Here is a 107,142-nt window from a genome sequence, read left to right as displayed (position 1 = left end):
TGGCCAGGGTCTGGCCACCTCTTGTCCGGCACCCACGGTCACGCACCCCTCAGTCTCTGTGCAGGTCACTTGGTGGCTGGTCCCTCCCTCACTACTGCTCTTCCTTCCACTGCTCCGCAAACCCCAGGACCCACCGCCCACCGCCCCTGCCCCAGCACTGCCCACCTGCCCCGATCACGTCCCCACCTGCAGCCCACCTGCAGGAGGCCGGAGGGCCTCGCCTGAAGAGTGGACGCTGAGCCCCAACAGGTGGGCACCCGGGACAGAGAAGGAACAAAGGCTGTTTATTCTCCCCCTAACACACCCACTTCATAGGGTGGGTGGGTTCCCACGAACCCTCTCGGGACATCCCAGGCCCACAGGTCCTGCAGGGAATGAGGGTGGGGAGGACCGAGGCCCGACACAGGCGCGGCCAAGGAACCTGAAGCCTCGGCCCAGGCTCGTCTGGAGGTAAATGGGTAACTGTCACTGCGGGCCCCCACCCTACCCCGCCTGGTCACGTGGGCTCCGCGGTGCAAAGTCCTGGGCGGCAGCGGCGGAGGAGGAGGAGAGGAGATGGGCGCGCTGGGGGCGCTGGGGGCGCTGGGGGCGCTGGGGGCGCTGGCGGCGCCGGGCGGGCTGCTGCTATGTCTGCAGCTCTGCGGTAAGCGGGGCGCAGGCTAGAGGCCGAGGTCCCTCCAGACCCGGAGGTCAAGGCCTCCTAACGGGTGGGCGGCACCAGCGCAGCCCCAGCGGGCGGCGGGGGAGGCAAGGGGCCCGGGCCCGGCGCGTCGCCGGGCGGCGCTCATCCCCGCGCAAAGCTGCGGCGAGCCCAGGAGTCTGCGGGGCTGCGCCGCTGCCTCAGTGTCCCTGCCCACCAGGCCCCGCGACCCGCCCCAACCGCACCCAAGCGCCGTCCCTGCCCCCCCCACCCCCGTCCCGCGCGCCCCTGGCGAGTCCTCCGGCCGGGCCCCGCTGCCCCAGCCCCTCCCACCGCCCCTGCGGCCGTGGTCGTCACCGTCCAGGCCCCGCCGGGCTCCTGCGCCGGCCCGGGGCGCGCTGGGGGCGCGCGATTCTGGTCGGGGGGGGGGGGGCGCGGATGCGCGTCAGCGCGGGCTCCGCAGGTCCCGCGGGAGTCGCCAGGGCCCGCGGGGCGGGGCAGTGGGACCCGCGGGGGCCGCCCTCCCGGAGACGGACGTCTGGGCAGGAAGAAGCCGGACGCCCGCAGACGCGGGGAGCGCTCAGGGTCCCCCTCCCCAGAGCTGACCCGGGCCGGCTACAAAATCTGGGTCCCCGACACCGACTTCGACACGGCGGACAACTGGAGCCAGAACCGGACCCCGTGCGCGGGCGCCGCCGTCGAGTTCCCCGCGGACAAGGTGCCGGGGCAGGAGTGGGCGCTCATACCCTGAGCCCCGCGTGGTCGGGGGGAGCCCAGTGGGGTCCTCACTGACGCCGCTTCTCCCGGCAGATGGCGTCAGTCCTGGTGCGAGCAGCTCACAGCGTCTCGGACATGGTGAGGGGCGCCCGCGGCCGCCAGGGGAGGGCGCTGGCGGTAGGGGCGGCCCCTGCAGGCACGGCCTTTGGCCTCTGGAGGGGCTTCTGAGGGATCCGGGAACCGCGTGAGAGGGGGACACCCCAGCCTCAGGAGGGGGAGCGGGGCGCATCCTGCCCACTCTGCCCTCGGCCTCTGGCTTCGGTCCCCTATTGTCTGTGTCCCCTCCTAGTGTGTCCGGCCTCCTGGCGTCTCTGGGCCGCACTGGAAGGAGAGTGGTCTTAGGTCGCATTTTAAATACACAAACTAGCGAAAACTGATGAGCAAAAGAAAGGTTTTAAGTAAATTTACGATTTTGTGGTGGGCTGGGGTCATAGCCACCCTGGGCCGAATGGGGCCCTGTGGCCTGCGGTTGGAGGAAGGCCTCTTGCCCCAAGCTGTTCCCTATCCTGGTGCCTGAAACCTGTCAGGCCCCTGGGGACCCTTCTCCCAAATCACTGCCCAGAACCCAGTGTTCAGAGAAGGCTGGGAACTGGGGGGTGGGGGGGCAGAGGTTCCCCAGCCTCGATGGGACATGTGGACTGTGCAGTGGCCAGGGCACTGATCAGACCCTCGGGGCAGGCCACCTGATATATAGGCAGGTCAGCCAGGTGCCCCAAATTCCACCCCCACCCCACCCCCGCACGGCTGCAGCTAAAATGGTTTTCACATTTTTGAATGGTTGCGTTGGTGGAGTGGGGCTGAAGTGAAGAGGCTGGGGAGCGCAAACTCCAGTGTCTGTGAATAAAGTTTTATCAGCACACAACCCCGCATTGGGTTCCTGCTTCCGTGGCCACCGCCTCGCTGCCACAGCAGAGTCAAGGGGCTCTGAGGAGGCTGTGTGGCGTAAAGCTTAAAATATGCAGTCTACGGCCCAATGCTGAAAGGGTGGCAGACCCCTAATTTGAAGGATCATTTTGGTGGCAGCCCGGGCTGGGGCGGGGGACCGGCATGCAGGGGGGTCAGTGAGGCGGGCTCCGGGGTTTGGGCCCCTCCCAGGCAACATCGTTACTTTGATCTTTGGGAGAGCTTGGGGACCTGTCCATCATCCGTCCATCTGCTGGAGAGGTCCCTCTGTCAGGCCCTTCTTTTCATCCCCAGCCGCCCAGGCAGGAGCCCCTCCTCTCTTCTGGGGGGCTCTGGGCGCACTTGTCCCTGTGTGTGGCCCCTGAGGCGTCCCCCCACCTTCCAGCCTCTCCTCTGCACAGTGATGCCCCGGGAGGACCTGGGTGGGGACAGTCCAGGGAGCAATAGGCAGGCCCCAGAGTCCCCATCAGCGGGGGGGCAGACAGACCCAGTGCTGCGCAAGCCTGCTCCCCGCCCGGCTGCAGAGGTCCCCCCTTCCAAGGCCCCCAGCAGGCAGCAGTGTCCTGCAGACTCGATGTTGCCCTAGTCACAGGCTGGGGAGATCAGCGTTTTAACTGGTGCTTGTCAAGTTTGGAGTGCCCCTCCCTGGGGTTTCCTTCCTCCGGAGCCCCTTCCCCCCTCCCATTTCTACCCTTCGCCCCCTTTTCTTGTTTGGGGGGAAGCTCCTGTTTTTCCATCTATCACCCACGGTCATCTTCCTCCTGAGGACTTCCCCCCACCACCCCGCCCCGTCCCCTTCACTGGGCAGAAGCCCTGTTACAATCAAATGAAAACCCACTGCCTCCGAACCAGGTCTGGAGTCTGTCTGAGTCCCTCTCCTGCCCCTGGTCACGACTGGATGAACCGCCTGTTCCGTCTCTTAAGTCACAGTCTGGCCACCAGGGGCACCCGTCTGAGTGAGGCTTGCCAGGGGACCAGCCTTCCCTGTTGGCCTTGGAACATGCCCAGGTTCCGACGTTCTCCTTCAAACCGCCAGCCTTGCTCTTGGCCGGTAGCACCGCCTCACTGCTGACCTGAGCGCAGGTGCACGTGGGCTCCCTCTGGGGCCCCCACAAGCCCTTCCGTGCACCTGCGGGCACCGCGCTGTGCACACGCTGCACCTCCGTGGGGTCTTAGTATCCCTCTCTCCAAACAGCTCAGCTCGCCCACCAGGGAAACTCGATGGGAGTTTTAAAGTGCTCCCCATTGAGGTATTTAACAAAGCTGGTTAATTTAGAAACAGTTTATGGTTTGGAGTCAGCTGGGAATGGAGCTCGCTTTTTAAACGTTATATTCCCTAGCAGTTATGTCTGTGAACAGCGGTGGCCACCCCTCCCCTCCAGTCCTAAGGCCTTAGACCTCCCTCTTCCCTGACAGCACTGCCCATGTTAAACAAAAGTCAGGAAAGAGGGCACCTCTTTTGTTCCAGGGTGGAGGACAGAGTGAGCCAACCTTCTCCACTGAGTGCCGAGTCCGCTGCAGGGTTCTGCCGCATAAACGTTATTCAGTTCCACTCTCTCGTTAGCAGTTTTTCTAAACCTGCTAGGTTTAGAAATAGGTTGTTGGGCTTTCTCCGTTTTTCCCCATAGAGGGAGAAGTGACTTTCTCCCCTGCTTTAGCGGGGCCGTTGGAGGTTGAACCATCCTTGCCAACTGCCCTCTGGCGCCATCGTGTGGGCGCAGGCCAGGCCCCCCCCCCGCCCCGCCCCCGCCCCGCCCCTTCCTCCAGACTCTGGACTTCCCTCTGTCCTAAGGCTCTGATCTTCCCGGCAGGGGACTCTCCGCTGCCACCTGCTGGGACACCACCAAACATACATGCCACCTGAAGTCCCAGGCCTGCCTGCTAGCTTTCCTGTCACGAACCCTTTGAACCTCAGGTTTTCTTTTTTTTTTAACTTTTTGTATCTTTTTTTATCCTTTTTGTATCCTGAGAATATGTTTACTGATTTTAGAGAGAGGGGAAGGGAGAGAGAGAACGTTATCTGTTGCCTCCTGCCCGTGTTCCTACCAGGGGTGGACCCTGCAGCCCAGATCTGTGCCCTGACCAGGAATTGAACCTGCAACCTTTTGGTGCACGGGATGACGCTCCAAGCAACTGAGCAACCCAGCCAGGGCTGAACACCATGTATTTTAAAAATACACTGTTGCTGATACTTTATTTAGGATTTTTTGCATATTCCCTTCTTAACAAAATGAGCCCGCAATTTTTCTTATTTTGGAAGGTCCTTCATCTGGTCCTGAAATCAAGATCATCTTGGCCTCATAAAACGGACTGGGCAATTTCCACTCCTTTTTTCCCCTTCTGTTTTCCAAGACAATTTCTGTAAGAAGTTGAGAGTTTAGTACACTTTACCTGTAAAAATATTTGGACTGAGGATTTTGAAATTAGGAGGATTTTTACTAACATTTCGTTTCTGTAATGTTTGCTAACCTACCCAAATTTTCTATTGCTTCTTGTGTCAATTTGGATGTTTTAAGTTTTTCTAGAAATTGATCCATTTCACCCAGGCTTTCGAGTTCGGTGGCCCTTTTGAGTTCTCAAACCTTTCGCTATTTGTTTCTCCCCTCAACCAGCCAATCCTACAGCGCATGCCTGTCCTTTCGGCCTTGCCCTCCCCGTCACACGTTAGTCCTAGCTTCCACGAATTTTAAGACGACAGTACGTCTCGCCAGAACCTCAGCGCTTCGCTTCCCAGATCGCTTGGCAGCGTCGGAACTTCTTCCCTGCCGAATCTCCTCCAGGCCCGATCGCAGCGCGTGGGGCGGGTCTTTGTGTGGCGACCCTCCGACAGCTTTCGGGCTTGAGGGATTTCCTTCCTTCCTTCCTTCCTTCCTTCCTTCCTTCCTTCCTTCCTTCCTTCCTTCCTTCCTTCTCCCTTCCTTCCCTTTTTCTTTTCTTTTTCTTTCCTTCTTTTTTCTCTTTCCTTTCTTTTTTCTTTCATAGAACAAACACCTGTATTTCATGAGCTGAGACGGGGGAGGGTATTTCCTCGCCTTCCCGTCGAGCACCCTCTGCGGGGACCCAGCTCCTGCCCCACCTCACGGGCCTGGCCTTGGGGGCCGCGCGCAGGGAGCTCGCCCTGCGGGGGCTGCTGGGCGGAGACGGCTGAGTCTGCATCCCTCTTCCTGTCCTCATGCTTCTTCTGGATTTTCTTGGATCCCTTTTGGTTGAAAGCTTCTTCCTCCTCCGGGGCAGCTCGGGCCCCCTCCTGCGCCCCAGGGCGGTGCGTGGCAGGACTCGCCCCCCTTGCGCTGTCAGCCCGCTGGGCCAGCTCTCTGCCCCGGCCGCAGTGGGGACGGGTCCCCTGGTGGACACGCCACGAGCCACAGCCGCAGTCCTCGCTTTGCGGGCACCAGGCCCCGAGCCGGGGAGGCGTCCTGCGTCCAGCCTCGAGGCTCCACGCCTGCTGCACGTGGACTGGGGGCCGTCGTGGTGTTGGCCCAGCTCGGAGATTTGCTCCTTGTTGAGGGGGCTTCGCTGGGCCCTGGCCTCGTGGCCCGCGTGCCGCTTGTCCTGAGCGATGCCATGGCTCCGTGTTGGCGGGGAAGGGCTTGAGGGCATTTTTCTCTAATACATAGTCCTTTTCCTCTAATATATAAAGTTTTCCATTGTCTTTCTGGGGCCACTGCTGTTGCTGAGAAATCTGCTTTCTTCCCTGGGTGACTGTGCTTTCTCCCTGAAGCTCTTAGAGTGTCCTCTGTGTCTCTAATGCTCCGAAGGGAGATGTCGCCTGTCTAGGTGTGGCTGTCCTTACTTCCTGTCAGGCACACACTGAGACCTTTCAGTCTGAAGTCCCTGGCTTTCTTCACGTCTGCAAAATTCACCTTGGTTGTTTCTTCAGGTAGCTTCTCCCCTACCCCTCGTGTCTGAAGGTCGTCCGACCCTCTCACTGCTCCTGGGTCTTCCCTCCCAGTCCTTTCCCGCGGGCTTCCGGGGGTGGGGGTGGGGTCCCCAACAGCATCACCTGTCACTGGCTGCTCTCCAGCTGGGTCAAGGTTTGTGTTCATCTCACTGCTTGTGTTCTTTCTTGCAAGCATTGCATTCTCCATAGTTTACTTATACTTTTGTAAAGTCGACTTTCAGTGACAAACACTGAACTTCGGTGACTAACACTAACACCCCGTCCGTCTGCCCCGAGGCTCATCCTCCTGCCTGCAGGTGGGGCTGACTTGCAGTCACAGTGCCCTCAGGTGTGGCCGTAGCTGGCCTGCGGCCTCACATCCCCCCAGGGGTCAGCTCCTTAGTGACCTCGGACAGCCAAAGGGCAGTCCTTGCCCAGCGAGTTGGGACAGGAGGCTGCGCCCCTGGTGAGGCTGAGCCCCCTGACCCTTGCACTGGACGCTCGCTCCCATGGCTCACTCCCAACCCCGAGGAGGGCCAACAGGAGGAGGGGTGGGATCTTGAGGCTTGGAAGGGAGGGGAGCGGGGCCGGTCAGTATTTCCTCTCCGGTTTTCCCGCTGCTGTGTTTCCTTTGACACCCGAGGCCTGAACTGCCCAGCCTGTGACCCTCCCCCACCACTCCTGAAACCCGGTCCCCTCCCTCACTCAGTTCAGGGCTGCCTTCAGGCTTCCCAGCGGCTTGGTACAGCCTCAAGGCTGACAGGGGAGGCAGTGGCCCTGACAAGTGTCACCTGCCTCAGAATCTCCAGCCCCCAGGTCTCAGGGCAGCTCCTGTTCCTTGGCCTGCAGCCCTGCCCATCCCTTGGGCCGCTGTCCAGGTTCTCCTCCCAGGTCACAGGGGCAAGGTGGGCGCAGACCAGACTCTCTCGGCGCACTTTCACCACGTGGTGACCAGACTCTCACCACGTGGCGCTGCCTCAGTCTGCGCTTCTTGCAGCTCCTGCCGCTGGACGGGGAATTCGTCCTGGCCGCGGGAGCAGGATTCAGCGCCGCAGGCGCCAGCTCGGACTCGGCCTGCGGAGCAGGTGAGAGGGCAGGGCAAGGGGCGGGGCCTGGACGGAAGGGCTTCATCCGCATTGGCGTGGATCGGAGGAGGGCCCTGGAGGGGCGTGTCTCGGAGGCAGAGCCTGGGCAAAGGGTGTGTTCAGAGGGAGGGGCCTGTGAGAAGGACGTTACCCAGGTGGGTTTTGAGTGGCAGCTTGTCCCCGGCTAAAGGGCGTGTCTAGGGGCGGGGCCTGTGGGGGCTATCGCTGAGGGGCCGGGCTGGAGGGCTGTTCCCAGCGGGGCTCAGGGGTGCGCGCCCACCTGCCCGCCAGGCGCCGCTGCCCTCTTCCTCGACCCCGACCGCTTCTCGTGGCACGACCCACGCTCGTGGCGCCCCAGGGACTTGACGCACGGCCTCTTCTCGGTGGACGCCGAACGCGTGCCCTGCCACCACGACGACGTCGTCTTCCCGCCCGACGGCTCCTTCCGGGTGGACCTCGGCCCGGGCGCCCGTGCCCTGCGCGTGCGCAGCGTCTGGGCCCTGGGCCAGGTGAGGGAGCGCTCGGGGGAGGGGCAGTGGCTCGGGTCTCCGGCCCCTGGCATGGCCCCTCCCTGGGTCGCCTCTCACACCGGTCTTCTGGACCTGTGGGTGGCGAGCACACTCTGATGTTGTCGCCTCCTCGGGCTGGCTCTGCTGGTGACCCGGCCAACGAAGAAGTTCACACGCGACGGGGACCTGGCTGCTTTCCTGACGTCCCGCGCTGGCCGCCTGCGCTTCCACGGGCCCGGCGCGCTGAGCATGGAGCCCGAGGCTTGTGCCGACCGGTCGGGCTGCGTCTGCGGCAACGCGGAGGTGAGCGCAGCCGGCGGAGCGCGGCCCGGCGGGGTCTCCGCGCGGGGACGGGCATGGGGCCGGCGGTGGGCCGGGGCTCGGCCGGGGCTCGCAGGTCTGTCTGTCCCTCGCCCTCTCCGCGACAACCCCGGTTCCTGCCTCCAGGTGCAGCCATGGATCTGCAGGGCCCTGCTCCAGCCCCTGGGCGGCCACTGTCCCCCCGCCACCTGCCACGATGCCCTCCGGCCTGAGGGGCAATGCTGTGACCTCTGCGGTGAGCGTCCCCGCCCAGCCCCTGCTTGCTGGGTAGGCTTGGCCACCCCTGTTCAGTCTGCCTATGGGTCTTGGGCCCGCTGCGCTGACCCCTGCTCTCCTGCCGCAGGAGCCATCGTGTCGCTGACCCATGGCCCCGCCTTTGACCTGGAGCGGTACCGAGCGCGGCTGCTGCAGGACTTCCTGGCGCTGGTAATGGAGCCGCGCCCCTGCCTGGGCCCCACGGCTCCGCGCCCCCGTTACGGCGCTCCCCCTGTCAGGGACACTGAGGCCCCACTCCACCTCCTCATGGATGTGTCCACTCTCTGCCCACCTGTCCACCGTACGTCCCTACCCGAAACGTCCCTGCAGGTCCCAGGAGCCCCTAGGCTAACCCTGTCCCCCTCCCCAGCCCCAGTACCGGGAGCTGCAGGCAGCCGTGTCCAAGGTGCCGCGTCCGCCCCAGTCCCGCGAGGCCACCGGCGCGGGGACCGACACCGAGATCCAGGTGGTGCTGATGGAGACCGGGCCCCGCACCGGCGGCGCGGGGCAGCTGGCCAAGGCCCTCCTGGCGGACATCGCCGAGCACGGTAACTGCGGGCGCCCCTCCTGTCCCCCAGCCCGGTCCCGCCGCGCCTCGCCCGGGGGAGACTGAGCCCCGCCCTGCGTTGCAGGAGAGGCCCTCGGGGTCTCGGCAGCGACCGTCCGGGAGTCCGGGGCGCCCGTTGGGGGCGGTCCGGCGGCATGGTTGGTGGGCGGCATAACGGCGGCGCTGTTCCTGTTACTGCTGGTGCTGCCGGCGGGGGCGCTGTTGCTGCACCTCACAGGGCGGCTCAGGTACGCGGCGGGGCCAGAGCGGAAGGCGAGGCCTCAGGTGTGCGACGGGAAGAGGCGGCAGGGCCTCGGGTACGCAGGGCAGGTGGCGAGGGTTCAGGTACGCGGGGCGGGGTCTCAAGTGTGCGGGGGTCAGGGCTGGAGGCGGGACCTCGGGTAGGTGGAGCAGGAAGCGGGGACTCACGGGAGTTCGCGCCCCCAGGTGGAGGAGGCGCGACGCGGCGGGGCCCGTGAGCTTCCCCAACCCGGTGTTCGGTGCAGCAGGCTCGGAGAAGCAGGTAAGTGGTTGCGGCGCTGGGGTGGGGGCCTCCCCGCGCCCGACGTCCCCTGACTCTGCGTCCCCGCAGCCTCCAGTCTCGCAGGCGGACGCCAGGAGCACCAGCCAGAGCTACTTCGTTAACCCGCTCTTTTCCGAGTCGGAGGCCTGAGCGTGCGGGTCCCAGCCTGTGGGATTGCGTCCCTGCCGGCCAAGCACACGGCGGCCTTGCCCAATAAAGGCGTTTCCTGCCCCTGCCGTCCTCGGACACACTGACTGCTGCGCCGCCACCCCTGTGCCCCTGCCCCGTGGAAGTCGGGGCGAGAGGGGTGGTCCTCAGAGCCCGTCCCTGCAGGCTGGCTGCAGGGCAGCCCCAAGCACCCTCGTGGGTGGCAAGAGGATTCCCGTCGAGGACGTTGCTCCCGCAACTGGGCAGGTTGTGCCCCTGGTGCTGGAGGGGCCCATGGCAGCAGCCAGCGCCCGCCAAGCCATTATGCAGGGACAAGATCAGGGTGGACGCGGACGCCCACCAGCCTGGGCCACCCAGAGGGCGGGTCCCGGGGTGCCTCCTGCAGGGACAGGGCGGGCGGATCCCTTCCTCGGATGGGGGCACGGAGCCCGAGTGCCAGGCCTGGTCCCCACCATGATGAGGACAGCTCAGAGGCCACTCGCCAGCGCAGCACGCGGCTGTGTGCGTGTGAGGTGGTGCCTCCAAACGGCCTTTCAGTGGAACCAGCGTCCGGGTCTGGAAACACCCCCTCCCACCCGCTGCTGGCTTCAGACCCTTGACTAGATGCTTCCTGGGGGCTGTGCTGCCTTCCATGGGTGGACGCCACCATGCCTCGTGCTGCAACAGCTCATAGTTCATTTTTTTTAATCGCACTTGGTGCCTGTTTCGGACTAAGTGTGACGGGCACTGTGGTCCATGTGGCACAGACCAGGGCTGAGATCTAACCCATCTGACCAGAAGCCTGGCTGCCCACTGCCCCTCCCAGCTGCTCACCAGCACCTGCCCCTGCTTAGTCCTCCATTTCCCCAGCTGCTGTGATTTCCCTTGTGTTTCTGAAAGGCCCTGCCTGTGCCTTGTGCAGCCCCTGCAGCTCCCACACCCCGGGGGGGGGGGGCCGCAGTCCACTTCTGGGTGGCCTGGGTGGCCAGGGCTGCCAGGACTTGCTTAGACAGTGAGGGCAGATGGGACAGGAACCCTCTGGGTGGAGCTCTGCAGCCAGTTTGTCATCCTGTACCTTCCCCACGGTGAGCCCACAGTGCAGTAGGCCTGGGTCTTCAGTGACCACACTGGTAGGCAGCCAGTGTCAGTGTGGGATGACATGGGAGCGCCAGGCTGCGGCCCACCCTCTAGCAGGCCCTGTCACTGCCCGCGTCTTACCAGATGGGCACAGAGAGGCTCAATGGGGCTAGGACAGCCCCGCCCACCAAGGGCAGCTCCCTGCCTGATGGGGGAAAGCACCCATCAGGGCCAGAGCCCTGACGCCCACTCAGGCAGCCTCCCTTGAGCCTCCCCCAGGAACTCTGGGCTGCCCCCTAGAGCGGCTGCGGGCCAGCATGCCTTCGGGTGGACAGGGTGCTCCGCTGTTCTAGACTGTCAGCTGTCCCCGCACAGCTTCCCCCAAGGTGGGCCCCCCCACTGCCTGGGCAGGAGAGCGGTCCTGCTCCAGGGCCAGTCCAGCCCCACAGCCACAAGTGCCTTTTGTGTGACCCCTGAGGAAATGCCCCAAAGGGCCCTCACCGCCTGTGGGGGCACTTCCAGCAAGGGGCACTGCTGGGCACGACCAGACACAGGAGATTCGTTATTCTCTTCAGACAAACCACTGAGAACTTTAAAACTGCCATCTTATGCTTTATTGACAGGTGAATTGTTCAAAAATGTTCTCACGATTCAATAATTACAAAGACTCAGACTTACATTAAAAAAGTAAAAAGCAGGCCCCCAGCAGGTACCAGCCCCTGCAGAAGGCCCAGGGCGGGGTGTGGTGTGGTGCCCACACACAGGCCAGTGGCGCCTGTCCCTCGGCACTGACTCAAGGTGCGTGCACATCTTCCACAGTGTCTCTGAGGGGACTGACTAGTGGGACAGCAGGGGGCAGCCCGTCCTGGGCTGAGGATGAGCTGTGCACTGGCCAGGTGACCACAAGCCTTCGAGGGACAGGCCACAGGCCCCATGGCTTCCATGAGACCTAGGGAAGGTGAGTGCACACCTGGGCACCGTGAGAGGGATGGTGTGTGGGAGTGTCGGTGAATACACAATCCACGGGGGCACTGACTGTGGGCTCCATGCCGGGGGCCGGGCGGCAGGTATCCTGGCTACACCACGACACCTCGCTTTCATGGAGGCGGAGCTGGGACACAGGTGGGAAACGGCACAGCCAACTTCACAGCAGTAGGTACTGGTGACGCTCCATGGTTGTGACTAGGGAGAGACTCACAGGGGACCCAGGGCAGGGCGGGTGTCGCTCACAAGGGGCCTGTGTCCATGGCCAAAGGAGTAAGAAGGCCACACACTGACCTCCACTGGCCTCTGTCTGCAAAATTCTAGCCACACTGGATGAGCAACTTCCTCCTCCCCTCCCACGGGCTAGGCAAAGTCTCAGGAGAGGGGCGCCGCCACCGCTGGGGTCTCCGAGCAGTGGCTGAGGCGAGCCCTGGGCACCTTCGAGTGCAGAGGGAACGGCGTCACCTCTCAGCCGTGCAGACAAAGGGTCTGGTCTACGGCCCTGAACAACGTGGCCTCAAACGGATCGTATTATAAGAAAGATCTTCATCTCCACACCTACACCCGATTCTACGTTTCCTTGGACGACACTGGAGGGTCAGCTCGGTCTTGGCACTGGGGCCGGGCTGGCTCCCCGCACCGCGCCGGCGTCAGGCGTCGCAGGCCGGCTGCTCCAGGCCTTCCAGGGGCTGGCTCCTGTGGGGCGAGTTGGGGCTCGGCGGGCCGCTGGGGTTGGAGCTGTTGGAAGGGGTCGAGTGCTTGGTGGAATCGGAATCGGGCTGTTAACAGAAAGGGCACAACATGAGCCCCTGCACCCTGAGCCTGTGCTGTGGGGGGCGGGCCACCCAGCCTGACGTGCGTGTTTGTGGGGGACAGGGCTGGCCACTGCTTTCTCCTTGGACAAGGATTTGAACAAATGTTCCTCCAAGTAGCCACCAAACGCGTGAGAAGGACGCTCAATATTAGTAACCATTAGGGACACGCACATCAAAACCACAGTGCTACACGACGCCGTGCCTGCCAGGATGACTGTTCAAAACAGGAAAATCACGAGTCTCGGTGCAGGTGCAGATGTGACCCGTGTGCAGCCAGTGGGAAGGTCGCCTGGTGCGGCCGCCGTGGGAGAATGTGGCGGCTCCTCAGGAGTCAGAGTGGTCTTGTGCACACCCAAAGGAAGTGAAGATGGGCTCGCACACACGCACACACACGTTCCTAGCAGCACTCTGTAACAGCCGAAGCGGGAGCAGCCCCAGGTGGATGGGCCACAGACCACCAGAGACACACTGGGAGTCTCGTCCAGGGGAAGACTCGCAACACTGGGCGCCGATGTGAAGGGACTCCGAGAACACGGCCCTCGGTGCCGGAAGCTGCAGGACCCCGCCCACGCGGAAGGCCCCCGCCCACGCGGAAGGCCCAGCACAGGCAGCTCCACAGAGAAGGCTGGGCGGGGAGACGGGGGCGGGGACACACTCCTTAAGGGGAGGCCTCACTTTGGGGCGACGGAAGGGTTGAGCGCAGTCAGGGCCGGCCGCCGCACAACGCTGAACCCACCCGACGGACGGCCGCCCAGCCGCCCCGAGGACCCTGGGTCCCCTGGGAGGAGCTCCAGCCTGGGACATACGACCTGAATCTCAAGACAAACCCCAACCCAGGAGCTGTTGGAGAGCAACACTGTCGTCCTGGAGACGGAGAACGGGCCCACTCCAAGCGAGGGACCTGATGGGGGGTGGGGGGCGGCTGAGTGCAGTGCACAAGCCTGGGCCGGGGCCTGCACTGGAGGAGGTGCAGGGGGACACTGTGGGAACGCCGCACGGACATGCACATGCCTGCTCTCAACTGGACAGCACCCTGGGCCGGCTCTGACTCAGAGGAAGAGCCTGATGGCAGGGACCTACTGCCAGGTCAGGAAGTGTGTGTGCATGCAGTGCACACACTTGCTCTCTCACACCTGGGAGATCAGTGGCTGGAGAGAGGTGGGGGAACCACAGTTTACCCAATTCAAAAAATCAGATAAGCCTGATGAAGGGACATTCTGCAAGAGAACTAGACTTTGCAAAACAAATTCAAAGCCATGAACAAAAAGTGGCGGACAGGCTGACGACTGAGATGCAGGGCCACGTGCACCCCGAGCCTCGCCTGCGCTCTGGACTGAGAGCTCCAGGGACACCACCGGGACATGGGGGGTGGACAGGACATCCAGGGGACGAGGGGAGGCGTGAGGCGAGCCGACTTGCTCTTGGGGGCATGTGGGTTAGTAGTGCTTACTGGGGTCCTTCACTCATTGTAACTTTTCCAGTGGTATGAAAATTCTCAAAATAGACTGTTGAGGGTAAAACGGTAAAAAAACAAATAAAAATAAAAAGCAAGACCTCCCTCTAAAGTCATCAAAGGCTATGACTGTGGCAGGAGAGGGAGCCCCACACCACGGCAGCAAGGGATGCAGATGCCTCAGGGACAGTGCAGGCCACCAGGGTTACCAGCACGACGTCCACAGACCGAATGCGTCAGTGGGCTGCGTGGGGGCAACTCGCCCCGACCGCGGAGGTCGGGTTCTCAGGACACCCACTCTGACAAAGGCAGCAGGGGCGGGGAATGACGTCACTGCGGAACACGTCCCGGAGCATCGCATTAACACCCATCGCCACTTTCCAACTGGAAGCTGCCCTCACCCTAGGAAGGGGATGACGCTGCCTCAGCAGGTGACAGGGATGGGGACAGGATCCTGGCCAGCACAAGGGGCAGGCCCCAAGCACACACACCCTCACACTGCATGTCGCACGCCCTCTCACACATTTCTGCGGTAAGATGCCAGACAGTAACAGGAACCTGCCGCGCTCTCAAACGGACCTGGTGAGAACTGGGACTCATCTGAACTGAAGAGACCGCAGGCTGGGCTGCGTGAAGACTGAATGTCCCTGTGGGACAGAGCCCCCAGAGTTAGAAGGGCTAGAGACGAGTGCTGTCGGGAAGAGCGTTTGCCAACAGGTGACAACCGCAGCTCAGTTTCCGTACGTTGAGAGAAAACAGACTGAGCGGTGAGGTGGGTGAGAAGGGGGAGCTGGGCCTTGGAGGGAGGTGCGGCTGGTCACGCTGGAAGGGGGCAGGGCCCAGGAGGAGCCGGACGACGGGCAATGACACGCAATCCCGGCCGCACTGGGATGGGCTTCGGGGCGCAGTGGGCAGGGCGTGCAGCTCCGTGCCTCCCACGCCCAGTGCCCGAGGGCACAAAGGCCTGCACTCATGTCCTCGATGCCCTCAGTGCCGAGCGCCACCCCCCCACAGCCCCACAGGCAGCAGTGCTCTCACCAGGGGCACCCAGAGGGCTGCGCCTCATTGTGCGCAAGTGCAAGGTCTGTGACACGTGAAGGAAACCCTGAGCCCCATGGCAGCCCCCAGCTGGGGCCCCGAGAAGCCATCATACGCAGTGGCCATGGGGAAGGCTCTCCAAGGTGCAGGACACTACCATCCACATGTCACAAGGGTCGCACCTCTGGCCTGTGACATCTAAGTCCGTGAAACCACACAGAGGAATCTGGGGGAGAGCTGGCCAGATGTTTTTAGGACACGCTCATTTCTCAGCTGTGCAGTGACACCCCCCCCCCCCAGTCGGCGCCCAGGAGGAGAGCCCTGGGGCCCCCTTGGTGCCCAGGTGGGCCAGCCTCCATGCAGCCATGGAGGGCAGAGGACAGAGGGGACTTGGGAGCAGACCCTCAAAGGAGGCCCCACACCAAGCTGTGGAGACTCAGCCTGGCCAAGGGACTGGGCCACTCCCTGGGGGTGGACGGCCACGCCTCTGTGCCCCCAGGTTAGGACTGGAGCCTGCCCTCCCTCGGCACAGCCCAGTCCCGAGTGCAGAGCTCCAGACAGGCTGGTGACACAGCCCAGGGCCTGTGTCGTTAGGCTGCAACTCGGCTGCGGCCCACGCCACCCTGGGCCCCACGTGGCCGCTCCAGGGGAGGCAAAGGATCTTCTGAGGGAAGTGGCCACGGGGTTCTGATGCTCCTCCCCATGGGCCGCGGCCCCTCACCAGGCAGGCCTCACCTCTTTGTCGAAGTCCTGGTCAGGGTCGGACATGCTTCTCAGCGGCCCCGCCACGCTGGGCTCAGACCCACCTAGGGCACAAGGACGCCCTTGTCTCAGGGAAAAGAGTTCCAGCTGAAGGGCTGGCCCAGAGCCCCCACCGCCCAGCCCCCACCCCCAGGGCCCTCGGTACCTGACGATGGCCATGAGACATAGGGCTTGTTCCTGGGCACAGGCTGCCGGGCCAGGCCGGGAGCAGCAGGGCTGGGCCTCTCCTCCTGGGCTGGGGGCACGGCACTCTGGGCGGAGAAGACAGTGTGAGAATACCCGGCGCTTCCCGGCAGGCGGGCCGGCTGCTGCTCTGCAGCCCCCACAGCCGCGCCAAGAGGGCTCTCCAATGACATCAGCTACGATTTGAGCTAAAAATTGGCAACAGTAACTTTAAACCAGTTGAATCCTACAGAAAACCCATTTTTTGGAGTGAAAAAAAAGTTACCTGCTCACACTGTTATCTACAAAAACTTTTTTTAGAAGACTTTACTTCTTTATTTTTAGAGGGAAGGGAAGGGAGAGAAACTTTAATGTGTGGTTGCCTCTCACGTGGCCCCAACTGGGGACCTGGCCTGCAACCCAGGCATGTGCCCTGACTGGGAATCGAACTGCCAACCGTTTGGTTCACAGGCCAAAGCTTAGTCCACTGAGCTACACCAGCCAGGGCTGGAAGTTGTTCTTGACGTTGGTCTTGTCACGAAACCTTAGCAGTCACTGAACACCGTCAGGGCCCCTTGGCAGGCACCCCCACAGAAGCAGCAGGCTGGGGGAAGGCCCTTCTGCCAGGGGCTGCGGGTCTGCTCAGAGCGCCTGGACTGTTGGCGGGGGTGGGGGGAGCCCCTACAAGCCCTAGACAGAGCCCCGCCCTGCCGAGGGGCGAGGGGGTGGGGCGGCGTCCCAGGAGCTCACCAGAGGCAGGTCCATGAGCACCTGCATGCCGTCGCCGGGGCCCATGTGGGCTACGTGGTTGAAGTTGGTCGGGTTGGATATCATTCTGGATCTCAGTTCGGGGTCTTTGAGCATCTCCCTGGGGAAAAGAGGGTGTTTGAGGGCCGCCACACACCGAACGCCGCCGGGGTTCAGATGCGGGCCACCCGCGACAGGCCTCGCGCCCCCCCCCCACCCCGCCCACGCCTACCGCCGCTGCTGCAGCCGCTGCTGCAGCCGCTCCTCCTCTGGCACCCGGAAGACAAACCGCCTCTTGCTCCTGGTCCGCAGCATCTGCTTCCTGCTGTTGTCAGAGGTGTCGGGCACGGTCAGCGCCGCTCCTGCGGGGGGCCGGGAAGGACGCCCTCAGCCGCGTGCGGGCCCACGCCTGGCTGTGCGGAAACGGGGGTGTGGTCTCCGGGAAGGCCTTCCGCCCCTCCACCTTCAGAGAAGGGCTCACCTGAGGACTTGCTCTTAAAGTAGATCAGGCGGGGAGGCTCACAGTTCAGGAGGTTGAGGGTCCCCTCCAAGTTCAGTGGTCTGATCTGTGGGAACCAGAAAGGGACAGTCGCCTCCTGGCCGGCAGACAGCAGCGGGAGGAAGCTGCTTGCAGGCCCGGGCCTCACCTTCCGCAGGCCGATGGTCTGCACCCACTCCATGGTGTGCACGTCGAAGACGTCCACGCCGTAGTCGCTGTACACCGTGACGTGCGAGGGGCTGCAACCTGGCGCAGGTGGAGCAAAGAAAGGTGAGGAGGCAGCACGGCCGGGCCTGGCGCCTTCTGCCCCAAGGGTAGTGGCCAGGCCCGCCACCTGGGTGCCTCCCACAGGTGCAGGGGCCACACCAGCCTGAGCCCAAGAGGAGGCGGGGCGACCGCAAACACTCGCCCATGCCCACTCCAGGGGTGCCGACCACACCCGCCAAGTGTCAGCACTCTCCCGCCACTGCCGGCTGAGCAGTACTTCCAACAGCGCTGCACCAGCGCCAGCGAGTCTCCACCTCCGAGTCTCCACCTCCTCTGGGCCGTGTGTCACAGCCTCCACTGAGTGTGCAGCCTCGGGCACAACAAGTGAGAGAGACTCAGGGAGGGGCCGAGCATCCTGTTTTGTGAAGGGAGTTCCTTCCATGAGAGATGCCGTGAGGCTGGGCTTCTAGGTAAAAACTTAAAACCAGTGCTGAGCTCTTGGGCAGCAGCCCTGCCCACCGCCCAGAAGGCCTCAGGAGGACGGCCGGGACGTTGTCTGCTCTGACACAGGAGGCGGGACTAGGCCTGTAACAGCTCTTCCCTGCTCACGCTCAGTGACGGCACCTGTTCTTGGTGACTGAAAGGCCGCCTAGAGCACCGACGACACAGCCCAAGCACTGTGGGCCGCCTGGCCTCTGAAGCTCCAGGGGCCCCCCCACGTGTGAGCAGCAGCACAGACGCCTGGCAGAGGCAGCAGCAGGGGCCTCTGTGCCCCTCACGACTGGAGGCATGCTGTCCGTGGTCACACTCGGCATCACCGGCTGCCCCCCTGGTTCCTCACCCTGGTTCCCAGTCCCTCCACTCCTCGTGGTCCAAAGCCCATCTTTACCAGGCCCCAGGCGACAGACTGCAGATGGCTGTCTAATGCCTCTGCAGGGCTGCTATGTCCCAAAAGACCGGTGTGACGGCCCCTTCTTTTGGGGGGCCCAAAAAAAGGACAGGGAACTAGGAAGCAAGCAGGACGCTAATGCTAGCCCGCAGGCCCTCTCAGAAGTGACAGCACAGACGAACACGAGGCCATCTTTTGGGGGACCACGTGCGGAGGGAGACGCGATCGGAGGACCCTGTCTTGGTGGGGCTCCCAGGCAGCAGCGTGGTACTTCTTCCGCACCCCCATGGGTGTCCCACGTGCAAGAAGCCGGAAGGATGTCTTTGGGCTGCAAAGCACTAAACTGAGACATGCAGACCAAAGACAGATGCAGACGGAGAAGCTGGCACCAGTGGGGAGAGCATAGGCTGCGGAGTCGGGCGGGTCTGCAACCAGCCTAACTGCCGTGTGCTCACCCTGTCCCCTCACCTCTGTGGCCAAGTACACCGGGGACACTGGGGACGGCAGGGTCAATGCACCAGCCCTAAGATCACTGGAGCGTGGCCTCGTGCACATGGAGGGGGCACCAGGTGCCCCACAGCTCATGCATGGGCACTGGGAGCCTGGGCTTTCACTCTCTTTCTTGCATAGAAAGGCCTGTTGGGCGGGGCTGGTTTTGAGGCTGTTCCTACACCGCTGTCCATGAAGGAAGCAGCAGGTGTCACAACAGTGGGCTCTGGGCTGCCACACAGCCCCAGCCAAGGACTGGTGAGTTGCCCTTGAGCCCCAATGGCCAACAGTGGGCAGCGCCTGGTCCCAACACCCCAGGGTCCCGGCCAGCCCCGCAAAGCCAACAACATAGGGGAGAGAAGGTAAAATGAGGCCCTGCCTCCCACCCGTCACCCCACTTCTGCTGCCCCTGGCTCTGCCTGGCCTGTTGGGAGAGGCAGTGCAGGGTCTTGGAAAGGTCAGAAGGCGGGCAGGGCTCGGGGGGGGCCGACTCTGGGGACTCTGGGACTCCCGCCAGAACTCAGAGAGCCACGGGCACGGCACAGGCTGACTCCGCTCTTTCCCGGAGCAGTGCCCGCCTCTCAGGGCTACCTCTGCCCCAGGGGGAACTTCAGCACGGACTCAGGCCCGCACCCCTGCTGCACCCCGATCGCCTGCAGCGTGTTGTGAGCACGCATTTGCAGACAGCCGCTGTGGGCAGACGGTGGAGAGGGGTCCGAGGCTCCTGCAAGCCCACCCCGGGTGGCCGAAGAGACAAGTCTGGCCCACTTCCCATGGCAGCGCCGTGGGCCCACCCTCCTGGCGCCTCCCCTGCTCCCCGGCCGAGGAGGCAGAGGCGACCGGAAGCAGCACCAGCACATGCTGACGGGCAAGGAGCGCAGCGGCGGGGGGAGGCAACAGAAAACATATACATACTACAGGCAACGGGCACCGCAGGCCACATGAGCTCCTGCGCACGCGACCTCCGGCCTCGCGGGTCCACGTACAGTCCCACGTGGCTGAAGCAGAGCAGGAACTCCTCGCTCGCGAGCTCCGCGGCACAGAGGGCGTCAAAGGGCTGTTGTGAGAGGAACGCAAGCGAGGGGTCGCTGGGATTTACCAGGGTCAGAGCCTGCCCATCTCCCTGGGTGCTCAGCAGGGCGAACCCCGAGGGGTAGCCCACACAGAGCCTGTCCTTGAGCGGGGCCATCCACTGCACGGTGCCGGGGGCCACGAGCTCCGCGACCTTCCGGTGGAAAGGCTTCGTTCGCTGGACCTCGTAGTATAGGACCAGCCGCTTCACCGCCACGAACAGGCAGGTGGAGGTGCTCTTCTTCAGTGTCGCCGTCACCACGAGCTGGCAGCCCTTTGTTTCTGGGAGCTTGATGTCAACATTGCTCTCGGCGCCATCAAAAGCAGACCACGGGCAGAGGTGGACGTGGTGGTTCCGGCCGCAGAGCAGCACGGCAACTTTCTCTCTGGGAGCGAGCTCGATCTGGTACACCTTCTTGTAGTCCGCCACTCGGACGATCACTGTGGGGAGGACGGGGCGTGAGGCCAGGCACAGAGGGCGGGGGGCGCAGTGCCTCCACCTTGCTCCCAGACATCTGCTGATGAACCCCCGCCACTCCTTCCCTGTGCAGTCAGCCTGGCCTCTGTCACCTCACATGTGACCTCCTGTCCACTCATCAGAGGCCAGCAGCCCCTGTGTTGCAGCTGGGAAGCAAAGCACTGTCTCGAAGCTCAAGGGACCTTCAACCAACTAGGGAAGCACTCGCCCCGCCCTCGGCCCCCACAGGCCCCCAATCCTCCCAACACCCTCCCTGGGGCAGGGCCTGGACAGAGCAGTGCACCCCCCCTCCACGGTGTACCGGGTGCAGGGACACTGGCCTCTCTGGAGCAGAGCAGGCCCCGTGCTGTTCCAAGCCCCTTTGGCCCTGTCGAATCCCAACCCCCTCCTGTCCCCAGGCCCAGGGGGGTGAAGAGGGGGAGATGTGGGTGCTTTTGCTTTTTCTCACTGGGGAGAGTGAAATTTTAAATCTCCAGTAAAGGAAAAAGTCTCAGTGAGGTGCCAGCAGCCAGGACCAAAATGGACCCCATCCCCAGGGCGCTCTCCTAGCCTGGCTCGCTGCTCACCCCTCTCCTTGGAGAGCGGAGGCCACCCAACAGCCCACCCAGCACCATGCCCGTGGGCGGAAGCCACCCCCATCAGAGCCCTGCCCCCCGCCCCCAGCACATACCACGGACATGGCCGCTGTCAGACACCGACCTCATTGCAGACCGTTTTCCCTGGCTGCTGCCCCTCCCCCTTGTCATCAAGTTCCCTGAGGGGGCGACAGTCCCCCCACCCAGGGACGTCGTCTCCACCCTGCAAGTTCCCTGACGAGGCCCACTCACCATCTCGGGTCACCTCGATGACATAGAGCCCTTCCTCTAAGCCAACCGCGATCCTGTCGCCATCTGTGGAGGACATGAAGCCCATCAGCAGTCCACACAGACGGTCTGCTCTGTAGGGCCCGAGAGAATGCCCGGCTCCAACACCAGCACAGCGGGGGCCGCGCCCTCTTCCGCGTCCTCTGCGCCCCTCACAGGGCGGGGCCCGAGGCGCAGGCACGTACCCAGGATGGCGGCCGTGAGCACGGCTTTGATGAGGGGCAGCGAGCTGTCATAGGCCTCCTGCGGCACGTGCACCACCTGGTTCCGCAGGCGGTTCTTGTGCAGGATGGAGCGCAGGCCCTCCAGAATCCCCACCCACTTCCTCTTCTCGTTCTCGTTCTCTGTCAGAATGAGCAGTGAGCTGGTCTTAGAAGGGGTTCCTAAGAGGGAGGCTGTCACCTTCATGACGGAAGACAAGACAGGGAGAAGAGCTGTGAGTGACCGGACACCAGCAGGGCGCTGGCAAGGCTGCCATCGCCCTGGTGCAGGTGCCTGTTCCGAAGGGGCCTCTGACCCGTGCCCAGGGGGCCACTGGGCACAGGCCACCTGCAGCCCTAGCCAGGCCTCAGTCATCTCCGCTCTTGCCCGAACTGCGGGGCAATGCCCATGCTGAAGCTGCTTTCCTGAAGGATCTCATTTTAACTCAGGGAGTCTCAGAACACGGCCCAGACGAGGAATCTCCAATGAACGCCTGCTCCTGGGAGTGCCCCCGACACAGGGACACAGGGACAGCCTCAGCTGCTGCTGGGTGCACAGCAACGGCCGATCTCAGTGACGGCTGATCTTGGTGCCATACGCTAGAGGCACTGTCCGAATATGGACACAGCTTAATAACGATGATGGTAATGATGATGTCAACCGAAACTTGCCCGCGTTTACTAAAGCTCCCAGAGGAGGAGTGGGACGACTCTTCCCCCGACCCAGTCTCCTCACACCACCTCTAAGGCAACTGGGGGGTGGGGGGGCCGAGCTGCTCTGCCTAGGCCAGCCCAGCAGGCCTTCGTGTGCGGGGGCAGCAGGGTGTTCCCGCTGTGCTCCAGGTCCCGCCCAGCTAGTCACAGGCGGGGCCAGCCTCAGGCACGCTGTGGCTGGAGAGACTGGGGTGCAGTGTGCTGTGGGGGGCCGGGCCCCAGGGAGCGGGCAGCATGGCGTGCAGCGCGGAGTGGGCGCCCACGTGCGTGGAGGAATGTGGAGTGAGAAGGGAGGGTGGAGAAACAGCCCCACCACACACACTGGCCTCTCCTGCAGCACAGCGACACTCAGAAGAACTGTTGCATCTTAGCTGCGAGTTTTTATGAGTAACGAAATGTCTCCAAAAAGCAGGAAAGAACCATACCCTGAATATACACGGAACATCTCGGCGTGAAGCATGTATGACGTCAGAAGCCAGGACTGAGCTCACGGAGAGCGCCTCGTCCCTGTGGAGACACGGGGCGCTCAGCAGGCTGGGAAAGACGCCCGCACACCACCCTCCCGGACCGGCCACCTCTCGGGGAGGGGTGTTTTCAGGATCGTGTCCGTGCACGTGAGGTGGGCCCCATGCCTCTCTCTGCCTGGGTCAGAACCTGCTTCCACCGGCAGAGCCCACGGGCAACTCGGAAACCCCTAGGCACTTTGGGGTTACCCCGAGTCGGAGCCACACAGCTCCCACCCCTCGCAGCTTGTCCCCTGTGACAGACCCGCCGCCTCACTGTGCAGGCCCACGTGTGGCTACACCCAGGCGGTCCCTCGGCTGTCCCTCTGCTGCAAGAAGCTGAAACCTGCTGGTGACCGTGGGAGCCCCATTTCCAACCCACTCCAAACCTGGGGTTCGAGCCCGGCACATTGCCCTAGGGTGTCTGCCAGTGGCCCCTGCACAGCCAGACCAGGGCACACCGACACACACAGCCAAGGGCAAGTGGGATCCCCTGCGGACTCTCCAAAAGCACAGGCCCCCGCCGTCTGCCCCGCCTCAGGTGATGGGGAGTGGGAGCCGCTGTGCAGGGACTCAGACACAGGGCTGTCCTCCGGGGCGCCGCCCACGGCATCCCTCACCCCCCAGAATAGGGCTGGAGACTGAAGCTCAAGGCCGGGCCCCGACCCGAGCAGGCACCAGCACGTCCACCATGTCCCCACCCCACATGCTGTCCTGTGTGGCACCGGGGTGGGTGGCGAGGGAAGGGGGCTGGCCCGGCAGCAGCAGCAGCTCTGCACACCAGGCCCTGAGCCCACCATGCCTGTCTGTAACGGCATCGTTCTCACAACTGCCCTCCGCCCTCATCATGTCCATTTCACAAATGGGGAGCGAAGTCAAGAGCCACGGAGGAAGGAGTGCTTGGCTGCCGCTGAGTGTCTGCAGCCGGGAGGGCGTGGGACGGGTCGGAGGCGCCATCATGCAGCCTGGGGCTCAAGGCTGCGGCCACAAACTGGGGTACTTGTCAGGCACTGGAACACGCAACACATCTCTGGATGCTGTCTACTTGTTGGGGGGCACGTGGTTTTCTTACATCACACAACCATTTGGCAAACTGTTCAGTGCAAACCTACGGAGAGCAGCGCTTTCTGGCCTGCACCTGAAGTCCCTGTCGTGGACCAGAGCAGTGTCGGGGGTGGGGTGTGACTGAGATTAAAGGTCGTCAAGCAACAGACTCTCATTTCGTTGGAACACCGGTGGGGGGGCACACCGGCACACACCTGAGGTCCAGCACCTGGCTGGCGACCACTCCCGGCTGGGTGGACTTCCCCTCTGGCAGGTCATACAGGAAGAGCTTACAGTCGCAGACCACCGCGTAGGCCCGCTGCCAGCCCTTCTTCACCCCAGTCGGCTTTGGGACCTACAGTTGAAGAGGGGCTGTGTCACTGGGCCAGTGAGGCCAGTCCCAACCCTGCAAGAACAGCCCCTGAAGGGTTAGGCCGTGGGGGACGACCTGGTGAGGCCGCTGGGCACCTCCCGCTGCTGCAGAGCGTGGCCTCCCCACAGACCAGCTCTCGCCTGGCCCAGGCCAGGAAGGTCAGGGCGCTGCTGGGGAGGACACTCCACACCCAACAGGGGACCTGGGGACAAGGTGGACACCTCAGCACATGGGCAGCCTGGAAGAGCCGCAGCGGGCGGGAGCTGAAGACAAAAGGGCCCAGTGGTCTTCAGACGGCACCTGGAGCGAGCACCCCCTCGTCATGTGCACAGCCTGGAGGGGAGGACGGGCTGGCCCCCCAGGGTGGACGGGAGTCCTACCTTCACGTAACCCTTGTAGGCGGTCCCTATGCCACGTTGCACATCCACACCGAGGGGCCGCTTGGACTGCTCTGGAGGGACGGGGCACACCTGGGGAGCGCTGTCGCGGCAGGACACATGGCAGGCGAATGCGCACACTGCAACGAACCGATGTGGTCAGCCAACCACACCTGCGGCAGGCCCCCAGGACCCCACGCGGCAGCTCCTCGACACTCCCCGCCGAAACTCGAAACTCGGGGCCATGGGGGTGACCTCTTAGCGTGCCCTTGGGGCACAGCGAGGCCACAGGGCGACGTGCTATGGAAGACAGTCACACAGCTGGGTCTCTCACTCTCCCACATTGTGAAGTTTCAAACCCACCTGACTGGCCACGGTTTTGGTGACATACGGGGTGGGGGGGACAGGGTTGCCTCTGGCAGCCAATCAATAGGCTGGCCACGTTTAAGTTAATGACGGGGAAGGTGTGTGTGCCGGCACCAATGACCAGAAGACAGAGCTCTTCAGCAGAGCAGCCCCGCCCACCAGTTGAGGGTCTGAGGGTCGACTCTGGCCCAGCAGTCCTGGGCATCATGACCTGGCCACCTGCACTACATGGGTCACATCGCCCAATGTGAGGGCCACGATGGCCTGGGGCAAGGGCATAGCATGGGCTCAAAAAGCAGACAGTGGCTACAGTGGAAGGCCACTGTACGGGGGCGCTTTCCTCCAGGGGAAAAGAAAGCAGAATCTTGCTCTCTGCTCTGGCTGATTTTCTAAGGCAACTGTATACTGTGGTGTCCAACCCATGGGTCACATGTGGCCTAGGACGGCTATGAATGGGGCCCAACCCAAAACCGTAAATTTACTTAAAACCTTTTTTGTACTCATCAGTTTTTGTTAGTGTTTGTGCATTTAATGTATAACCCCAAATGATTCTTCTTTTTCCACTGCGGCCCAGAGACGCCAGAAGATTGGACACCCCTGGCACACAGTACGTCTGTGAGCCAGTAACAGAGGCCTCAGTCACCCTGGGCCAGAATGTCTGCCCACATGGTTTGGGCTCAGCTCTCAGCTCCCAGCCTCTCTGGAGCGCACCAGAGCTGACGAAGGAGGAGCTGCCCTGAGCCCGCTCCCCACCGGGCTTCACCGCAGACCCATCTGCCTTCAGGGACACCGCCCTCCTAGGAAGGCACCCGGCACAGCCCGCGGACACTCACCCTCACAGGCGTAGCCCTGGCGGATGAGGCCCACCATCAGTGAGGTGCAGTGGCTGCACTGCGTGGGGCTGGAGAAGGACCTGATGCCGAACTGGTGCGCTCTGGGCTGCAGGGAGAACGCCAGGAAGGTGAGCGTGCATTCTGCGAAGGGAGTCAAGTTCACGAGCAACTTGGGCACCGTCATGAAAGGTGGAGATGTGCAGTTTCACTCTGAGGTACGTGTGGTCCCGGGCCATGCACACCAACGCCTATGGGCTCAATACCCACCCAAGGAGCCAGAGCCGAAAAAATGTCACCATGCGTTTCCCTCAGAGAGAAGTCTGGCACGAACACGAGGTCGGCGGGCGGGCGGGTGGGAGCAGGGCTGCCACATGCTCTGGACCAAGCCCCTTACCTCCGAGAGGCTCCAGGGGGCCTCCCGGGGCCACGCGAGGGGCTGTGCTCTCACTTGGGGCAGCCCTCCTACTCGAAACCAGCAGACACGCAAGACACAAGCAGCAGCCCTGTTCCTAACAACGGGCGCAGAAAGGCCCTGCCCTTGCTAGGAGAGGGGCAGTGGGAGGTGCCCTATGTAACGTGGGGTGGGCGTCTGCAGGCTGGCACTGTGGAGCCAGGGAACAGGGTCCCAGTGGGACCCCGGCAGGAGGCAGGAGGGATCAGCACAGGACCAAGGGTGCAGCCCCCGACCCCTCACTGGGTGTCAAAGCCCCACAGCCGCACCACCCAGCTGTCTCAAACACACTCAAGTGTCTCATCTCTGGTTGGCCTGGCTGTCGAGGGCTAACACCCTAAAGGAAGCCAGAGTCTATTAAAAGGAAATAAAATCATCAGGCCCAACGCCAGCTAAGCTTGAGACTTGGACCTTGTGACGCCTGGAACGTTCTGATCTGTGTTGAGCCTGTGTGCACTGGTGTGCACAGCTTGCCAGACACATTTACGGAAAAGCACAATCATTAAGTGCACACTCAGCACAGTTCCATTCACGTTAAGGGGGGCACCGCCGGCCAGGTCTCTACGGCTCTAGGAGCTGAGGGGTGAAGGGGACAGACCTGGCAAAGAGACTCACTGGACACAGAACGGCAACCTGCAGAGGGGAGGTGGGTCTGGGGAATGGAGAAAGGGGCCTGGGGCTGGATGTGGACACTCCCCAGTGAGAACACGCTTGGGGAGCAGCGGCGTGATGAAGGAAACGCAGGGTCCTGACACTGCCCGGCCCACGTGCTGTAAGGACCAGTCTGTCGCCAGGGCGGACGGGCTGAGCTACTGTGTTTGTGAGAAGGATGCCTGCCTCGTCCACGCGGCAGTGCCCTTCCAGGAACCAGGAGGGCCCACGGGTGGGAGCGGGGCCTACCTTTGGTCCAGCCAGAGCGAGGGCCTGAGGGGCGGGTGGCCTCTGCGAAGCCCGAGCCGCGTCCTGGGAGACAAGCAGGGAGAGGTGAGTGCCGCCCCAGCGCTGCCGCCCCGCTTCTCTCTGGAAGGGGCCCACAAGGAGCAGCTTCGCACTCTGGACGCCCCTCGCTGTGGCAACACCGCCCCACCCTGCCCGTCTCGCTGGCACAGCAGCAGCGACACTGAAGGGCACTCGGGGCACAGACCCAGGGGCTCGAGGCGCGTCCCAGGGCAGCAGCCTTACTTCCTGCTGCTCGGTGCTCGCGGCCACAGGCGCCGCCTGGGACACTTCCGGCTTTGGGGCCTGTGTTTCTTGCTCACTGGCTGAGCCGGTCTGTGGGGAAAAAGGCAGAGAAAGAGTTGGCTAAAACAGGTCACTCTGCAGAGTTCAAACCCTAATGATGTGTTTTTTTCCTAAAAAGTGCATCCCCACCCTGGCTGGTGTAGCTCAGTGGATTGAGTGCAGGCTGCGAACCAAAGGGTCGCTGGTTCAATTCCCAGTCAGGGTCATGTGAGAGCAATCGAAGTACCCCTCACATTGATATTTCTCTTCCTTTCTTTCTCCCTCCCTCCTCCTCTCTCTAAAAGTGAATAAATAAAAACTAAAACATAAAAATACAAAGTACACCTCCTTAAGGACCTGATGTCCCAGCACGAGTTCCTATACCCGTGGCACCAGGTGGTCGGCCCGCCCCCACTCACTGTGCACTGCAGCCCTTGGCGTCCTAAGCCTGGCACGTGACTGCTGGCCTGGTGGCCTCTGAGGAGGCACAGCTGGGCATCGGCAAAGGCGGAGGTCACCTGGCCTCATCTCGCCTGCAGCCCGCACCCTGCACCCCCTCCCCATTTACAGGGAAGGAAGGGGAAAAGGCCGGCCCTCTGAGGTCAGTCACAGGTGGTTCTGTCTGTAGCTTCTTAGCCTCACTGCAGGGACCAAGAGGAAACTCCTACATCAGCAGAGGTCTGTGGGCCTCCAACCGGAAGGGCTTCCCAGGAAGGTTTATGACAGGGAAGCAATGTTGTGTTCTAACAACTCAAATGAATTACCTAATCTGAAATTGAAGCTAAAGCTTTGAAGCTAATTTAAAGCTAAAGCTGCATTCTAAAACCACTTAAAATTGACCACATTTTAACAAGTAGCCCTGGAACTAACACCGCTCCATCCAAGACTACTGCCACGTCCACCGATGCTCACACCCTGTTCCCGTGGGTGGGAGTTTCATAAACACTGGCGCTTTGCCGGGACACAGATGCGCAAGAAGGTGCCCGTTTACAGCTGTACCTGTGCCCCAGAGGAAAGCCCACCCAGCCCGATCAGAGAAACACTCTGCAACAGCTGCAGCTGATCGGCGGCTCCTGCAAACCCCGCACACAACCGCGCTGCCAGCTCCGGACAGATCTGCAACACACTGCACGAGGGAGAGGCCGGTCAGTCAGCTAACAAAGCAGGCTGACCGAGGAAGCAAATTTCTCCCGTAAACAGGTACACTGAATACGCTGGAGCTCTATCTTTAGAAAAATGAACAGAAAAAAATGCAAGAAACTTAATTTCTACCACGTAACAGCCCCGCCGGTTTCATGCAGTTGCTGGCTGATCGGAAGGATGCAAACTGAGGGAGGCGGCGCCCCCACCGAGCCACGGGGCACAGCCGCACGGGCACCAGGGGCTGACTTCCTCCCCAGTGGCTGGCGGACAGGGTGGGGAGACACAGCACCCCCGCCCCAGGAACAACCCGTGTGAGGGCCTGATTTCATCTCGTGGCAGAAGGTGCCTAGTTCCAAACGTGCCAAATGTGGGCAGGGGGCCAAACTTCTGAAAGATGATCCTCCAGTCCGGCCCACTCCCTAACCGACCCCACTCTGACCGAGGGTACACTTTCCACTAAGTAAATGTCCTTTCTCCTCAAAACAGAGTTGTTCAAGAACAACTGAAATTAGCCACGAAAAGGCAAGTGCGCTGGCTGCAGACGGTGAGGGACAGACCTCGGCCCCCACCTGCAGGCTGCAGCCCCATCCAGTGATGGAGGGTCCCGGCCAGAAGCCACCTGCAGAGAGACGGCCACTCTGTCCCCTGACATCACAGAGAAGCCGCCTGCCGCCTTCCTGGCTGTCGCCCCCCAGTTAACAGTCCCAGTCTTCGGCCACCGCAGAGGGGTCAGGCCCTGCAGTGGCAGACAAGGCAGGCAAGGGCAGCAAGAAGCTGTGACCGAATGTGAGAGGGAGGCTTGCGATGTACCACTAAGTTCCTGCATCTGCTTCTCATAAATGGAGGACACAAGAGAAGACAGACACAGCCAATCTCACCAACACTGTTTCAGCAGACGAATGGAACAGGTGTGCGCCCAGAAGGATGTGCGCAAACCTGTGTGGGTTTTGTAGAAACAGACCTAGGCAAGAGTTAGCCCGCTGGCGAAGGCTGCTGACCACCCCTGGGGGGGCCTGTCCTGGGGCGAGGCCTGCACATCCCTCCTCAACCAATGAGCAAAGTCAGTATGGCCAACCCTGGTGGGCGGCTTCCACGGGGCGTGGGGTCCACACCCTTCCTGGGCAGAGTTCCCACCAGACGTCCGGCCTGGACCTACCCCAGGGAACAGCAGACAGACCCAAACTGCTGGACACTGCACGGGACAACTGGTCTGGACATAATGAAAACACCCATGTCCCAAAGGGACAGGGGAGGTGGGGGCACCCTGCCTTCCCAACAGGACAAGCCCACCGGTGTGGCCCTGAGCTCTGGCTGGACCCAGAGCTGGTCAGTGCCTACTGTGTACACGACAAGGACGTCATCGTCAGGCAGGGTGGCTGGGACCTGAGGACACACAGTCCGAAGTAACCCGCATCACTGGGGCCCACCACTCAATGCCAGCTGGCTTCGGGAAGGTCTGTGTGTGCTGGGGGACAGCGGGGACACACTCATGGCACGAGGCCAGATGAGATGCCGGTGCTCACCGGATGGTTCCTTCGACTTCACCCCATGCCCAAAGTTTTCTAAGTAAAAAGTAGGAAAACCCATAAAAACAAAGAGTTCCCAGAGGTCCCAGGAATGCGCTCCACTTCCATGACTTTAACCCGTCCTGCTGTGGAGGGCTGCCGGCGAGGGACCCACTGCTGCTCTGTCCTGCCGGCGAGGGGCCCGCTGCTGCTCTGTCCTGCTGTGCAGGGACCCACTGCTGTTCTGTCCTGCTGTGCAGGGACCCACTGCTGCTCTGTCCTGCCGGCGAGGGGCCCGCTGCTGTTCTGTCCTGCCGGCGAGGGGCCCGCTGCTGCTCTGTCCTGCCGGCGAGGGGCCCGCTGCTGCTCTGTCCTGCCGGCGAGGGGCCCGCTGTTGCTCTGTCCTGCCGGCGAGGGGCCTGCTGCTGCTCTGTCCTGCTGTGCAGGGACCCACTGCTGTTCTGTCCTGCTGTGCAGGGACCCACTGCTGTTCTGTCCTGCCGGCGAGGGGCCCGCTGCTGCTCTGTCCTGCTGTGCAGGGACCCACTGCTGTTCTGTCCTGCTGTGCAGGGACCCACTGCTGTTCTGTCCTGCTGTGCAGGGACCCACTGCTGCTCTGTCCTGCCGGCGAGGGGCCCACTGCTGCTCTGGACAAGAGGAAAGCCTGCCACACCCCCACGGCCAACCCTTCCCTCACGACGACGCTCCCGAGGGCAGAACCCACCAACCACATGGCCGCCCGCCCCCACCCAGGTGTCTCGGCAGGACTCTCTCAGGAGCTGCCTTCTTCCACCCCTAAGGGAGCCCACCGGCAGGGCCCTGCAGGGGTCGCCCCAAGGAGGCCGCTCTGACCCGGCCCTCCTCTGCTGCAGCGGGAGGGTCTGCACGTGACGCCCAGCATTCCCTGCTCTGGCAGAGGCCCGGGCAGACGGCCTCCCCGAAGGACGTCCCCCACTGCACACTTCCTGGACCGACCTTCACTCAACTCAGGGGGGCCTCTCCCCACGCATTCCCAGTACCTGAGCGCCTACAACCCACACACCTGGCACCGGGTCAAGTGGCAGGGTCGACGGCAGGGTCAGCGTGACGGAGGCAGAGAGCCCAGCGCTGACGCACTGCTAAGTCTGCGGCCCTGCTCCCTCTGCAAGAACAGTTACTCACGCGGAACGCCAGGTCGTGGGCCAGAGGCGCAGCGTTGAAGTACTCGAAGACGGAGTCCTGGAGATCTGGGAGTTTGAGTCCTGTGAGAAAGAAGCCTCGAGTCAGGGCACAAACGTCCAAGAATGTCCTGCACTGAGACGGGGAGGCTCGCCATCTCCGACAGGCGGATGAGACTACCCAGCCCCAGACAAGTGAGGGAAGAGCACGCTGTGGAGCGTGAACAAAGACTGTCTCAGAAATCTCCGAGGAGGAGGGGTGGCGGGAGGCGCTCTGCCAGAGCACCAAGAAGCAGACCCACGAACGGCAATGGAGACGGGGGACGGGGGACCCAGAGCCAGACCAAGGGGCGTGGCCAGCTCGTGAGTGGGAAGGGCGCTGGGGAGGCTGGAGCTTTTTAACAACTGGCACTGGACAAAAAGCTCGCCGCAGGACAAAGGCGCACTGGGCCCGTTCCCCAATCCGCACATCAGCACAGCCTCCTCGTGGATCCATCAGGAAGCTGCACTTTAAAAAGCGAAGCCACACGAGTGGCAGAGAAAACAAGGGTGAATGATCCGGACAACTGGGGATGCGGGAGTGTTTCCCTGCGACTCAGAGGGGAAAATTTGACACACACACAAAATTTTTAAAAAAACTTTATGCGCCCCCCTCCAGAATCATTAAAGACAACTGGCAAGAATATCTGCAACTTCTGTCAAACACAGGCTGTAATCCTCCATAAAGCTTCTGAGGATCAAGAAAAAGACTTAACGACTTGTAGTGTTTCAAATGGGCAAACTCACACACACATAAGTCACAGGTTAAGGAGCACAAATGGCCCCACACACCCAGAAAGATGCTCCGCCTCACTCAGGACACGAAAATGCACACCAGGTCCACGCCGCGGTGCCGCCCTGGCCAGGGTGTTTGGCCACACCTGGCAGGCAGGCGAGGCCTCGGGCAGGACTCCGCACTGTGGCAGGGACGCAGACGTGCTGGCGTCTGCAGCAGAGGCCAGCAACACCGAGGTGCAGGCCGACCCTTAGACTGGCAGTCCATGTCTGGGTGTCGGTCCCCAAAACAGAGAAAAACAAAAGAGGCCACACATGGGCCGGGTATGCACTGCGAGCTCTGGGACAGCGAAGGTGGAGGGGCCGACACCCAGCCCCCAGGGCTGGCACAGGGCGAGCTGAGGGCGTGAACTCTCACTACACTCCCGAGAGTCTGCTCTGTTCTCAAGACAAGAGAAAGGAAGGACCAGAAACCGGGGGTAACTTTGGGGAGGGGATCGTTCTGAATTTTGGCTCTGGGATGAGTAAGTGCTTTCTTTATATAACTAAAACTATTAAACCTAAAAGAAATTAAATGCAAAATAAAACCATTTCATTAAAACAGGTTTAAACTTAAAAAATGCAAAAACTTGTAATTTTAATTTACCAGTATCTGCTCTAAACTTTTCTTCTATCTTCTTCTTCAAAACTTCCATTTCTTCTAATAGCTCTCTATTTTTGGCCTCCGAATCCTTCAGTTTACTAAAATAATAAAACAGCGGCTTTAGGTGAGCAAAGAGCAGGTCATCCACGTGCTGGTTCCGAGTGCAGGTGGTGGGGGCAGGGGCTGGTCTACGGGGACAGTGCTGGAATGGGGCTGGCCTCCACAAACACTGCTGGACAGACCCGTGGGCCACCCTGAGCCAGCCTGTCCGCTTAGCACACTGTGCACCGTACACACGTCAGCATTATGAACAAGGACTTTGAAACGTCCTTGTTCTCATGGAGTTTTGGACATTCCTGATCTCTTTGGGGACAAATCACAAATCCTCTGTCATCTGAGGACACTCGGCCTGGGTGGCTCAGCCATCAGGCCCGGAAGTGCTCCACTGTGGGCAAGATGCTGGGCTGACACCTGCTGAGTGAGGTGTGGTCTGCCTAAACGCGGACATCTCGTGGTCTGGGTTTTCATGGAGGGGACACAGCCAGTTTGCTGAGGTCACCCGCCTGCCAGGCCTCCAGCAGCAGTCCCAGCCCAGCCTCCAGGGGGTCTGCAGTCAGGTCCTGGCCCTGCCCCGTGACTGGGTGGCACCTGCCTGCACCTCAGCCCATCACTCTAAGTGCGGGGAGTGAGACTGCAGGCCACGAGAACAGCTCTGGCACGCGTGAGGCCCAGCTCCTGTGCAGAACCAGGCAGCAGAACCAGCACCTTTCAAAGGAGAGGTTCATGTCCTTGACCTTCCTCAGCTCCTCCTGAACCAGCTGCTTGGCCCGGATCTCAGCCTCAAGAGCAGACTGCAGCTCCAGCCGCGCGGACATGTCCAGCTTCTGACTGCGGCGCACCTTCCAAAGCGGATCCTGCAGACATCAGTTCAGACGATGAGAACACACTGTAAGCCACCCATGTAACAATTCTTTTTCTGACTTTCAACTTTTTTCATCATACTCAGATATTGCCTCTCAAATGTTAACAAAGTCCACCGTGTCTGATTTTCTTTTTTATGGCCTTTAATCTTTCTTAGGGGGTTTCTAAAGAATTCACTTATTTACGTTTTTAGACTAACATGGGTCCACCAGACTCTCACAAACCTAAGATGCATTATGGGACCCTTTCTATCTTATTTTCCCACATCCTGAAACATTTGCTATTTCTTCGTCCTAGGAATTACGTCGCTCTTTGCCGACTGCTCCCCCTCAGAACACGGAAGCAGGGTGGGGTGCGGGAGTGGGCGCCGCCACGCAGGCACCCACCCAAGTGCGGCTCCTCAACTCTCAGGAGAGTAAAGGCCTGTGGAAGCACTGTTTTTAAGGTCTTCCCTGAGCAGAGCTGAAAGTTCCCATTCTCCTTACACCGCAGTGAGGAGAAGGAAGCGAACAGGGGCACACTCCCCAGTCGTCAGTCAGAAGGGGGGGCAGGACAGAGGGCGACTCTGGAGACACAGTGACCTCAGTCGAGGTGGGGAAATCTCAGGGGCCTGCCGACGACTACGTCCTGGGTGGCTGTGTGTGAGGATCCGTGAGCGCGTAGCACACCGCTGGGGAGAAGGGAAGTGTGTCCTCGTCCCAGCTGCCCTCAGCAGGGCGCATTTACACAGCATCTTGCAACGAGAGCTCAGAAACGCCGTCTCACTAACAGGCCCTGGGCCGGCACTCTGTCCTCCTCTCTGAGGCTTGTGCGCACACGTCATTCACTGTCGTTCCTAAAGGCACCGTGTACGTAAACATGACCGGACTAAAACAGCTAAAACTCACTGATCACTCTAAGGGGTGTTCACACACCGACAATCTAAAAATCAACACCGTTTCCGATCCCCGGGCCAAAGCATGGTTTTAAAGAGTACCCAGAGAAACTGAGACGAGGGGGAACTGGGCTGATGGGGTCCCGCGCAGCCCCAAGCTCGCCACACTCCCCGGTGCTCGAAACGCAGGCCGCTGGCCGGTGGCTCGGGTGAGCCACTCGACCCCTTGAGGGCAGACCCTGTGCAGCTCCCTGGCGCCCGCTCTGGAGCTGAAGCTTGGTGGTCACAGTGAAACGACTCATGCACGGAGGCTGATCTCCCGGGAACGATGCTGGCGTTCCACAAACTGGCCTTTCCCACCAGAAGGGCCAGCATGGCGTTTAACCACAGAGGCCCCTGGTGACAAGAACGTGGCTGCAGGACAAGACCCACCAGTGTCCTTGAGCCCAGGCTGCAGCTCCTCAAGGCCTCCAGCTCTTCCGTCATCTTGGAAGCAAGAGCCTGAAGATAGCCACGCGCGTCTTTCTCGTCGCTGACCCTGCAGGAGGGAGCGTGGGTGAGTGTCCAGGGCCCAGAGAGGAGGGGTGTGTCTTGCCCCCTCAGGCCCCAGGGCCCCAGGAGCCTATCACCAGACAGCAGTCGCCCAGGAGTGCCCTCGGGCAGAGACTGGTCCCCACCCTCTCCTCTGGTCTCCCGTCCTTGGGTGGCATTTTGCGGAAGCTGCACCCCGCCCCAAGGACAGCATGCACCCCTGCACAGCCTGACCCCCAGCTTCAGCGACTGGGGGGTGCTGTTTCTCCGCCTTCATCCAATGTGAAGGCTGCTGCCAGAACTGCGCCCCCAGACCTCAGCGGTCGGGGGACACAGTGGTGAGACCTGTGCCCAGCCCCCAGAGCACATAGGACAGGCGTGGAGAGGTGGCGGCAGGACCTGGGGGGCCTGCAGGTGCCCCCTGCCCCCCCCCCCCCGGGCCCGGCCTGCACGCACCACTGGATGATCTCGGCGATCTGGGCTTCCCAGTGGGCCACCGACTCCTTCTTGGCTGCCAGGTCCTGCAGCTCGTCCTCCAGCTGTCTGTTCTGGGCTGTGAGTTTGTCCACAAAGGAGCAGAGCTGAAATGACACAAGTGTGACGCACGTGTCACATGGCGCCCTGTACAGAGGCCACCGTTAAAACTATGAGTACTTCTGAAGACTTAAAGTTTCCTTCAACTAAGTCCAGGTCACGGACTTCCGATTGTACTTAAGTCGCATTTCAATGACGATCTGAACTTGAGAGAGAAAACAGAGCCAATGATTTGGGGTAATTAGTGCTTTCAACCTAATGCAAACATCCCACTTGAAAGATCAAACACCTCACTACTTCATTTAAGTCTTTGTTAAACGTTAATTTTAAGAAGCGGGGATACTGATTTGTTGTTCCACTTATCTATCCACTGGCTGCTTCTTGTATGTGCCCTGGTCAGACTTTGAACCCTCAACCTTGGCGTACCCGGATGATGCTCCAGCCAACTGAGCTACTGGCCAGGGACCTATTACCTCATTTGGAAATAAAAATCTTTAAAACGCCGCACTTCCCACACACGAGAGAGAAAACGGCACAGCTTCCCCGAAGGACAGCCTGGACGTGCGCCTTACCCGCTCCTTCTCGGCGGTTAGCTGCCTGTGCTCCTCACGAAGCGAGGCCCTCTCGCGCTCGTGCTGGTCTCGGACGGCGCCCACGGCCTCCTCCAGCTCGCTGTGCCTGAGGAGGGCGGGGCCACACGCTCAGCCCGCCGCCCGGACCTCGCCTCCCTGACCTTGCCCACACTCCGGGCTGCGGCCTGGGCACGGACCCGCCTCCCGAGTCCCAGGGGGCTCGGCGGAACCCACCGCTCGCGCTGTGACCTCTCCAGCTTGTCCTTCAGCACTAAGACTTCTTTCTGCAGGGCCAGCTGCTGGCTCTCGGAGTCGTGCACCTCCTTCTTCACGGTCTTCACTTCCAGCACATGGGAGGCCTCCCGTCTGACCAATTCTTCTTCATAAAATAAGACTTTCTTCTCGAGCTCGGATTTTATTTTGGAAATCTCCTGCTGATGTTCTAAGGAGGTACCCGGTCCACGGCCACCTTGCTTCATCTGAAGGTGAAGGTCAAAGTAAGTCGCAGACCTCTGCACCCTCGCGGGGGTCACGCTGCCGTCAGCCCTGCACGTGTGGGCACTTGGGGCGCTGCCTCCTTGCCCTCCCGAAGACAGATGCCCCGTCCCTCTCACACCCACAGGGCAGATTTTGGGGTGACAGCATCCACCCTGTAGGAGGAATACGCCTGACCTGTCAGGGACCCAAAGGGCAGTGTCACACTGTGACAAGAATGGCCTTTGGGGTCCCTCACTCTGCCTGCTCACTCCCACAGTGTCCTTCTGTGGGCCGACTCAGCGCCAGGCACCCTGTGGTATAGGGCTCGGTCACGTCTCTGCTCTCACAGGGTAGGGGGGAAAGACTGACGACAAGCCAGCAGACAAACAACAAGACAAACCAAGGTAGCAGGACAAAGAAAAGGGTGTGGTGTGACGTGCTTGGCCGGACCAGGTGGCAGCAAGGCCAGTGAAGAGGCGTGCCCAGGGCCCGGGGACAGGAGGGAGCAGGCAGCCCTGTCCTCTCTGTTCAGCCACGGAGACCAGGCTCAGAGGGGAGGCCCTGGGGCCCAGCTCAGACAGCCCTCTCGCCACAACCAGCCACCCCCCGCGCCCTGCCTCTGGCCACAGACGACCAGCTTGTCTCTTCCATGTGAGTGGCAGGACATGGGCTTTAAGGCACTTCTCCAGAGGGGGACCATGAACGGAAAGGCACAGACTCGGAGAAGGGTGCTGCGTGGGCTCACAAGGGTGCACTGCAAGCGGCCCCTGACTGTCCTCTGGGGAGAAAAGGGACTGCGCCTGGTGCCTGCAGGTTCGGGCTGCCATGAAGGCAGGTTCCTGTCCCCTGCCCCTCCATCCCTGGTGCACCCGGAGCTGCCTGGTGACCTTGTGTCCCAACGAGCACCACACTTGGGACGAGTGCGCCACGGGAGAGTCAGAGTAAGGGGGCGCCTGTGGTTGCAGGAAGAATCAGGACCCTCCGGCTCTACCTTGAGGGCCTCAAGCTCCCTCTCCATCTGCTTGGAGAAGCTCTCGCTGTGTTCTCGGAGCTGGCGCTCCTTGGAGGCCTCGGCCACGGCGTCCTCGAGCTGTGCCTCCAGCTGCAACACAGGGGACACTGCTGCTCAGGTACGCTGAGCGGGCTCCTCTCAACACCAAACTCCCCCCCAGGGGACTCCAAGCAAAGGAAATCCTGGAGGGTCTCTAATCCCTCTTTGTCAGACTTCATTACAAGTTAAAGACTAAAACACATCTCAGGACTTGACTGGAATAGCTGGTTAGTGAAAAAAAATTTTAAAAAGTTTAAAATCGAATTCAAATCAGTAACTTGATAAGAAACTTCAAGTCAAGACACTGACTTATAGAAATAAGCACTCTGCCACCTGTAGGACCTGGACTCGTTTCAGTGGCAAACGTCAGACCCACGCACAGAGGAGGAGCAGTGGGAGGGCCGCACCCCAGCGCCCTGCACAGTGAGGACCTCCCTGCCGCCAGAGCGGTCTGCACTGCGCACCGTCTCCGCCCAACCCGAGCAGCGGAGCGCACAGGCATCCCTTTCGCCTGCGCCCGAGCTGGCTACAACGAGAGGGGTCTCTGGGCTGCAGAACCGCCAACGGGCCTTTTGAGGCCGAGTGATGAAGAGCCAGAGTGTGCGAGGAAGAAGCGCACGATGCCTGGGCTCGGTCGGAGCTTGAGGGATTGCACTGGAGTTTTACACCAAGGGCTGCTCAGGACACGTCCCTGGCAGCGGGTCTCCAAGCGGGTCCTGAAGCCCTTCCCAGGGGCTGGCAAGGCCCTTCCTTCTCTGGTTCATTGTTATATGGAAACAAGTCTTGTTTGCATCTCTAATGTTCTAAAAGCCAAGAGCTGCCAACCCTCGCCCACAAAAGCTCTTCAGGGCCTCGCTCACCAGCACGCGTGAGGCTTGCCAGCCTGAGAGCTGACATGGGGCTCGCCAGGCCGATACTGGCCCCACCCCCGCCCCCACAGAGCCAGGCGTGCACAGCCACACAAGCCGCCCTGCACCCCGCCACGCGTGTGTGTGCTGCAGGCACTGGGCTTCGCCACGCTGTGTGCTTTAACAGGGAGCTTTAAACACCAGCACCACTGGACTCTCCTTCCAACTCCACAAACAGGTGGAGGGCTGAGAACTACAAAGCAAGAGCCTGCAGGCTTGGTGGGGACCGGCTGAGCCTCACGAAAAACTCAGGATCTGCTGTGAAGTAACGATGCGATCAGAGCAGCTGCCTTCTGACAAGTGTCTGTCAGACCCCACAGGAGTTGATCACTGCGGCCCGGGGTGCGCCCCAGCTACCTCTTTCCTGAGCTTCTCGGATTTGCGGATCTCCTGCCGCATGGAGTCGACTTTCTGCATGGCAGCCTCCACCTCCTCCTCCTTCTCACGCAGCTGCCGGGACGCCTTCTGCTTCTGAGAGCGGAGCTCGGCCGCCCGCTCGTTGAGCTCCGCAAGCTCCTGCAGGGCCAGCTTCCGCTGCTGCTGGGCCTCCCTGAGCTCTCTGGCCTGGGACTTCAGGCGCTCCGAAGTTTCGACCAGTTGCTGAACAAGAAGAACGACAGAGGTTGACGTCTGTGTAACAAGGGGGTGGGAGGCTGGAAGCCCGGGGACGGCAAGTGCTGGCTGCCGACGACCGCGCAGTCCTAGAGCGCGCCTGCCGGACACGGCCCTGCCTGCCCAGCACAGCTACGTGCAGCTGGGACGAGCACCTGAGCCCAGAGGCTGAGCTGACCCCGCTCTAGAAAGGCCTCCCAGCAGGTGGAGCGACAAGGTCACACACCCTTGCTCACGGCAGCCAGCCTAGCTCAGCCATGCCCACCTCTGCACTGCCCACATAACAGCAAAGGCAGACAAGGCACCAGGGGGCACTCACCTTACCACTCAGACCCAGCGGAACTGGGGACTATGCGCTACAGAAACACTTAGGAACCCGGCCAGAGTCAAGACCTGTACAAACACACATGCTAGGCCGCTCTTCCCTGGAGTCTGCGGCATGGACACCACTGTCCCCTCCACTGCACTGACCTCACCACCCTGCAACTGGCCCCTCAACAATCAGGCTGCTTGCTCCTGGGGCACCTGCTGGATGAGGCTGGAAGCAGCGGGACTGGACCAGGTGGGGGCAGCCCCTGCTGTGGAGAGGGAAGCGCCTGCCCCAGGCCCCAGCCAGCGCAGTGGCACTTGCTGTGATATGTGGGAGAGGTATGGTCCCCAGGTGGGGACCAAATAGACTGAGAGGCCCCGAGGGGCTCGGGAGACACTAGGTGCTGGGACACCAGGGTGGGCCCCCCAGTGAGAGACCAGACCACAGCCTAGGCCCCAAGGCCCGGGTGTGTGCCTGAGCGTGCTGGCAGAAAATCTGCCCTACGTGTGCACACACTGCAGGCTTAGCCCACAGTCGGCCACGTCTGACAAAATCCAAAGGCCTCTTCAGCAGGGAGTCTAAGAGGAGAGCGTAGAGGCCACTGCGGGGTGGCCTGGACCAGTGGGATGGGGCGCACAGCCAGCTGGGTCTGTGACTGGGGCCCCCAAGACACAGGGAAACCCTCACATCTGCAGTCACCACGTCCCAACCATCCATGTGGCAGGGTGCAGTGGAGCCTGAGGATGACGACAGCGGCTTGTGTGCCAGTTGTCCGGAGCTGCTGCGGGAGCCACAGGCCGCACGGCCGGCACGCAGCCCCGCCCCCGTGCTCCACGCTGCTGGGTAGAGCCAAGTCGCTACCTTGTGGAGGTCCTCCTTCTCCTGCCGCACCACACGGTGCTGCCTCTCCAGGCCTTTCAGCCGAAGCGCGACACTCTCGTGCTCTGGGTGGACTGTCCCCGGGCCCTCCAGCTGTCGCTCCAGCCTGCTACAGTCTGAGCAAAGGAGAAGATAGATGGAGCTCCCTCACTCGAAGGGCCCTGCGCTCTGACTTACCAACAGTGAGCACAAGCAGCCCCGACATCTCCATGTCACTTAGAGGCTGCCCGACTGTCCCCACGTGGCACTGTGCCACCAGGACACTCACGGGACCTCACTCCAACCCGGTGGGACTGTGCTTCTGGCAGTGCCCACCTCCTGCCGCCTCCTCGTGCACTGGCAGAGCTGGCACAGTGCTACCCAAAGTGGCAACAGCTTTTACTGAAAACCAGGCCCCACCAAGCCTTCACTGGGCCAGGATGGCAGCTGATGCCACAGCTCTGACTCACAGAGGAGTCACCTGCAGCGTCAACCCCCCGAGTCAGGTCAGGGGTCAAGTTGAAAGTGATTTGGGTCTTTAGGAAACTGATGACCCAGGAACCACAGAGACAGACGGGACTATGGACCTAGCACCTAAAACGGTGAGATGCAGGGCCCAGTGGAGAGAGCTTTAGAAAGTAGTTCCGGCACCTCTGTCTCAGAGCTACCAGCGCAGACCAGGGAGGACTCGTGGGAAACGGACTCTGGCTGCAGCTGCAACACTGTGTCAGAGCTGGGCCTCCAGACAAACGATGTTAAAGAAACTGGCGAAGTACCAGAATTCTGACCAGGTCTGCTAAAGCTTACCACTTTTTTCTGCTTTTGCGTCTCACATGAAGAAGACTGAAATTTCCTTCCCAGAGATTAACTCCCTCTGAGAAGACAGTAAGCAGCCAAACTTTAAGATGTACCTGCTATTTTATTCTTCAAGCGCTCAATTTCCTCATTCAGCTTTTTGATTTCTTTATCTCGGGCTGACCCGGCCAGAGTCCGTGCTGAGCCGTGGAGGGACTGGATGGTCTGGGTGGACTCTGCGAGGGAGAGACGCGTGAGCAGTGCCAGCCGGCTCGGGCGCCCAAGGCGGGGAGGTTGCCCCACTCACCCTGCAGCTTCCTGCTGAGCTCTAGCTTCTCCTGCTCCAGCCTGCGGATCCTCCGCTCATAGGCCTCCACCTGCAAGCTGTTCTCCAGGTCGCGCTGCACGCCCTCATCTCTGGCCAGCACGCTGGACGGCAGCGTGCTCTTCAGAGAGCCCCGGTCGGAGAGACAGCTGCAAGCACAGCACAGGGTCTCTAGCCTCCTGAGCACGGACGGCCACCAGCGCACGGCATTCAGAGACTTCCCAGGGAAAATAAGTGTCTTTAAACTGGCAAACAAACAGCTGTGAAAGATTTCATTGTCTACAGAGCCAAAATCAGACAGGAACCTTCCTTAAGGCAGTGGCTGGGAGACAACAAGGAGGACAGGCCCTCTCACTGCGTGTCCTCAGAACTGGTCGAAGAAACCGCCTCTGCAAAGCTGGGGAAGCGCCATGCCCGCACCAGCGTTCACAACGACAGTTAGTTTGGCCAGCAGGGGCTCCAAGCAAGGCCTCACCGGACGGCTTCCAGGTTCTGTCACCAACGGGGGAGAGTTCCTTCAGCCCTCTGGGGCCTGTCAACCCTGCGAACCAAGGGTCCCTTCCATTCCCATGCCCTGACCAGCACCGCAAAGCTAGTCACCACTGACCAGCCAGCAACAGACCCGCTGCGAGCAGGACCACGGTGAAGGAGAAGGTGCTCTGGCTCGGAGCTTCACTCCTGGACTATCCCACCCGTGACTTAGCTCCCAGTTCAGCGTGACAGTGAGGGCAGGGGGTGCCTGAGCCCCACACTAAATGCTATGGGCACCAGCTCACGGTGGTGCCGAGAGGAAGGCCTGGCAGGGTTTCTCAAAGGCGGCCTGGGTGTTGGGTGTGCCCACTCTACGGGGTCCACTCCAGGAGGAGGTACCTGGGCCTGACCCGCTAAACTGGAGCTGGGGACCGGCAGGCAGGACTAGCGCCTACCAGGCTGGTGTGCACCTGGAAGGCCACTAGCCTCTGCCCGTGGGACAGACACGAAGGCAGCACACCGGCCACCGCTGCTGCATCTCCTAGGCACTCCCATCAGAGCAGCCCCTGCTGCTGAGGGTGCTGGGAGCCAGGTGCTGGCTCCGTCCGGCAGGCACAGGGCAGGTTCATTTGTTTCATGTCACCCGCCCTTCACCCTGACCCTCACCTCCTGCCCCAGCCTCCCTCGTAAGAGAGGCAGACGGGACCTTGAATGGCCCATTCGAGATACAAACACAGGCGGTGCTGGCTCACTTGGGGCCCTGCTCTCAGCTCTGCAGGCACCAGGCCCCAGCCTCACCAACGGAAGCCAGAGCTCTAAGCCCTGGACGCCAACAGAGCACCCAGTGGAAGAGTGAGCGGGGCCAGATCAGGGTCAGCAATGCACAGCCTGCGGGCACCTGCCCCCCAAAAGCCAGGGATGGTTTTTCCACTGTTAAAGGGCTGTTAAAAGGACAAAGAATATACAACAGAGACCACAATGCCTAACTTCCTATCAGGCTCTTCATGAAAAGTCTGACCTTGCGATGTCATCGCGTGCACTGGCCAGGCGTGTACACGTTTGTCCTCACCTGAGGACATGCTCACTGATTGCAGAGCAAGGGAAACATCTACGTAAGGGACACACATTGACTGGTTGCCTCTCACATGAGCCCCAATCAGAGACTGAACCAGCAACCTAGGCATGTGCCCTGACTGGGAATCCAACCTGTGACCTTTTAATTTAGAGGATAACACTCCAACCAACCCCTTGAGGCACCCACCAAGGCACTGGGTGTGTTCTCTGAAAGGACAGACACACCCCCACCACCCAGTGTTCCAGCCATGCACTGCGCAGAAGCAGAACCTTGCACTGTCCCCAGTCCTGAGGAAGGCTCTGCCTCGGGAATGAGAGAGCTAGACATACCTTTCCGTGGTGAACGTGAAACCAATGAACGGCAAATGTAACCCGGAAAAGCCTGTGTGAGACCCAGGAGGCAGCATCTCCTGTGTGAGAGCACATACGAGACAGTGAGACCCATGGTGCCACGCAAAGGGAGGCGGGAACGTGATGATGAAGTCGAGGGTGCGCAGAGGACTCCCGGGCCCGCTGCCACATGGGGCCCGCAGCGTCACCTACATAGAGCTTGGTACTGGTGGACTTGTTTCTCCCCCCACCTCTGACTCCGGTACACTACAGTTAGGAGAGCAAAAACACAGCTCTGACTGTGATACTGACGCAGGCCACACTGGGAGCAGGCCAGGCATCCCCACACCTTTTACAGCCACGGCGCCGGGCTCAACGTGACCCTATGCAGCGGGGGCAGGTGCTACCCTCAGGGACCAGGGCCAGAGGCCACAGGCAGACTCTTTTAGACAACTATTAGTTACCACAAGTTTCCAGCTCGATAATCCTCCCTCATTAAAAATAAAACCAAAGCGATCGTTTATCTGGGGAATTTCAGCGTGGAAACGAGTCTCTTCGGAGCCCAGAAAAAAACTCTCCCAGCAAAAAACTCCGGCTTGTGTCCACACAGTCTAGCGCTCAGCTCTTCCTTCAGTAAGTCACGGAACAGTCGAACTTCCCCTCTCACACGCATCCCCAGTTACTGTGTCCCCAAACCAGGCCTGGGGACAGATCAGAAGGTCAAAAGGTCGGGTCTGCCAAGGCCAAAACAACTTCACAGGGTAGGAGTGGGACGCAGGCATGTCCCACCAGCTTGCACCCCGGACGGGCACCAGGGCCAGGACCCAGCCTGGACCACGGGCTCCATGCAGTGGTGGCCGACTGCGGCCGCAGGGGAAGCACACCCCTCCCTCCCAGGGGGAGGGAGACCAGACAGCCTGCTGGTGCAGGGACATGGGACACGGACGGGGAGCTGAGAGGCTCCTCCCTGAGGCTCTAAATCTATGAGTGGTGACAGGCCTACAGTGACACTCAAAAATGACAGTGCAGGTGACACTGGTTTGAAAACTTACAAAGTGCCACAAAGACAAAAGTATTTCTGATGAATTCTAAGACCACATAGCTTTTTTACTCATTTTTCCTTAAATTGTAACCCATTATTTTAAAAAGGGACATTGTCCTGACCAGTGTGGGACAGTTGGCTGGGCATCGTCCTGCAGACCAAAAGGTCTCCGGTTCAGTTTCTGGTCAGGACACAGGCTTGGGTTGCAGGTTCAGCCCCTAGTAGGGGGAGAGTGAGAGGCAACTGATGGATGTCTCCCCCCCCCATTCCCCTCTCTAAAAGTAAATCGATAAAATCTTTTAAAAAGGGGACATTAAAGACCAAGCCAGGCCCTGGCTGGCGTAGCTCAGTGGATTGAGCGCGGGCCTGCGAACCAGACGATCGCGGTTCGATTCCCAGTCAGGGCACATGCCTGGGTTGCAAACTGGTTCCTTGCAGGCTAACTACCAGCAGGGGATGCACAAAAGGCAACCATACATTGATGTTTCTCTCCCTCTCTCCTTCCCCTCTAAAAATAAATAAATAAATAAAATCTTAAAAAAAAAAAAAAAAGACCAAGCCAGAAGGTGCATTTTCTCGAGACCACCGTCTAACCCCCCGAACATCGGTGCAGCTGTCAAATGCACTGCTGCTCAGCAACCCCCCCCAACCCGGAGCTGCCGGCACCCCCCCGCAGCGCCACGCCGAGCGGAGCCCACTTACAATGTTCCTCAGCACGTCGTCGTCCACATCGAAGTTGGACGTGTCGGAAGGGCTGCTCACGTCAGGGATGTAGGGTGCCTCCAGGTTCCGTATGTCCTCCCAGTTCAGCCCCTGGAAGAAGGCGTGCTTCTTGAAGTCCTCGACGCCATTCTGCCCGAGCCGGTGCTCCCTGCCGCAGATCAGCCTCTGCATGAGGTCCTTCGCCTCCTCGGACACGTCAGTGACGTGGGACGGGAACTGGAATCGCTCCTGGGGGGAGGGGGCAGTCAGCAGACCGAGTGGGGACAGCCCCAGAGCCTGAGCTACTCGAGCCCAACCCTTGGGAGAGAACCTCACACTTGCCGATGGGCTGGCTGCTGTCATTCACAGTGGACCGTCAGCCCCTGCCGCCCCCCACCCCTGAGTCCCTGAATGAAGACATGATCGACATGCGCCTCTCCAGGAGACAAGGGACGCTGACGACACGTGGGCGAGGAGCGGGACCACATCCACAGCAACCCTACTTGTGAACGTTTACGCCAAAGGCACAGCTACCGGGAGAAGCCCGTGCCCTCTGACTCAGACACCTGCCAGCCACCCACGTGCCCTTCAAACTCGGAACTCGACTTGTGAAGACAGACGTGGAACAGAGAAGGGCCGTCACTGCGCGCTGAGCACAGAGACGACGACAGCGCAGCAGCCTGAACCCCGGTCCTGCGCCACGTGGTGCCATTTACCAGAATGCGCGCCCCCACCCCAGCCTAAGTGCTCAGGGCCACACAGCACAATGGTCGGGCCACCTCCCCAGGTGGCTGCAAAGACTAAATGCCCACAGGTGCCAAGGGCACAGAGCAAGCCCCGGGGGCTCCCCCTACTGTGTGCACCCTGCCCACAAGGCCCACGGTTTACAGTGCATGTTAATTTACAAATATGAGGTTTACTTCTACTTTGGAACAGTGTCTATTAGAAGTACAAGCTGCTGTGAGGCGCAGCAGGAGGAAGACCACCCCCGTGTTGGTGTCAATCCCCTCCCTCGGCAGCAGGGCCCAGCCCAGACCAGCACGGGGTGCTGTTTCTGAGGGGGTGTCCATGTGTGTGTGTGTGTGTATGTGTCTGTGTACGTGAGTGTGAATACCTGCGAGTGCATCAGAGTATACACGTGTGAGTGCAGGAGTGTATATCTTCATGCGTGAGTATGTGTACTTGCACGTGTGTATACATGACTGTGTATATGTGAGAGTGTGTACAAGTGTGTGAGAGAGAGAGAGCTGCATGCAGATGGGGTAGAAGGCCAAACCAGCATTAGAAAAGAAGTATTTGAGCGAAGACCACAAAGAAAAAACCAGGTGACAAAAGCATCAGACGGAAGAGGAAGCGACAAAGAACAAGCCAGCAAAGGAGAGTGGGGGAGGTGACAGCCAGGGACAGGAAAAGGGAGAGAGGGAGAGAAGCGGGACCGCGAAGGGACGCTGGGCGGGTGGCTGTTGAACGCTGCTCTCTGGGAAAACTGGCCGAGACCAGACTGACGGGCTGGGTGACCAACCCAGACCCACAGGCCCACAGGTCCACCATCGCCCTGCCCCAGAAAATGGGGCCATCCCCAAAGCCCCACGGGCACCCCTGGGGCACAGCCGCTCCCAGATCTCCCCCCACCCTCCAGGGCCACGAGGCTGCTCTAGCCCCAGCCCTGCTTCCCGAGGACTCCACCAGCTTCCGAGATAAGCCCCACCTTCAACACCGGGACCAACGGGCCGGCCCACCACGGCACCGCCGTACCTCGTGGTTCATGATCTTGCCGTAGGTCTCCACGAGTGACTCGGCGTAGAACGGCGTCTCTCCATAAAGCATTTCATACATGCAGACGCCCAGCGACCACCAATCGCACTCGGGGCCGTACTTGCCCATGCCATCCTCCATGGCCTGCAGGATCTCTGGAGAGATGTAATCGGGTGTGCCCACGGCCACCGACGACTGGACCTTGGGGGAGAGGGCGTGCTGAAGGGAAGCTTGGGGCATCATTAACATCAAGTAGCTCACACAATGGTGACCACGAAACCTAGCGATTCAAAGTTCAGTGCGTGCCAGCATCCCTGCCACACTGAGCACTGGGCAGTCTCCCAATGCCCAAAGCCACCACAGCCAGATGGCATCACAGTCCCCCAAGGGGGCACTGTTTCCCACTTGCTCCATTGCCACCCAGGTGGCTGGGGACCAGACACGCCCAGGCCAGACCTGCTCAGACCTCCACACACAGAGACCCTGGGCGCTGGTAGAGGAGGCTGTCACTGCAGCCTGTCTCGCAGCCCACCCTCCGGTCTCCCCACCGGACGTCTGCAAGCAGGTCCAGGTGTGGCTGGGTGCTGAGGCTTCCCCAGACAGAGACTTCCGTGGCTGAACCCGAGAGGGAAGGATGCGGGGGTGAGATGAGCCTGGATGCAGTGACGCCTCTATAAGGAGCAAGGGCAGCAGCCACCACAGGCACAGCGGGGCCTGCAAGTTGGGGAGGCCCGGCTGTGGAAGGACCAAGGTCTCCCTTTGGTCACGTCTGAGAAGAGAGCCCAGGGGACAAAGCAGCACCCGAGGGCAGTCGGAGTCAGCAGGGAGCTCTGCCTCCGATGTGTGTCAGGTACGCTTCTCTACACCTGGGGCCACAGGGCTCAACACAGGCAGCGGAAGACTGGGCATCAGGAGTAACTTGGGGCACATGTGCAGGACCGTTAGGAACCAGTGGGTCTGGCTTTGTGGACAGAAAGTGAGTAAACCTCTCTGCTTCTCTTAAAACACCTTCACCCGACGGTCACACACCACGACTCGAACAAGTGGCGAGACCGGAAGGACGGCCTGGCCCAGGGAAGGGGCCCTTCAGACTGCACTCGGTGCAGATGCCACGTCCCACGTCCCAGAGCTCGGCGCTGGACAGTGGCCACAGGAAGGCACGCAGACGGGGCCCTGAGGCTGCTGTGGCCCCAGCCCGGGCGTCCCAGCCATGGCCTGGCAGCCTCCTGCTCATCAGCAGGGTCAGCTGGTCCATGGAGAGCTGGCACCCAAGACCCCACCTCCGGGGCCAAACTGCCCGTGGGGAGAACCCCTGATGGGCAGGAAGTGCTCGATCCCCAGACCGGAATTCGGGTGTCCCGCTGGCATCTGTCCCGCTCAGGGGCCCAACCAGGGCGCTTTAAGAAGCACCTGGAGCCGCCTCCCGCTGCCTGGGGGGGCCGCACAAAGCCTCCTTCAGAAGACGCCTGGTAACTTCTTTAAACGTAAACTCCTCAGCGGGTTTGTCTCAATTCACATGAGTAGAGTGGGCGTCTTAACTTTACCTCAAACGGCAATGTTCAGCCTGTTCTAACTGCACGCAAACCCCAAAACCAAAGCAGAAAGCCCCACCAAAAATACCTACAGTTCCATCGTCATTCATCTTCAAACAGGACCCGAAGTCGGCCAGGCGGATGTGGCCGTTTGCATCCAGGAGGACGTTGTCAGGTTTGATGTCCCTGTCCGCAGAACGAGCACACGTGTCACCTGTCCGCACGCACTGCGCCAGCCGGCCGAAGCCCCAACCGGGCTCCAGGCCGTGGCTGGAGCGAGCAGGAAGCGCTCCCTGCTCCTCGCACTCAGGTGTGGCTGCCAGTCATCACCAAGCCCCGCCCCCGTGCCCCAGTGCCACTGCACAGCCACGCGCCCCCACCATGAAGGAGCAGGAGAAACAGAGACAAGGTGAAGGGGTGGGGTGTGGGCATGGGTGGGTCAGGTGGAGAGGTGAACCCGCCAGGGGCCCCAACCTGCACTTCACAGACAAAGACAGGGACAGCTGGGTGGCCTGCCCAGGGACAGGGCAGCTGGTGGAGGGCGGCAGCGGACGCTCGCCCTGCCTCTCGACCCTGTGGCCCCCTCCTGCTGTTCTGGGCACCTGCAAGCGTAGGCAGGGTGCAGGGAGGACACAGAGTGCCAGCCAGCTCCCTGGCAGAGTAAGCTCCTCTGATTGGACAGCGTGAAAAGGGACCCCGAGCTTTGAAAGCAAAGGAGGGCATGCCCGCAAGGAGCACAAGCGTGTCCCCAGCAGCACGACTCCCACGAGCCAAGTGTGGACTCTAGGGCAGTCCCCATGCGACGGAAGGGGCAGGGCCCACTCCTCCCGACACTGTGAGCCTCACCAACAAACGGGAGCCAAGAGCTACATCCCACCCAGAAGAAGCAGCCTGACACGGCCCCCGCCCCCCGTCCCCCGCAAGCCCAGCGGCCTTCTGTGAGCATCTGTGGGTGCTCGAAGCCACAGGCCCTATGGAGTCTAACGAGGGGCTTAGAGAGGGGGCACTGGGCGGGGGCGGCGTGAGGCTCTGAGGTGCGCAGGGGAGGGCAGGCCAGCGTCTGCTCCGTGTTAGGACTGGCGGCTGGCGCTGACAAGCACGTCTCTCAGCAGCGGCAGTGGAGCTGTGGGCGCTGGGGTTTACAGGGGCCACCTGGGAGAGTGGCTGGCACACAGCAACGCAGGGTGAGCACGGGCACGTAGCTCCCGGCGCAGGCTAGCCTCGGGACGAGGCCCTGTAGAGTGGGGCGGCCATTACCTGTGCACATAATGGAGCTGGTGGATGGAGTCGATGGCCAGCACCATCTCCCCGATGTAGAACCGTGCCATGTCTTCCGGAAGCCTGTCTTCGAACTTGCTGAGCAGGGTGAGCAGGTCACCGCCCACATAGTAATCCATCACTAAGTACTACAGACAGGGAAGGGGAGGGAACGGCATTTAGTCACTGCCATACCTGCCCACCAAAGACCGGACGTCTACCCCAGGGCCCTGGGACCCCGAGTCTGCCTGGGCGGCGTCCCAGCTGCAGCCACTGCCAGCCCTGGGTGGCTGCCGAGCCTCGGAGACTGCTGGAGGAGGGGCTGGTGGTCCCAGCTGGGGGCCTGCCTTCCTTTGTGCTGGCTTCTTCTCAAGAGATGGAGGCTCTGCTCTGAGCACTGACTCGTCAGTGGGGAAGAACCGCCACTGCCCTGACGAACAGTCGTGGGATGTTTACTGGGACCCTGTAACAGTCACCATTCCCCGAGCAGCTGGCACCTCCCCTTCAGGCTCCACATCTCCACCCAGGACCTGGTCTCCATCAACCATCCCCGCCTTCCACTCCACTCCACAAGGCGGGATCGAGGCTCAAGGTCGCCCAGCCAGAGGGGCACAGCGAGGAACTGAATGCACAAGGTGCCCCCCACGACACCGTCACGTCTCCTGAAAACGAGGCACGTGCCCCATGCTCAGGAGGCTTTGCTGGCAGCCCCTCCCCCAGCCTCAGACCCTCCCTTCAAGGCTCACCCCCTGCCCCCTCTGCCACGCCAGAGGGCAGCCTCAGGCAGGCCTCTCTCCCACCAGCTGACTTGCATGCGGGGATGTAACCACAAGCAAGGTGGAGCTGAGCACAGGCCTACGAAGCCACAGGTGCGAAAGCAGCAGCAGGCGGACCGCTGCACGGAGGCGAGGCCCAGTGAGACAGAGAGACAGGGGCACAGAGGCTAAGAGGAGAGCGACTGGCCGCTGTGGGAACGAGAAGTGGTGGCTCCCGCTGGAGTGTGACCAGAGCGGAGAGCGAGAGGCCAGGGCAGGGGGCTGGGATTGGACTGGCTGGCGCCTCGCAGCTTCCTGACACTGCCCTGTGAGGAGGGCACCAGAGGGGAGGGACGGGGGCTGGGCCGGAGACGGGTGGTGACCCAGGTAGCAGCGAGGGTGACGGCCTGGGCAGGGGCGGACAGAAGGAAGGCACGGGCAGGCGCTGCAGGCGCAGGAGGAGGAGCCCGCACCCCGTGGTGGACGCCCGCAGGGTGCGGGGGGCCAGGTGAACGGAGAGCCAGGGTCTTCGGCCCCAGAGAAAGCGGCAGGAAGGGGCCAGGCACCATGTCCAGACAAGCCTCGCGGTCCCCACGTCTACTAGACACCTAAAAAGGAAACCGCCAGCGCACTGTGCCCACGCGGCTGACGGGCGCCTGGAACGGGGCTGCAGGAAAAGTGAAGGGGAAGGTCACGCGAGGCCGACGAGGAGACCCTTGCGTTGGAACGAACACCAGGCTGGTGAGCTCCTCTGTCACGGCCCACAAGGAGCTGAGTCAGGAAGCAGGTTAACTGTCCACGAAGCACGGGGCTCAGAAACTGACGACAGAGACCACGACTCAAAGTGGCTCTGTGGGTGGCCCAGGAGCCTGCCAGCCGGCCGTGTGTCCACACAGCTCGAGCTGCCAGCTGCCAGGCCCAGCTGTCCCCGTCAGTCACCCCACGGGGTGGCACCTGCCATGGTGCCACAGCAGCAGGGACCTCACTGCTGGTGGCGTCAGGGGAGCAGCTGGGCTGGGCCTGCGGACCACGAGGCGGGGCCGGCTCCATGTCCCCACGCTGAAAGATGCCAGGGCCCTCACCTTCCTCCTCTGCCCAGTCCCCCTGTGGCTCTAACTGGGCGGCTCCACACTCACGGAGACGGGCTCTTGGCTGGAGCCCTGACTGGCTCGGCCGAGCACCATGCCGAATGCTGCAGAGACCACACGCCACGCTGACTTCAGGAAAAATAGCACAGACAAAAAAACATCGTTTCCCCTCGTGAGATGTGTGTTGCCTGGTGCACCTTAGAAACCTCGTTCGAAACAGGAAGCGAACAGAAGACAGTCCATCGGAGCAGCCACACTGGTTGCAGAAACCGTTCTGCCTAACCGTCGGTGTCTGAACCTACAGCATCTCTTGGGCCTTTGAGAGCGTGCTTGAGAGTCAACAACGGAGCCCACACTGTGCTGCACGTTGTGAACAGACATGACCAAGAACACACATCGGTCGTCACAGAGAGAACATAATTTAGGTCCCTGACCTGAGGCCGCAGTGACCCTCCGAGTGGCCACTGCCAGCCATGCACTAGACAGAGGGGCAAGGCTGAGACCCCTGTGCACCCGCAGCTCCCCGGTGTGGATGTTTTTGGGTTCAGGCAAAGCTGCAGAGTCGGCCTCAGAGTTAAAACGCCGACAGGGCAGCCGTGCCTCCGTCAGTGCGCGGGCCAAAGGCCTGGCCCCTCTGCCATCTCACTGGGTCCACGCTCACCTCCGCACACTCGCGAGTCAGTGCCAACGAGTAAGCAACAGACAGCAAGCCCCAACTCGACTCAGAATAACAGACGACAAGAACGTGGGAACCAACGGTCACCCAGAAACTGTGTTGGGAGGCTCCTGGGAGGCCAGCACGTCCCCTGGGGAGGACTGGACCCTGCACAGGGACGCGCACACCCACATGGCGGTCACATCGGAATGTTTCCACTCCCCACAGCCATTTCCCATTCTTATTCAAAGCAGAAAACGTTGACGCCCCCCCAACCATTTATTTAAAGGTAATGAACCCAGAGAACAGAACAATCGGGTGATCCAGTAAGGAGAGGGGAGCACGCACAGAGCGCCACGGTCCGCCCTGGAAGACCCTGCGGACGGCGGCACAGTTCAAGGTGCACCAACGTACCAGGTAGTTCTCGTCCTGGAAGGCGTAGTGCAAGGTGGTGATCCACTGGCAGTCTCCGTTCACCAGCACGTCTCGCTCCTCCCGGAAACAAGCGGTCTGCAAGGCAGTGGGGAAGCCGCTCATCCCTCCGCCCCCGCCCCGCAGGGCCTGCTCCTCAGCAGAGGGCCCTGCCCTCTCCCAGAACCAGGCACGCTTCTTCTCCTCAGGCAGCTGCGTTCAGCAACTGCTTCCTGGTGGGGCCCCTCCCACCCAGCATCACACAACTTCTCTACACCAGGTCAGCCATCTGGGGCAGCCTGGGCACACACCTGCTTACTCACCCAGGTGGGGGAGGGGGTTACTTTTAAGAGGCGTGGTTTATCTGCAGGACACCAGTGCACACATCCCAACAGGACCCCACTACAAGGACCCACGGCCTAGAGCACGCAGGCCAAGACTGACCATCAGACGGCTGTGGTCTGTGTTCACCGAGAGCTTCAGTGCACGGGTGGCATCTGCATTTAAAAGTGACCAGGAGCAAGGATGGGCAGACAAGGGAGACCTCACACCCTGCTGGCAGCTCTGCAAATCAGTGCAGCCACTGTGGAAACCAGCACAGTCTTCAAAAAGTCAAAAATAGAGCTGCCATGACTCAGCAACTGCACTTCTCAGTATTTACCCAAAACACCAAAAACCATTACTTCAAAACAGTGCGTGCGCACCCATCAGCAGACGAAGAGGGAAAGGAGGTGTGGCCCACGTGCACAACGCAATGTCGCTCAACCACGCGGAAGAGCAGAAGCCTGCCACTCACATGGGCTCCAGAGAACAGCTCAGGGCAGCCGGTCAGTCGTCAAAGGACAAACACCATATGACCTCACTTGCAAGTGACTCAACAAAACAGAAGCGCACCCACAGGAACAGGGAACAAGCCGTGGTGGCAGAGGGGAGGCGGAAAGCAGCGACGGGGGAGCACGTGAGTGGGTGGTTACCTGGAGTGAGCGGGAGTGCCCGGAGGGGAGCAAAGGGGCGCTTTTGCAAAATATAAGTAACCAGGCCTTTGGATAATGAAAACAAAACATCCTTCTCACCAAACACTTCACAGAAGACTCGCACCCCTCAGATGTGAAATGCGGGAGCACAGAAGCACCCGATGGAGACCCGCGCGCAGGGCAGAAGGCAACGCACTACCTGCTCTCCCATCTGAGTCTCACCATGGCCTTTGGACTTGCTGCTTCTGTAGATTTTTCTGCTCTGAGCATCTTTCAAAAAGGACGGACTGAGGTGGGCGTGTCCCAACTCAGGAACTGGGAGCAGAGACGGCACGGGCGGGTGCAGGCACACTGGGCCCCACAGGCCCCGCAGGCAGGGCTGCCCACCTCGGGCCGGAAGGGCCGGCCCAGCCTGGACAGTCACGGGGATGCTCCTGGTAGGTCCCTGGCACCTGCCTGTCCACATGCAGAGTGAAGCCTGTTTCTAAACTGGGGTGTGGCATGGCGGCTCACACAGGAAGCACATGCGTTATTCAGCAGGGTTTTTTTTTTTAACAGCTTTTACTATTTTTTATCACCAGGAAAGCTGAACTTTTAGCCAGCAGGTCTACAAACTATGATCTCCCATGGCTCTGCACCTCTTCCATCGCCCTGCCAACCTCTTATCTTGTGTCACCGGGTCTAACTTCAACAAGTAGTGTGGCCCTAACCCTGGTGTGCTCACCCTGGTAAGGAGAAGCTGTCTCTCCCTACCCTTGGGACTGCCACAACTTTTTTTTTAGAGAGGGAGAGAGGAAGGGGAGGGAGAAACAGGGGGAGAAACATGGATGTGGATGTGTGGTTGCCTCTCACACGCCCCCTACTGGGGGCCTTGCTGAAAACCCAGGCATGTGCCCTGACTGGGAATCGAACTGGCGACCCTTTGCTTCGCAGGCCCGCACTCAGTCCACTGAGCCACACCAGCCAGCTGTCAGGACTTTTAAAACTGAAACACACACAGATGCTTCAGAGGTTAGTCTAACAAGATCTATTAAACACGACTCTGGCTATCTTCTTTCACTCACTCCTGTAAAAACGTAACCTAGAATGGCACGTGCCCCTCCCCCTCCCCTCCCCTCCCCCAAACATCCCGCCACAGCAGCTCCGCCTTCCCCCCTCGGAACACTGTGTCCTCACAGACACCCCTGCGTTCCCCAAGTGGCACCGTGAGGCGAGAAGCTGGGCCAAGGTGGCAGGAGGTGGGGGGGGGGGGTGTAGCATGAGGACAGAGGAGGGGGAGGGTGGCTTGGAAGCAGCAGAAGGAGCCAGGCTAAGGCAGAGCCATGGGCCACCAGACCTTGAGCCCAGGCAAACACAAAACCGGCCCACACGCAGTCAGCCGACCTTCCTCACAGGGCACCCAGCGGGTGTGAGACCCAGAGCAGGCGCCGCAGCAGGGGCAGGAGGGGCTTGGGGATGGAGCAGCCCTCCTGGGTCAGACGCGGTGGGCGTGAGGCCCGCCGTGGGACACTGATGGGTGGAACACTGGGGTGAGAATGCCCACCCCAAACACGGTGACAACCTGAAGCTCGGGGGAGCAATCCCACTGAAGGGGCTTGCACGGCCATCTGCCCAAGGCGGAGTTACCGTGGGCAGGTGAGCACTGCAGACCGAGAGAGGGACAGGCCAACTCAAACCACAGAGAGGGTCTAGAGGGAAAGGACAACAGACCGGAAACCAAAGGAGGAACTTCCAAACGCAGGGGAGGCTGATTCCAGAGGGAGAACTGGGTAACACGGTGCGCCGAGGGCGTGCTGGTGGGGGGTCGCACGAGAGGACCAGGGCAAGTCGGAAAGGGCAAGCCCAGCGGTCACCTGGCAGCCCTGGGAAGGGAGGCCTCCCGGCTCGGAGGCAATGGAGGAACTTTGGGGGGGGGGGCGGGGGGGGATGGAGATGGAGATGGAAGTGAAGGTGGAGGTGCTGGGGCTGAGTCTGCAGACGCCCAGAGAGAAGGCCTGGGCTCGGCGCAGCCTTGCCAGTCTCAGCAGGGGCCAAGCTCAGGCTGGGCAGAGGGCACTGGGCATGAGCAGCTGCCACAGGGGCGCTCGGGAGCAAGAAAGAGGACCAAACTGCCAAGCAGCAGTCAGTCCCGCGCCGTTACTCACAGTCTTCACTGCGCCTCTAGGAGGGAACACCCAGCCGTTTCCACACCTAAGTGGGCCCCAACTCCAATCGCTCCCTTCCCACACGCAGTGGGACTGAGACATGCCTGACAGTTCCATGAAGCTTCCCTTTGTCCTCGTGGCAAACGCCACGCTGACCCACAGACGGGGCGGGGGGTCTCTCAGGTGGGACATGGGGACATGCGTGCCCACCAAGGCGGAGCAGCAGCCACAGGAGCAGCTAGCATCCCGAGGACAGAGAGCAGCTGGCTCCTGCCCGGGGGGGAGGCCCAGGCTCACAGGGCGGTGGGTCTCGCTCACACCCCGCTCACCTCTGCTCTTTTAAGCATCTCCCACTTGTTGAGGATTTTCATGGCGTAAATTCGTTCAGTGTTCTTCATTTTGACAACAGCGACCTAGAATACAAACGGAGTTTCAGAAAAGCACAATATCACGAAACTACAGTGAAATCTTGCCTGGAAACCCTGAAAAATGAGCTGTAAGGAAACTCAAGTTTTCATGTAAATGAGGATTTGCCCTGTGAAGCATCAAAACTTAATTTTAGCCACACAACAGCTTGAATGATCACACCTGCTCAGGTGAAAAAAAAACCTTCAGTGCTGAGCACTGGGTGTGTTAGGGGGTTCACTGGACATGCTCCGAATGGAGTCAGGCACAGAGCACTCAGCATGCTGGCTGTCAGCCATACTCTTTACAGTACAACTCACGTCCACCTCTTCCAGGAAGTCCTCCTGGACTGCCTGGTCCCTAATAAATCTCGAATGAGCTCTTCAATCACCACCAACACCAGATGTGACGTTTGCACCATTACAGGTGCTCTCTACCTTACGTGACTCTCTCGTTCCGCGCCCTAAGCTCCACCGCAAAACTCTAGCTACACACTGGCAGCGACAGAAACTTCTGCACGAGGAACAGACCTTTCTGCTGCCAGTGGCAGGCGGTCACACAGCCCACGTGAAACAGGGTTCCTCGGCGACCTGCCACCTCGCGTTCTGAACAGTGCACAGCACACAGTGACACCATGAAGGTCCCCATGGCACACCAGGGGCACCGGCATGTGCTGAGAACCACATTGAGCGATGTGTCCGCACGCTCTCAGCTCATCCTCGGCACGACGCTTGCCAGGGGCTATGGTAAGCACCTGGAGTTCACAGACGTGGACTCTGGGCTCGGAAGGGTTAAGGTGTGGCCGTCTCACCCTTGGGCACATGCTTGTACAAACTACATCACGGCGACAGCCACACCAAATCCAACCTTCCTGCACTGGGCAGGGAGTCTGCGAGCAGCACACCCCGCTAGGCCCCCTGGCCTGTCATTAGGAAACCGTAGCTCCATCAGAACCACATGTGAAGGGCACTTCTGGTCTCCACACCGATGAAGAGTGTCCTCATTTCTGTGATCCGCTTGGTGCCATCGGAAACAGAGAGGCTGCGCCTTTCAGGTAGGGGATGACGAGAACACCCGGGGAAGGCCACGGGGCATGAGTAAGATTCCACAGAGTCCAAGACCCTAGCTCTGGAAGGGAGACAGGTGAGCACACAGGGTCCGCACACTGGACCGAGGAGTGGGCGAGGAGCGCTCGTGTCCAGAGCCCAGGCCGCGGGGCCAGGGTGGGTTGACCGGGTGTCAAAGTGGGACAGGGGTGCAGAGAAGGGGGTGAAGCCTGGGAGGAAGCAGCAGGGAGGCAGAAGCAGGGGCTCCTGGACAGACAGGGCAGGATGTGCCTCTGCTGACCCGGAGGGACCCAGAGGCGACCACTCTCATCTCCTCGGGGACTCGACAGCTGAGTCCTGCTTCAGCTCTTCGGAAGAGGGGAGCAGGAAGAGACTGCCCACCGCCAGGCACAGCAGGGGCCCGCTCTCCTCCCGAAGACGCCTCCCCATGCCCCCTGGACACTGCAGCGTGGGTGCTGTGACAGCCAGACCCGAAGCCTGGCACGGCGCCGGGGCCAGGGTGCTGCCAGCCTCAGTACACCCTGACCTGACTCAGCTGTAATCCCAACAGGCTTTCTCTTTCCTCTCACGAAGGGACGACAAAGCCACACCTTCCTCAGAGAGCTGCTGCTTCTTCCTTCAGACCAAGTTCTCTGGTGGCTGATGGGGCCAACAGGGGGAGGGAACTTTCCAGGGGACAAGGCACCATTTCATTCGGGGCGCTGGTTGCGCAGGTGTGAGCATCTACCATAATGCAGAATGTCCGTCCCCTCAGATCTGGCGTGTCATGTGTACCTGAACTCCAGTGTTAACGTGACAACAGAAACACCGCCCAGTCCCATCCCAGCCTGCAGTGAGCTGGCTTTGGTGAGGAGTCTGGGACCCAGGGCAGTCCTGAGGTGGCCTGGAGACCAGACGGCCTGGGCGGGTCTGGGAGGAGCTACTACTCGAGGACAGAGCTGCCCCCGCACAGCTCCCCGTGGTGCTGTTTCCCCTCCTCAGACCCTCAGTGGGACCAACTCTTAGGGATGGGGTGGAGAAGGGGAGCTGGGAGACAGGGCTGGGGCGGGGGGAGGCAAGGTATGACTCCAGGAGATGGGGGCCAGTCAGAGGACTAAGGGTCAGTTTCCAGGGAAGAAATGGGGGCCCGCACGCAGATGCCTGCCCCCCAGGCAGGCCTTCTCACGGCAGTGGTATAGGTGTGTCCCACTGAAGACCTGCGGGGTGGGGGGGCAGCTCAAGAGACATTTTCTAACACAGGTGAGACTCAGAAGTCACACCAGACACCTCGGAGCAAAGACCCGCGCTCATGGGACTGTGCTCGCTTGCTTTCCGCCAGTGCACACAAATCGCCCACACAGCCCACGCCATCTCATGCATGGTCGTCCGCCCAGGGGGTGCGCGCCAGCAGGCACGTCCTCACTGCCACTTCTGATCCTGCAGAGGGCTGGCGGTGAAACCCGAGTACTGGGGTTCACTGCCCACAGTCCAAGAGGCGACAGCTCCTGAAAGGAGAGTGCCCTACGCAGGGGCCACCACCAGCGGCCGCCTGGGGTGAGGACAAGCACCCACACTGAGCACACACTGGGCAGGCTGCCTGTTCCCGACACCGGGTAGGCGGGCTCGGCGGGCACGACTCCTGGCAGCACCGCAGATGATGAGAACACCGTAACTACACTCTGCGCATTTGAAAGAAAACTTTCAATTAACAAATGGGTTTTTAAAAAACTTGTCCACCTGGCTGGTGTAGCTCAGTGGATTGAGCACGGGCCTGTGAAGCAAGGGGTCGCTGGTTCGATTCCCAGTCAGGGCACATGCCTGGGTTGCAGGCCAGTTCCCAGCAAGGGGTGCATGAGAGGCAACCACACACTGATATTTCTCTCCCTCTCTCCTTCCCTTCCCCTCTGAGGATAAATAAATAAAATCGTAAAAAAAAAAAAAAAAAAAAAAAAACCCCACCAAAAAACGTGTCCATAAGAACCTCTTTGAACCTGAAGGGTATTTGGGGTAATTCGCCAGGCACAAGCCTCCGTTTTACTTTTCTCCCCCGCATCCCCCTCTCTGACTGTGTCCCAGCACACCCTCCAGATGCTGCCAACACGAGGGCCCCAAGAGCGCCAGACGTGGTTTCCGAGACCCAGGCCACACTAACAGAACGAAGCTTGCCTCACCTCGCCGAACGCGCCTCTTCCGATCACTTTAATTATTTCAAAGTCTTCTCGTCGAAGCTGCATCTCCTTCACCAGCTGGGTAAATGGTTTAGCTAGAAGTTTAAAAAGACAAAATTAACACTTGAATAAGCTGACGCTCTGTAAAAATATAATTGACTGAGATATTCCAATAAGTTATACTCTTTATAGAAAAATGCCTCCTTTTAAAATAAATCCTTTAAAAAACGTTTACTGTCTGGAAGTTCTGCAGAGTGAGCTCGCACAGGGAGTGAAGGTGGGTGTGCACCACAGCGCCTACGCGCCACTGCCACCCAGACCCCGTAACAAATGCTGGCACAGCAGGGTCCCAACTGAGGACCACAGGAGGCGAGACCCACCTACCAACCGCCACCTGAGCAGCTGCAGTGCGTCCCTGTCTGCCTGCAGCTGCTCTGACCGCCAGCTGCTCTGACGGCCAGCTCGCCTGGGGAGTGAGCACTGAGCTCACCTGACCCGGTGGCACAGCTGGGGGTGCCCTTGGGAACCGTGAGGGACCGTGTGCTCACAGCAACCCCACTCACACTGCGTTCGCATGTCCGCACAGCCACTCTTCGAGGTCAAGTCTGTTTATTACCCTTATTCTGAGAAGAAAAAACAGAGCCAAACTTCTTGGACAGCAAATCATGTCCACCCAGAAGCTGTGAACATGACTTATTTGGAAGCGGGGTCTTGGCATGGTCTTGGTCTTGGTCTTATTCCCAAGTGGGGTCTTGGGAACATCAGTTTCCACACCGACACGGGGACATAACAGGGAGGGGCAGAGCCCTAAATCCAGCATGAACACCAGCCCCACACTAAGAGGGAATAGGGACCCAGCAGGGGAAGGGCCACGGGAAGATGGACGCAGGGATCAAAGTGGCCCAGGGGCCAAAGTTTTGCCTTTGAGACACTGGTTTGAAGCTGGTTATTAGGGAACAAGAGGTGCGGGAAGACCCCTTGGCCTCCCCACGCGCTGCCTCGGAGTCAGGCAGAAAAACCTGCGTGAAGGAAAGGGCCGTCACTCTGGCGTCACAGCCTGAGCGAGGTGGGTGGACTGCAGAGACCCAGCAGAGCCTGCAGGCCCAGCCGGAATGCGGCCACCAATCTGCTCTGCCCACTCCCCTTTCCAGTCACCCGCTTCCCCTCGGCACCCAGCCCTGCCTCCCTCTCCTGAGGCCAGAGCGGCCCATGAGCTTCCACGGCCTGCTGTTGCTCTGAGCCTCGGGCTCCTGGCACTGACCCATACGTGGGCACCCGGAGTTTGTCCTGGGCCTTCCTCCCATCTCCTGTCGATCTGACCACTAGCCCAGCTAGAAAAACTCGAAAGGTGGGTGAACGGTCACCTTTTGTGCCCCACGCTGCCACCCCAGCAGCTGCAGGAGACAGGGGAGGCTTCTTTCCTGTTCACAGGAGCACATCTGGCTCACTCCTCGTCTTTGGACACCGGCCTCATGCACCGGGACAGAAAGATCTGTCCTCCAAGTCCCCGGCGGGGGGAGGTTGCGCATGTGCTGCCCCAGCCCCAGGAGACCACCCCAGAGGCTGCGCCAGGTCCGTCCAGGACTACGGAGTAAGTGGGAAAGCCAGGAAACCACGCCGTGCGCTCCAGACTGCCGCCCACCCCACCCTCAGTCAGGCCACCACTGGCCAACTGCACCCTGTGCACCCGGCCTCGTTTCCGCCCGTAGTTCTGGATCCACGTGCGCCGTGCCAGCTCTCGTTTTTTTCTCTGCAGTTCTTCACATCTGTCACCACCACTGTTCTGCGGAACACGCCCACTGAGGGGAACCCGGCAGGTGCCCAGAAGGGCTCTTCCGTGCCACTCCCTACATCGACGCCAGCACTACCTCCAGAAGTGGCCATCGGACATTTCCCGAGCTTCTAAGTGACCCCACAGTGGTCACCTCATTCTACACTGCTTCTCCTTAAGGAGCTGCCACATCGCTGAAGTGTGACCCACACAGCTCACTGGCCATGGTAACAGCAGCCAGGGCCCCAGAAGGTTCTCGGTGCCCACCGACAGGAAGCTACTGCTCATCACTGGAAAGTCCCTTGGGCACAGAGGTCAGGAAGCAAGACACACAGGCCCAGAATTTTTTCCCAACCCAAGGTAAAGAAAACCCTTGAATCGGAACTTGAGGTCACCTGTGATACATCTTTACTTCTTTCAAATGTCACTAAAAATAAGCCTTCCCCAAATTCCCAGTGAAAACATGCTTTAAACAGCCAGTAAAGACCACACACAGCCTCTCTGGGTATCTCCTGGGGGAACCAAAGGGCACCTTGCACTTCACCATGAAGAAAGCAGTCCTGCTCATCGGCTGAGTTCTGCCTCACCACCAGGGGGAGCCCTCAGAAAGGAAGTCACGCCGATGGGCCGTGAGCGCACCACCACCGCACCACCACCGGGGGACGGACACTCTGGCAGGGGTCCAACACGAGGTCTGCACACCGCTACAGAACTCCAGGACACACAAGCTGGCGGGACAGTTTTGCACGTACAAACCGAACAGCAACGTTCATGAAATAAGAAAACGCACCCCCCCCCCGCCCCTCGGCAACTGAGCCACACCCACATCCCCCCCAACTCCTGCTCAGACACAGCGTTTATGTAACCTGTATTCCACTTTCGTTCAACTTCTTACCTTCTCACATTTCCATCCTCCTCAATCATCTCGGCAGATACATGACATTTCACTGAGTTTGCACACCAACAATTTGAAAAGCAGGCGTCTACTGAGCATGCCAGCTAAACACTTAATTTTCACAATCGTTCCTTTCTTCTGGTGAGGAAATGGGCAATGAACACTTTCAGGCACTCGGCACTTTTACTACTTTAAAACCATTGTTAGAACGACATCCCAGAGCTCTCAGGGGCACCAACATTTCTGCAGTTCCTAACCTGCCCTCCGAACTGCATCTCCTGCGTCCGCCGTACCACTTCCCCACACCCGGGCCACCCACGACGTGCCCCTTCTGTTGAAGGGGCAGCTCCCTCCAAGGCCAGGCCCTCTCCCTGTGGGCTGGACGCCCTGCTGTGTGGGCTGTCCAGCCGGGACCCTGCGCCCCGACTGTGTCTCCTCAGTAAGCAGGATGAGTGGGCGTGCCGTGCCGTGCTCTAGCCCACTCAGACCTGAGGGCTGGGAACACCACTCCCCCTCCTGCCCTGCTTTTCGCCTTCATTATGGTGCAAGTGGCTCACAAGACAGAATCAACGCACTGTTCCTTTGTCATTTTATTAGTAAAGCTTATTTAGAAAGTTATCAACTCTTTACAGATCTGATATTCAATCCTTTTTCATTTTGCTAAATGGCTTAGCGAACCCATCACCCACCTGCTGCTGGGAGGACTCTGGGGTGGGGGTGTTGACTTTCATTTCTAGTTCAGCATCTCTGTGTACTTCCGTGGTCAGCTGACTCCCGCCCCCCTGGGCAGGGGGCGGCCGCACCCGCAGGGACCCAGGGGAGAGCCCTGGCTCAGGCTGTCAGGAGGGTCAAGTCCTGAGGATACTACTTGGTGGCCATACCAGCTAGAAAGTCACTTGATCCTTTGTGACAAAATTTCTTCATCCATAAAACGGGCAAAAGGTCCCTCTGACCCACCTCGGGGACCCATCAACAGTGACAGCCAAGGCAGGGAGGAGCACACATTCCCAGGCTGAAGCCTACAGCCCCCCCTCGCTTCTTCCCCCAGCGCTTACCCAACAACTCCGGGCCTGCCCTGTCAGGGGTCCCTCCCACTCTCTTGACGGTATTTTGCTCCCGCACGCTTCACGAAGACCAGTGACAGTGTCCCCAAGAGAATGGACACAGACGTACCAGGGCTGGACTGCTGAGCGGGGGGAAGACAAGCCCGAGCGGACAGCCTGACAAGGGCGCTGAGAGCATCGGGCACAGAACATGGGCCATGAGAACAAACGCTGACCTTTACGAACAAGGGCGCGGGGAAGGATCGGAAGACTGCTTCTTCTCGAACACGGCGCCCGTTTTCAAATGGTTCCAATGACACGGGGAAGCACTGCACTGTCGTGAAAAAGTTATCGTGACCGACCAGCTGAAACCAGCACATAACACCCACTTGCAGTGCAGACCCCGCGGGCCACTGACAGGGGGGGACAGAGCCCATGGGGGGGTGAGGAGGACATGAGTGCCAGGGCACAGGACGGGAGTGGGGAGGGGGCCTGTCCCACCCGGGGCGGGGGGCCAATCCAGTAAGTAACCAGGCTCCAGAAGCGGGAGGCCAAGCCCCGTGCTGTCGGAGAGGAGCTGCAGGTCAGGGAGGAGCACGGAAGCTCGGGGCAGGCACTGCGGGCGGGAGCCCACGGTGTGGGACGTGTGGGACGTGTGGGACGTGTGGGACATGCGGGACGTGCGGGACGTGTACGATGTGTGCGAGCAGGAGGAAGCAGACGGAGGGTCACTCAGACACGCAGCCCTGCCCATGGAGCGGGCCGGACACCAAGCACAGCCAGGGCCAGGTCGTGGCCCCGAAACCCCACCCCGCAGCTGAGGAACCAGTCCCAGAGTGGGGCAGGGAAAGCGCCCCAGAAATGAGGGTGAGCCCCAATCAACACTGGCAGCCCCAGGTCAGGGCCCATTAAGCCAAAGAGGAAACCAGGAGTCCACGGTGATGTTTATAATAAATTTAAACCCTGGTGAGAAATGGGACAGTTACACAGTTGCAAAGTGCACCCCGCAAATGCTCCAGACCACACAGGGGAGCCAGTGGCCACACGGTGAGGCCTGGTAGACATGGCTGAGAATCAAGTGGTCCAGGTGGATGTCATGCTGTGTGATGAAAGGAAACTGTGTGCCACCTGACAGGACACTGAGAGGACACAGTGTCACTGCTGTGCTTTTCCTGCCGAAGTCACACCACCTGAACTTTACCACAAGGAGGCGGGAGGCAAACCTGAACTGAAGAAGGAAGATGTCCAGCCTGCAAGGCTCACCCGCTCCAGTTTCAAGGTCACCCAAAGCCAGGGTGGAGGACAGACCGGCTCACGCCGACAGGAACTAGAGGAACGAGGCAATGTGGCTCTGTGCCAGGTCCCTCCCCTGGCGAGGAGGGTATCAGAGGGCCAGGGACACTTCAGTGCTGTTTGAGGAAGAGAAGGCAGCAACATGCCAGCATTTAACCCGACTCTGGTGGTGACAGACAGGCGACCGGCGTGGTGCAGGCCCCTTACTCAGCTGGGGGAGGAGGTCTTCCTACTGTCGTCAGCAACTTTTACGCAAGCTCGGTAACTGTTGCAGACAGAGTGGACGTTTTTGAAGACCGCCTGCTGCAACGTGGAAAACAGGCACAGAGGCCCAGTGTGGAAGCACGCTGCACCCTCCCCACCAGGTGACAAGAGGGCCTGGGAAAGACCACCACGGCCTGGAGAGGAGATGGAGGGGCCACCCCCAGGGCAGGCCTCAGAGGTCGAGTCGCCTGTAAGGTGCACTGCAGCCGCGACGGGAGTCCAGGGTGCGGCTGGTGTTCAGCCTGGGCGCCGTGTCCTCAAGCGGGCGAGACCCAGCTCGGAGGGACGCGCGGAGACAGACAGGCAGGCGTACACAGGCGGGCACAAAATACTTGGTGGTCCCTGCCACAGAGCTGGGCATCAAGGGACCCTCCTGTTTTTACCCCTGGAGTCTACTGCTGTTTCCTATTTTCAAAAAAGTAGCGCTGATGAAAGTACCATAGCTGAGCTGGGGCGGCGGGGGCGCTGCTGTCCCCCATCCCTTCTCAGGCTCCCACTCCCCCAGAGCTTGGGAGCTCAGAACGCAAGACGGGGCAGCAGCACCTGAGGAGTTCAGACACTGGGGTAGGGGCCGCCCCGCTGGCCACACCATCCAAACCGTCCGGACACCGCAGAAAACCACAGCCGACGCCACACCATGGGCCTCACTTTAAAGGCCACTGACGCTGAGCCGCTCCCAGAAAGCGCGCCACAGACAGCGGGAGAAGGCGGGTCAGCTGTCGGGCTTGACCGGAAGTCGGATTCTCCGGTGACCGTGACCATGTAGACTGTGGAGCAGCCCACACAGCCCCTCCTGCCCATTCATCAGCCAACACGGGAAGGGCCCAGTCAGCACCACCGGCTGCCCGGGAAGCTCAGGTCCCATGACGAGGACTCGATGCCCCCCGTGCCCTATGATGCCACCCAGTTGGGCACCGCCTGACTCCCAGTCAGTGCAGGGTCAACACCCTGGCCCCTGCCCAACATGAACTGCCATCGCTGCCACACTCCTGCACCTATTCTCCCACCAATCCTGCCCTTCGAACGCTCACTGGCTTCCCACGGCACGGGGGCAGCACCTACATGCCCACCAAGCTCAATCCGTGTTCGAGCCGCACCCCTCACCCTTCACCCCATGCCCACTCACCCTCACCCTGGCTGGAGTCCTCGCTCCACCAGGTCTTCCTGAGCTCAGGACCCCCTTGGCCCTGGCGGGGGCCCTCTCACTGGGCTGGTGGCCTGCGGGTCTCCAGCAGAGGGCCCATGCTGTGCCTACTCACCCCACCTCCCCTGCAGGACAGAGCCCAGGGCAGGCAGGCCCACCCCCACTGGGGGGGGGGGCGACTGCTGCTCGCCCAGCCCCCGCACAATGACGCACCCCGGAGAGCACAGCGGACCGCAGAGGCAACCTTCTTACAAGGAGAGCTTTTGTTTCTTCTAAGGTAAGTGCATATTTCTAAGAACTTGGGATATTCTGCACCAAAACAAGACTGAAAAAAGCTCTAACACTAGACAGCTAAACTTCTCCCAATCTTCTCCTTCCTTCACAGCCTGGCACTGCCCCCCACAGATCTAAGGAAGAAACAGGCACTCCGAAGGCCAAGCACTGCTCGGAGCAGCCGGGGTGCGGGGCCGACCTCCCTCTCGCGGGCAAAGCTGGCACTGCCCCACAGCACAGTCTCCGCTCCCAGGAGACCACCCTGGCCCCGTCATGAGACGGTGGGACAGAGACCGGCTGCGCCCACAGCACAGCCCTGCGACCTGTGGGGCGCAGTCAGCGGCAGCTCTGGGAGACGCCCACAGGATGCAGGGGCCTGAGGCCGGTGGCCAGGAGGCCAGAACACGCCCGCAGGCCACGTATCTGACCTCCTGTATGAGGAGGAAGGACCAAGGTAGCAGCCCAAGGACCAGAGACTGTGGCCCCCGAGAATGATCAGGCAGAAAGGGCACAGGCCAACACCCGCTGGGCAGCACGGCCTGGCTCCCACAAGGACCGGGCAAGGAGGTGGACGCAGAGAGCCAGGCCCGGGTCCAGCGTGGGCCGGGAAGGGCACCCTGTCATATCGTGCTGGCTCGCCACGGTTTGCAGGTCTCAGGGTTCGGACGGCCGCCACACCCACAGGAGACCAACCCACACCCTAGCTTTTGAAAAGTGTGCCTAAGTCACCCTAAATGGGCTCTGGTCACTTCACTGCTGAGCTCCTCCGTTCAGCGGCAGGTCGCGGTCCTTCACCGAGCACCCAGAACACACGCCTGTCGTCTAGGACCGCCGTCAGAGAACGTGGAGTCTTCCGGGAAGCCCGGGACCCCCCCCCCCCACAGTGCCCCAGACGTGAGTTCTTCCAACACGGGCCGGACAGCACGGCATTGTATGCAGTGACCAGACGGCCCTGATCGGTGTGGCTCAGGAGGTTCAGCGCTGTCCCTCTGCAAACTCCAAGGTCATCGGTTCAAGCTCTGGTGAGAGCACAGGCCTGAGCTGCAGGTTGGGCCACAGTCAGGGTGCGGGCAAGAGGTGACCCGTGTTTCTTTCCCTCTCTTTTTCCCTCCCTTCACCTATAAAAATATACAAAATCTTTAAAAAATAAAAATTTTGAAGGAGTGAGCAAACATTACTTTTTCCCTGAGTGTGACGTAAGACTCGGGAGGCCTGGAAGGGCAGCCCTTCACTGGTGCTCCGACGTGGGAGACAAGGCCGGGTCTGAGTCAGGGGAAGCTGAGAGGCCTTGGGGCTGGGAGGGGGACGGCTGCACCGGGCAGGACCTCATTCCAACAGGCTGCGGTCACAGGAAGGCCCCTCCCACCCGCTCACCTGGCTCCAACCTGGTTTGGGGCCTGACTGGTCATCCGCCCATTCCTTCCGCTTTGTTTCCACTTCATAGCTCACCGACTGACCTCAACGCCTTCCCATTTGGTCCACTTGCTTTGTGATCACTGAAATAACACCCCACAGCCACCCAGAAGTCTGTGTCTCCCTGCCCAAGGACAGCACGCCCCGGCCGAAGCCCCGGGCCCTAAGTCTCGGCACGGCATGGCCTCTGGGACTCCTCTGTTGAAGCAGAGCCTGAGCCAAGTGAGGGACCTTCACAACACACACCTCTTTTCTAAAGCGAGCTCCCTGCTGATGTGAACACAAATATGTTTAAGGTTTTCTAAAAAGGAGGATACAAGGGGCAGAGCCTGTGCAGTCCCACCGGCAAGTCCAAGGAGCGCAGCGAGGGCGCAGACAGAAACCGTGGCAGGCGCTCAGCCTGCCGCAAGCAGCGGGCGTGCGGGGGCCGTTTCCCCCGAGTCACTGGAAGCCCCCCCACGCGCAGTTCTGAGCGGAGGAAGGAGGACAGTCACGGCGCAGAGTGAGCGCAGGCTACGAGTGGGGGCAGGGTCGCGCTCCCCAGACCACCGGGCCGTTCCTGGGCAGGAGGCGCATCCTCACAGCCAGGCAAATGGCAGGGCCGGCATCCAACACCACGGGCCACTGTGCCGCCCAGCAGGCCCTCGAGGCTGACCTGGCCTCTCCAAGGCTGGCTCCCCACCTGCTCACCAGGAACAACAGGGCTTATCCAAGGAGCCTCGGGAGCAGCAGGTTAGAAGGTGCCCACAGCACAGGCAGCACTGGGCCCGGCAGGGGTCAGTTCTCACCCCACAGTCCTGCCATTCTCACTGGGGCTGCTCTGCACTCTGACCAGTCACTTGAACATCACTTACATGTCATATTTAACAAGTAAACAGACGCGTCCCAAGGCCCACACAGCCTGAGGACGACAGTCTCTTCTGTGCAAGGCTAAACACAGCCACGCACGCGCCGTGCAGAGTAGGGCCGCCACCGGGCAAGGCGCCGCACCTGCAGGTACCCAGCTCCCTACCCCTGGAGCGAACATCCCGCTCTCCAACTTAAACCAGTATTTCTGCCACCGGCTGTCACACACCAGAGAGTGGCGGGGCCTGTGGAAGGAACGAGAGGGCGCCTGGTCCTCCCGGCGACCTTCATGCTTCGAGACGCGTGGCTGCTTTTCTTCCGTGACATCCAGTCTCAGAATTTCCTTGATGTAAAACAGGAAGGTCGACTGAAGTGAAACCTCTGCCTCAGGCAGAGACGGACGGGTGCCCACCAGCCAGGCCTTCCCGCTGCCGCCTGTGCCCCCAGTGCGCACTCGCAAGGACCTGGCAGACAGGCCGCCCGCTGCTTCCAGGGAAGGGGAAAACCTCAAGGAAGATTCACCCTCCTTCTGTAGCGAGTGGGGTTTTCAGCAGGACAGCCTTAGTCCTCGTCTTGTTTGTCTGACCTCGTTTCAATGAGGCAGGCACAGGTGCAGTCCCCACCAAGCACTAGGCCCTATGTCACCAATGCAGGTCCCTTCCTGGTGCGCCTGCTCCCGAGACCAGCACAGGGGCTGACAGGCCGCAGTAGCAGCCCCAAGGGTCCGCTGCGGGGCTCCGCCGCTCTGCGAGAAAACCACAGCAGCTCCCTGACCCCAAGGTGGAGGCCATGTCTAAGGGCTGAGTCTTTTCAGGGCACTGGGGGCGGGTTTCTGGGGACCGGCCAGGTGTGCCGACTAGGCTCTCGGCAGTCTCAGGTGATACAACGAGGAAAAACAGGACACTGCCCCAGGCTCAGAAAGCCCGAGGCCTATCGGCAGGCCCATGTGAGCAGTCCTCCCCTGCGAGGCCGTCGAAGCTACCTCCTTGCTCTGGGGACCACACCCGGCAAGACAGACACAAGGGAAAAGCACGTCAGGTTCTGCTCCCCTCTAACCCCACCCTCCAAACTGTAACTCAGAAAACCCACACGGGCAGCGGAAGGTCGGCACACTGCATCCCCGCCTCCCCACAGCTGCCTGGGCAGGCCTCCGCGTCTTGCTCTTCCCACACTGTCCATCCCAGAGCCTCTGAACCCTGAGGTTTCCCTCCAGACTCCACGTCTTCCACGCTCTTCTTTACCCACCTACACGGCCTTTCAAATGCATGTTCGGGAGGAAGTTCACTTCCACGTCTGGGATCATCACCGTGAGAGGGCTGCAGGCGCAGAGAGAGGGAGAGCTGGCCACAGTCCTCTGCTGCCGCGCCTGGACCGCAGCTGGCCAAGGGCTGGAGCAGTGTGCACCTCCTGCTATGCGCATGTCCCCCTGTGGGCACCCTCTGTGCTGCCCTGGTCTCAGTCCAGTGCTGTGGGAGGGGCCTGGTTTCCGATTCTGCTCCAGCAAGGCCGCAGGCGGGCAGGCTTGCCATCCAAACCTGACTCAGTCCCCCTTCATTGAGACAGCCCCCACAAGGGGCCCCCCACACTGCTCCCTGCCACTCAGGGTCCTCCTGGTGTAGCAGAGAACAGGGACAGACACACAGTACTGCCCACGGAGGAGCGAGGTAAGAACTGGGAGGAATTTACAGAAAAGAGCTGCGCGGGCAGACTTTACCCCAACAAAGCTGTCAGAACAGAGAGAGAAGAAACCACCTGTGAGGGCACAGGGGCAGACACACGACCTTTTTTGAAGGAGGATGTAGAGGAGAGGGACAGAGACAGAAACCAGTGGGAGCTCAGCCCGCCTGAGGCCCTGCTCCTGTGCCGGACGGAGGCCCGTGCACACGAGAAGGCCCCGAGTCGGACGGGGAAGGGAGCAGCAGCATGGGGAAGGGGGCGCCTAAAACCCAAGGTCCAGCCTGGGCGCCGTGTGAGGGGCGCCCGCGGGTGTGGGGACGGTTAGGCCGAGGAAGCAGGCCATGCCAACACCAACCCACCACAGCCCTCGACCTCCGGGCCTGGGGGCTCTGAAGGGGGCAACACCAGCACAGACTGCCGTCTTGCACACAGAGCTGCTGTGGGGAAGGGGTGGGCGGATGGGGGTATGTGGGGACAGAGAAAACGCTGCAGTCTCTCCTACAATGGCTACTACCTGATCTGTAAGGTACCCAAGAGGCTTCAGTTACAGGTTCTAAGTGGTATCAGAACCCATGAAGTATTTATTAAGCACCTACTTTTGCCAAGAACTATCCTAGGCAGTAGGGACAGATTTGTCAACAAAAACCCCTGCCTTGATGGAGCTTACATTTCAGTGGGGTTCACACAGAGGAGCAAGATACACAAGGAACCAGTTGGTTGCATAGAAAATGATGGATCATTTGGATAAAAACAGGTCAGGGACCCTGGGGTGTGGCAGGGCAGGAGGACAGATGGGCCACAGGGTGCCGGTGGCCTGGACAGAAGCCCTGGGGCAGTGGGAACGGGAGGCCCCAACCCGCAGGGCCAGGGCCAGGGCAGGCACCAGGCGGCAGCTAGACCAGTGTGTATGGACTCCAGAGAAGGGCTGGGCTCAAGCTGTGCGTCTGGGGCACAGGGCACACAGCTGCCCTCAGGGCCACAGCCTGGACTCGACCCCCGGGGGTCAGCATGGCTCAAGGAGCCCGGGAGAGCAGCCCACTCCGCCGCAGGCAGCCAGGTTCCCATCCGGAGGTGGGTGGTGGGGACGGAGCACTGACTCCTGGGTACAGCCCTGGGGGCACCACCACGGCTGGACCAAGGCAGTTTTGAGGGAGAGGATCAGACAGAGTGGGAGAGCGAGGAGAGACGGTGAGAGCAGACGAGGTCCCCTGCTCACAGAGACGCCTGGGTTGGACACTGGACATCATTTCCACCAAATGTTTGCTTTGTTAAAGCCGCCCATCTCAGAATGGACGTAAAACAAGCCACCCCCAACCTGCTCCCACATCGAAAGGAGGAACTAGCCCGCCAAGGGCAGGGACAGGCATGTTACTGACCTCACAGGCTGTTGTAACAGGAAGGCCACTTTCGCTGACTTAGACGCTAACAATAAACGCGGTTTTAAGGTCACAAAATAAATGCCCCATGCTTCAGTGAACAGTCCACGGAACACAGCCGTTTCCTTAACATGCACGCCAGTGCACCCACTGCGCGCATGGCCGCGCCCCTAAACGCAGCCGCCGGGGACGGCCACTCGTCTGCCTCAGGCCCCTCCCACAGCAGCTCCGCGGGGCCGTTTTGGGGCGGAGGCCGGGAGAGGTCGGTGATTTTACTCACTGGCTTTTCTTTAGTTTTTGCCAATCTTTCTCTACTGAGTTTTGAGTAAAAACTTTCATTCTGGTAGAGAGCATACATTTATAAACCAACAGTGCTGCACCAAGTCAGCCACCAGAGCTACATGCACGTGTTGACCACGCACAGACTTCACGGTACGCCAGACCGAGGCAGTGAGGACTGACTACAATGACCGAGAGTGGCTTCTAAGTTCGGCAACACAGTGTCACGGCCATTCTAGAGATGGTTTTCCATGTCTCAACTGGCCAGCTCAACCTTGGTGACCTACCTTCACCCACAGCATCCCGCTCAGCCCCGCTAAAGACGGAGTCACAGGGCGCCTGTGTGACCAGCACTGAGCTCAGGACGCCCCAGCCCACCACCAGTGAGAGGTCACAGGAAGTGAGCTCAGCGGCGGGGCTGCGGAAGGATGGGCAATCGAGGAAGCAGCCCCTGCCTGCCCTGAACAGAGCCGGGGACGCCCTGCAGAGACATGCGATGTCCACACACACAACTGGGCTGTGGCCAGCAGGGCAGGAAGGACGAGGGTGACAAGGAAGGGACTGCTGACATCCCTTCCTCCCAGGTGCCCCGACTTGCCTATGTGAGACTGACGGACGAGAAGGTGCTTCTGACTCACTCTTCCCGCTTCCCTGACTCTGTGTCTGAGCCCCGCCAGCTCACTTCCAGAAGACATCGACCCGAGGCTGTGCCAAAGGACCCCGATAAAACGGTGTCCACCAGGGCAACCACGACTCAGCAGGGTGGGGTGTGAGACAAGGAGGGAAATGCAAAGCATTGGCAAGTGCACACATTCAAGGGGAGCAACCAAATTCCAGGAATCAGTAATTTGGGGAGGTTTTCATGTTTTTAAGATTCTACTTATTTATTCGTTTTTAGAGAAAGGGGAAGGGGGGGAGAAAGAGAGGGAGAGAAACATCGATGTGAGAGAGACATGGATCAGCTCCCTCTTCCACACACCGGATCGAGGACAGAACTCGAAACCCAGGCATGTGTCCTGACCGAGAATCGAACCGGCAACCTTTCGATTGGTGGGATGACACCCAACCCACTGAGCCACACTGGTCAGAGCACTAATTTGGGGGAATTTTTAGCAACCAAATAACACCCACCAACTTGCCTGTTGGTGTTATGACCAGCCCCATGTGTGACAAGGTCGCATTTAGGAGACACAAGAAGGCAGATCTGGACTTCAGAGAGCAAGTCCTTGAGTCATGGTTTCATTAGAGCTCTGACAAAATGCTGGGGGACCTTACCTCGCAACGTACCAACTAGCTTGCGGTAAACTGGTCTTGTTACATGCCGTTCTGCTAAAAGTCACAAAACCTATCAGCAGCATTAAGTTAGGACTCGCTGTACTTCAGACGTCTTTCACTCCCCCCCCCAATGTTTGGTGAGATTCCAAGTCTACCCCCATCGCTACTTTCTGAACACCCACCCTGTGTCGGGGGCATCACAGAACAACCTCTAAAACCTGCCAGAGAAACACCACTGTCGCTTCTGATAAATAAGCAAACTGAGGAAATCCATGTCCACGTAAGTCCTTGGCATCTTTATTCCCTTGTTATTCATCTTTATTTCCCACACGTGTGACTCTTCATGTTTCTTATGGTGTAAAAATTTTCAATTTTACACTTGAAACTTGTATAATTTTATTAACTAACGTCACCCCACTAAATTCAGTAACTTTCTCTCGATTTCAGTTTTAAAAACCAGAGGAACAATCGGTCCCACTTATTCTTGCTGTTCCTGACTTAATTGGTGAGCGGACAGCACGTCGTCAACCCGCGGTGCTTCCTTTCCACACAGCAGGACGGCGGCCGCTTCGCACTTCTTCCCGACGCGCACAACCTCAGCACGGACCCCCCGAGGCACGGACCCTCCGTGGTGCCCAGCAGAGCTGGTGCGTTTTGGCGACAGGTGAGATGTATCACTCAAGTTCTTTGAAAACTGGTAATCAAAGTAAACAATCTTCCACTCCCTTCTAAATAGAATATTTATCACACATCTGCCCCTATTTCTGCTTACAGCTATTAAGCTGACACACATGTACAATGACCCTGCCGTGCCCATCCGAAAGATCTAAGAACGGGCACAGCGGCTTTATTCATAACCATCAAAAACTGATTACACCCCTGGCTGGTGTGGCTCCGTGGACTGTGTGCCAGCCTGTGAACCAAAGGGTCGATGGTCTGATTCCCAGTCAGGGCGTAGGCCTGGGTTGAGGGCTGCACTTCCAGTAGGGGGTACTCGAGAGGTAACCACACATTAATGTTACCCTCTCTCCCTTCCACTCTCTCTCTTTAAAAATAAATAAATAAAATCTTTAAAACAAAGAACAATTACAGTCCTGGCTGGTGTGGCTCAGTGGGCTGGGCATCGTCCTGCAAACCCGAAGGTCCCCAGTTCGATTCCCAGTCAGGGCACATGCCTGGGTTGCGGGCCAGTTCCCAGCAGGGGACTCAAGAGAAGCAACCACACATTGATATTTCTCTCCTTCCCTTCCCCTCTAAAGATAAATAAATAAAAATGTTTAAAAAAAACTAAAAGTGTGTGTGCTTCACAAGATACCACAAAGAAAATGAAGGAATAAGCCAGAGAATGAAGAAAAATGTGCTAATTCACATATCTGATAGGGGACATGTACCCAGAATATATTAAAAACTCTTACAATTCACCTCAATGAAAAAATGGGCAAATGATCTGAACAGGCATTTCTCCAAGGACGGTGTACAGAAAGCTAACGAACACAGGAAAAGCTGGTCAGCAACGTGAGCTGTCAAGGAGATGAAAACCAAACCCACGATGAGGTGCGACTTCCCACCCACCAGGACGGCTGCGACACCAGACAAGCAACAAGCGCTGGCAGGGAGCTGGAAAACAGGAACCCCCCCCCCATCCAAGGAGGCTCAGAAAACGATGGAGGCAGTTTCCCATGAGCATGGAGTTACCGTGCGACTCAGCAATCCCACTCCCGGGCGCACGCCCCGCAGAAATGAAAACACGCAACCGTGCCAACACTTACAGCGGCATCACCCACAGCAGCCAGAGACCAGAGAGGACTCTGACGTCTGGCCCCTGGTGAGCGGGGCGACCAAACACGTCTACCTGTTCAGGCGGATGTTGTTAAGCCATAAAAAGAGACCACTACATGCTGCCGGCACGGACCTCACACACACGATGCCGAGTGAAAGGGCCGACCACAGAAGACCACACACTGTATGATCCCATTTACAAGAAACGTCCAGAGCAGGCGAATCCACGGGGACAGAACGCAGGGGCTGAGGCAAGCACGGGGTGGGTATGGAGTTCCTTTTAGAGGTGGGACAATGCCCTGGAACTGGACAGCAGTGATGTCGCACAACCTGAATGTACTAAAAATAAGCCCTGGCTAGTGTGGCTCAGTGCACTGACTGCTGGCCTGTGAACCAAAGACTCTCAGGTTCAATCCCCAGTCAGGGCACAGGCCTGGGTTTCGAGCCAGTTCCCTGGCTGGGGTGCGAGAGAGGCAACTGATCAACGTATCTCTCAACAACCATATTTCCCTCCCTTTCTTTCCCCCTCACTTCCCTTCTCTCTGAAAATAAATAAAATCTTTAAAAATAACTAAAAACTGAACTGTGCACTTAAAAAGAACACTAAATCTATGACAGGCATAACTGATCTGTGGTGCGTGTCACAGCCACGCCTGCCACTTGAGGAAGGGGTCACACACAGGGAGGGAAGAGTGACCACCCCAGAGCCCGCCCAGCCCAGAACTCACTCCCGAGTCCGACTCTTAGCACCGCACTCAGGGCGCCCTCACAGAAGCCTGGGACCGGGTACACCAGGACTGGAATCCCTATTCAACAGGGCTCTCACTTATTTCTAAACACACTGACCTTGAAAACACCTCAAAAACGAATTTACGCCAGGATTTACCAAAAATCTGGCGTACATCCTGAGGCCAGCGGAACCCTGGCTGAAACCATTCTCATCACAGCCCCTCACAAAACCTCCTGGAGCCAAAGAGCGAAGACCCGGAGCCCGCGTTGCAACCCTTCCCAGGGCAGCCCTCTCTTACCCGAAGCTCATCCAAGCTTCTGCTGTGCACAGTGGAGAGCTCTGTATTTTTGCACAGGGAATATGGTGTCTCTGGAAGAGAAAAACTGCTCCTACCAAAACTATATGAAATCTTCTGGAACCTGATCCTCTGCCAGAAACCTGAGGCTGAAAGAAATGCAGCCCCCGTGGCCAGACAGGAGTGGAGAGTGACAAGCACTCCCACGGCAACAGCGACCCTGTCAGCAGTTCCAGGCCTCGACACAGGCAAGGCTACCAGCTTCTGAACCAGAGACAGGGACCACGCAAGCTGTCCCCACAGACACACTCACACCCCTCCCAGACCCCAAAGAGAGGGTGGCCCCACCTGGGACCAGCAGGGGCCCCTGTCATCGGGCCTCTGGGTGCCCAAGGCCCAGGTTCAAGGCCCTCAGGCCGCCACCATGGCCAAGGCAGAAACCGTGGTTTATAAAATGCTCATGAGTATAAAGAATCTAGTTTTGTTTTGATTTTTTAAAGGGGCTTACGAAGTTGTTTGAGGAGCAGAAACAGTTTCGATATGGTAAAGGGCTTCACTCCTTTTAAATGCTATTCATCTGACCATCAACAACTACATGTTCAGACTGGGCGCCACACCGTTCGCACGAACGGCGCGTCACATCGCCCGCCTGCGCCCGCCTGCACGCTCCTGAGGGACTGCTGTTAAAAAATAAACAGACAAGCCTTCTGTGCTTGACAGGTTTTCAGAGATATAAACACATCAGCATCAAGGAAGACACAAAGGAGAATAGCGCAGACACGAAGCAGAAGAGGGGCGTCTTCCCAGACCTTGAGTCTTTAGTGTGCACAGTGATTACGTAATAAAGAGGGCGGGGCCGACTCCAAGCAGGACCTGCTCGCCCAGGTTTCCGGTGCTCAGTGACTGCATCCTCTTCCCACCAGATGGCCAGAGAGGAGACCCACCCACCGAGGCAGCAGACAGAGCTCTCCGCAGATCAACCCAACTTCATCCACCGGCTGGCCGATGTGTGCAGGGCACCCAGCTTTGTGATGTGCGCACCTGCGCACACACTCCCTCACGGCTGCCTTCTCCTTGGCCCAGTCCTCCAGTAACAGTGAGACACTCATCTCCATTACTCACGGCAAAAGCCGCCCTTTCCGGGACTGCCTACAGCACCCGCACCTAGTTCCTCACCTGGGTGTGCTCAGTAGGGAGCTGCCTCACCCTCTGGCCCCTGCGGAGCTGGGCGGGAGGCGAGGTGAGAGTCGGCTGCAGGGAGGACTGGCACCGCCGCGACACAGACTAGCAAGCCCTCCTTTTCCTTACGTGCACCTGGAAACCAAAAAGTGCAGGACCCATTTCAGAGCCTCGCTATCGTCGGTCCCAGAGCGACTCCAGTGGGCAACCAGCAGGTCACAGACAGAGCCCTGGGGGTGACTCTGGCCACACCAGGACTGGTGAGCGACAGGCCTTGCCCTTCTCCTGGCCTCCTGCTGCCGGGGGCTGTCTGAGGTCCCCCACGGGCCCCCACCTCCCCCAGGGCAGATGAGCTCACAGCCTCATCCGCCCAACACATGGTTGCCCCAGCCTGCGAAGAGAGCAGGAAAGCGGCCTTGGCTGCCCTGGCAGAACATGTCTCTCGGGCCCACATACACCGCGGCAGAAGCCACGGCCGGTGAGGCTGAGCCCTCGGGCCAACCCAGAGCACATGCTGGGCAAGCTGGGGGTGCTGGGGGCAAAGGAGGCCCAGCAGGCAGTTGGTTTGACCTGAACCCCTGACCCACACCCCAAAGCCTTGTCCACTGCCTCCTCCCCAGCATGTGCCTGCTGTGACCAGGCCCACGCCCCAAGCCTGCCCAACCCTCTGCCCACACACAGTCCCCCAGAAGTGCAGGGGCTGCTCTCAGAGCAGGAACCCGAGCCCTGGCTCAGGCGTGCCCACGTGAAGCCCACAGGGAAGGCCCAGGCGGGGAGGCTTCCCCAAGGCTCGAGGTGCAAAGAAGACGCACAGCGGTGACTGGGAGGGCCGCCTGGGCAAAGAGAGCAGCTGCCGGGCTGTGGGACGTGACCGTGAGACCGACCGGCAGACAGCAGCCTGGTGCGGGATGTCAGCGTGACCGCCCAGGTCATTCACAGCAGATGTGGCTGGGGAGCCGGGGTCTGGAGTGAACCGAGGGGTGGTTCCCACATAAGTATCCTGGGCCAACAGGACAGGAACAATTTGCCAAAAGCCAAATTTGTCCATTTAGGAGAACTGGAGAAATAAGGAGACGGTAGGAGCAGAACAGGAAAACGGCCTGCCTCCTTCCACAGGCAGACAGGGGGAAGGCCGGGCAGGAGCCTGGGGTGAGCGAAGGAGGCGGACATCCAATCCCTTGCCAAGCGCAGACTGTTTTGGCTCCCAAAACAAACAACAAACAACAAACAACAACAAACAGGAAATCTACTCAGGGACGACTCTTTGTGCTCGGGGCTAAAAAGCCCCGATTTTCTTGCAGGATACATGGGAACACCTACCAATAAGATGATAGACATCTAGCCATGACTGGTGTGGGTCAGTGGACTGAGCGTGGGCTGCGAACCAGAGGATCGTCGTTCGATTCCCAGTCAGGGCACATGCCTGGGTTGCAGGCCAGGTCCCCAGTGGGGGCCACGGGAGAGGCAAACACACAGATGTTTCTCTCTTTCTCCCTCCCTCTCTCTCTAAAAATAAATAAATAAATAAATGGTCTTTTAAAAAAAGACCACAGGCATCTAGGAGGTCTCCCAAACAACCCTCCTCGGGGAAAGGGGGGACAAAACACTGACCAGACGGCCGAGCAGAGGCTGAAGCAGGGCTCGTTCTCCGCCTTTCCCTGCTTTTCGTGGGTGTGAAACGCCCCAGAATAGAGCGCAGTGGGAGCCGTCACGCAGGACACTGACACCAACTGCTGTAAGTTGTACTAACACTGATATCAAGAGTAAAGAGTGTCAACATACAAAAAATGTAAGCCACTTCAAAAGAGGACAGTGACACTCCCACCCCTGGGTCACCAACTACTTCAAGACACCAGGCCAAGACGCGTGGACACTGAGTTTCTTCCCACAAACACTCAGGCCAGGGAGGCCAACTCCCAGTCGCTACGGGTGCGTGCGTGCCCCAAACCACACGGGGGTTCTCCTCACTACAAGCGTATCTGGGCCTGAGAGCCAGCTCTGCGGCCCAGGGTGCACTGCTGATGTTCCTCTGGGTCGCAAAGCAGTCCTACGAGCTGGTACGGTGTCTGCGCACACTCCACCGGGTGACGTGATGAGCCATCTCAGCCTCCTGCGTGACAGGCACCCACCCCGAATCCGCTTAGGAACACCCGTCCGGCAGCACCCCTGACCCCACCTGTGAAGGTCCACCGCCCCGCTCTGCCTGCCTGCTGCTTCCCTGTGGACCCCCTTTCGACCCCTCTCAACGCAGGGCTAGAGACCACCTCCGCAACAGTGAGACACAAGTTGCACTTCTCCACACCAGGCTTTATTTTAAAAACACCTGAAGTTCATTTGCTGGAGAACATTTTTCTCAGATAATTAATGTAGTAGTTTAAGCATCATTAAACTTCCAATACAATCAACAAGGATTATGTGGTAGAGAAAGAAAAACCTTAAGAAAAGGGATATGGGTGGGGCTGCGAAGTGAATGATAATTGAGAATGGCATGAATTTTTAAAGATTTTTTCCTTCATATTAAGCGAAGCTTTATTTATATTACAAACCAACTGTTATAAAAACGTTACTGAAAAGAAAAACTATAAAATCTGATCAACTAAGAATCTAGCAGTTACTCAAAATATTACCACTCAAAAGGGACAATGAGCAATTCTACGAACCTTTTAGGTAAGTTTTCTGAACAATCCATGGCAAAATGGACAATCAAGGATTACCAATCTTTCAAGGAAAGTTCCAAGGTAAACAGAAAAATAGACCCCAAAGGAAACAAATAAGTTAAGAAAATGAAGACTAAAAAACTCTAATCAACACCCTCAGAAGGAGAAGAAATGCCAGGCACCCACCCCCACTTACCTCATATTATTATTATTATTATTCGTATTTGTATTTATTTTCGGAGAGAGAAGAAGGGAGGAGAGAGAGAGGGAGAGAAACACCAATGTGTGGTTGCCTTCAGCGTGACCCCTACTGGGGATCTGGCCCGCAACCCAGGGAATCGAACTGGGGAATCGAACTGGGGACCTTTTGGCTCACAGGCCAGCGCTCAACCCACTGAGCCACACCAGCCAGAGGGAGCTGTTTCAGCCCTCGAATCCCATACTCAGTCAAACTGCCAATACGAGGAGACACTGAGACACAATGAGACACTGAGTCAATACCTTGGAAAGGTATTACCGCTCTTGACCCCTATTTGGGGGTAAATGTCATATATACACACACATGTGCACATAACGCACATATAACATAGACGTGTACAGATTCCCACCCTCCCCCAAGAAACACTCTAGAAAATCATCAAAAACAGAACCCACAGAAGAGTGATGTGAACACAAGAAACAGCAGTGGCCAAATGAGGCCGAAGCCACGAAGGAAGTGAGAGAGACCGTCCGGCCCGTCAGTACTGACACCGGAAGCTCCTGCCGGGGGCAGGCCCCTCAGGCCTGGTCCAGCCACTTGTCTATTTATTTATTCTTATTTTTCAGTTACAGTTTACATTCAGCATTATTCTGTATTATTTTCAGGTGACCAGTCACTTGTTTTTACAGTGAATAACAGTCACAGAACCACAATTACGAAAACGCTATTTACTAGTTTCCAATTCTTCCAACCAACTTAGATAAAAAAGGGAAGACTTCATTAGGGTCTAAGGATACATAGGAAGGAAGTCAAAGAACATGTATAAAGGACCCATGGACAAAGACAAGGGGGGGCGACTGAATGAGGGAGGTGGGATGGTTAGGGCGGGGAGAGAAGTGGGGGAAAAACAGGGACATCTGTAACTGAACCACAATTTTTAAAAACACATAAATGCTATAGGCTTTGACAACATAAAAATGGGTAATTCCTCTTAATAACTCTTAAATGAAGATTAATGTAAAAATGACACAGACCCTAGGTGAGTAGCGTAGTTGGTCAGAGAGTTGTCCGGATGCACCAAGGTTGTGAGTTCGATCCCGGTCAAGGCACACACACGAAGCAACCACCAAACACACAGTAAGTAGAACAACAAATCGATGTTTCTCTCTGTCCCCTACCTCTTTAAAAAATCAATAAAAAATGTTTTAATGATGGACAGATATAAAGAAAATTAAATGACTTTATATACAATTTAATGTTAATAAACCAGAAACTACTGATAAAATGGGTGGTGTTTCCAGGAGAGTATTAATGATAAAACCCACCAAAGAAAGAAAGCAGACCCGACAGAAAACTAACCCTGGAAAGAAGACAGAAACTTGTCTAAAGTCACCCCCCCGTAAAAGGCACTGCATTCAGGTAGTTTTATAAATGAACACTACAAAGTTTCATTGTGTAAAATAATCTTGAACACAAAAATGGAAGCTTCAGAACTTTTCATAAAATCCTATCATAACTCTGACACCAAAATATGCCAAACACACAAAAGCTAAAATCCCAGATGACTCCTCAACTGAGAATATAAATTAGAAATTAATTAATAAAACATGAATACAAGAGATTCGACTGTTCTATCAGACAATAATATGCATGGGTAAGTGTGCTTTATTCTGGGAATACAAGCACAATTCCACAGCATTACATAAGTCAATACAAACAGTAAAAATCAACAGTCCAGTAAAGGCAAAAATCACAATACTTGACATGAAATAATGATATTTCAATGTGAACTTTTCTAACATTCTGAAATAATACAAACATAATTGTTTACATTAAAAATTCCTTAAATCAACACTCCACTGTCAATGTTCATGTCGAGTACACTCTAAAAGAAGGAGAAAGTCAAGAGTTTATAGTGCAACCGGGAGAAGAAGGCTCTCACTTTCCAGAGCAGACCCACCTGTGCTGCGAGAATTTATTTAACCACAAGCACACTTTACTCCTACAACTGTTAAAACCATTTTAAAATAAAAAGAGCGCTGCCCCATGTCAGGTCTGAGATTTACAGATGTGCGGCTGGTGTGAGCGGTGACCCTAAACCACGGAGGACCAAAGATGGACTTGGCCCCTCTGGGGCTGTCTGTCCCCCACAAACCACTCCAGAGTTCAAAGTTAAGGGACCCTACTCAAGACATGTCTGGAGAGGAATTTTTAAAGAAAAACTAATGATACAGTGGATGCAAAAAAAAATCATTAATCCTCCACGGAGAATCTCGAAACCAGGCATGTTCTGGCAGCAGCCCCGTTCATCGCCAGCCTGAGGCCTGCCTGGAGGGCCAGAGACACTGGGACGCCCCAGGGTCGCACTGCCTCTCCTCTAAGCCACTTCCTTACCGTGACAAAGCACGTGTAAGGCAGAGTCTGTGACTTCCACCATTTTTAATGTGGGCCACGGGGACTTCAGTTGCTAGAACTGAGATGAAAGAGGAGATGCCACCACTGGCTGTGAAGAAGTCGACGTGACCCCTGAGAAACGCTCTGAGTAACTGCACTCCAGCAAACTGCACGGCCGGGTGAAGCAGACCGACTCCGGGAACGACAGGAACCGCCCAAACTGACCCACGGAAGCACAGAGAAGGAGAAAAGAGCTGTAAGCACAGACGCTGATGATCTGGTAGTAACCAAAACACCAGCCACAACACAAAAGCTGGACAGCTGCACAGGGGAACGCTACTGAGCCTTTAAAGAGCTGATACTAACTGTAAGAGTTAATACGAACTCTCAACAAAAGAGAAGACAGAACACTTCCTCACTCATCCTATGAGGCCAGCATTACCCTGATACCCAAACCAGACAAAGACATTCAAGGAGAAAATTGGAGACCATTATTTCTGATAATTATAGATGCAAAAATCCTCAACAAAGAACTAGCAAACCAGACCCAGCAACACAGAGAAAGAGCTGTACACCGCGGTCCCGATTCTGGCCCAACCTGTCCCTGAGTGCACAGTCAGTTCGACACACAGAAATCAGTCAATGTCAGCATCGCATTGGGAGAATATGAAACAAAAGCCACAGGACTGCCTTGGTGGACGCCAAAAAAAGCGGCTAATAGAAACACTCAGCAGGTGAAGTCGGAACAGAAGGGACCCTCAGAGTGGTCAGCAGGACACGAGACCCACAGTGCACGGTGCGCTCCGTGGTGCAAGAGGGGCCTTCTCCCCAGGCCAGGAACAAGACCCGAATACCCACTCCACTACACGTGGCACTGGGGGTTGGGCCACAGCCACCGGGCAACAAGAAGAAATGGCATCCAAATTGGAAAGAGAGACTATCTACCAAGGAGATGTAATTTTCTGTATAAAAATCCTAAGAATCCCACTAAAAACACTATCAAAATAAAGGAGTTCAGCAACTTTTCAATATACAAGATCGATACAAAAAGATAATGGTATTTGTATACATTTGCAACGAACAATCCAAAAATGAGATTAAGAAAACAACTCCATTAAAAGCACACCCCCACCTCAGCAGTAATTTAACAAAACAAATGTAGGTCTCTCACTCTGCCTTGTAAACGCAGTTATCGCAACCCAGTCGGACAATCTGCTAGAACAGCAAACTTTGTCACAGAAATTTCACCACAACAAAACAGTAAAAACACTTCAGTTAAACTCCAAAAATGGCAAACACCTTTAAATATATTTTATTTATTTAGCTTTAGAGCAAGGGGAAGGGAGGGAGAAAAAGAAGGAGAGAGACGTTGATGTGTGCTTGCCTCTCACGCACCCCCCACCGGGGGGCCTGGCGTGTGCCCAGGCGTGTGCCCTGGCTGGGGATCGAACCCGCAACCCTCTGGTTCACAGGCCAGCACTCAATCCACTGAGCCACACCAGCCAGGGCAAAAAACCACAAACATTTTTGAACAAGTACTTAAGGTACAAAAAGAAATGAAGACAACAGAAAGATAACCTTGTGCAGACGGCCACACTCCCCACACCGACTGTGGAGTAAGGAGGGGATGCCTCCCAGCCCCGACGGCCTCCTTTACGGACACTGACAAGCTGATCCCAAAACTTACACAGAAATTCAAGGAACCCAGAATAACCCTGAAAAAGAGCCGAGTTGGAGAACTCAAAACCTACAACAACGCGACTGAAATCAGGACCGTGGCGGCACTGGTATGAGGAGACACAGGCACCAATGGACAGAGCTGAGAGCCCAGAGACGAGCTGCCCACACACGAGCCCGACCAGTTTGACAAGGACGCGGAGACCAACTGACAGGGAAGGAGCAGTGTCTTCAACAAGGGGTGCTGGGCGCCAGAACCCCCACGAGCAAAGCAGTGGAAGTGGCTCCCTTTCTTACAGGGAGAGAGAGATCTTTGCGACCTCGGACTTGGCAATGCAGTCTTAGACACGACGACAAAAGCCACACACAAAAAGTCTAACTGGACTTCACCAAAATTAAAAAAATGTTTGCTTCAAAGGAAACCATCAAGAAAGCAAATCAACAACCGATAGAACAGGAGAAAATACGTGCAAATCATACATCTGATGAAGGACTTGTACCCAGAGTATATGAAGAATTCTTAGAACAACAAAAAGACAACACAAAAGAATGAGCAAAGGAATTGAACAGGCATTTCTACAATGATATTCAAATAACCAATAAACACAAGAAAAAATGTCAATATCCTCAGCCTTTAAGGAGAAGCAAATCAAAACCACAGTGGTATCTCCACACGCACTGACTAGAGTAAAAAGACAAACAGTAACAAGTGTCGGGGAGGAGGTGGAGGAACTGGAGCCCTTAGACCTGGGTGGGGGTGCCACTCGGTGACTGAGCAGCCCCCAGGCATGGGCCCGGGGAGAACGAAAACGTCCACACAGACACCTGCACGTCAGCGCCCACGGCAGCACTGGTCAAGACAGCCAAAGAGTGGGGACAACCCAAATGTCCGTCAACCGACAAAGAGATGCACAGTGTGCACCACCCACCCAGTGTTATTCGGCAATAAAAGTAATGAGATACAGACAGATACATCCTTGAAAACAACATGTTAGGTGAAAAGAACCCAGGCACGAAAGACCACAGACCACACAATTCCATTACAGGAAATGTCCCCAGTGCGCAGATGTGTCATAAAGCAGAGGAGGGGCTGCTTAGAGCTGGGGGGGCGGGGTGGTAGAGAAGGGGGACAGGGCTTCTGTGAGCGGGTGGGAAGGTCCTGGGAATAAACAGTGGAGGCGGGCGCACAGCTCTGTGCACTAAAACCCTGAGTTACACAGTGTCAACAGGCAAACCATATATAAAGCATGACCAAGAAGTAAAAAAAGAGAAAAGAAATCATCTGGGAGTTGATTGAAAACGGCTGCCCTGGCTGGTGTAGCTCAGTGGACTGAGCACGGGCCTGCGAACCACACGATTGCGGTTCGATTCCCAGTCAGGGCACATGCCTGGGTTGCAGGCCAGTTCCCAGCAGGGGACACACGAGAGGCAACCATGCATTGATATTTCTCTCCCTCTCTCCTTCCCTTCCCCTCTAAAGATAAATAAATAAAATCTAAAAAAAGAAAATGGCAAAGAAACCTTTCCTTCCCACTAAAATAAACAAACTCAGTTGTGTAGTTCAATTTACGTCACACTCGTATTGCTGACAGACAACTGGTTTTTGTTCAATAACCCTCTTAACATATTATTTCACAAGGATTATCAAGACTTCACAAACACAAATCTTGCTTTTAGAAAAAACAATCAAATATTTGTAAAAGAAAACATACCCAGGCTTATCACTTCGGTTACATGGAACCATAGCAATGCTTTTGAGAGTTCTTGTGCTAACACTCCAGGGTAAACGCCGCCCTTCAACTCAGTCACCAACCGGTGAGACCGGAAACGGGGCTCCCAGTGACTCCCACACCTGGGACAGCGGCCCTCCAACCCCGAGTCCCCACTCACTGGAAAGGAACATCGGAAAGGTGGCTTGTTAGTTTACACAAAGACATGCAACCTAATTTCAAATACTTAGTGTTAGAAAAGAAACAAACCCATTTGTGACAGAGCTGCAAAGTTATTGTTTAAGAATTGCTGCACACCCACTAACTATGAAATCAACACCTTTCTCAATAGTGAAGAATCAACACAAATGCTATTTCAAGTCAAAAATAAATGCGTAGGTTAAAAAAACAAACTCAGGCCCCGATTTAAACTTTTTAAACCAATGACAGAAATTCAATGGTTTCAGTTCAGTCCTTCCCCCAGAATGGGGCAAAGCACAGCTTCGGAGTGTAGTCCAGGGTCAGGGGAGCCACTGACCACACTTCGCTTCTGTCATCTGCATTTCTAGAAACATAGGGGGACGGGGGTCCCTATCCTGCTCTGCACTTTAAACCAGTGAGTCCTGCCTGCACACCAGAAGCTTTGGGGTGGGACAAGGCCAGGTGCGCGGCACTTCAAGGAAGACAAAGTTCCTGCACGCCGCAGTCCTGAGTCACAAACACCCAGGACGACAGACATCTTTACACTGTGTGCGTCCACGGCACACCGTGTCGCCTGCCACCCCAGAGAGACCGCCCCAGAAGGACTGTGCAGACACCCATTTGTCTGCCTTCAGAACACAGCCAGCACATCACGCCCCCTTCTCCCCCGCTTCGGCGGCGTCACGCAGTTACTAGAGACAAGCTCGTGCTCCCGTCCTCCCTCTCGTAGTGGGGGGGGGGGGGCAACATTTCTGACTGGTAAGCGTAAGAACAGAAACAGCAGCACATCCAAACCAAAGACAACACACTGCATGTTCTGACGGCAGAGATGAGGGTGGGGTGACTTCCAGGGAGGTGAGTGCACAGACCCGACCGCTGCACCCTCCAAGCCGTCCCCCAAACGCAGCCCACAACTGTGAGTGGCGGCAGTGGAAACCTGGTCACCTCTCTCCCCTGCTGAGTTCACCTTTCCACAGTGCCTGGCACATCCTTGAAAAATACCTGAACGAATGTATGACAGATGAGAGCTGACCAGAAATGTCAACATAACTTTGCACACTGGGGAAAGCAAAGCTGGAAAGGCGAAAGCTAACTGCGTGAGGCGGGGGTAAGAAGGTGGGCACCAGGACCTCTGAGGGCCCGAACAGTGATCGACAGGAACCAGGACTGCCTCCAAGCCTGCTGGAGAAGCCGCTTTGGCCCCAGATGCCCTCCAGCTGCCCACCCCCACCCCGCAGCCCCCTTCCCCTCCTTCACCCCACCTGCCCAGAAAGCTGGCAGCCCAGCACGCACGCACTACTCTCCACCACCCAGGCAGGAGAGAGACCCCTCTCTGGAGAAACCAACAAGCCCAAGACAAAGATCTACGTTGGCAACTTCTGGTAGCAGCCCCTCAGGTTGGCAAGGTCCCATCCTATTTCCGAAGGTGGGACGCGCAACCTTTAAAGTTCGCCCGTGCAGAGTTTCCCTTCAGCCCACTCGTAAGTATGGAAAGACAGCCAGTAATCATCACAGATCTGGTCAGAGGTTTCTGAAACCAAAGACCGAAACCAAAGCAAAAAGCAGGAACGAAAGGACCCAGAAGCAACAGAGATGACAAGGGGAAACAAAGGAAAGAGCCACAAAACACACATATGTCTGCACAAACCCAAGAAAAACCATAAACAAGAAGAAATGCTGTTAAAGTGCACTGTCTTTACGGAAGAAAAACACAGTGTTACAAAAAGAAACACTGAGAACAAATGCACTCACAAACGAAACATGACGGTAGAAATAAAAACCCAATGCAAGGACCAGAAGATAAAGTTGAGGACCTCTCCCAGAAAAACCAGGATGAAGATAAAAGGATGGGGAAAAGCAGGAGAAAAGGAAACCAGCGGAACACTCCAGAAGGCCCAACACGGGACCAACAGGAGACCACGAAGGCCAGAGCGGAGAAACCAGAGAAGGAAGTGTCCGGAACCCGAGGGCCCACACGGAGCACCGGGGCTGCAGAGAAGGGCCCGCTGCTCCCAGAGAGCCACCAAGCCAGCGCCCGGGGCTCGTGCCCCAGGGCTCACAGCCTGCGCAGGCTTCTGCTAACAGACGCACAGGGCAGACGGCACCAGCGCATCGCTTCCCAACTTCTGAGGAAAACTGGTTTCCAACCTGGAATTCAACACCCAGGCAAACCGTCACTCCAGTGGGAGGGGGAAGAGGCATTTCAGACCTTGGCAGACCCACCCCGCCCGAGGGAGGAAGGCAGACTCCAGAGGAGGGCCTGGCCGTGCACACAGACCAGAGGGGTGACCGCGGCCCGGCAGGGCCGCAGGTCCACAGAGAAGGCGGCAGCCGAGATGCCAAGGCTCTGCGAGGGGTAGGAGGCCACGGTCAGCGAAGGGTCTGACCGTGCTGGGGGAGTTCCACTCAAAACCGGGCCGAGTTCGCAGCTACACATTGCCATCTGGGCTAAAGGAGAGGAATTAACTCCTGCCATTGAAAACAAATCTCCCGTCCTTCCTAAGACAAGGAATTAACTGTATCCCACATGGCTTGGCTGTTAGACATCCACCCGATGACAACGTAAACAGTGAGTATCGTTTTAAAACAAAAATCATTACATAAAATTACATACATAATTTTATTTTTTAAATATTTTTTCAAGATTTTATTTATTTGCCCTGGCTGGTGTAGCTCAGTGGATTGAGCACAGGCCTACGAACCAGACAATCACGGTTCAATTCCCAGTCAGGGCACATGCCTGGGTTGCAGGCCAGTTTCCGGCAGGGGCCAGTTCCCGGCAGAGGCCAGTTCCCTGCAGGGGATGCACAAGAAGCAACCATACACTGATGTTTCTTTCCTCTCTCCTTCCCTTCCCCTCTAAAGATAAATAAATAAAATATTTAAAAAAAAGATTTTATTTATTTATCTTTAGAAGGGAAGGGAAGGAGAGAGGGAGAAAGACATCAATGTATGGTTGCCTCTCATGCGTCCCCTGCTGGGAACTGGCCTGCAACCCAGGCATGTGCCCTGACTGGGAACCGAACCGCGATCCTTTGGTTTGTGGGCTTGCGCTCAATCCACTGAGCTACACCAGCCAGGGCAAATTACATACATAATTTTAATATGTGTATTTCATACTGTCAAAATATCTGTGATTTCACACCTAAGGAAAGTATTTTTTCCTCTTAGTCCATTTTCATTTAAGCAAGCTTCTCACACACACCTAGGATAACTTTTTAAAAAAGATTTTATTAATTTATTTTTAGAGAGAAGGGGTGGAGGAAGGGAGGGAGAAACATCAATGTGTGGCTGCCTCCCAGGCGCCCCCTGCCAGGGACCTGGTCTGCAACCCAGGCATGTACCCTGGCTGGGAATCGAACTGGTGACCTTTTGGTTCACAGGCTGCACTCAGTCCACTGAGCCACACCAGCCAGGGCACATCTAAGACAACTTTAGATTGTGGGGGGAGGGGAACGGGGGGAGATGGAAGAGGATATATAGGAGGATAAACGGTAAAGGAAAAATACAATAAAAAATAATGTATTAAGAAAAGGTAATTTTAGCCCTGTCTGGTGTAGCTCAGTGGATTGAGCGCTGGCCTGCGAACCACAGGATAGCGGTTGGATTCCCAGTCAAGGCACATGCCTGGGTTTCAGGCCAGTTCCCAGCACGGGACTCACAAGAGGCAATACATTGATATTTCTCTCCTTCCCTTCCCCTCTAAAGATAAATAAAATCTTTTTTTTAAAAAGGTAATTTTAACATACTGTGACACACTCTGGAACATTCTAAGAATATAAGAATCAAACTTAAACTCGAGACAGCAACTAAATGGTGTTATGTTATAGGGCTTAGAGTGATGTGAATATAGGCTTTTTAAAAAATTCTTTCCAAATTCCCTTTTATTTTATCCCTTTTGATTCAAAAAAGCTCAAAATCTGTTTTTGGTTTCTTGCAGCAAGACCTTTACTTACTAGTCTGGAAAGACACTCCTTGCCTCTTCACCAAGAACAGCACTCAGCAGTCTGGCCATACTTAATATTGTTTCAAATTAACAGTCTGATCTGTCTGCCTGATCACCGCACCCACGCCGGCAGACGGGAGGGACTTCCGAGGAGGCCAAGGGCTGCAGCAGCGGGCGGGGCGAAGGGAGCTACCTGCCAACCCTGGAGAGGGGAGGTTCTACCTACGCGCACCTTTGCATTCACGTCCTGAAGAGCAGCTCCGCACGCGCCCAGCTTTTCAGGTTGCGCGCATGGTGCTACCCTGCAGCGAGACAGCTCACGCCGGCTCCGGTTTCCTCATGAAGGTCTGTGTTTCACAGACACCGCCGTTTGCTTTAGTCTGACTGCCAACAAGAGAGTTCAGGAGAGAAAGGGGAAGCCCAGTGGGCAACGCCGCGCAGTCTCACTGGTCGCGTCTCAGGCCACGTCCTCCCGGTCCGTGTGCATCTCAGATATCGTCACCCTCATTTAGGGTTGCAATTTAGATCTTATTATTCAAAAGACCTGTTTCTCAAATCTGTTATTTTAAAAAAGCATCCCCAAGCCCTCATCAGCATGGCTCAGCTGGCTGGGAGTCACCCCAGGAACAGAAAGGTCACTCCTGGTCGGGACACAGGCCTGGGTTGTGGGCTCCACCCCACTGGGGCGTGGGTCCACAGGTCAATGTTTCCCTCCCTCTCTTTCCCCTTCCCTTCCCCTCTCTCTAAAGGTAAGTAAGTAATTTTTTTTAATGTCCCATGTTATGCAAATATCCTAGCTGGAAAAACGTTTAAGGCATATCTTGAGATGTTTAGTTAGCACCGTCTGTGAAGCCTGAACTGACTCCCTCAGCAGTCACCCACTCACCCTAGTGCTGAGTCGCCCACACTGACAGACCCAGGAATTCTCGTGGAGGAGAACTCTGAGAAGGTGCTGTCGCAACCGCAGCGGAAAAGATCGCCAAGGAAGACACAGAACAGATGGCTTGGAAGGTTAATTCCCCTCCTTACAGTGGAGGCACATCTAGGGGAGAGGGGAGGCCCAGGCCGGCCTCTGGGAGGTGTGCCTCCTGCCCCGGGACCCCCAGCTGCCCTACAGGCCACAGGGCAGCACAGAGGACCACTGCGGTCCACCCAGGGCCAAACAGCAGCCCCATCCAAATAGTGCAGCAGCCATGACATTCAAGTCACGTTATGCATCTAACATTCGCAAAGCTCTTTTACATAATGGAGATGAAAGAACAAGTTTGCCTCATTGTAGGTGTCCACATTTGTTCACTTGTTGAAATTTCAGTGTTTCGTGTGCTCTGCTTCAAACAGTATCAAACTTGCATTAAAAACTAGCTTAAAGAAACACACATATAAGCAGAGTATTTCTAACTTTTAATTAAGGCCTGTGGTCTAACAGAGGAAACCAATCAAACTATTCTAAACACAATGAAGGGAAAATTAAAGACAAAAACCTACAAAGAAGCTAGGTTGACTCTGGCCCTAAGCAATCATTGTGGAAATAAGAAAACGAGGGCCAGAAAGTCTTCTAAAATGTAAAAAAATTATTACCTAGTCATTCCAGACTTCCCCAAAGATTTCCCAGTAAGTCTCAAAATATGAGCTAAATATGCTATTTTTCTAATTAAGTTTCGAGAATTCCACATAATTGTCACTAGACAACCAGCAAGCCCAGAAGGTGGAAGGGGTGCACAACAGGACTCCACATGTCCGAGCACCCAAGCACCACACAGAGGGTGACTCCCAAATGCCCTACCGCCCACAGAGGACCACCTGCACATTTCCTGAACAGGAGTTGTGGGGGCCTTCCTGACACCCCACAAACGGCTGTGTTGGAAAGACCAGTGCACACCTTCCGATCAGTCGCCAGGCACTCCAGGCAGCAGGCAGCGATGGCCGAGCACACCGTGACTGACGCTGCCACCTTGGTGCGGCCCACTCTGCTCCCACAGTGCGAGTTTCACTGGGATGCCGCCCAAAGTTTAGGGCTCGTCTTCATCTCTGTGGCTTAAAAGTTCACACTGCTGTGCAAATTAAGGTCTTAAAATACTGTAATGTATTTCTTTTTATAGTTCCCAGAGAGCCAAAAATACAATTTTGAGAATACTTCTGTCTTAAATGCACACAGCTCCAGTTTGGATTTGGAAAGGTCAAGTCTCTTAAAAATAAGACTCCCACACATGCTGGAGCCCACCTGTCCACAGTGACCCAGGGGCTGCCCCAGCCTCCGGGTCAAGCCCTGTCCAGGATGGCGGGACTCACAGACCAAAGGCCAGTGGCCTGAAGCTCTCGGGCAAGGCCTTCCCTCCACTCCCTCCTCTCAGTTGTGCTTCCACGCACAGGCCCCACCAGAGGGGCGCCTGACTGCAGACCTCTGCGTCCGAGGGCACACACTCGCAGAGGAACGGCAAGGACAGTCCCCACAGGCTCAGAGTAACAGGCACCAGAGACCTCGCTTTCACACCGACTGAGAGGCCAGCAAATGATTCAGCTGCAGATCAGCTCACTAACCCCAGGAAGCGAACGCCCCCTTTCACTTGCACTGCGTGTACCCACCCGGCCGCACTCCCCGCTGCAGGAAGGCACAGGCTGCCCTCGCAGGCATCCTGGCAACACGTCGGAGCAAAACCCAGAAGCCCTCTCCAGAATTCGGCCACTTAAACTTTAATCTGGAAACAAATTTCCAGTTCCAATGACCACTTCCGCCGGGCAGGAGACCTTGCTGCAGAAAATGCACTGCTTTGTTTCCTCGGGTAAAGGTCAGCTCCATCGGCCCAAAGGGTAGAAACGACTGGTTCCGACTGCAGTCCAGCCCAATGGCACCAACGACCCAGGGACAGGATGTTCACAGGTGTGGCCTGAGCGCCAGCAGCACCAGTCTCGCCAGCTTCAGGTGACTGAGGGCCCTGACAGGGCGCCCACATGGGGGCAGGGGAAGCCAAAGGCTTTCGCTCTACCCTGCCTTCCAGGTTCCCAATGGTCATTACAAGCTTCAGCAAACCTGTGCCTTAATTGAGCTTTACGGGTTAGTTGATCAACGATTATACCATTTTAGACCCTTGAAGGAAGTGGAGATAGCACGCAAAGATCGGATGGTGAAAGTTTTTAAACGACTTCCGCGTACAGACAATTCCAACTACCCCCCAAATATCACAAGGATCTGTTGCAATCACAAAGAAAAAATCAATTTGCTCTTGTAGAGTGTACTCAAAATAGGACTTTTAACCTTAAAGCTCCCTGGGCGGTGCTACAGAGCAGGGGACGTAGACTGGCTGTCACCTAGGAGACGCATCCAGGCTAGGGGGCCCACGGGCGGCGCAGGAGGCGGCTGGGAAAGCGCAGCGGCTGCCCCCGCAAGCCAGCGGAACGTGTGCGGGGCGGCCCTGGGCGCTGATTCCGGACCCCGAGCGGGGAGCGGGGGGCGGGGGCGGATATCCCAGGCAAGGCTGCAGGAAATGATATCCAGACTCGAAGGGTGGGTCTAGGAAGCAGCAGGGGCGATGGCCTGGGGGGGGGGGGGGGACTGGGGTGACGAAGGATGTGGCTCCTAGGGGCAGGATGAGGGGGCGGGACGGCCGAACGCGGATGTGCGAAGGCCGAAAGGCGCAGGGAGGGACCGAGAGCCGCGAAGGGATCGCAGCGGCCAGAGAAAAACCAGGAGGCGTGTGGAAGGAAGCGTGAGGGAGGGCGGCGTGGAGGAAGAGGCAGGGTGGGGAGGAAGCCGGGCCGGCCGGGGCTGGGGAGCTGAGGGTCAGGCACGCGTGCACTTACCCCACTCGAGGAACTCGGCCACGTACTTGTCGCGACGCAGGGCCGAGTGGCTGCACTCGGTGTACAGGCAGATGAGCACGTCGAGCAGCGTCTCTACGCTCAGGGCGCTCTCGTTGCGCCAGGGCCCGTCCAGGAGCAGCTGCTCCAGCTTCTTGAGCCGCACCTTGGCCGACATGGTGCCGCGCGGCCCGCTCTTCACGCGCCCGCCTCTCACCGCCCGCTCGGCCAGTCCGTCAGGGCGAGCCCTCGGGGACCCGGCGGCCGCGAGCCTTGGCAGCACCTCGTTGCCGCCCCGTCCGCGTCGTCGCGCCCTGGCCTAGGCCGACATCTTGAGCTCGGTCCCGGCGGCGCAGCGTCTGGGGCGCCGGGCCCCGTGGGTCCATGGACCGATCTCCTCCCCTCGGCGCCGCCGCCCTCCAAGCCCGACGCGGCCCGCCCCGCCTGCTCGCCTCAGCCCCGCCCGCGGCCGCGCCCTCCTCGCCGCAACTGCCCTGGACAGCAGCGGACCCGAGCGCTGCGCGAGCCCGACCGGCGCCCCAGCTCCGACCCCGGTCCCGACCCGGCGGTCCAGCCCCGCAGCCAACCAGGGCGCGGCCAGCGCGGGTGCAGCCAACCACTGCGGGGCCGGCCGTCGCCGCGCTGACCTCAGCGCGCCGCCCCGCCCCTGCGTCCCGGCTCCTGGCTCCCGGCAGGACGGGACCTCGCCACTCGCCGTAGGGAGGCCGGGATTCTGGGAAGGCTGGGGGCGGGGCCAGAGGGCGGGACAGGAGGGGAGCCAGTGCGCCGCCGAGATTGCGGTACCCGCGCCTGCGCAGAGGGTATCTGGGCGGTTCGGACCGGCCCTCTGCGTGTGAGAGCGGATCCGACACCCGCTCTGGGTTCCCGGGGAGCATGGGACTTGGAGCATCCCCGGCCGTCCTGGGGCTTTGGGGCCACCCCGCAGTCGCAGCTCTGCGGCGGAATTTAACCAGGCTCTTGCGGTCCCGGAGAGACCTTTGGAAACGTGGACCCACCTTTGACTGGAAGGACGTGAGACCTAGGCAGGGCTGCGGGAGAGGTGGCAGTCCAGCGCCCGTTGAATTCGCGGTGCCCGCCTCAACGGCCACCTCTGGTTCGTGTCCAACTTAGATCTCCCGCGAATGCAGATGTCTCAGAGTGGCCGATTGGAAAGAAGCGTCCAGCTGTTTGTCCGCACCCTGGTCTGCCCAGCGAGTCGCTGCTGGTACTGAGGTTGTTGGCTCATTTGGGTGGCGGGGTAGGAGGGTGACGGCGACTACCCGCACCCAAACAAACCCGTGGCATCAGGAAGGAGGGGCGTTTCGGACTCGTGGGGAGGTCACCGAGGCCACGGATGCGTGAGGGAGGCAGAGAGTGCAAGGCTGCGGGAACCCTGACTCGGGGAGGGGAAGGGGCTTCAGCAGGGGCAGGACGGCAGCGTGGAGCAGGTGGGGGCGCAGAAGGGCTGGCGGAAAACTAAAGGAACCTGTAGCAAAACTAACCCACGGAATCGGGAACCAGAAGAATAGCTTCCTTTGTGGAGGTATGGATGGAAAAGGGCGGGACGGAGCTCGGAGCTACTGTGGTTGCACAGGGGCACATATATGTTAACCGTGCACTTGAGAGCAGTGCATATCACTGTTGAATATTGTACCTTAATTTTTTTTGAAAACCAGCAAAAACAATCTCTGGTGTTAGAGGTCAGAGTAGCAGTTTCTTGGGAGAGGGGCTATGAACTGGAAGGGACGTGAGGGAGCCTTCTCGGGAGGTAGGAACCTTCTGCGTCTTGATCACACAACTTGTTGCATGGGTCTGTAGATAAATAAAACAATCAAACCGTGCTCTGAATATTTGTACACTTTACTGTGTGTGTGTGTGTGTGTGTGTGTGTGTGATACCTGGAAGTGGGGAGACGAAAAGGAAAAGGCTGGCGTCTGAACTTGTCTGGGATGGGCCCCCATTTTCGTCTTAGATCTGGCGTGAGTGTAATGATGTCCTTCGTCCCCCCTGGATCGTGCATCCTCTCACCTCCAACCTGACAGGCTTGACAGGCTCTGCTCCCTGCCCTGTCCTCACCCTCTTCCGTCACTGACCCCAGTCTCAGCAGCCTCCTTGCTGCGCCTCAGCTGTTCCCGTGCCCCCATCTCAGGGCCTTTGCCCTCGCCAGGCCCTCCACCTTAGACGCCCCTCTGCAGCCACCCTCTCTTGGCTCAGTCCAAATCTGTTTCCCTGTTGCCCGTTCAGGGCAGCCTTGCAAAGCTCCCTGGACCAGATCAGACCCAGTCCCCACTGTAGTTTTCCTTAGTTCTCTATATAGCAGGTACCCATGAGCATGGAAACGAAATCTTTCTGTGCCTCCGTTTCCTCAGGTATAAGAAATGGTATAATAATAGGACTGACCTCATCATTTCAGTGAGCTTCTGAGAGGACTGAATAAATTCACACCTGGAGAGCACTTTTAAAAGAGCCCGACTCAGTAAGTGTTCACGTGTTGGTGGCTGGTATCATACATGAAACTTCCTCCTTCAGAAACGGGGGCTCTGATCAGCTCGTGAAGGGTGCTGTCTTGGGTCCCCAGGCCAGGGAATCCCAGTGTCCTCACATCTGTCCTGTCACTTCAGACTTCTATAACAAAGAGCCAGAGACTCTGTGGTTTATGAAAAACACGTAGCCCTGGCTGGTGCGGCTCAGTGGAGTGAGCGCAGGCCTGTGAACCGGGAGGTCGCTGGTTTGGTTCCCGGTCAGGGCACATGCCTGGGTTGTTGGGCCCAGGCCCCGGTTGGAGGCATGTGAGAGGCAACCACACATCAATGTTTCTCAAAAACAACCCCCCAAAAACATGTGTCTTGCAATTTTGGAGGCTAGACGTCTCAGATTGGGATGTCAACATGGCCAGGTTTTGGGTCACCCTGTTTACGGAGGGCCGTTGTGTCCTCATCCTCAGGTGGGGGAAGGAGGCGGCACTGTCCTCGCAGAAGGCAGAAGTCCCATTGGTGAGGGCTCCACCCTCATGACCTGATCGCCTCCCAAAGGCCCTGCTTCCTAGTCACATGGGGGTGAGGATTTCCGCCCGCGGGTTCAGGGGGCATGAACTCTCAGCCCATAATGACATCCTCAGGGTACCCTACTACTGGGGCTGGCCCCAAAGGATTTCCTGTCTTTGCAACAGGCGGGGAGTCAGGCTAAGCCTGACCTTATCCCCAGCACCCTGAAATGTGCACGTGCAATTTCAAACTGCCAACAATGTCTCCGTTCAGAAATTAGAATGTTGAGGTCTGTGGACTTAAACCTCTGAACTGGATTTAACCTTAACTCCTCGTGAGGTCCAGCCCGGCCCTTCAGGGCCTGAGGTGAGCACCAGGAAAGGGCTTGGCTTCTCCCTCCTTCCTTCCACAACCCTCTGTCAGCTAGCGTGCACTCCTTCTACCCACTGGTGCTGCTGCCAGCTTCCAGGCTGGAGGATGAGGCGTTTGGGAGGGCTGTGGCTTCACCTCTGGCCCGACAGAGTAAGTCGACCCCGCTCCAGGGGACATGCTCGGGCTCTGTGGCAGTTCCCTGCTGCTCCTGCTCTTGAGCACCTGTTGCCCTTCCGGGTAGGAATTTACCTGTTGGCTGCAGGGGACCTCTGCCGTTCTCCGGGGGCAATTGGACAGGACCATGGGACATAAGATGACCTATTCAGCCCTGGCTGGTGTAGCTCAGTGGATTGAGCGTGGGCCTGCAAGCTAAGGGATTGCGGTTCAATTCCCAGTCAGGGCACATGCCTGGGTTGCAGGCCAGCTCCCAGCAGGAGACGCATGAGTGGCAACCATACTATTTCTCTCCCTCTCTCTTTCTTTTCCTTCCCCTCTAAAGATAAATAAATAAAATCTCTAAAAAATAATTAAAAAAAGATGACCTATTCATGTGACTCACAATTGTCTACACAACTCCCACCTGTCCACAGGAAACACCCTCACAGCCCCGGTCCTGACGAACCAGCTGGCAGGTTCCAACAGGGCAGCACACTCCTGTCCCTGTCCCACGGCAGCTCACAGGCCCTCCCTCCCAGGCCAGGGTCTGTCCGCAGTCCACTGTGCCTCCAAATAAGGGCCCTGTCTTAAGCTGTCTGAGGAATTGCCAGCAAGGCAGCCCCGCTAGGCTTCAGGTGAAGGGAAGCACGTACCACATGCTGGGCACCAGCGTGAGCACGCGACCAGGTTCATTCTCTTCCTCTGACCCCTTATCCCAGGTCTGGGACAGGCTCCCAAGCATCGCCCTTGACAGTCTACATGCGACGACCTGACAGCTCGTGTGAGAATCCACATGTGTTGTCTCCTGAAGTTCCCATGTGGTGTTCTGGTACATTTTACAACACACACACTGGACAGAGGTCGCTGTTGCTTCACTGGGCAGTCTCCCCGCCAGACACCCCTCCCCCAACACCATGTAGTCTCTGACCGTGGAGTCTCGGAGGAGCTGCCGTGCAGGGTGGACGTGTCCCCAAGGGCCAGCTGCTCACCTCTCCAAACCTCTGCTCAGGTGTCATCCTGTGACTGAAGCCAGGCCAATCAGAGAACTTCTTCAGGGTGTTTTACACCAAAACAAGAGGGAAAATTTCTTGTATTTTCCTTTGGACCAGAGGCAGATAAACTTTTTTTGGCAAAGGGCCCGTGTCCTGGCACGGGGTGCTCCCATCAGGGGACAGCGGTGCCTCTGACGACGCATTGAAGTGGAGGGGGCCCCTCCCCACGGGCCAGTTCTAGAGTCCCCGTGCTGCCTGGGACACTGGTCCAAGCCGTCAGAAGGAACTTGAATTAGCTCTTCCCCTGGGGGCCTCCTGGGGGGCCGGGGGCTGTGTGAGGAGCCCCAGACTCCCTGTGATACTCAGTGGTTTTTCTGTTGGGAAAAGGGAAGGAGCCCAATGATGACAGGACCAGAAAGGGCTCGGGTCCTCAGGTCTTTGGGTCTTCCCACCAAGCCTAGAAAAACAAAAGTGCGGCTGAGGAGCCGGTGGAGGAGGAGGGCCATGGGTTGAAGACCGTGCAGGGGAGTGGGCAGCATGCTGCACGCACCTTCCCTCTTGCCCACCTCCACGCCCCCCTTCTCTGAAGATCGCTTCTGTGCCCAGGTCTCAGGCTGCAGGTCGGTGCCCTGCCCGGTTGTGATTGCCCACGGCCATCAGCAGCTGAAGGGACATCGTGTGCCCTGGCTGTTGACACATTTCCTGGAGGACAAGGGTGATGAGGACGGGCTCGAGGGTGGGGAGTGTGCCTCTGTCCCCTCCAGGTCCCCATTCCATCCCGCCCCGCTCCACTGCTTTGTGCCTCCAATGGGCTATGCCGTGGGAGGGGGGCAGTGAGCCTGCCTGGGTCCCTCCTCTGGAGGAGCAGCTGTCCCCACGTTCTGTCCCCTGCCCTTCTGCTGCCCCCAGAGGACCCACAGTTGGCCACAGCCCCCTGGCCCTGCCAGCTTTGGGAGCTCCCGTGCCTTCCCTGCCCCAGCCCCTGCCCGCCCTCCATGGACAGACCACATTTATGCTCTCCCCGCTGCCCCGTGTCCTTGTGGCCTCTAACTCATAGGCTCACGTGTGCAGTATCATCATCACAGGGTTACTTGTGACTAAAATAATGAAAACCTAAATGTCCATCAGTAGACAAATAGGTCAATAACTGTGCGTGCATAATATGGAATTTCACATAGCCATCAAGAAATGGTGGACATTTTTATTCACCCAACCAACCCAAAGCCTCTGGATGCCTGCTCCGTGTCAGCACCATTCTAGGTACCGAGGCACAGCAGTGACCAAGATGGACACCGAGTATCCATTCCAGCCCGGGGACAGCCCACAGACCAGTGCCCAGGACACATAAGTGATGGCAAGGGGGTGAGCCTGCCTTGCGGACAGGAAGTGCAGGGAGGCCTCCCGGCAGCGCTGACAACTGTACCTGAGACAACTGTACCTGTACCTTGTCTGTGTGACAAGAAGAAAGCAAGGCTTGCCACTTCCCAGGTAGGGAAACCGAGACACAGCCGGGAACAGAAGGGCAAAGGGTGTGCAGGCCTGCGGGTACCTCAGAGGAGGGGGGGTGAGGCGGGGGGGCGCTTGGCCAGTGGGAGACAATGCAGCAGCTCAGTTTTGCCTGCTGGTCACCGCCACCTGGTCTTGTGGCCACTGTGACCCTGGCATTGGTTCCCGAGGTTGCCTGCCACCTGACCCTGTGGGCCAAGGCTCTTCCTGAGGGTGTTTCTCTTCCTCCTGAACCTCTTAGCTGACAATGTGGAGGAGTCTTAAGGTCAGGGGCAGGAGCCAGTACCCTGCCAGGCTCAGGCACAAAGAAAGCACCCACCAGGTATGTGTGCGAGAAGGAAGGAGGCAGGAAGGTGGCCGGGAGGAGGGAGGACAGGTCAGACAGGCCTCTCTCCAGCGTGCTGTTTCTTTGGTGCCCTGGTGCACATCTGGGGCAAGCTCTCCCCTCCTAATGTCCACACTGTCGCCAAGAACGTCCCCCGTGTCCACAAGCATGTCCCCAGCAGTGCCCAGGAGCTGCCCACAAGGAGCGCCGTGTGGGCTGGGTGAGAGGACTAGACTACCGGGCCAGACTCTGGGCCCCCGGCCCCTTGGCTGAAAGCAGACGGAGACCCTCCTCTGCAGGTCCCTGTGAGACTTCCTCCCGTGGAGTTGGGGGGCCGGCCTGCAGTGACCCAAGGCACCTTACCAGCAGACAGTCATCCAGTCGTACCAGTAGACAGTGACTGATGACAGTGGTGATGGTGCAGGGAGGGAGACAAGGCGCCCCTCAACACAGCACCGCAGGTGCATCCTTGTACCTGTCTGCCGCTCTCCCCTACCCTGAGAGCAGTCTCCCCCATCCTCACATCTCCCTCTGGCTCAGAAGCCTTCCATAGCTCCCCACTGCCTCAGGGACAAAAGGGTCCTGGACATAGAATTCGCTTCCAGGAGGAGCCTGCAGACCACTGAAGGGAATCATCTGCTGCCTGGAAGGAGCCCTGTGGAGGTTGGGCCAGGAAGGGGGGGGTGGAGGTGGGGCCCAGAGTAGAGGGGCCTTTGGGGAGGACCCTGAGGCTGGAGTGCAAACACTCCGAGTGCCCCGGTAGGCACAGTACTGTGCAGACCAACCCGCCAGGGTCCCTGAAGTGGGGACAGAACTGGCCCCCTTTTTTCGGAAGAGCAGACGAGGATGCTCAAGGCACTGGGATAACTGCTGGTAAACGGCAGGGTGGCTCCTGAGCCTAGGACCCCAGGTTCAGCAGCCCCTCACCCCAACCCCACCCCCGCCTGCTGGGCCCAGCCTTTCCTCAAAGCAGCAGGTGCCTCCTTCTAGCCCAGGCTGGTGTCTGCTTCCCTAGAACACCCCGATGCAGGGCACTAACCCCAGCGACCTGTCCGCATCCTCCAAGTTCCACACAGCCTTGTCCCCTCCCCACTGAGCAGATAAGGAAACTGAGGCTCCCACTGGGCGAGAGACCTGCTCAGGGGCATCAGGGGGTCAATAAAGGAGCTAGGGCTTGTCTCAGCTTGCAAGGCCATCAGAGGCCTGGGCACGGCCCCAGCTTCCAAGGCTGACTTGTTCTGCTGGGGGTGCGCACAGAGGAGACCTGGAAGCGGCCAACGGCAGACAATCCTGTCTCTCTGGCCAGCCCTTCCACCCTGTCCCGGCCAGGTGCGCACTCACCTCCAGCCTTGCTGGAGCCCCACCCCTCAGGGCTGGGTGACCAGGGAGGGAGGGAGCCCAGGGTGCGGGGTTTTTCCAGGCCCATCTTCACCTGGGGCACTGCGGTGCACAGAGCTCGGTTTCACCTGACGGCCCACGGGAAGATGAGCCCTCCCCGCTTCCTCCACCCCGCTGCCCGCGCCCGAGGTGGAGGTAATGGTCCCCACCTGCAGGACTGTGGGAACCGAGATAGTGCGCAGGCGGGCATAGGGTCTCTCCACAGCCCACTCCATCATCAGACTGGCGGTTATCGCTACGGGCCTCACAGCCCCTCGCAAAACTCAGCGGATAATCTCCCCAAACTAGCCTTTAAGCCCATGCGGACCCCTGCTGACGCGGGTCTGGGAGTCCGGACACCCGGTCTCTCCGGTCTCTCCGGGTCTCGCCGGGGCCACCCCTCCCACCAGTTCCTCCGGCCTTTCCCCGCTCTCCTGCCCAGCGCTGCGCGGGCCAGAGCGCACACGCTGGGGTTCGGGTTTGGGAGCCTCTGTCCCCACTCGAGAGGAGCGCCTGGTGAAGCGGGCGTCGCCCCTGCGAGTTTGGTGACTGAACACGCGAGGGAAGGGTGGCCCGCACGGCTGAACGACCGCCGGGAGGTCGGGGGCGGGGTGGGGAGACCGGAACTGCCGGGACCTGGGAGAGGACGAGGAGGTAGAGTGAACGGGTGCCCCAGCCTGGGCGGGGCGCATCTCGGGCCTGAGCTTCCTCCCCGCGCCACCCCCCCCCCCCGCCGCCACACACACAGGACGCTGCTCCCGGGCTCACAGACCCTGCGGGATCCCCGGGTGCCAGGCGCCATCTCTCAGCGGAAGAGCGCGAAGCCTTAAGGCCTTGAACCCTGCCCAACCCCCACCGGGCTGGGGCGGGAACTGCTCTCCTTCTCCCCGTCCCTCCCCCGGGCCCCCGATTTCGCGGAGGCCTCTCCCCCAGCCCTCTATCAAGGCTTTGTCCCGAGGCGTGCAGGGGTTCGCGGGGCTTCGCTCCGGCCAGCTCAAAGCGCAGGTTGCACCGGAGGCTATCCGGGCGCGGGCAGGTTCTGCCTGACGCTCATCTGCCGGTGCGCGGGGACTCGGCGCCCCGGGGCGGGGGCGGGGCGACTCCAGGGCTCCCCTGTGGGCAGCGAGGCTTGGGAAGCAGGAGAGGCCGGGGAGACCCCCAGTTCTGCGCCGTGAGCCCCGAGTCAAGCCCCTTCCCTCTCTGAATCTGCGTCTGATCCTGAACCGGAGACGGGGTTAACGGCCCCCGACCCACACCCGCCAAGACGCGGGCCCCGCGGGGAGCACCAGAACCGCGGCCCCGCGCCGGCCCAGTCCGGCGGAAGCAGCCGGCGGCAGGTGCGGACTCCCACTCCCAGCCCCGCCTCTCGCTCAGCCCTGCGACCCTGCGCCGCTCCCTCTGCGTCTGCGCCTCGGATCTCCTCTGTCCTGCCAGGTCCCCACGACTGAAGGTTCGAGGAGAAACCTCTGGGCAATACCTGGCATCCTTCCAGAACATTCCATGTTACAGAACCCACATTCCCCTAAGGGTGCGCGTGTCAACTGTGTGGCGGGGCAGCACCTCCCGACGCGTCAAGGCTGCGGGTTCGATTTGGGGTCAGGGCACAAGCGACAGTCCACCCGTGAACGCATCAGTGCGTGGAACAACAGATCTCTCTCTCGCTCTCGCTCTCTCGCTCTCGCTCTCCCCCCCCCCCCGCCTCCTCGAAAGCAATGGGAAAAAAAGGTCCTCTGGTGAGGATTTAAAAAACAAAAAAAGGGGCTCATGACGGTCACTGCCCACTACTACCCACCGCGTCCTGGAGGACCCGTCGCCACCTCCGCGGTCAGGACTGCAGCCCGGTGGGATGGGGACAGGGTGGCCACCTGTGGCAAGACCTGGGGTGTCTCCAAGGCTGGCCGGGTGGGTCCTGCCCTCCGCCCCTGGCAATGGGGGAGTCCTCGCGAGGCTCCAGATGAAAGCCCTGCCCAGGCCCCTCGGGACCGTGAACCGAGCCTCAGGCTCTCCCACGCACAGCCGGAAGGGCAGGTGGCAACGCTGTCTCCTGGGGAGGGGGGCAGCCCCGGCCGTGGATGACTTCAGTGGATGACTTCGGTGGCGTGGCCTTGGCGGCTCTCCGGCCCCCACCCGGGCCCCAGCAGCAGCTCCAGCTGACCCCCACGCCGTGGCCCCACACCTGGACTGCCCCTGTCGCTGCCATCCCCGTCTGTCCTGGGTTACCTGCCCTTCAAGAGGGAAATCAGGCAGCACACCCCCTCCCAGACCAAGGTTCTCGGCCGGGGCCGGCTCGCCAGAACCGACGCCCGTCCGCCCCTCTCCCCCGGGTTGAGCTCCAAGCCCCCTGCTCCCCCGTGAGCGGCAATCGGCGGGGCACCGGGCTCTGGGCCCTGTCCAGCTTGGCCTCCGATTCTGCGACGGGCGCGCTCTGAGCCTCAGTTTCTCCGGCTGAGCTGGGGCAGAAGCTGCAGGAGGTGGCGGCGCTGAGTGGGGCAGGAGCGTCACCGGGGCCCCTTCTCCGGCTCGTGCAACCCGGAATCCCCGCCCTGCCGTGGGGAGAAAGGGGGCGCATCGCCGCGAAGAAGCAGAGACAGGCTCCGAGCCACCGGGTCCACGGGGAGGGCCAGACGGGGCGGCGGGCCGCGCTCGGTGCTTCTTTGCCCCCACAACCGCCGTAGGAGGGGAGCCAGGCTCCGGGGCCCGCAGCCCGCCACCTGCCTTTCCCTCGGGCGCGTGGGGAGGAGTGGTGGGCACCCCGGCTCTCCCCTGCGTGGCGCGCATCTCGGCCACGTCCGCGCTGAAGCCGGAGGGCAGGGAGGACGGCGGACGGGGCCGCGCGGCCCACTCGGAACGCGGAGTCGGTCTCCAGGGCGCCTCAGGCCCTCCTTCGACCCGGCCGCCTAGTCAGGCCCAGTTCTGCGGCAGTGCAGGCCCCGGGGACAGGCCTGGATCCTCCTCTGTCCCCACCCCAGCCTCACCGAGAGGAGGTGCTCTCACCCCCAGGACCTGCCCCCCGCTGGTTCTGGGGCTTGGCGTGCACTAGCTCACTGGGGCCGCCTCGGGGAGGGCGCCCTGCGCTGCGCCTCGCTCCCGGGGTGGGGGCTGCCGTGTATTCTGGCCTGTTAAAAACGCTGCTGCCAAGATCGTCCACTCCTCCCCTGGGGTGTATAGGCGCGACCTCATGCCCACCAGCCCGCCAAAGGCAGGGGGGCTCAGTCTGGACCCGCGTCCCCCAGAGGGCGAGCGCGGGAGGGCAGAGCGCAGGACCGCGGTGCGCACACCGCCCCTCGGCGGAACACCCGAACGCCACTTCGTCGCTTCGTCGCTCCGTCGCTCTGCTCCGCGGCGACCTTCCAGGAGTCTGGGTGTTGTACCCAGGGGTGGCCACAAGACGGCGCCGGGGCCTCCTTCCCGGCCGGAGCCCGGGTTGCTCGGTCCCTGCGCCCGCTACCCGCCTGGGGACGCTGCCCTCCCCTCCACGCCCACTGCGAAGCGGGAGTTGTGCGGCCGAGGGCGCTGGGGAGGAACAACTCCAGTGTCAGAGACAGTCGGATTTCGGTCTTCATTCTGCCCACTCCATCCTCCAACACCACTGGCAGGGACTGCAAGGCCCGGGCGGGCGGCGGGGCCTCCCAGGCACATAGCGCCGGCCGGGCGTGGCCAGGACACGTCCGCTGCCTCCAGATCTGCCCGCTCCTGTGGAAAGGCTCCTGGGGGCAAGGGCGACGGGAGGGAGGAGGAGGCGCGGAGTGGGAGGCTGGAGGCAAGATGGGCCTGGAGGCCCGCTGACTCCGTGGGCCCATCCGTAAAGAGGCTCCCTGTCCCCCGCTCTCTGTTCCCGAGCTTTACCCTGCAAGAGCAATCCCCAGGAGCTGTGACGCCCATTGCTAACACCTTGGATGACTTCCAGCACCTTAGGTGACAGCTAGCGCCCTCATTAACAAGTACAAAGAGCAATTCCTGCCTGAGTGGAGAGGAATGAGGTGGCCTTCGGGGGCAGGGGTGGTGTGCAGCAGGCGGGGAGCAGGCCAGCGCAGGCCGTGCTGACAGGAGGGTGTCTCCGAGTTGGGCAGTGACCATAAGCATCGCTTTCCGGTTCTGGTTCCGGGACTTTCCAACGAGTGATCAGCGTGTGTGTATTGCAGGGGGCGGGGGTGGGCTTGCCTGCCTAAAACCTCCAGGAGCTCTGCGTTGTCATCAGGCCAGCGTCCCCAGGGACCCGTCCCTCAGCCGAGAAGTCCCAGCCTTACACCGTCATTGCCGACCTGTTTTTCCAGTTTCACCTCTCCTTACACCCACTGGGTGAGGTCTCCCACGTGACAGGCACGGGGCCTAGATCCGGCCTCTGCAAACCGTGAGGGGACACCCCCACCCCAGGGCTCCTAGTGAAGGACCTGGGAAAAGAGCTGCACCTGCCCCAGGCCCAGAAGGCAGAGGCATGGAGAGTTTGATATAATATATAGATCTCCGCACCCTGCCTCTCCATCTGGTGCCTAGTTCCCTGTGTGGACCATCAGGCCCTGAGTTCACCGGCCCCTGAAGTTGGGTGGGATCGTACTCATCTTGATGAGCCCAGAACCCAGCACTACAACTAGAAATAAGTGTTTAGTGTTACACCCTGCCTGGTGTGGCTCAGTGGACCGAGTGCCGGCCTGTGAACCAAAGGGTCGCCTGTTAGACTCTCAGTCAGGGCACAAGCCTGGGTTACAGGCCAGGTCCCTGGTACAGGTCACGAGAGAGGCAACCACACATAGCTGTTTCCCTGTTTTTCCCTCCCTTCCCCTCTCTCTAAAATTAAATAAATAAAATCCTTAAAAATTGTAACATAAAAAATAAATGTTTAATATCACTATGTATCAATACATAAGTGTTTAGTACATGAATGAACAGGCCAAAGAATGGCGAGGAGACAGCCAGCGGCTGGCTGGGAGATGGAGGTGGGTGGGGGGGCGGAAGTGGGAGCGACTGACAGGCCCGTGTGTACGGGCAGCATCAGGACAGAACACAAGGGCAAGGGAGGAGTTCGTGGCAGGAGGGCGGGCGGGCGGCAGGGTCGAGTGGCTGAACCGGGAGGTGACTTCACGGGTGAGCGGTGCAATGGTAGCCTGCGGGGGCGGGGCGGGGGGGATGGTGTACGGGCGATGCTCGGATCGGCACCGGACGCACCGTAGAGAGGACAGACGGAGTGTTAGAATGTGAGTGGCAGGAAGCCGGTGGGCGGTGGATACACCTGTGCAATGGCAGCCCGTTAAGTCACGATGAACGGATGAGCAGGTCGTTGATTGGCAGAAGAAGGGTAGATGGCCGTGGGCACGGAACTGACAAACTGAGGCAGCCTGAAGGAATCTGCAGTGGGCTCATTGTAGGCGACAGGGGGCGGGTGGTAAGTAAACAGCAGGTGGAGAGTGGATGGACAGACGACAGACACACGGGAACGTACGTACATCGATGAGTGGATTGTGAGGGGCGGACAAGCAGACAGCGGCTGGGTGGCACGTGAATGGAGGAACAGACGGCCGGTGACCGGGCGCTGCCAGGGGGTGGCACTGGGTCGTGTGCCGTGGAAGTGCAGAGGGGAGGTGAATGGTGAGCATGGAACAGGTGGGTGTTGGAGGAAGACATGATGGTTGGGGGACTAGTGGACGGAGGTTAAAGGGCACGTGGCTGCCTCTTGGGAAAGGGATGCACGGAATGCGAATGGCGGGCGTGAAGATGGAGGAGCGATGGAAGGTGAGTGAAGATGGGATGTGGCGAGGGCATGGTTTCGTGTGCAAATGGAGAAAGACGGATGCGTGGCAAGGGGACGGGGACAGGTGATGAAGGAAGACAGGTGTGGAGTGCATGCCTGGGGAATGCATCCCCTGGGTGGGCAATGGTGCGCTCATGGGGAACGGATGGGCAATGCATGGGCTGTTCTGGTGGCTGCGGTGGGGGGGGGGGTGGATGCTTGCTGCTTTCTCCGGCCCACGCTAAGTTCTCGGCACTTCGAGGGTGCTCGGTGAATCTGCTGCCTGGGTAGGTAGGGGTGGATGGCAGATGGCAGCCGAGTGGGTTGGGGACGAATAGTGCACTCCAGCTGGGTGAGGGAGGGTGCAGGGAAGGTATGGAGAGGTGGACAGCAACTGGACAGGTGAGTGGCTGCAGGGGAAGAAGTGGGTGGGAGGGTGGCAGGTCGCTGATGGGAAGGCGGTCGGTGGGTTGTATAGTTCACAAAACTAGGAATAGGGAAGGACTGTGAGTGACTGGTGGTGGCTGAATGTGCCGGTCAATGGGTGAATTGTGGCTGATTGGGTGGAAGGAAGCTAGTGGGCGGGTGGAGGG

General features: G+C 58.9%; 2 protein-coding genes and 1 long non-coding RNA gene across 5 annotated transcripts; 2 read left to right on the top strand and 1 right to left on the bottom strand.

The window, feature by feature from the left end:
* The first annotated feature begins 508 nt into the window (after positions 1–508).
* AMN (amnion associated transmembrane protein) lies at positions 509–9,676 on the top strand. Of its 2 annotated transcripts, none has more exons than XM_037031142.1 (13): positions 509–556; positions 593–643; positions 1,240–1,358; positions 1,451–1,495; positions 7,198–7,285; positions 7,577–7,794; positions 7,960–8,097; positions 8,242–8,350; positions 8,459–8,541; positions 8,741–8,918; positions 9,003–9,165; positions 9,365–9,440; positions 9,495–9,676. In XM_037031142.1, coding segments are annotated over exons 1-13 (1,365 nt in total). In that variant the 5' UTR covers positions 509–555; the 3' UTR covers positions 9,591–9,676. The 2 variants fall into 2 exon arrangements, with proteins under 2 accessions (XP_036887037.1, XP_036887038.1); XM_037031143.1 differs by having other exon boundaries at positions 510–556; positions 9,510–9,676.
* Positions 9,677–11,252: 1,576 nt separating this feature from the next.
* CDC42BPB (CDC42 binding protein kinase beta) lies at positions 11,253–93,581 on the bottom strand. 2 transcript variants are annotated; one of them, XM_037031700.1, is made up of 37 exons: positions 93,116–93,581; positions 59,006–59,097; positions 55,713–55,796; positions 52,269–52,364; positions 49,357–49,505; positions 48,192–48,285; positions 46,568–46,768; positions 44,813–45,061; positions 43,069–43,148; positions 41,176–41,342; positions 40,985–41,104; positions 40,077–40,210; positions 38,651–38,893; positions 37,326–37,436; positions 36,092–36,336; positions 35,858–35,963; positions 35,208–35,332; positions 34,653–34,758; positions 33,191–33,339; positions 32,429–32,523; positions 31,013–31,092; positions 27,165–27,254; positions 26,883–26,945; positions 25,532–25,637; positions 24,336–24,472; positions 23,798–23,937; positions 22,461–22,542; positions 21,307–21,523; positions 21,086–21,148; positions 19,625–20,221; positions 17,273–17,370; positions 17,107–17,191; positions 16,858–16,987; positions 16,629–16,746; positions 15,862–15,967; positions 15,690–15,760; positions 11,253–12,427 (listed from the first exon to the last, which is right to left on the bottom strand). In XM_037031700.1, the coding sequence occupies exons 1-37, from the start codon at positions 93,288–93,290 to the stop codon at positions 12,299–12,301; spliced, it is 5,133 nt and encodes a 1,710-aa protein (XP_036887595.1). In that variant the 5' UTR covers positions 93,291–93,581; the 3' UTR covers positions 11,253–12,298. The 2 variants fall into 2 exon arrangements, with proteins under 2 accessions (XP_036887595.1, XP_036887596.1); XM_037031701.1 differs by having other exon boundaries at positions 16,870–16,987.
* A 208-nt stretch (positions 93,582–93,789) lies between these two features.
* On the top strand, positions 93,790–94,960 carry LOC118976936 (uncharacterized). Its single transcript, XR_005064385.1, has 2 exons — positions 93,790–94,144; positions 94,244–94,960. It is a non-coding gene; the product is annotated as an uncharacterized LOC118976936 (long non-coding RNA).
* Positions 94,961–107,142: the final 12,182 nt, after the last annotated feature.

This window comes from Sturnira hondurensis, unplaced genomic scaffold, assembly GCF_014824575.4.
Source record: "Sturnira hondurensis isolate 20B ecotype Veracruz unplaced genomic scaffold, ASM1482457v3 Scaffold0021143, whole genome shotgun sequence".
In the NCBI taxonomy this organism is placed as follows: domain Eukaryota; kingdom Metazoa; phylum Chordata; class Mammalia; order Chiroptera; family Phyllostomidae; genus Sturnira; species Sturnira hondurensis.
This window is presented reverse-complemented; position numbering and strand designations above follow the sequence as displayed.

Bases quoted from the DNA above. Each gene is read 5' to 3' on its own strand.
- CDC42BPB (XM_037031700.1), bottom strand. From the start codon at position 93,290: ATGTCGGCCAAGGTGCGGCTCAAGAAGCTGGAGCAGCTGCTCCTGGAC. The intron at 36,337-37,325 runs GTAGAGCCGGAG...CTTCACCTTCAG, and splicing joins GGGAGCTTGAGGCCCTCAAG to ATGAAGCAAGGTGGCCGTGG. The intron at 16,988-17,106 runs GTGAGCCCTTCT...GGCCCCCCGCAG, and splicing joins CTTTAAGAGCAAGTCCTCAG to GAGCGGCGCTGACCGTGCCC.
- AMN (XM_037031142.1), top strand. The intron at 8,542-8,740 runs GTAATGGAGCCG...CCCCCTCCCCAG, and splicing joins TGCAGGACTTCCTGGCGCTG to CCCCAGTACCGGGAGCTGCA. The intron at 9,441-9,494 runs GTAAGTGGTTGC...ACGTCCCCTGAC, and splicing joins CAGCAGGCTCGGAGAAGCAG to TCTGCGTCCCCGCAGCCTCC.